The sequence below is a fragment of the Hydra vulgaris genome, chromosome 01 (genome assembly GCF_038396675.1).
Source record: "Hydra vulgaris chromosome 01, alternate assembly HydraT2T_AEP".
Taxonomy (NCBI): Eukaryota; Metazoa; Cnidaria; class Hydrozoa; order Anthoathecata; family Hydridae; genus Hydra; species Hydra vulgaris.
In genome coordinates, this window is record NC_088920.1 from 24281021 (window position 1) to 24425199 (window position 144179).

Below are 144179 nucleotides of genomic sequence, written 5' to 3' on the forward strand. Positions count from 1 at the left end.
TTGAAAAAGATAACATTTCTTCTTGTTGGGTTGCTTGAGAAGTACAAGTAACGACATTGATATTTTTATCTGCAACTTCTTCACTAGGTTTCTGTTCTACTGATGAAAAAAATAAGGATATATTTTTATTGTTTTTACGTAATCTATCATCAGCCTCCTTTTTTAATTTCCTTTTTCTGGCTCCACTCATATAAGTTCTTCTTGAGTCCATGCTATTGTAAGAAAAATATTTTATTAGAACAATTATATCTATGTGTTAACCCTATAGATATAAATATATATAGCTAAATATTTTTGAATAAATATTAGACTTAATTTGTATTTATTCTTTAGTTCGTATTTTGAGTCCGCCCTTTTAATTTTATTTTAAATATGTACACATAATTTTTGTTTCTTAGTGAATTCGTACTATCCTCGTACTATAACAAAACCTAGTGAGTACCCAACACAAAAACATGGTTCTACCTGTATATATTTTTTAATTAAAAAATTTAAGATCTTAATAACTAATTTATATAGGAAATTTTAAATCGCAAGCAGTTAAAATATGTTACCAATATTGTAATTATTTATAATAAAACTAGTTTATTTCCTATTAGCTAAGCATTTTGATAACTCAATTTGTTGTAATAAAAATTATAATTATATGATTTTAACAGCTTTGCATGAATGCAATTAAAAAGAAAAGCTTTTACCTCATAAATATAATAATATTTATTAATTTATAATTAATTTTCCACTTCAAAATCACCCTACTTTAACGACAAATACTAAAGTACTAAATTGTATCAGCAGTATTTCTATAATAGACAACGTTAATATTTACTAAAGTTTACTAATATTCAATAGAAATTCTATAATGGATTTGCTATTGAAATTAAATTATGAAATTTCTGTTGAAATTAAATTCTCCAATAGAATTTCTATTGAAACTAAATTTAAAATAGAATTTCTATTGAAATTAAATTCTATAATAGAGTTCCTATTATAGAAAAAAAACCTGTTTTTCATTTAAGAATACCTGAAAAATCCCCGCGGGGCCCTCTAAGCTCCAGGGCCCTTCCGCCTTGCGGGGTTGTGCTCTCCTAGTTATGCCACTGTGGCTCACATTCTACAGGTGTTTTTATTGTCACATTATAAACTCAAAATTTACTTGAAAACTTAGCTTGAACAAAAAATTTCAAATTTGTTGATGTGTACTCCTTTATCCCATATAAGTGGTGTTCTTAGGTCAGCTAGGTTGGCAATATCCGTGCTAACCGCGTACAATCTTATTTGAATCTCTGTGTTCTTTTAGAAAATTCACGAAATTCTCGTTTATACGTAATTTTTTTATTGCAACACTTTAGAATTAATAAAATAAGATTAAAAAATGTCATTAAAATATTATTATAAATAAAATAAAAACAGCCGTTCAAAAAAGACTCTTTACGTTTTGTCGCGAATTTTTTTATCTGAGTAATCAATCAATTTAGATCATTCAATATTAAATATTTTTAATTTTTTAAATAAATAAGAAGCATACATTTTGACAATTATTTTTCAAAAAAATAAAATTATCTTCACTAGCATATAGTAAATTATTATCGTAAGAGTTAAAAATTATATCAAAAAACTAGGTTTCCAATATGTCCTTAAAGAATGGTTGCAGGAAAGGATACCCAGAGAAGGCGTTCCTTATGAACAAGGATAATTTATTAACCTCTATTGCAGTTATGTATGTAACTGGTTATAAAACACCTGCTAATAGAAGGTTGTATTGGGAAGAAAAAGAAGACGCTCAAAATATGTTCATCAAAAGAGCTATTTCTAGGGACATTTTTAATGATGTGCTCAAGTTTACCTACTTTGTTGATGAGCATGATGTAGATCTCACTGATGCATTTTGGAAAGTTCGCCCACTTTTTGATCAAACTAATAGCTCTGCAAAAAGGTAAGTGCATCAAGCTGAGTTTGTTAGTGTTGATAAGACGATGGTCAGATATTTTGACCTCATCCACTGAAACAAGCCATTCGAGAAAAGCCTCAAAGGTAAAATCTTTGTTTCGTTATATTTATTTGCTTTTTTTTAGACAATAAATAAATCTCGATTTAAGTAAAGCAATACATATATAATATAGCTTACTTATAGGTATGACTGGAAGGTTTGGTGTCTAGCAACTGCTGAGGGAGAACTTTTGGCCTATCAACCTTATGCTGGGTTGAAAACAAAAATTAAAAACAATGGGCTAGGTCAGGGCCCAGATGTTGTTTTGAGTCTTTCTTAACAGTATGGTTTGAAGAAAGGGACCAAAGTAGCCTGTGATAATCTTTTTACATCTTTTGATCTTCTTCATCATATGGGAGAACATGGCTGGGGCGTTGTAGGTTAGTTTTTTGATAGTTTATTTGGTATGTTTTGAAATTTTTTTGTTTAGCCTAATCTTAAAATACATTTTACCTCAGGTACTGTCCGGCAGAACAGGCTTATAGGTGTACCGATGCCTACTAAGAAGCAGGCTAAAAAGGAAATGACCAGAGGTACTATGAAATCGGTTTATGATAATAACAACTGTGTAACCATCTGGATGGATAGCAAAGCTGTAGTTCTTGGGAGTAATTATACTGGTCCTAACCCTGCAGGTATTTTTTTTCATTTTAAAGTTTTAGAGTTTAAAAAAATAAAAGTTTGTTTGAAATAATACAAGTTATTTATAATTCTAAATCTCAAATTTATAAAGGCTCCAATATTGCTTTTATTTACCAGGTATTTGCGAGAGGTACAGTGGCAAGGACAAGGCATATATCAAGATTTCTTGTCCCCGTATGGTGATTGACTACAACAAGAGCAGAGCAGCCGTGGCGCAGTGGTTAGAGTTCTGGCTCAGAACCCAGAGGTCCGAGGTTCGATGCCAGCTCTAGCCAAATAAGCGACATTGGTACGGAAGGAGGCGTGAACTTCTTGTTAAATGCTCTCCCGCGGTGCTCTGTGATAAGACCGTAAGGACTTCTGGGAGCACCTAAAATAACTACAAAAAAAAAAAAAAAAGACAATGGGTGGAGTTGACTTGTTTAACCAGAATACAGAGAACTACAGCATCTCAACCCGTCTGAAATAGTGGTATTGGTCACTCTGGACATGGTTCTTAAACGTGCAGATGATTCAGGCTTGGCGATTGTATCGCTACACTTGGAGAAACCGATATTTAATGGATCAGGAAAAGAATCATCACGAAGATGTTGAATTTGAAGATAATCTTAATGCAGCTGGCTTATCCAAATTCGCAAAGAGTAGGCAAAGGATTATTAGAAACAAGGGTAAGATGAAAAAGAGAAAAGAAGAGAAGAAGGTATATGAGATTACATTGTTGGAATTTATTCGACAGTCAGTTGAACTTATGTTAATGAATCACTCTGACCATAAATACAGCTTGTTAGTTCCCCTGAGAGAGGTATCCAGGCTATCTACCAACAGCAAGCAAGCAATCAGGTTTTCAACTTTTATGATTTTTTTTAACAATTTTTTTATACAAAAGTTACTTATCATAATACTCTTTTATTTTAAAGGTAAAATCAAATTATTATTTTAGGTACGACCACACCAGAGCTCACTTTGTTACAAAAACAGAGGTAAAAGGAGTTTGCCAATATTGTCATGACAGAAGCAATTTTAGATGTGAAAGTTGTGATGTTGCTCTACACCCTGGTTGCTTTGTAAACTACCAATAAGAAAATTTAAAAAACAGACCGGGACTCAAAGAAGATATGGGTGACACAATACCACCACAATCTTTTCATAGAGCCCCTTGAAAAAATAAAATGTCGTCAAAATGTTCAAATAAACTGCAGATAAAAGTAAGATGTAAAAACTTCAAATTTAAATACTCAAGGATTTTAAATATATACACCATTGCATAAATAACTACAAAAGATAAGTACAATTAATTTTTCAAAGAATAAAAAAGTAAAACTATTTTGATTAAACTTAACGGAGTTCTTGTAATTCCTCCGAATTAAAAATGTGTTTTTTTGCTAGCAACTTAAATGAGTTTAATGATTTTACCATATTATCTTTTTTAGCTTCTTTTTTTTTAAAATAGTTCCATATTTTTGGTCCGCAAAATGCTATTGAACACTCTGTAAACTTGTTTAGTTTCTTAGGCAATTTAAAAAAATTTGATTGGTTTGTTCTAAGGAAATACTTTTCATTTATATTTTTTTTAAACTTACAATTAAAATTTACTGGAGTTAGGTTATTTGTAAACTTATACATAAAAATTAGGTGTTGATAAATATTTATTTCATAAATATTCATCATTTTCATGTCAAGCATTAAGGGTTTCGTGTGCTCCCTTTCTTTTTTTTTCGTATATAATTCTACAAGCATGTTTTTGAACACTAAGTATATTTTTAAGTTTAGTAGTTTGCGTGCTGCCCCATGTAATATTGGCGTAACTGATAAAACAATGAATTAAAGAGAAGTAAATTAATTTAAGACATATAATATTAACATAAGGACGAACTCGGTACATCATGCCGATGGCTTTACTAACTTTTGATTGTAAATATTTAATATGGGGAAGCCAAGATAAATGCTTGTCCACAAGTATCCCTAAGAACTTTAAAGAGTCTTCCTGTTTTATTTCTTTATTATTTAAAAAAAGATCTGGTAGTTTGAGGGGAAGGTTTACTTCTTGCGACTTTTTATAAAATAATGTATACTTTGTTTTTTTAACGTTTAACGAGAGTTTATTTGCTTGAAACCAATCATTTATCTTATTTAATTCAAAGTTCATGTCAGCATAAAGTTGCTTGATACTATAGTTGAAAAGAAAGAGATTTGTATCATCAGCAAACATAATTGGGTTTAATTTCACTGATGCATTACTTAAGTCGTTTATATAAACTAAGAATAAGAGAGGGCCTAGTATTGATCCTTGGGGTACTCCACAGACTTTAAGAATTCCGAATTCTTTTTTATGAACATATTGTGTTCTATCAGTAAGGTAACTTTTAATCCAATTGAAGTCCTTATTAATTACCCCATAATACTTTAATTTTTCTAACAAGATGGAATGATCAACAGTGTCAAAAGCTTTAGTTAGATCAATAAATATACCTAAGGTAAATTTATTTTCATTAAAACCATTATTTATTTGATCGACTAATTCAATAATCGCATGTTCAGTTGAAAGATTTTTCTGAAATCCGAATTGTTTTGGATAAAAAAAATTGTTTTTTGTTAAGTGGTCAAAGATTCTATTATAAATTACACGTTCGAATATTTTTGAAAATACAGAAAGCAATGATATAGGCCTGTAGTTAGAAACATTTGCATGATCATTATTTTTATAAACTGGAATTACTTTTGCGAGTTTTAGTACATCAGGAAATATTCCTTGGCCCAGTGAAAGCTTGACTATATAGAACAATGGTCTACTGATGCTTTTTTTATTTGAAATTAGTATATTACTGGGAATACCGTCAAATCCTGATGAATTTTTATTTTTTATCGAAGAAAAAGCCGTTTCAAATTCTTTTAATGTCAAGTCGAAATCATACAACCTTTTATCATTTGATGGTGTTAGATAGGTTTTATAAGAATTAAGGGGTGTTGTAATTTTGTTAGCTAGATCAAGTCCAACATTTGTGAAATATGTATTAAACTCTTTGGATATTTCTTTAGGACAGAATATATCATTATTATTTATATTGATTCGTTTGGGTAGCGAAGAAATTTTATTTTTATTTTTTCCTAGTATGCCATTAATTACAGCCCATGTTTTTTTAGTATCCAGCTTATAATTAGTAAATTGTTTACTGTAATAATTTTTTTTAGTTTTTTTTAAAAGATCGATATAAAAATAATTGTATGCTTTATAATTTTTTTCATTAGTTGTGCTTTTATTTTTAAGAAATTTATTATACAGTTTTTGTTTGGTTCTAGAGCATTTAATAAGTGTTTTATCCATCCATGGATTAGCAAGTGTTTTTGTTTTTATTTTTAATACTTCATTTGGACAAGCTTCATTAAAAATCTCTTGGAATTTGTCTAAAAATAAATTACATGCTTCATTTGCATTTTGACTTTTATAAACATCACTCCAATTCTCTAAATATAATTTGTTCGTAAGATTGTTTTTACTATGAGTTGAAAGGTTGCGTTTATTTATATATAAAATTTTGGGTTGATCATTTGGAATAACTTTTATATTTTTTATGGTAATGTATATTGGGAAATGGTCGCTAATATCCGTCTTAAATATTCCTGCCTCAAATGATGTTTCTAAGAGATTGTTAATAAAAATATTATCTATTGCAGTTGCAGAAGTTCTATTAACCCGAGTCGGTTTATTAATTACTGACAAAACATTGTACTAATATAACATGTCAAAAAAAGATTTTGTTTTTGGAAATTTCTGGTATGTTAGTGCATTCAAGTTTATATCCCCAAGGATAAATAATTTTTTTTTCTCGTTGTTTGTTTTTAAAATACTTTTTTCGATAAAGTCTTGAAATGATCTAATTTTACCACTAGGTGGTCGGTACACGCATCCAATTATACTATTTTTGTTTTTTGCATTAATTACTTCAATAAAAAGACTTTCATAATTGTTATTTGCTACACTTAATTGCGTTTTTATTTTAAATTGATACTTTTTAAGTACGTAAACACCCAGTCCTCCGCCTTTTTTATTGCTTCCTCGTGGTTGGCTAATTAGTTTGTAATTTGCCAAACTATAATTCGAATTCAACTCTAGAGGACTTTCTGAATCCATGCCAAGTCTCTGACAGATATGACGTCGAACGAGTAATTTATAATAAATGAAAATTCTTTAAAATTTTCAAAATTTTGCCGCCTGCTTCTTATGTTTAAGTGTAATACAGAAAATGAGTTTAAATCTTTTTTGATTATAAATTCATAAGGATCAAAATATGATGTTTTAATTAAACTCATTTGAGTTTCTAAAAAAATATTTAAGTTGTCATCAGAAAGATTGTTCAAGAGAATATCTTCAAAAGGATCATAATTTAATTTTTCAAAATCTAATTGGTCAAACACATTATTCGCCATTTTTGATAAAAAAAAAGAAAAAAGTAAAAAATTTAAATAAGCAAAAAAAGGTAAATAAATACTCATAAGAAAATAGTATATTAAGGACATAAAATACTTTCCTTTTCTTTCCAATCACGTACGATTAATTTATCGTACGATATGTATGCAAATTTCCCCGACTCTCTTTCCACTTTCATTTTTTCACGCAAATCTTTTCGAATAAGGTTTGTTTCCGCGCAGAAGTCCTCGTTAATATATAAATTTTTTCCTTTTAAACTTGAAGATTTTTTGAGGATTGCGATTTTATCCTTGAAGTCCAACAATTTGAGAACTATAGTCCTCGGGTTTTTAGTGACCGTGTTACCAGTGCGATGCGCTCGCTCAATTTTTATATTTACCAAGCCAAGTTGCTCTTCAAACAAATTTAGAACCTTTGCCTCACTCACTTCCCAGGTTTCGTTTTCAGCTTCCTCTATTCCGTCTATCCTTAGATTATTTCTTCTTGCTCGGTCCTCTATTTCTCTTAATTTATTTTTTACATAAACAAATTCACTCTTACCTTTTATTTTGTCGTTTGTTTCTTTTTTTTTATCCACGACTGTAATGGCGGTCTTTATTTTGTTTTCAAAAATTTCTTCATGGAAGTTTAAGCTTATTTTCAACTCTTCAACATCTTTTGATAATAATTTCAAAATACTTGTATTGTCATTATATAGCTTTTCAACTTTATCTAAACGTTCGTTTGTTATTTTTAAATTTGCGTTAATTATATTTACGAAATTTACTTCTTGTCTTTTAAGCATAGCTTCCGTTTTTTTCTCAAATTCGTCCAACATATTCTTGATCATCTTTTTTATTTCCACGAGAGTAACTGTCATATTGATTAATTTTTAAATGTATATATATATTTTTTTTTTACATTTGTATTTTTAATAAATTTTTTTTTTTTTTTTTTTACCACGCTGCAAAACACGTCCGTTTCCGTTTAAAACCTCAAGCGGAAAAAAAAAAAGACCACAGACCTAAAAATAAGTTATAAAAAATATTTTTATATAATTTAATAAAATATTATTTTAAAGAATAGCGTTTTTAATCATATTTTTATTATTTTTCCTATTATGTAGTCAAGTTTGCATTTTTTTATATATTTCTATAACCCTAATTTTCCGTGATAATCAAGAGGTTCAAAATATATACATTATTTTAAATATTTACTTTTTTTTACGTTAAGTGCCGACGCGTCCGTAAAGAAACGTGGGTGTTTTGGGGTGTTAAACAGAAAAAATTAGATTAAATTAAAAAATCTCTTCATGTATAATCATTTTTACCCCTAAGCAACATGTAAAATAAGTTTCAAAAAAAAAATTCTCAAAAAAATACCTCCGGCACTATTGGGTTAAAGAACAGAGCAATAATAAATTAGTAAAAAACACCTATCTAACTTTTATCTTCTACTAGAAGTTTCACCATTGCTGGATCATCAGGAAGAGTATCATTGCTGGATCATCAGGAACTCTTCCTAATGATCCAGCAATGGTGAAACTTCAAGTAGAAGATAAAAGTTAGATATGTGTTATTTACTAATTTATATATATATATATATATATATATATATATATATACATATATATATATATATATATTATATATATATATATACAAATATATATATATATATATATATATATATATATATATATATATATATATATATATATATATATATATATATATATATATATATACATACATATATATATATATATTTTTTTTTTTTTTTTTTTTTTTAGGTGCCCCAAGAAGTCCTTACGGTCTTGTCACAGAACACCGCGGAAGTGCATTTAACCAGGAAGTTCACGCCTCCTTCCTTACCGTGACGCCAAAATTTGTCCAGAGCTCGATATATATATATATATATATATATATATATATATATATATATATATATATATATATATATATATATATATATATATATATATATATATATATAGATATATCAAACATTTTTTTCTTAACAATTATTAAAAATTAGGATTAACATAATAAAAATTAAATACGGAATTCTCTAAATTTTAAAGAAAAGCGTTCGTTAATTATACTTTATTAACAAACAAACTTAATATATATTAAAACTAATATAATAATCAAATAATTAAACAACTCGCTTGCTTTTTTTCTAAATTATTCAAACAGCTTGCAATATTATGTTTTGTTGTCATTGTAGACGGATGGCTGATACCTAAAACTTCAGTTTTTATTTTATCAACAGAATAATAAATTTCTAAAGCTTCGTTATATTTTCCCATTTTGTACAAACAGCTTGCGATATTATTTTTTGTTGCCATTGTATCTGGATGGTTGATACCTAAAATTTCAGTTTGTATTTTATCAACAGAATAACAAATTTTTAAATCTTCGTTATATTTTTCCATATTGTTCAAACAGCTTGCAATATTATGTTTTGTTGTCATTGTAGACGGATGGTTGATACCTAAAATTTGAGTTTGTATTTTATCAACAGAATAATAAATTTCTAAAGCTTCGTTATATTTTCCCATTTTGTACAAACAGCTTGCAATATTATGTTTTGTTCTCATTGTTTCTGGATGGTTGATACCTAAAATTTCAGTTTGTATTTTATCAACAGAATAATACATTTCTAAAGCTTCGTTATATTTTCCCATATTGTCCAAACAGCTTGCGATATTATGTTTTGTTGCCATTGTATTTAGATGGTTGATACCTAAAATTTCAGTTTTTATTTTATCAACAGAATAATAAATTTCTAAAGCTTCGTTATATTTTCCCGTATCTTTCAAACAGCTTGCGGCATTATTTTTTGTTGTCATTGAAGACGGATGGTTGATACCTAAAAGTTCAGTTTGTATTTTATCAACAGAATAATAAATTTCTAAAGCTTCGTTATATTTTCTCATTTTATTCAAACAGAGTGCGATATTATTTTTTGTTGCCATTGTATCTGGATGTTTGATACCTAAAATTTCAGTTTGTATTTTATCAACAGAATAATAAATTTCTAAAGCTTCGTTATATTTTCCCATTTTGTACAAACAGCTTGCGATATTATGTTTTGTTGTCATTGTAGACGGATGGTTGATACCTAAAATTTTAGTTTGTATTTTATCAACAGAATAATAAATTTCTAAAGCTTCATTATATTTTCCCATTTTGTTCAAACAGAGTGCGATATTATGTTTTGTTGTCATTGTAGACGGATGGTTGATACCTAAAAGTTCAGTTTGTATTTTATCAACAGAATAATAAATTTCTAAAGCTTCGTTATATTTTCCCATATTGTCCAAACAGCTTGCGATATTATGTTTTCTTCTCATTGTTTCTGGATAGTTGATACCTAAAATATCAGTTTGTATTTTATCAACAGAATAATAAATTTCTAAAGCTTCATTATATTTTCCCATTTTGTACAAACAGCTTGCGATATTATGTTTTGTTGTCATTGAAGACGGATGGTTGATACCTAAAATTTCAGTTTGTATTTTATCAACAGAATAATAAATTTCTAAAGCTTCGTTATATTTTCCCATATCGTTCAAACAGCTTGCGATATTATTTTTTGTTGTCATTGAAGACGGATGGTTGATACCTAAAAGTTCAGTTTGTATTTTAGCAACAGAATAATAAATTTCTAAAGCTTCGTTATATTTTCCCATTTTGTTGAAACAGAGTGCGATATTATGTTTTGTTGTCATTGTTTCTGGATGGTTGATACCTAAAATTTCAGTTTGTATTTTATCAACAGAATAATAAATTTCTAAAGCTTCGTTATATTTTCCCATATTGTCCAAACAGCTTGCGATATTATGTTTTCTTCTCATTGTTTCTGGATAGTTGATACCTAAAATATCAGTTTGTATTTTATCAACAGAATAATAAATTTCTAAAGCTTCATTATATTTTCCCATTTTGTACAAACAGCTTGCGATATTATGTTTTGTTGTCATTGAAGACGGATGGTTGATACCTAAAATTTCAGTTTGTATTTTATCAACAGAATAATAAATTTCTAAAGCTTCGTTATATTTTCCCATATCGTTCAAACAGCTTGCGATATTATTTTTTGTTGTCATTGAAGACGGATGGTTGATACCTAAAAGTTCAGTTTGTATTTTAGCAACAGAATAATAAATTTCTAAAGCTTCGTTATATTTTCCCATTTTGTTGAAACAGAGTGCGATATTATGTTTTGTTGTCATTGTTTCTGGATGGTTGATACCTAAAATTTCAGTTTGTATTTTATCAACAGAATAATAAATTTCTAAAGCTTCGTTATATTTTCCCATATTGTCCAAACAGCTTGCGATATTATGTTTTGTTGCCATTGTATTTAGATGGTTGATACCTAAAATTTCAGTTTTTATTTTATCAACAGAATGATAAATTTCTAAAGCTTCGTTATATTTTCCCATATTGTACAAACAGAGAGCGATATTATGTTTTGTTGACATTGAAGACGGATGGTTGATACCTAAAATTTCAGTTCGTATTTTATCAACAGAATAATAAATATGTAAAGCTTCGTTATATTTCCCCATATTGTCTAAACAACTTGCGATGTTATGTTTTGTATCAAGCGTTATTTCATTATTTTCACCATTAGTTTCTGTATTAAACCTTTGAACAGCTTTTAATATTTCGATTGCTTCTTCAAATAAACCTTTGCATACTAATAATTTTTAAATAGAAGCCGTCATATGATGGAAGGTTTCCGAAAATTTTTTTCCTGTTAGTACGAAACATATAGATAAAATGAAAAACAAAATGATTTCCGTAATCCATGTGATCTTTTACTTCATTTAATTCAACTTTAAAACAATTTTCGATTAAATCAAGATATGTATTTGTGCTTGAATTTCTCTTTTGAAAACATCTGCTTGTTAACTGTGTCAGTTCGTGTATTGTATATTTTTTATCACCAAAACAGTTTAGTTAAGAATAACTTATTAGTAATCCAATGGCTTCATCTATTAAAGATTCGTCGTTTGTTTCCATTTGATTTGAGATTTGTGTTATAAAGTGTTTACTGATGTTTTGACCGTCGCAATGAGATAAACAGCTTAATATTTTAAATAGAAAAGGTTTAGTTTTTTCTAATTTTATCAAAACTAAGTTAATTGCTTTTATTGCAGACTTTGATTCTTCTTCGGTTGGAAAGTTAATATTGTCTAATATTTCTGATGGTTTCGATCTATATCGATTTATGTATTTTTCTATCGAAATAGTATGTATATTTATATATTTTATTGCCTGAGTAATTGCAAACGGATGATAACCAAGTTCTTTAATTAAGTTTCTTAAGTTTTCGTCGCTGTTTTCTTTAATATTATTTTTAACATAAGCGAATGCTTCATCAGAAGAAAAAACATCAACTAGCATTTTATTTACATTATTTGACCACGTTCTCCATTGGGAGGTAATCAACTTAAATGAATTCGGTTTTATTGAAATGTACATTGACAAGTTTTTAACACTTTCGTCGTCGACATTGTCAAAAATAAACAAAGTCTTTGTATTTTCATAATAGTTGTGAATTTTTTCAACAATCACTTTTATATTAAAATAATCTCCTTTTGAATCTTGAACCTCGATACCTAATATTTGACATAGGTTTTTCATTGAAGTTTGTAACATCCCGAATGCAGCGTCAATCCAAACAAAGTTTTTATAGAAGTTATAAGATATTTCACAATATTTTCTGGTAATATGTGTCTTTCCGACACCCGACATTCCATATAATACTAAAGTTGAGTTGTTTGCATCTTGTAAAAAATAATCTTGAATTTCACTAAGTAGTTTCTTGCGTGAAAATAAATTTTCTGAAAAAGATTGAATACCTAAAAATAGACGTGCGGTTAGATGTATTATAAAGAGTTTTTATTTTAATTGAAATAAATTTACTATCAATTATTAAGTAAAAAATTTCAACTTCTTACTAAACTTTTCTCTTTTTTCAAATGCAGCGCTTTATTATTATATTTAAAAAATTTTTATATATATAAAATTATGTTTGTTTTGAAAATGTTTTTGAATAAAGTTGTATGTTACACTATAACAATTTTATATATTTTAAAAAGGTTTCGTAAACAAAACTCAATGTACTTTGTGAACTTAGCAATTTGAAAAACATCAAATAATTATTGTTAACTCTAGAGAATTCAAGTAAAAATACAATTTTATAGGTACTAATTTTAATTTTAAACTTAGTTTTTGAGTTTTGAATTCCAGTCTATAAAAATAAACATTTATTTATAGCGAGTGTTGAATCAACCTGTAATGCAAATGTTTGGATTTCATAAATATATATATTTTATTTTTTTATTTTTCTTTCATTACGAATCCTAAAAACTCTTTTTTTAAAACGTACATCATGCTGTTATTATAATACGATTATTTATGAATTTCTTTAAAGTTATAAAACAAAAAATAAGTAAAAAAAATATAAGAATAATAATAAAATAATAGAAATATATAAATATGTATATATAATAAATAAAAAATAAAATAAAAAATAAATAAATAACGTGTGTGTTTATATGTATATATTTATGTATATATGTGTATGTATGCATTTATTCGTATATATACGTATATGTCAATGTGTACGTGTATACTTATGAATTTGTGTTTTTGTTTACGCGTTGATAAAAAGTGCATTTGTATCTTTGAATTTATGTTTGTTTAGATATGTATATGTGTGATATACATATCTAAACAAACATAAATTTATTATTCAATACTTTTATGATACAGAAATATTTCGTAGTCTTTGAACTAAACGTTAAGTTCAGTTCTGACAGACACTTTTAATCAACTGGAAAAACAAAAAAAATTAAAAATGGCATAAATTTTTTTTTTTAATTTATTGTTGAAATGTAAACGTAATTATATCAATACTAATGTTAATTTTTTATTTTGTGATATCGTACATTCACAGTTTTGATGTTTTCAGTTATATATATTTTATTATTATTACCGTTTACTACATTTATAGTCATTTTAATTTCATATAAGTCATTAATAGTTTTTTTATTAATAATCTTGAACAGCAGCTGTGCTAAATAAAAGTATACAGCTCAACATAAAACGTATAAATTAAAAACGATTTCTTTCACGAGCATTAAAGATGCCGGCAACAACTACTACAACCACCCACGACTACTACTACTACTACTACTACTACTACTACTACTACTACTACTACTACTACTACTACTACTACTACTACTACTACTACTACTACTACTACTACCGATAAATGAAAGCATCATTGAAAAAGGGCGTTTATATAAAAAGATTACCCATAAAACAACTAACTTAATGACAATCTTCTTGATTTGATTCTATTTTGTTTTGAAAAGCAGTTGTGCTAAAAAAATGATATAAAGTATTAATGAATGTTACAAAAATAGTTTGAAAAATCATACAACAATAAAAACTGTAAATAAAACATAATATTAACTCAAACAAAAAAAAGGATACTTCTTATACAAAAATCTTCACATACAATTTGATGTGTATACAAAAAAACATTATTGCATTATGCACACACTTTTTAACATATTAGTTTATTTGAAATAAACGTTTTGAATTATAAAAAATGGATTCAAATGAAGTATTTAATACCTGAAAGGAAAACCTTGTTTATTTAGATGTTTTTATTTGTCGAAAATACAACTCATGTTTGATTTTTCATCCAAGAATGTGAAGTTCAAGTTACATTGTACTTTTTAAACTGACTTTATGAGGTGATAAAAGAAAGCAGTGTAATTAACGTAAACTTATGCGCAATAATTAACGCCTTTCATCTAATTAAAACGTTACTTAATTTTTCGTGATTTTAAATCATTATAATTACACATAGAAGAATCTGTGGTTCAAAAATTTTGATGTTGAAATAAAGATACTTTTTTTCATAAAAAAAAATAGATTAGCTATAAATCCGTTCCATTTTTTTTGACTTCATTTAAAAACAACATTTTTGTGTAATATGAGTATGCTCAAACAAGGCGTTAATTTTTGTTCAAAAATCTCCCGATTGCCAGTTTGCGTACATTTACAGTTATACTAAGTGGAAACCATATAAAATTAACACTAAAGTATTAAGAGACCAATTAATATCAAAAGTTTTTGCAAGTTGTTTCTATCGGTACAGACATTTGGCGCTAACTTTGACTTTGATTTATAAAAAAACAAAACGTATGGATCATTGGTCTATACTTCATTCTACCATTTTTTAATTATATCTTGAGATTATACTCTAATATCAATAACAAAATATCAAATTGACATTTGCAGAAAAAATATTACAAAAATCGGACACTCCAATTAAAATTATACTTTTGAATTAAAATTAAAACTAAAAATCTAAATGTAAAATAATTTTTTAAACTTAACTTTTTGTAAAACACCAACATTAAACAATCTCCAGTAATAATTTAAAGAAATTATGAAATATAAGAAATCTAATTAGTAATTGTGTTTTTTTGTAATTTGTCACAGCCCTACAGCTTAAAATTTGTCAAAATTGTTATTGTTTTCTGTTACGGTTAAACTTGAATTTTTTGTGTTTTTATTTATTTTGAAAAACATTTAAGTGAAGAAATTAAAGTTTTGAAATGCCAAACAAAGCAATATCTCACACTGAGTGCCGAAACTATGTTTGCATTCTTTGTATGTCAAAAAGTGACCGATCACTGAGACCCTTTCTGATAAACAGACTGACAAAACATTTACCAGAACCTTTGGACTTAAATGATGATAGACTTCCACATGGGATGTGCCCAAACTGTCGTTTCCATCTTCATAAAATTGATGAAGGAAAGGCTACAAAGCCTTTTCCTAACCTCTATGACTTTTCTTTCATCCTTGTGAAACAACCCACACGAAATTTACCTGATTGCAACTGCATCATTTGCAAAATTGCAAAAACCAATGGAAAAACACCATTACCAATGACCAGCAATGTTGTCGCAGAGAGAAGCCCTCCCACAGTTCATAAGAGATGTTCACATTGTCTGACAATAGTTGGACCAGGGTTACCATATCATTGTACCCCTGCAACAAAACGGGTCAACCTACTAAGGTTAGCAAAAGAAGACACCAAAGGTGCAGAGGTTGTGGCTTCTTCTGTGTTGAAAACAATGATTCATCACCCAATGGTACTGTGCGACTTAGCCAAGCAAGTGGGGGTCCTAAATTACCACTCAAACTTGGTATGTTCATTTGATCAATTTAGAGATTATTATTTTCTTGTTTATGTCTTAGAAAACCAATATTCATAAATCCACCATTCAATTTTTAAAAAATATTTAATTTTGCTTAAGGAAAAGCAGTACCAACTCAACTTTTCAAGGAACCACTTCCTGCTGAAAGCTTGGTGAAAGTTCAGCTTAATACAGGGTTATCCAACAATCGTATGAAATAACTAGCTTCAACACTAAACTGCATCAGCCCTCAAAGAATTGTTGAGCCTTACTTTGCTAAAAAATTTTCAGAACAAGGAAAGTTGCTCAATGACTACTTCACTGTTTCAACAGTGAAACTTTCCAATTGTGATACAATCAGAGAAGTTGTACATTGCAAGGATGCTTCCAGCCTACTGCAGTTTGTGTTATCTGCACGAAATGTTTCTGATCAGCCTTTTGTTAAGATTGGAATTGATGGGGGTGGAGACTTTATTAAGATGAGTCTAGGTGTTCTAGAGACAACTCCAGAACCAACAAGTCCAGTCTTAAAACCACCAAAGCTTTGCTGTTCTTCCTTCAAAGACTCTGGAGTAAAAAAACAACTTTTAATTGCCATCTCTGAAGGAATGCCAGAAACATATGAAAACATAAAAAACCTTTTGAAACTGACACAGTCAAACTCAATTCACTTTGTTTTTTCTTGTGACATCAAAGTTGCGAATATCATCTGTGGAATTCAATCCCATGCCAGTAAACATCCATGTTGTTGGTGTGATGCTGATTCTTCAAAACTTGGACTATGTGATTCTTTGAGAACATTTGGAAGCATTAAAAAAGCACACCAAGAATTCATTGCTCATGGAAATGATGTCAAAAAAGCTAAACAATTTGGAAATGTCATCCACTTACCATTGTTGAACTTCCCAGATGAGTTCCTCATTCTGGATGCAATCCCACCCATGGAACTTCACTTGCTTCTTGGTGTTGTCAACCATCTCTACAAAAACTTGGCCAACATTTGGCCAGAATGCAAGACTTGGCCTGAAGCATTAAACATCACTCTGCAGCCCTTCCATGGTGGAAATTTTCAAGGAAACCACTGCCAAAAGCTGTTGAAAAATGTAGACATTCTTCAGGAAAAGGCTGAAGCTGCAGCTGCATTTGCAGCATTCCCATTCATTGATACATTCAGAAAGTTTGAAAAGGTGGTTGTGGCTTGTTTTGGAATGCAGCTTGATAAAAATTACCAAGAACACATTAAAAACTTCAGATGTTTATACCATGATCTTCCTGCAACCATCACACCAAAGGTTCATGCTGTATTCTTCCATGTGTCTCAGTTTATCTCTCAGAATCATAAAGGTCTTGGCCATTATAGTGAACAAGCCACAGAAGCACATCATTCAAATTTTAGGCCTCACTGGTAACAGTACAAGAGGCAGACAACTGACCCAGAACATGGAAAGTATTTGCTTAACTGTGTTGTTGACTTAAATAGTAAGCATGTTTAGTTAGCGTAATGGCATTCCAAATAGAAAAAAGAAAAAATTTGGTAGAGTAGAATAGAAGCTTGTTTTTAATTTATTTTCTGAAACTAGTCTTTAGAAACCTCTCTTATTCGTGTTGCTTTGCTATTTTTGCAAAATGTATAATATTTGAATGAAATACAGAAAAAAACAATGTTCTATAAAGTTTTTCAATCAAGAATATGGGTTTTAATTATGACTATTATAGGAAAACATTGAAATGCAAATTTCTCTCACGGACGCCAATCCTGGATTTTAAAAATACTTGGAATGATATCACATTGGTATGTACTATCACTCCTCAAAAGGATTTTTTCGGGTGTTTTCATCAATTATGCACTTTAAAATATTCTAACAGTTAGCTAATAATACAGCCAAATTTAAAACATTCATATAATTAGTACTGTTGGATGGTTCTACCCAAACCTGAGGCAGATGCATTACTTTTGGATATAGATATGTAGGGAAAAAATATTTTTTGTATACAGCGCGAACTGAAAAGATTGCGTTAACATATATCACAGCAGTTTCTATTATAGCAATTGCTATCGGACAACGTGATGCACTTTTTGTTGGGGTAAGCGGTTTGTCATTTTGCTGAATATAATATATATATATATAATATATGTTTATGATGAAATATTGACCAACTCTATCGTGTAAAGTATCGCGTAATATGATAATAATGTAATAAAGGCATTTTACTTGCGCATTAAAACTAAAATTTTACCTATCTTTAGGTATAGATTTAAATAGTTTAAAAAATAAACTTTGCGTGAAAACTAAAATGTTTGCATACAAATGCCATATGGTGATAGTTTTTACTTTTGATAGTTTTTAAGTGTTTTTATAAGTATTTATTACTACTTCTATGAATAATAACAATAATTTAGGAGTTAGTCGACTATATTTAGTTATTTTTCAAATTTTTAGCAATTAGTGTTTATAAAATCTGCGAAAATATATATATATATATATATATATATATATATATATATATATATATATATATATATATATATGTATGTATGTATGTATGTATGTATGTATGTATGTATGTATGTATGTATGTATGTATGTATGTATGTATGTATGTATGTATGTATGTATGTATGTGTGTATATATATATATATATATATATATATATATATATATATATATATTTAAACTTAAAAAAAAGGATTGTGTTTAGTTATACTTTGTTTCTTATTTGAACATGATTTGCGGTGACTGGGAAGGGGGGCGGCTGGGCATCTAAGGAGCATTTTTTTTAAATTTTTAGGATTAAGTGTAAAATATAATATAAATTATAAAATATTTAAAAATATATATTTCCTACCTACCCCAGATAAATACCAGCACTGCAATTTCTGTTTTAAAAAAAATGCTCAGGCAAGGAAAAACCCACCATTAACATTTTGATCTGGCATTTTTTTTTTTTTTGCTCAAAAACGTGACAAAATACATCATTAGAAAGCTGATAAAAAATATCTTTTAAATAATATAATATGTCTATACAAAATTTTTTTCTTGGTTAAACATAAATTCTACAGTACTATTATCGTCATCGAATGTTTAATCGTTTTTTAATCGAAAAATAGATTACACAATGGTTATGAAAAAACTGAAAAAAAGCGACAAACCAAAAATATGAATTATTTAGTTATCATCTCATATTAGAACTAGTGTCTAAATTAAAATAATTAACTCATATCAAAGTAAGATTAATATCGCACTGGTATAAAATTAGGTATTTTGTTTAATGGCTAACGAATTTTGCGGCATCTATATAATAAACCGGAACCATTTTTTTTTTAATTTGTTAAATATAAATATATTCAACTTAAAAGTTGAATAATTGTATATTTAACAAATTCACAAAAAATAGAAAACAAAAATCTCATTGAAAACATATATCCTTCACGGGTAATATACTCAATCACAAAACAATGCTTAATAAGGTGTCTTCTAGTTAAACCCCTACAACTAGATAAATCTTATATTGCTTCATTTTTTGGTTTAAACAGTCAGGAGCGGATGCAGTATTTTTTGATATTTGAAATCCAAACATTTACATGTTTAAGAATGGTACTTTATAGCACTAAAGAAACTTAAATTTAATTATTGCATACTTTATTTTATAATAAAAATTTAAACTCAGAAACAATAATAGCATTAAAAACAATTATTAGAATAAAAAATAGTAAAAATAATTTCAAGTAGTCGCAATCATAAAAATTTTTTTCAGGTAAGTTCCTTATAAATGACCAAACGATTTAGGTTGTATTTCAAATAGAATATTTAAAAAGAGTGGCAAAAAAAAAAAAATTAATACAGCATATTTATTCGTTTTAGGTAAATTTACTATAAATTCGCATTTTCTTTTTAAATCAAACATATTAAAAAAAAAATTATACTGATGTTGTAAAAATATATCTGTATAAATATCAAGATCAAGTTTAAAACTGTCTAACTTATTAACACAAACTGCTATGAACACATATTACATTAGAAAATTATATAAAATATGCAGTAATCTAAATAAATCACTACAAGCGATTTATTTAATTAGGAAAAAAAAAATTTCACCCATTGTATGATGCAGTAATATAATAATCTGTTGCCTGGTGTCCTACACACAATTGGGTTAAGGTAAATATATATATAAGCATATTTCAATACAAAACTGGATATAATTCTTAGAGATTTCATATCATACAATTATACTCTATATAAATATCAAAACGAAAAGTACGGTATGCTAATATACAAAATGTTAAACAGCGATTATTCATAAAATTTGTCAAAAAGATTAAAAATAAATTTAGTAAAATTCCCTTGAGTGGCTTCAAGAAATTCAGAAATCTGATTCGTACGTATAATCTGCCAGCAACGTGTAACCACTCGTACATAATGAAGATGGTATACCGTAAATGTTTCTAACAACCAATTCATTTGCTTTTATGTACGAGCTTAGTGAACATAATATAAAAATTATTTTGCTAAATATAAAAAGTTAAAACATTAACTATTAGCAAAAATTTTCTAGTCTTTTCAAAAGTTTTTAAAGTTTTTTTCTACATATTGATCATACACAAAGAGTTAAATTATGATCACTGATCGTAATTCAACTTCTAGTTTTTTTGTTCAACTCGGTTACTTATAATACCATCTATACCCTACTTATCTACTTAATATCCATTCAAACAATATACATTGATGTCAATAGCAACAACTTGAAGGTATATAGCCAACAGGAATAGTATTTAAGATATGAAACTGTTTAAAGAAAAACGATTAACACCAGCAGGTGCACACCAAAAAACAATAAGAATCTACATTGTTATTAAAACTAGGTGCGCCATATTAGATCTAAAGCGGGAACTGTTTAACTGACAACATTGCTCTTGGATTCCTCAAGCACTCCAAACCGTATTTGAAAATCACTGTTAAAAGTCATTCCACAAAATAACGTGCTTATTTTTGTCGCTTGATAAAATACAAGATCCATTCGGATGCCATGCTGTTGCAATAACTGCGCTCCTTAATTAAAAAAAGAAAGTAAGAAATTGTGACAGAAAGAAAGGAAAAAAACAAACAACACTTTTTAAATTTAATTGATTTAAAAAAACATTGGTATTAACATGATAAACAAATATCCTTACTTATGCTCTTTAAGAACTTTATCGAGTTGGTTTGTGCGTGTATTCCATACATAAATATTGTTGTCATGCGACCCACATAAAGCATATTGAGCATCCGGGCTAGCAAGTATGATAAAAATTTATATATAGATCTTTATATTTATGTAAATATTACAAAAACAAAATATACATTTAACATTTGTATTATTAAAAATTTAAAATTCTATTTAATCTACTTATTTTAATAATCAATTAAAAATTATTTATAATATATTAAAAATTTAAAATTTATTAAAATTTAAAAAAACAAAAAAAATTATTAAAAATAGTTATATTTAATTTGAAACATATTTTTTAATGTGCTTATATATGTGTAGTAATTTGTAAATTCTTTATGCCTTAAACAAACATTTTATTGATGTAACATTTAGTTCTACAAACTTTTCAACATGTTTTATAGTACCATTTTTAAATTTTGAGTACATTACCATGGTTTCAGGGTCATATATCTTATTTTTTTCATACATTAATTAAAACAAAATCAATGTGATTTTGCAAGTTTGTTAAGCTGTGAAGCTCTCTGAATATTGAGTATTATGGGGGTTTAACAAAAAAAATTTTCTTAAAAATGGGTTCATATCTGTTAAATTTTTAGGCCATGGAAGATAAGAAATTTTTATCAAAACGATAAATGATCAATATATATGAGATATGTGAGATATATATGAGATATGTTCTGAATCAAAAATGTAGCAAACATGTGATTCAACTTAACTTGCTCCAAACAGGAGTTTATGTTAAGCCAAGACAATGTTGGTAGTGCTTAGCTAATAGCTTAGTACTAGAGATATTTAACATTTCGATTATTCAGCAGTGGTTGCTTGTTTGGTAAAAAAAAAAAAGTAAAATCTGATTGGATAAGATAGAACTTTACAAAAAACCTAATTGTGTCATTGCTCATAAAGTTATACTTGCACTACTTTTCACAGGGTATGTATCACATGTACAAAATAAAATAAATCATACAAAGTGTCATGCTGTCTAAAAAGCAGATTCTTTTCCCACAACCATTACAACTAATAAAGATAAGACATGTCAAAATAGCTAATCATACTGTATGCGTGTTTTTATGATTTGCATGATTTCAATACTTTTTTCTAAAGTATTGAAATCATGCAAGTTTGCCTTAAAATTAAATTTTTTTTACAATCTAGTCAAAATTTTGAATTTCTGTGTACTTTTTAAAAGTAACAATAACATAATATAAGATATATAATATAAGATAATATAACATTAAATAAGATATATAATAAAGTGTCTATATATATGTATATATATAGTTACCTGAAACAAGCACGAGTGTAATCAAACGCAACTTTAAAACCATCAGTTCTAAAATTAAACAATTTCAGAAATCATAAACTAGACTTACACTATCTATACCTTTATTTATAATAATAATTATAACAGTTATAATAATAATAATATACAGTTATAATAATAATTTACATATACAATAAAATACATTTATAATATTTTTCATTTATCCAGTTTGAGTATTTCAATAATCAAAACTACATACAAACATGACATTCTGTTATTTTCTAGTCTACTTTAAATCAAAATTTTTTTCAGGTACCTGTATGTTGATACAATTTGATTTCTTCTTAAATCAATCAGTTTTAGTGAGTCATCTCGCGTGCAAGCCAAAAGATAATTCATATCTGTATTTTTATAAAACTGTAGCTTGTATTGTGACCAAAACATTTTAATGATAAAAAAAAATTCATTTACTTAAATCAGACACAAGTGAATGTAATATATGTATTTATAGTTTATTTTATTTACTTGTGTAAATATACATTTAATATACTTTTTATATAGTTGTGTTGTTGTATGTTAAACTAAATATATACTGTGCAAATATATATTTAGTTTAACATACAACAGCACAAATAACACATAAACACATATATACACATGTCAAACTTTATGAAACACACACACACATACACATATATATATATGGTTTGGGGTAAAGCTAGTATAATTCTATTGTGACAAGAAAAACCTCTAATTTCATTTTTCAGAACCTCTTTAAAGAGCCGACACAAATAGTAGTATAGCATTAACTATTATTACTGAAAAAAAATATTTCTAATCATCTGTGAAATGATCATTGTCATAATCATCTGTCCTATATAATACTCTCTATTTTTAAGTTGACTCTTACAATCATTATTATTTAAAAAAGTGTAATTATTATTTACTGGAAAAAGTATTCATTTTCTCGTCCATTAAAATAAACAAAATTTGTTTATTTTAGTGGAGAACCAAAACAAAATAAAAACGTCAAAAAAAAATTTATTAAATTTACCGTATATATTTAAATTTATTTTAAATTAAATTTAATAATTCCATGGTTTAATTTGTATTAATCAGATGAATTATTTCAATCACTTCTTCATTCTTTGTTTTTAATCTTCTTTTTAACATTAAATCTAAAAAATTTTATTCTATTGAATTTATTATTTAAATATGATATTTTTATTGGGTATTAATTTAAATCTTGTGATGGTCATGTCATAACTGGACTTTGTAAATTCTCCAGAAAAAAATTTTTATGCACTTAAATGTATCATTATCTTGTCAAGACGAGAAAACATCTTTAATAAATTTTTGCATGTCAAGCAGTAAATTGTTTTTCTCTGGTATGTGTTATCATTAGGGTTTTTTGGTTCCGGGTACCAGGACTCGGCGAGTCTGTGGGTAAATACCTGGATCCGATACCCAGTTTAAGGCTCGGCGAGTCTCATGGTTTGAATGTTTTGCCTTGTTTTGTAGGCAGCGGTGCGCCGTCAAGCTGGATTCCTACCTTTTCTAGAAAAATATCGTAGTAGGGTTTGTGAATCTAACTTAAAGTTGAACTTTTTAGATGTTTTGAGAACATTCAAGTTTATGTATGTTTCCATGTATATCCGAATACACACTAAAAGAATTAACTTCATAGCTTAAATTTTTTTGAACCAAATGTTTTTATATATAAGCGAATGCTTATATTTAAAATTTAAGTTTTAAAGCATTTGCTAATATTTCTATATTAGCAAATGCTTTAAAAGCATTCACTAATATAAAAACTTTTGATTAGAAAGATTGAAGTTAATAAGTTAATTCTTTTAGTGCGTATTTAAAAAACTTAAAAAAAACACTTTTCATTTATTAATTACTTCTCTATTTTAGGAAAAAAGTGAAAAATCATAATTTTACTAGAACATTTTTTACCGCCCCATTATGCCAAAGCACTCCAAAGTTTGGGAGTATTTCACTCAATGTACCGATTTGAAAAGTGGAAAATGCAATAAGTGTTCAACGATAATATCAAACAAAGATGGAAATACTTCATCAATGATTAAACATTTAAAAGTTAAACATGGAATTTTTTACCAACACGGGAAGAAATGGGAGAAAAGTCTGGCGCCAAACGATTTAAAACTATCGACATTTTCGTTTCCCTCGCAAGAAAGCCTTTAGAAGAAATTGTCTCTAAATGGCCGCTCCTGATTGTATATCAGTTAGGGCGATTACAATGTCTAGTTTTATTCGTGAAAGTTTAGCAAAATCAAGTATTAATCTTCCTAAAGCTGAAAGAGATGTTATGAATTTAATTCATAAGTTTTATGAAAAAAAGAAGTTGGAAATATTAGAATTGTTACAAGAAAAAATTAAAGAAGGCCTACGATTTAGCATTACACTTGATGAATGGATGAGTATGAAAATTCAGAAATACCTCAATATCAATTTTCATGGAATTGACTCTGAAGTTTATAATCTGGGTTTAGTGAGAACTTTTAACTCATGTACAGCTGTACAGTTAGTTGAAAGAGTAGAACAACATTTAAACACATATAATATTAATTTTAAAAAACATATAGCTGGTTGAACAGGCAACGGTGCAAATGTAATGATAAAATTTGGACGGAAATCTCTTAGTCTCTATAATTTGTGTTTGAATCACACTATACACTTAGCTGTTTGTGATGTACTATATAAAAAGAAAAGTGTTACCGTCTTGCAAGATGAAGATGACGTTGATGGAGATAGAAATGACCAAGATCAAAATAATATTAATGATGATCAAGATGAAAATTATTATTTTGACAAGAACGACGGTGACGCCGAAGAGTATGGACAAGTTGAATTAACAAATTTAGGCACTTGAATAAATAGCAGAGATAAATTAGCTAATATTAGGAAAAAAAATTTATTATTTTGAAAAACTAAAAAAAGAACTGTATATTTAGAAAAATTGTATCAAGCGTTAATGACGATAAAACCAAAATCAACAAATTCTGAACGAACATTTTCTGTAGCATCCAACTTCTGTACAAGAATTTGTTCTAGGTTATCGGACAATTCATTAAGTACATTAGTTTTTTTAAAGTTTTATTTTTTAAATAAAAATTATTGCTCTGTTTTGTATTCAACACTTGCAAGAATTTTAACTGAGTTGAGTTTATTTTTGCTTGTATATTTACATGCATTTTATAAAATGCGATATTTTTCAAAAGGTAATATTAAGTTTATTTGGTAGTTTAAGATTATTATAAAAATATTTACGTTAGACCTAGAACTGGCTAAAAGTTGTTTTATTTACCTTAACGTATACCAAATCCATTTTTAAAAATCGGCATGAGAGCAAAAAATCCTTTCATGCTATTGTTAAAATTGCAAGTTATAAAGACGTATTGGACCCGAACCCGGACCTGATAAATATTCTTAGACTCGACTCGGACTCGTCGGGTCTAAAAGTACCGGGTTTTCCCAAACCCTAGTTAACATTAAGTTCATCACAAACTGTAGAATGTATATTAGTGTTAGAAATATATGGCATACATGCCATATATTTCTAACATTAAATTAAGAAGGGGAGCTAGATTGAAAAATGATAAAAATTAATGATAAAAATTAATTAAACGAAAAAATTAAAAACATGAGCCAATAAAAAATTTAGTAAATATAATAATGGTTTGAATGCATGTATGCGTGTATGTTTAAATGTTTGTTTGTTGTATGTAAATATGTAAGTGTGTATGTATGCATGTATGTATGTATGAATGCATGCATGTATGTATGTATGTATGTATGTATGTATGTATGTATGTATGTATGTATGTATGTATGTATGTATGTATGTATGTATGCATGCATGTAAGAATCTATATGTCAAGCTAAAAAATTTCAACAAATTGCATTATCACCTTGGGACAAATCTAAAGATGCAACTTTGCCTTGAAGCTGAATCTCATTAGAATTTTGATCACATCTTAAAAAGAATTATTATCATAATCATGGAGAATTATCACCATAATCATAGAGAATTATCACCATAATCATGGAGAATTATCACCATAACCATGGAGCATATGCACAGCACTGTGCATAAAACATTATGCTAATAATAACCATTAGACATTATCAAAAAAATAAAATTCATTTGTATAACAAATAAAATGTTAAATTACTGATAAAATATAATATACCTTATATCCCAGAAGCGAATTTTTTTATCAAAATGGCCACTAATGATAGTAGTTCTAAATGCAAAATATTATTAAACATGGAATGCACTATGTGAAACAATTTTTTAAAATTAAAATAATAATCTGCTTTGTATTTATTGTTTTGTTTACTAAGATAAGTATAGATAACTAAGATAACTGAGACAAAACAGAGATAACTGAGATAACTAAGATAACTGAGATAGATTTCCACTAAAAAAAATATTTTAAAAAACTGGTTGAGATTAAATAGTAGTAAGAAAAACGATTCAGAAACAAAAAGTTCACTAAACAGTATACAACAGAATATTCGTAGCATTTTTTTGAATAAAACAGCTTTGTCAAATCCTCTAATAATACCACTGTGTTGTTAGAATATGGCAAGAGTTGCCAATTTTTGTCATATTTTTACTTGTTAGGTATTTACTATTTTAACTTTATACTATAGGAATTTATTATTTTAAATGTACCTGCAATGAAAAAAAAAAAAAAACTTATTTAGAAGCAGGATTTTGTAATTTTTATTTTTTTAATTAATATTTTTTATAGTAGTCATCTTTCACTTAAATAATTATATAAAATTTTATATAATTATTATAAATTAAAATTAAAATTAAATTATATATAATTATATATAATATTATATTATATATATTCATTTATTTATATATACTTTATTTTATATATTAATTTAAATTACACACTTTTATTCGTGATTATTGGTATCACTGCTTTTTATTATATTAAAAAAAATTATATAAAATTTTATTTAATTATTATAAATTGAAATTAAATTATATATAATTATATATAATAATATATTATATAAATTCATTTATTTATATATACTTTATTTTATATATTAATTTATATTACACACTTTTATTCGTGATTATTGGTATTTTACTGATCACTGCTTTTTATTATTTATGAAACATTGTTCTGTTTAATAAACATCTAATTTAAAATGGTTTTAATGTTTTTAGCTTCGTAAACAAATATATTTAAAAAAAGAAGTCAACAGACAAGAAAAACAAAAAAGTAGGGATAGACAAATCAAATGATTTTGACCCATTTGAAAGTTTTATTTAATGCAAAGAAAGAGATGATTCTGAATATGATGTAACCAAATCAAAAAAATCGAAAATAATGTTAGAGCTTCAGAAAATTTAAATTTAAACATTAGATATAGAATTTAAAACGTACAGAAATGAATCAAAAATTTATAAAATTAAAAGAATTTAAAAATTGGCTCCATGATCAATGACAGAGAAATAGCATGAAAATTAGAATTTCTGAAAACTGCATTAGAAATACTCTGAAAACATTTAAAACAATAGATAGCATCCAAATGTTTAAAAAAAAAGTATGGAGTTTAAAAAAATCTCATATTTCATTAAGTAAGAGCCAATCCAAAGTTAAGTTATTGTAAACATAGAACAATAACATAAGTCTTTCTTCAAACACAGTTAAAAACAGTTTACTAAGGAAAAAACTTTGGTATTTATGCAGCTGTTAGAAAACCCATGCTGATGGCTTGAGATTGGCTCACAAAAATTAAGTTGGGAAAGTGGAATCAAGTAATTTTTAATGATGAAAATAACTACAAAGTAATAAATAGAAAAAGCAAAGTTATTGTTAAAAGTTAAGACCATCATGTAGTAAAAGTTCACATGATGGTCTACTGCAAGGAAAACTTACCAGAGAAGAAGATCTTCGAAAAGATTTATGAAGATATAATAAAAGAAGATGTTGAAGAGGAACCTGTTCTTTAGGAAAATGTCTTGGAAGGAAGGCTTAGCCAAAATTTATTTTGTCAAGGGAGCAGATTAAGGAAAAAAATAACAAGTTGGATGACAGACATGAAGCTTATTATCAAATACTAGGACTTCTTCAAGCACCCAAGCTGGAATATTTTCAAGCATCAGATTTGGTACCCCATCAACGAACAATGTCTAACACACTGTTATAATTTTCAATTATTTTTGAGTAAAAATGTGCAAAATAAAACTTGTATTATAAATATATATATATATATATATATATATATATATATATATATATATATATATATATATATACATATATATATACATATATATATATACATATATATATACATATATATATATATATATACATATATACATATATATATATATATATATATATATACATATATATATATATACATATATACATATATATATATATATATATACATATATATATATACATATATATATACATATATATATACATATATATATACATATATATATATATATATATATATATATATATATATATATATATATATATAAACATATATATATATATATACACACACACACACACACACACACACACACACACACACACACACACACACACACAGTAAACTCCCAGTGACATTCAAATCTCCTAGGGGAACCTCCAAACTGAAAATCATTTTTAAAATGACCTATTTCAAGATAATATCAAATTTTAACAGAGGAAGAGAGTAAAAAAGAAGATGAAGATTGAAATCAGATGCTGTTTAAGTCTTTACCTTCAAAAAAAATTTTAAAATAAAAAAATAAAATTTTTACAATTTATCAAAAAAATTTATAGACGGAATCATGCTTTCCAAAACATAACTTGTTTCTTCAAATTGACTGACTCTTAATGATTATGTCTTCTTAATGCTTAATAAAACATAATCATTAATTAGTAAGTGAAAGTGTTTTGAAGAACACTAAATTTTGCGGCATCATTTTTTTTAGTTTGACCTTTTTCCGATCTTCAAAGGCAAGATATTTATCTTTGATTGATAATTTGACATTTTTGCTCAATTTAATAAAATAAAATTTGTGTGAAACAAAGTAAGTTCATTTTAAATTTCAAATAATTGCCGGTTCGAGTAACAGATGGATATTTCCATGAGTTTGTTAAGAAAAATTCACGGGGAACGAAAATTGCTTCAAATAAGCGAGAAATTCGGCTAAGTGCCAGTTCATACAACCAGGAGTTTACTGTATATATATACATATCTATATATCTATCTATCTATATATATATATATATGAATATATATATATTTTTTTTTGTATTGATTAACAATGTATAATAAAGAAACAATAAATTTAAAATCATATTTATCAAGTATAAAAAAATACTTCAATTTATTAAAAACAAATATTCAAATAAATAATATTTTTTATTACTATTATTATACAGAATAAATATAAGCTTTAAACAAATTGCAGAAAAGTCAAGATAACACACAGACTAAAAAATGTGAATATTTTGCAAATATATCTATGAAAGAAAAATCAAAGCAAAAATGTGCTACCCTGCAATGTCTGACGTAACAAGATCATTACAACTGGATCCTGCAAAGATTGTTTTAGTGCCTGTTTAAATACAAGAGTGTCAAAAAAGACAAAAATAAAATATAACAGAATTGGAAGCAATTATACTAGCACTAACAAAGAAGTATAAACTATACTAAAAAAACACAAATATAATATATAAATATGCAAAGGTATATAAAAAATATGAAAAAAATAACAGTCATGCATCTATAAAAACATTTATAAACTTGAAGTTAAATAAACAACTTTAAAAAACGAAAACAAATTCACATAGTAGATGGCATTTTAAAAATAGGACTAGGATTTAAAGAGTCATAACCCCCTTAAAATGTAATGTAAATCAAAAAAGAAAATTGCTTATATATATATATGTTAGTGATGTGCCATCGGCTAATGCTGATTGTGGCTAATAATAGGTTTAATGTATTTATTTAAGGGTATTATAATGATATTAAAAATTTAAATTACATATTTAACATGTTCCTATTCATCAGAAGTGATTCGACCTACTAGCTTATGCTATTGGTAACCAGCAACGGATTAATCGGCTAAACCATTGGCCGATTAATCGGCCGATGGCACCGGTTGATTAATCGGCATTGGCCGATGCATCGGTATTGACTAATAAACCAAAATAAATAGATGCATAGGCACACCTTATATATGCAAGTTGCATACCTAATATTAAGATATTACCTTTATATACATACATTAAACTCTATAATTAGCCTTAATCGGCCTTTGCCGATGGCACATCACTAATATATATATATATATATATATATATATATATATATATATATATATATATATATATATATATATATATATATATATATATATATATATATATATATAATCAGTTATTTTTAACTAAGTCATTATTATTGTGACATTATTTAATAGGCCTGCTATAAGCTGAGCTAAACTCTGTATGAGTTCAATTTAAGCTATAATTTAGCATGTAAGATGCTACCAATTGATCTTGTAAAAATACCTTTAAAAATATTCTAAAAATTTCCGATGTGATAACAACCTAGAATATTTCTAAAGTGTTTGTCTAATATAGATTTTATGATTTATAGCAAGTTTTATAGCATTTGTTATTTCTTGCTATTTTTTTAAAAAGCTATCCATAACAGTCTATTTTTCACAGATGATACTTTTAAGGAAATGCTCTCTGCTTTAAAGTGGAATATTTAAAATACTTCTTATTTTATTATTTACCCACTGTAATTTAAATACTCAAATACATGTCTTATAATTTAAAATAAAAAATAAAATACATTTTAAAATATGTACATAAAAGTATGTGCATATAAAAGACATATACATATAAAAAATATGTACATATAAAAAATATGTACATACTTTTAAAATAAGTACATATAAAAAATAAAATACATTCTAAATAAAATACATAAAGTAAAATAAAATCCTTATCATTTTATCTCAAATTTTAAGGAAGTTGTCACTCTTTGAACCCAGTTCCATTCTTCAATTGTCACCCTTTAAATGCCTTTTCATGAATTAAATATGAGCAATCCTATGCAATATATAAAGGGTTTACAACCAATTGCAACCAGTTGCAAAAGGTTGCAACTACTTACAAACTTTGCTTCTTAAATCCCATACTTTTATTGTTCTATCATAACTTCCAGACGCTATTTTGCTAGAATCTGTTCCAAGAAACTTTGCTGTCATTACTTTATTGCTGTGTCCAGTCAAAGTATGCTAAAGTGAATTTTATTAAAAAAATCAAAAATAAATAAGTAATAGGATGAAATAAAACATTTTTATCTAAAATACCTCTCCTTCCCCCGACCTTATCTTTATCTAAATATTGCGCATTCATTCTGCATTTTATTTTTATTATTATATTACTATTGTATCAGCGCTGAAAATAATGGCCGATCAATGATTATCTACTTTTGGAAAAAATATGTTTTGATCTCTTAATATTTATTTTGACCAATCAAATTTGATTGGAAAAACTGTTGGGCTAACTTAGCAATAAAAAACTCAAATTTCCTTCCAAAGTTTATTAGACATTGAATGAATTTTTATTAATGAATTAGTTTTTTTTTTTTTGAATGAAATGAATTTGAAATACTAGAAACGATTTTTAAATAATAAATTAACCTAATTTTGCTTGAATTGTCACAAAGAACTCAAAAGTTTGAGATCTTTATAACATACATATATATAAATTTGTAGAAAACTTCAAAGCTATGAAGCCATATTTCAATTCCAAGTAAAATCCAATTATACAAATGTTATCTATCTAGTACCTAGTATTAATTTGAATGAGAAAAAACTTTTTTTAAATATTTAAAAAGTCAAAACCAAGTGTTTTCTTTGCACTAGACTATAGCATCGAACTTATTGAAAAAGAAAATATCTATGATATAATTAATTTTCTAAATGTATCTGTTATCCTTAAAAACAACAAATATACAACAACCAAAAGAAACACACATCCATAACTACCTATATTAAAAGAGACATTACCCTGATCACATTAAGTAAACACTCCATATAATCTTTCAAAAAGAATATTTGTTTTTACATTTGATTATGCCACTAAAAAGCTATGTTATAAATACCCCATAATTACAATCTTTCAGAAATAATTTTAGTTCATCTAAACATAGCTTTTTAAGGGCATAATCAAATGTAAAAAAATTATTGTAATAGAAAAAGCTTTTCACAATGCAAAACTACAAGTGCCAACACCCCAAAACCCAACACCTCAAAACTAACACACCCTAAAGTTTAAAAATAAATTTTTATTTTAGTTATAACACTTACAAGTGTCAACCTATTTTAAATAAAACTTATCTTTAGTTCAGTTTACCATCTAATGAGAGAGTAAAAAAGGTTTTTTCAAATATACACCTGGTAATAGCTTACAAACAACCACCAAACTTACTGAGTCAAATTCCATTGAATTTCAATCTGCAACTTTATTTAAAAAAACAGGATTATTTAAATGTAAATATATTCGATGCAAAATGTGCAAGAAGTAGAAAGCTTTGTAACATCCAATGTTACTACTTTTAAGATAAAAAGCCAATTTACCTGTAATAGCAAAAATGTGATCTAATGTGAATTTTTGGACCTTGTTCTGCATCTGACTTAGTTGATCTAGTTAAAACTTATTTATAAAACTTTAAGATTTCTTTTGAGAAGGATATTATTGCACCAACTTGTGATGGTGCACCTATGATGATTAAGTTTGGTAGAGAGAGTCCAGCAATTTTTTTTTGGTAGAGAGAGTCCAGCAATTTACCAGTTATATTTCAACCATGGCATACATTTAGCTTCTTGTGACACACTTTTATAAAAACAAAGAATATTTGATTTGGAATACAAAATGATTTATACAATGATGAAAATAATAATGCAACAAGATAATGTTGATAAAGATAATGTTGGTAATGATAGAGAAGATTGTTTTGAAGATGAAGATGAAGTTAACAATGTTGGTCAGTTAAAAATTGAATTTGAAAATATATTAGATATTGTCTGTTTTTTTTAGAAAATCAACATGAAATCATATTTTGTCAAACAAGATCAAACTTGGGCACAGAGAATGATATTCTTTAGAACTCAAACTAGATGTAAAACTTAGTTAATTATAGACATAAAGACTTGGTAATAAATGTTTGAGAATATATTATTAAATATCTTCTTGAGTTAAATAAAATGGATATGCAGAAATAAATTCAGACTAAAGAAATAAAATCGATAAGAAATAAAACAGACATAAAACTAAGTTTTAAAAATTTTTATGTAACACTTATTAAACAAAATAACAAATATTTATGTAAAGCTTTAAAAATAAACAAACTATCAAATATTAATTTTCATGTGCTAGTTTTTTCTAAATAAATAATATTTACAGCACATAAAAAGAGTGCTATACAAACATATCAGAATTGACAATATATCGTCCACATAGTATATTTCTTATCTTTATACTGATAAAAATGATTAATAGAGACTTTCACGTGCTAGTTTTTAAATTAATTAATATTTAAAGCAGCACATAAAAATATACAGAAAACAATATGTCAGAATATTACAATATAAATATAATAAATATAATATAAATATTTGTTTTTATTACTTTTTTTACTTTTTTTATTTTTTTTATTATTTTTTATAATTTGTTTTTTGATAACTGAGTTTTTTTTACTCAAGCGTTAATCAGAATCATTCTATATGATATTAGTGCAGATAGGATTTTCTAGAATTCTGCAAAATCTGTTTACCTGCTTTTTATTGCATTTCCTTTACTTTCTTTTTTTTTTTTTAATTAGTTTTCCTTTATTATTGTTATTACTGCCTATTAACAGTTTTTTTCCTGATTTTGTACTATTTAGGTTTTAAAAATTGTTTTAAAAACAGTGGCACTAAATCAAAAATTAACAACATACTGCAACATAGTATAATGGTTACTTACTCGTAATCTTAGATCATTTATACTCCATATCCAACAAGCATTATCATTTGACGAAGCCAAGATCAATTTTTCCTGAATTTAAAAGCGAAATAATAAAGAAAACTCAAAAAATGAATTGCATTAATAATTTTTCAAAACTCATTTGCATTGGCACTGCATGCTGTTAAATACACTCCAAAATTTATTTGGATTGAGCTGCATGCAGTTAAATACATTTCAAAATTCATTTGCATTGCCTACATAATTAAATTATTCCAGAGGGTTTTCAAACTTAAAAAAAATAATAATAAAATTCAACCTTCAAAATTTAATAGCCAAAGAGATTACCATATTTACTAAAATTTATTATTTACTAAAAAGATTTAACTTTTCTAAGGTAATATAACATAAAATCAAGTTTCTAAATGTTTTTTTTCAGCCTATATGGTTACACTATAAGTACAATGCTGGATTTATTTCAATAACGCAGTTAAAAAATTAAAAAAAATTGAAAACTTTTTTTAGGATTTGTTTAATGCAGTTTTGATAAACAAGTAAATTTGTTTAAAAACAAACAACATCTTTATAAATAATATTTCAAAAAAACTATTTCTAATTATCCATAATTTCAAAACTTTTTTTAATAATGCTAATATATTGATTATCGAGTCTATAATATATTTTAGTTGTGATATTTAGGCTTAGATTTTATAAATTATATTTATTTAATACATTAGTTAGCTGTAATTATATATATCTGCCACTATTGTTCATTAATACTATCAATACTATTATTTATAAACACTAACTAGGTATTGTAATTTAAAAAAAAAAGTACCTAACAACTAAATAAATATATTATACAGTACTTTGACAAGTATGTACAAATTATAAAGTAAACTCTGACAAATACATAAAAACATAAAGTAACCCCTAAAATAAAAGACATTTTTATTCATTATCAATATATTTAATTTTATAATCTAGTATCTTTATAAAGTCAATTTTATTTCTAATAACTTTTTTGTTTAAACACTGAAGTGGCCTATAATTATAAAGTGAATACAAATCTCACCAAAAGATCAAATCTTGTACAAGTTACAGATTGTCGACAACCAGTTAATGTTGCTAACTCCTTAAAAGCACCTTAATAAAAAACAAGAACTTTCAAATCACATCTCAATTTTTTTAATCTTAATATTGTTAAATTTCATACTTATATATTTAATATATATATATATATATATATATATATATATATATATATATATATATATATATATATATATATATATATACATATAATATAAACATATATATATATATATATATATATATATATATATATATATATATATATATATATATATATATATATATATATATATATTAGGGTGTCCCAAAAAACAACATTTTTGAAAAATATATGCAGAGACCCCCTTAATGTGTTCTTTCTAATACAAAAACACTAGATTTAAAATTTTTTTGAATAAAAATATTTTAAGGGGTCCCTCAAGATCCTCGAATATTTAATGGGTCCCAAAATCGAAACCACCAATATTATTGCTATGTATAAAATTGGTTAATAAAAAAGAAAAGCTTTCTTCCTTTTTTTTATATTCAAAATCATCATATATAAACCTAATTATATATAATATAGTTAAAAAAACAAAAAATAAATTAAAAAATATGAAAAATGACACTTTACACTTTCAAATGGAGAACTAGAGCAAGCAAAAAGAAAAAACGTAAATAACCATTCACACCTTCATTTTTCTGATTCAACAGGGTTTCAAAGAACTATAAATGAGTTGCATTTTTTAATTTTAAAACAACCAGGCTCTGTGCAAGGTGGTCATGTTTTGCTTTTTTCTGCTGAAAACATTACCAATAGCTTTATTTTACAAATAAATTAAGCTGGATTTCATTTTGTAAACTGGGCATAATTCGATGTAATGACGTGCTACTAACACAGGTTAGATAATTGTGGTGTTTTTTATACAATCTAAAAAATTATAGCCCACAACAGTAGAGATTTTGCATTTTACTCTTTAATAGATTATTATTCCAGCATTTATTTCGAGCATTAGATGGAAAAGTGACTAGGAAAATCATATAAATTAGTGAACTTAATGTAACACACAACATAATAAAAGTGAGAAATAACAAGAAGTAAAACCTTTCTGTGTTGTTTGTGAGATTACACAAATCAACCACATTAATTTAAGTAAAGATTAGCATCTCTTGTTTAATAATGCTGTTAAATGCAGCTGTTTGGAAAAAGTATCTGTTCACGAAGCTAGCACATTTTTACACTCAAAGTGTTTAAGAACTAAAAATATATATCTACAACTGCATTTGAGCATTGAAAATCCAACAGAGGTTTTTAACAGAGAAACCATAATCATTAGTCTTTTTTTAATATTTTTATATGAGGAATGGAGAGGAGTGAAGAGAAGTGAAAACGCTAAACCAAATAATTAACTTTTTTGTAAAAAATGACTTGGCTGATGAGGAATAGGTTTGTTTATCAAATCTATTGGTAGATCAGTTTTTGAAATAAACAAAATAATTTACATGAATCTATTTATACTTTAATTACCTCAAATTATAAAACCATTTAAAACCGTGGTGCACAATCAGAAGCTATTATAGACCATTTTGACAGGGCCAATGGTATTTGGGCACCGCTCAAATTAAAACTTGAGGACCTCTTTTTTTTTAATTTTTAATGGCAAATAATGTTTTTTCTTTTTTCTTTCTAATTTCTCCGGGACAGAGGGTCCCACTGACCAAATTTTTTTCCAAGAATAGACAATGACATTTATAACCTTGTTATCTAAATTGCATTATATATATATATATATATATATATATATATATATATATATATATATATATATATATATAAAATGATAACAATAATAACAATATATATATATATATATATATATATATATATATATATATATATATATATATATATATATATACATATATATATATATATATATATATATATATATATATATATATATATATATATATATATATATATATATATATATATATATATATATATATATAATGATAACAATAATAACAATATATATATATATATATATATATATATATATATATATCTATATATATATATATATATATATATATATATATATATATATATATATATATATATATATATATATATATATATATATATATATATATATATATATATATGTATGTATGTATGTATGTATGTATGTATGTATGTATGTATGTATGTATGTATGTATGTATGTATGTATGTATGTATGTATGTATGTATGTATGTATGTATGTAATGATAATAATAATAACAATAATATAGCACTGAGAAAGTTCACTATCAGTTCAAGGAAGCATATGCAAAAATTTTGCATTTTTGTAAAGTAGTTGAGTTAATTTAGATAACAAATAGCAATTGCAAAATAGTAATAAATTCTGTTTTCAAATTAAAAAAACAAATAGTAATAAATTCTGTTTTCGAATTAAATTTTTTATATTTTAAAATTATAAAATACATTATAATAAATGCCAAGAAGAATTAAACTCTCCAATCAAAAAAAAAGACAAAGCATATATCATTGTATATATTGTAAGCTCTTTGTATTAAATCATGGTATTAAAATATTACTATAATGATATTATATGAAAACAGTGATATAATGGTTTAATATTTTAAAACTTTTAAAAATTTACAATTATATATGTATAAGATAAACTACTAAAAATATTGAGAATAAAACTAGGATTACGATTAAAACTTTTCTATACTAAAATGATGTACATTATTTGTACATTTGTTGTCCTGACTGTGCAAATAACATTATTGTACATAAAAACATTGAAGAAAAAGAGATTTTGCTTACAACTTGAAACTTTTTGTAAAAACTGTGCTGAAATTATTAACTCATGTCATATTTCAACATCGAAGCATACAGGCCATTGAGTTTATCAAACAGGGCAATTGCTTGCAAACTGAAATGCTCACCACGTTTGATCAATAATTTTGTAAATGATCCAACAAATTATTGCACAAAGCAAATAGCAGAAAAGAAGTGGTAGAAAACCTATAATTACAACTTGCCAACAGCAAAAAATTGTGCATGCCGCTAATAACTGTACAATCTCCAGGAGACAAATAGGACAAATAGGAGCTGATTTGGGAATGAAATGCTCAAGATGTAAGGTAAATTGTGCAATTAACAAGTCAAGCATTCATATATATATATATATATATATATATATATATATATATATATATATATATATATATATATATATATATATATATATATATATATATATATATATATTTATATATATATATGTATATATATATGTATATATATATATATATATATATATATATATATATATATATATATATATGTATATATATATGTATATATATATATATATATATATATATATATATATATATATATATATATATATATATATATATATATATATATATATATATATATATATATATATATATATATATATATATATACCATACTGCCACAATATTGCATTGATTAATAAAAATGAATTCTTAAAGAAAAAAAAACTGAAAATTGTAATCACTAGCAAAAAATTAACTGCCCTATGAATGGCAAATGCTTATCAAAAAATATTATTTACAAATGCATTGTTTCCTCACAAAACAACCCTGATAAACATTATATTGCCTTAACCGAGGGCAAATGGAAATTATTACTCATTTCAATCAAGAAAAATTATTTTAAAAAAAATCTGAACTAATTTTAAAATGCAGACATAAAAATAAGTAACTTTTGAAAAATTATTAAAAAAATGACCAAGATTATCCAAATTCAAAAGAGTTCTTTTCATGATTAATTTTTTAATTTTAATGTAGTTGATATAACTTACTGATTGCAAAATAACTGCAGTTATTAAATAATTAATTATAACAATTCCCAACTTCCTGTGAAATTTTTTTTTCCATAATTTAAATTTTTTGATGTTTAGACAATCTTCCTGATGAACCTACTGATTGTAAAACAATTTGTAGAAGAAAAAAACTTAGATAAGTATTTTTACTAATATAAATAAATATATATATATATATATATATATATATATATATATATATTATATATATATATATATATATATATATATATATACATTTTTACTTCTCACAAGGCTGCAAGCAACCACTATTAGAGTTGGAAGTTATTAGAAGAGAAAAGATGAAGTTTATAGAGCAAGAACACAATTAACAGACAACTTGAAAGGTTGCAAATTATATGAATCAGGAAAACAACATGAAGGGAGCTAATTCCAAAGAACTGATGTTTGAGGAAAAAAACCAGACAAATAAGAACTTTTGAAGCACTTAGGAACAGTCACATTAAAATGATTTAATTGAATGACGAGTAACACAAGAATGAACTTCAGTAGATTGCACAAGAGACACTAGCTCTTTAGAGAAGCGCCCATTATATTATTTATAGAAAAGAGAAAGGGAAGCAGCATTGCGACAATGTGAGAATGGTTGAAGGTAAGCTGCAAGCGTACAGGTCCAACTATATTTACAATGCGTTGTTGTACCTCGTCTAAAAGAGAAAAGGGCATCAATTAAACGATCCCTCCAGATATGGCAACAGTATTCCATACAAGGACAAATTTGATATTTATAGAGATAAAGAATAGAATTCAGAGTAAAAAAGCAACAAAATCAAAGAAATGCAACCTTAGTGAATGCTAATTTTGCAATCGATTTGATCTATGGTCTCCAAGAAAGACTAGAAGTAAGAGTTAATTCTAAAAGACAAAGGGTATATGACTCATCAAGTACATTATTATTTATAAACATAGGAAGATCTAGATTGTTGCGATAACAATTAGCTGAAAAAATTGAGTTTAAATGAGTTCACCAGCCAATGAGAGCCCATGCTGTAACAGAAGTGAGATCCTTTTTAAAACTCATGCAATCAGCAATCAGAATGTTAGCTTCATATCAAGACAAGAATAAATTGTAGTTTCATCAGCAAACAATGCTACCATAGATGTGAGAATTTTAGGGAGATCGTTAATGTAAATTAAAAAAAGTATAGGGCTAAGGCTTGAAATTGAAGAAGAGTGCTGCCCATCGAGGATAATTTTTATACTACAATTGGTAGGCAAGGATTCAATAATCTTAAAGATGATACACTGTAAGAAGAAAACTTATAGAGAAGATCAGCATGCTAAACTTTAAAAAAAGGCTTTAGAAATGTCAAGAGTGATAGTCTTTACCTCTACACATCTATCTAATGCATGATAAAACCTATAGGTTATTGCTGTTAGCAAATCAGCTGTAGAACAAGAAGATCGAAATCCATATTAATAATCAGAAAGTAAGGTATTAGATTCAAAATGAGAGATTAAGTGTTTGTTAATTTAAGACTTAAAAACCTTGCTTCTGATAGGAAAAAGACTGATAGGACAGTAGTTAGATGAGTCAGATCGCTCTCCAGAATTTTTGAAAATAGAGGAAAACATTTGAAAATAAACTGGAAAAAGCTGGAAAACAAGACTTTAATAAGCACTTGTTAAATAGTTTTGAACGTATAGATAACAGCTTAGGAGAACACTTCTGTCAGTAAAATTCAGCCAGCAAAATTTAGATTGGCATTCAGCAATGCCAACCCAAAAGCTGACCTATCTTTATTTTACGATAGGATATTAAATCTAAAAATCTGAAAAGTTTCAGCGCGTAAAAATAATGAAATGAATAAAAAAGCTGCTATATGATATTTATATCTATATATATTCTTTTATAATTTATTTATTGTAATTACTTGTTTTTTCAAATTTGACAAGGTTTATTGATGAAAAAAAAAAAAAAAAAAGTGTAAACTGTCTACTCATTTTTTAACAGGAATTTGTCATTAACAAACTCTTTGCACATAAGCGAAACAGCACAAACTTAATTTATATTTCTAAACAATGCTCTTTTTGTGATTGAAACTTTAAAACCAATAAAAATGTAATAAATGAACTATGCTTTTTTTTGTTGCTGTCGTTAAAAAACAACTTCGAAACTGAAAAATCACTAATTTATAAATATGCTATATATTTACATAAAGTTTAACTGCTACATTAAAATATTATTGTCTATAGCTATGCTCTTATAAAGCAATTATAAAAAAGCTTTTATAATCAATTAATCATTAACACTTTTATAACAGAAAGCAAAAAATCCAAAGTTTTTTGCTGACCTGACATTGGCTTAGTACAGCACTCTTGTGCCAACATAAATCCTTTGAATTTTGCAGGCTGCAAAACTATAACAGGTATGTTGTCCAAATATGTCCAAGTAAGTTTTCCAGACAAGCTGTAGAAGAGTCTAAGAGTCAGGAAATAACTTTAAATACAGAAGTTGGAGTATTATGAAAGTCAAGCAATGGATCAACCAGTTTGTGGCCTCAACAATGCGCATCAAAAGTATGAACAGGGACACCTCTATATGCAACATGGCACTTTTAGTAGTCTGATATTTTACAGCTGTTGATGGAGTCAGCCTACATCTACCACAGAGTTCCTGACTACCAGCATTTTTGCTCCTTCATTAAGAGATAATAGAATGAATTGCCTAGTCATTTGAGCAAAACCCATGCATTGAGTCAACAAGATCCAGCATTCAACATCCTAAGCTGGATGTTGAATGCTGGATAATACATCTGTTTACCGAAAAAAAGTTTTAGAAAAAAGATAAAGCAGCATTAAAAAAAGCCAATATATATACACACACGTCTCTCTCTCTCTCTCTCTCTCTCTCTCTCTCTCTCTCTCTCTCTCTCTCTCTCTCTCTCTCTCTCTCTCTCTCTCTCTCTCTCTCTCTCTCTCTCTATATATATATATATATATTATATATATATATATATATATATATATATATATATATATATTCACAACCCTCCAAATTGGTGTCGGCATTCGGCAATGCCGACCTAAAAGTGTTTGAGGTCAGCAATTTATTGCCGACCTTACCTTCGAGGTTTTGCCGAATTGAGGTTGATAATTTAATTCCATTTAATCTAGTATGAAAATCATACCATATCATAAATCTGACAATAAATCCGATAGTACGCAACCTTACCATAAATCTGTTAGTACGCAATCTTAACATAAATCTGATAGTACGCTGAACTATATTCATGATAGTTCCAACCACCCACAAATAACATATGATAATAATATATAAGGACTATAATATAAGTTGATCTATTTTGTGAAAAAGATGGAAATATTTGACCACTTGCCTCTATATCAAGAGGTCCACGATTGAAATCCAGCTCTGGTCATATTTGCAACATCAATAAAAAATGTGGTGTGAAATTCCTAGCGCTTCTGCGATGCTCAGTGATAAGACCGTAAGGACTTTTTAACGTTTATTATTGTGGCCTCTTGTGCAATTTATATTTATGCAATGCACTTGTGTTGATTTGTTAACAAAACAAAAAAAAACTTTAAATAATTGCATTAAATATTTAAATATTAAATGATTACTATTGGCTGGAGAAGATTATTACAATTGGCCGCAATAGAACTAAATTACTCAAAAAAATAATTAAAAAAGTATTTAAATTTTTTTTAATATCTTTTTTCAAACAACATAGATAAACTTTATTGTGATATTTTTTTTATAAAAAAAAAAATGTTTAATTTAAAGATATTTAGACTGTAAGTAATTTTCAACGTTCAAATAAACTTTATTACAATTCAAATGAATTTAATTACAATGCAGTACTTTAAAATATGCAACTGAAGCAATTTAACTTTTAACAACAAATGTGTACTGAGTTAAGTTACATTTACTTATGTTACACTTTTCCGTTACCTAACAAAACCTCATAACAAGGCTTTTATACATATTTTATCTTTTTATATTTTTACAGGGCTGTGGAGTCGGAGTCATGGAGTGAGAGTCACAACATTTGTAGCGGAGTCGGATTCGCTAAACAAAATCGTGACTCCAACTTCAATAGTAAAACTTCTTGGAATTGCACATGCATGTACAAAATATTTAACCTTTAAAGACTTTTTCATATATTTTGTAAAAAAAAATATTTTCAATTATCACGTAATATTTTTTAAAGAATTCAAAAAAATTTTCATAAATTTGTAAAAAGAATTTTTGCCCATATTCATTTAGCTTTGGAGTCAGAGTCAGAGTCATACTCTAGAAATTTCAAGGATTGGAGTCGGAGTCAGAGTTGGTACTTTTTTTTTACGACTCCACACCCCTGTATTTATATATAAATTTTATATAGTTTATATATTTATTCATATATGTATAAATATTTACAAAAATTTATTGTCAAAAAAACATACCTCTTCCATCTATTTCCCAGATTTTAACTTTTCGATCGGAACCACCAGTTACAAAGTATTTTCCAGAAGGACTAAAACGCACTGTCATGACTTCTCCTTCATGGCATTCCTATTTGATATAAAAAAAGAATTTGCATTTAATGAAAAAGTGTAACATAATGACAACAACAATAGAAATATACAAGCCTGCAAGGTAGAATAAAACCAGAAAGTTTGATTTCCTTTTCCCAAATTTTTTTCCTGCAAAAATTAAATAAGTTTCACAGTTGCTACACTGCAGATTTTTTTAAATGAGTTGCTTAGTTACAAAACTATGTATGCTGCATTTAAATGAGTTGCTTAGTTACAAAACTATGTATGCTGCATTTAAATGAGTTGCTTAGTTACAAAACTATGTATGTTACATCTAAATAAGTTACTTAATTACAAATCTACAGATGCTACATCTAAATAAGTTACTTAGTTACAAAACTACAGATGCTACATTTAAAGGAGTTGCTTAGTTACAAAACTACAAATGCTACATTTAAATGAATTGCTTAGTTACAAAACTACGAATGCTATATTTAAAAGCCATAATAGAGAAAACATAATAATGTTAATTAAAGATAAAATACTAAATTGCATAAAAATTTATGTAATTTAGTATTTAAAAAAAGTGTATTTAACTTTTTAAAGACAATTCTACTGTTTTGTATAGATAGGAAAGTGCTCATGAAATAAAAATTTTATCAAACAAACCATACTTTATCAATAAAAAAAATCTGTTCGCACAATATATCAAGACTTGTAATTTCTTTTTAAGATGAATGGTAAAAGATAATGGTAAAATATTTATAAATGGTAAAAAAATGTTTTTTACCATTTATAATTATACCATAATTATATAAATATAATATACATATTATATAATTAAATAAAATTTTATAAAAGTTTAAAAAACTTGTTTTTAAACATTAATTATTTAAAGTTTGTAATGTTTGTAATTTCCTGTAAAAAATAATTTTATGCTTTTGAAGAGTATTTTAATCCTGTTTAAAAATGATTTAAACAATGTTTAAAAAATCCTTTTGAAGGGTATTTCAATCCCATTATTAGATTAATACTTGGCATAAAAAACTGTTTAAGGACTAATACAGATGTTTAGGGGAAAGGTTGTCAAACCCTTTAAAAATGCTTTGTGTAGAAAAAATAAATGTTATGTAAAAAATTGAATAAAAGAAATTCCTCATTATTCTTGAATTAATAGAACTTACTGTTGATTGTGTAGGTCGATCTGGGACAGAAGTTAAGTAGATCATTCCTAAGCTAGAATAGCTTGAAGATCTCTTACCATTTTCAGGACTTAATGATCTAAAAAATAACATGAAAAAAAAAATTCATTTTCAATATGTATATATTTTTTCAACCTCCTAAAAGTGTTCAATATAATTAAATAACACTAGATTTTAAAAACTTTAAATATAAAAATATTTATTAGAAGTTCCTACAAACTTATTGAATACTAAATGGGTTTTTAATATAAAAATAATTTACTATAAAAAATATGTAAAATGAATTTTTTTTTTTAATTTAAAAAACCTTAGTTTTTATGCAAAAATTCTAAAACAATCATTTTGCATAATATAACTAATGTTTTTGAAATTTTGATGTAATTTTTTTCTTTTGAGATCCAGGTTGAACTTTTTTTAAACAATATTAGGATCCCAATAAATATTTAAAGGTCTTGAGGAACCACTTAAAACATTTTTTAATTTAAAAATTTTCAAACACAGTCCTATTTTATTATATTGAACACATTTAGGGGGTTGAATCAGATATTTTCAAAAAAGTTGCTTTATTAACCATCCAAATAAACAGAGTTTATAATAAACACAGTTTGTAATTTTTCAACACAGTATACATTCAAATGCATCATATTTAGGGTTAAAAAACAGAGAAATAGAATGGTCTCTTCCTCTCATAAGATGGTTGTGTCTAGCTTCACTAATGAGTTTGCAAAAATTCAATTTAAAAGTCTGTTAGCTCTGTTGCATTATCTAAGTATTACAGATTAAACATTTTTAAGTCTTTTTCTTTGTTTCTTAAAGATAAGTACTTGGATAAGTACTCCTAACAAACTAGTAGTCAATATTATCATTTGTCTACTATGTTTTAAACTAACAAGTTTCTACAGATAACTGTAGATTAACATATAAACCAGAACAGAATGGATTTTAATGTAAAATAAAGTATAGATTAATAAAAAAAAATTTAGCTTGAAATCAACTACATCTGATTTAATCACTTATATATGAGGATAATTAAGTTAATGTTGCACCCTTACATATAAACACTGTTATTGGTAAACTATAGTTAATTAACTGGATTTGTAGTATATAATTATTTACACACATTACTTGTTCATACTGTTTTTATAACAAAAACATTTTAACAAAATTATTTTACTTTAGAAATCTTTCATTAATTGATTTTTGTACATTTATTTTCAGTAAATAAAAAGTTTCAATTACTAATACCATCTACCACCACCACCATCCGTTATAAGTTCAAATATTATCATACCATAAAAATGATGCATATAAATTATAGCTATTTAATGTAAGTATTTAATCATTTGTTTTATTTATTACACAGGTGGTAGAAAAATAGGTTCATTTGCTGCATCGATCAACTCTTGTTGAAGCTTTTGTTGCCTCCTACTAAAAAAATAAATTGAATAATTACTGAAATGTGAAAAAAAGCAAAGAATATGATTTGCTGAATTAATAATACCTAGCCAAAACTTCATTTTGCATGTTAAGAAGATCTGCTTCTAATGCTTTTTGATGCATACACCTTTGTACCTAAAATAAAATGGAAGTTTCAAAACAATTATTTTTGTGCACATGCACAAATACACACACACACACACACGCACAAACATATTTTGGGTTGACTAAAAAGTAAAGAGCATTATTTTTTTAAATTTATTTATCATAAAAATTTTATTTTTCAAAGCTAATCTTATATATGAACCATTATTGTTTATGACGTTTTGCTGACGTGACGTTTTACTAAGGCTTTGAGAAAGAACAAATACTTTTCACATGAACTCTTTAGATTTTGCTAAGGCTTTGAGAAAGAACAAATACTGTTCACATGAACTCTTTAGATTTTGAGCTAAAGAAATAATTGAGGATCTGTTGAAATGACTCATTGTCATTAAACCTTTCATTGTGCAAGCTGTTGATTAGTGATTAGAACAAATAACAATCTGAATAATAATAATCTCAAACGAATCATTTAAAACTGTTAATGAGACAAAACTTTGACATGTTTTAGAAATTTTAAAACAGTTATGTCTGAAGGTTTTTGTATTTAGAATAGATGGTTGTTGTTGTAGGTAGTAGGTCTTGATTTTGGTGTTCAGAAGAAGCAGCTTCCAGTACACAATATCACACACAACTCAAGTAGGCAGTTGGCTTGATTGTGATTGAAACTCCCTAATTTGAAAGCAACTATTTTTGGCGTGTTGAATTAAGGAGCTAGATTTGCCAGTTGTTCTTTCGGTGTGACGATCTCTAGCAATGACAAGCCAGTTAAACATGCGGTTAAATTTGCGGTGCAAAGACAAGAAGACCATGCAGGTGTCTACCTGCTGGCATAGCTGATTAGTATTCAGGTTGTGTGTAGGGTAGGCCAGAGTTAGTTGCAACACAATTTAAAAAACTATATCTATTTCCTATAACTTGGATTTTTTATTTTTTATTAAACATTAGAACAACTTTTTATAGAACAAAAATAGATTTTGGTAACATATTAATGGAATACTTTTTAATATAATACAATATTAGTTAACCATGAAAGTGAAAAAAAAAGTGTAAAAAAATGTTGTACCTTACCCTACAGTGGGGCAAGTTGCAATACAATACTTAGAAAGTTTGAAAGCCTTGCTGATTCTCAAAAAAATTATTAATCTGTAATTTGTATTCACATAAATTTTATATAGGAAAAGAAAAATACATTAAATATTTTTTGATTTGAGATTGGAGGTCTTTTGTTGTTACAAAAGCCTTACAACCAACACTTTGCTGTTGCCTTAGACACTAAACCCTGACCTATTCAATCACATAACTTGTGTAAGACTTTGGTTGCAGAGTGGCCTTATTGAAACTCTTAAAGCAGGCAGTGCTGTACACTGTTTATTTTTTATGATATACAAAATTTGAAATGCAGAAGTTTTAATTGTCCTATTAGACTGTTTCATGTACTATACATACTTAAATCATGGAAACGTCGCGAAAGTTCCCAAAACTTAACAGGAATTTTTAGAAAGAGTGCTTATCACTTTTTAACAGGAATTTTTAGAAAGAGTGCTTATCACTTTTTAGCCAACAAATTTTTTTTTCAATTTTTTAATTAAAAGCTATTTATACTTAACTCATTAAATAAAAATGACAAAACACCTTGAAATGAAAATATTATAGCAAAAAAATAAATATATATATATATATAAAAGGATATTAAAACTTTAAAGTTAAAATCTGTAAAATTTTTGCAATTATTTCAAATGATCAGTTTTTAAAACAATTGTCACCATAAACAACCATACCTATGACACAAATATTAGCAATGCAGCAAACATTTTATACATGGTATCCAACATGAACGTCAAAAAAAAAACAATTAAAAAAAAAAAGAATAAAAGCTTCAAATAAAATTCTTTTGTTGATGCTGATTTCAAGGTAAAAATTACAAAAAACAATTTATATTTTTTTATGTTTTTTTTTAGAAATAAATTATCATTATTATTAAATATTTTTATTTATCTATTTGAATGATTGATTTATTTACATTTTATTTTTGACCCTTTTGTATTTATTATATTTTCTTATCAAAATTTGATAATTTCTTTTTGTTTTACCTTAATTCAGAAAAAACAAATAACAGGATATTTGAAATATTCTTCATTTGAATTGACAGCTTTGTTGACAAAATTTTTCATTTACTATTTTCGACATACTTTAAAAGTTAGAACAGTTTTAGTAACGTTTTCAAAAATTTAGATCAAGATAAAAAAAGAATCTGGTTGGATTCGCAAAATCACATTTAAAATATTTTAATTAGAAAAATATAGCAAAAATGTGTGTGCTTGCGTGTATTACTTTAACAATTGTGTGTACTGCAAGGTCCTAATTTGAAATAATAATATACACAATGTAGAAAAATATTCAATTTTAATTTACATGTATATATTATTGCATATAACTTTATGTTATAATTCAACTTACCAACTCTTGGTATTCAAACTGAAGATTTTTATACTTTTCTTCTGTTGAATTGCAAAGCATTTGAAGAGCCTGGTGTTCATCCTTAATTGCCTATTCAAATAAATAAATCTTTATTCTTTATATGTTTAATAACTTTCTTTTACATTTTCAAAAGATTTATTTTACAATAAATGATTTTTAATAAATTTTTATTTTGATTGTTTGTGATTTATGCATGTATATATATATATATATATATATATATATATATATATATATATATATATATATATATATATATATATATATATTGTTTGTAGTATATATATATATATATATATATTGTTTGTAGTATATATATATATATATATTTATATATATATATATATATATATATATATATATATATATATATATATATATACTAGGGTGTCCCATAAGTTCGCGGGCACTTTGCGACAAAACTTTATTTCATTGTAACTTAATATTTATTAACAATTATTCTTCAAAGTAAATTCCATTGCTTTCTACAGCTTTCGTCCATCTTTGCGCCAATTGCTCAATTCCGCGACGATACCATTCCGCCGGTTTGGAGGCGAAAAACTCTCTACACCCATTTTCGACCTCCTCCAAAGAACCGAAGGTCCTACCGCGAAGAAAGTGAGCCATCGAACGGAACAGGTGGTAGTCGGATGGCGCAAGGTCCGGACTGTATGCAGGATGAGGAAGAACTTCAATTCCAGGCAACTCCGAAATTTTTTCCTTGGTGCGAACGGCGGTGTGTGCTGGAGCGTTGTCGTGTAGCAGGAGCGCGCGCTTTCGATTGACCAAGGCAGGATAACGAGCCGAGAGAGCGGCGTAAACACGATCCAGTTGTTCAGTGTAGAGTGCGGCGTTCACTGCAAGACCATTTGGAACAAGCTCAAAGTGAATTATCCCCTCGAAATTCCACCAAACACACAACATGACCTTATGAACGAACCGATCCTGTTTGGCGACTTGTAGAGCGGGTTGGCCGGGCTGGATCCAAACGTTCGCCTTATTGGCGTTACGGAAGAAGACACACTTTTCATCTCAAGTAACAACTTGACGCCAGAATCGAAGGTCCTTGGGGTTTTCGAGCAGATGGGTGCAGGTGTCGACGCGTCATTTTTGCTGCGCAAGCGTCAATTCGTGAGGAACTTCTCGGCAGCGCCTATTGACGAGTCCGATTTGATGGAGATGGCGATCGATGGTGGACTTGGAAGGGCCGAGCTCTGCCGACAATCTGCGGGTGCTAGTTTGTGGTTGCTGCTCCACCAGATCGCGCAGCGCCTCATTGTTTACTGTCGATGGACGGCCTGACCTGGGTAGATCTGCAAGGCTGGTTTCGCCGTTGTTAAAGTGCTTGAACCATTTGGCCGCTGCGGTTTTCTTGACCATTCCCTCGCCTTCCACATTGCAAATTTCAGCTGCTGCATCTCTTGAACTCAGTCCTTTTTTTCAATAGTGACGCAAAAGTACGCGAATCTCATATTTTTTGTCCGTCATTTTAGAACTAAAAAGACACATTTTTAAATCACAATTACAAAAAGTGATACACCATTTTAAAGAGGAATAAAAATACTACTAAATAATATCAATCATTAATTGATTTGAGTCAAACGTCATAAAAAAAATTATGTTTGAAAATATTAGCTTCAAGTGCTCGCGAACTTATGGGACAACCTAGTATATATATATATATATATATATATATATATATATATATATATATATATATATATATATATATATATATATATATATATAGTATTATATATATATATATATATATATATATATATATATATATATATATATATATATATATATATATATATTGCTTGTATATATATATATATATATATATATATATATATATATATATATATATATATATATATATATATATATATATATATATATATATATATTGTTTGTATATATACATTATACATATTGTTTATATATATAATTATTTATATATATGATTTTTATTCTTATCATGTTTCATAAACTTCTTTTAAATTTTTAAAAGATTTTACAATAAAAATAACAAACTCTGGAATAAATAGAAGACTTTACAGAGAAATGTTAACAGACAAAAATATACATAACGACTCTATAAATAACATAATCATATCAACAAAATCGAATAAAAATAAAAAATAAAGCGGCATCTTAAATTAAACGTTTATAGTATATGAAGAAATTTTGTAAGCAATTAGTTCGATCTTTGAATCTTCAAAAAAATTAATCAAAGGATAAAACTGTTTATGTTTATATACATAGTTTAGTTTATCACTATTTCTGGAGGTTTCTTCAACATAACTTGCATTACAGCCACCACAATTAAATTTGTAGACAAAATAAGAGTTAAGCAGATCAGAGAGTGAAAGTGAAAGTAAATTTTTATATAACAGTTGGATGACAAAACTGCCATCTTTAATACTTTTTTGAAAATTTAATGTAATCTTTAGTTTCTATGTATCAGTACTACTGTATCAGTAGTACTGATACAGTATTATTACTACTGTATCAGTAGCAGGCAGCTTCCTGGGAACTTAAATTTACAGGCAAAATCCTGGGAAGGTACATTTAAATAAAAAACAAACAAATAAAAAAAAATTTCTTTTTACTTTATTTCTAAAACTATTTTTGTGATTTAAAGTGACCTTTTAGAAAAACCAGAGCATCCAGATGACTGTCTGATAATCTAGATCTAAACTTTATAAAAAATAAACTGTTGAACTAAACACTCTGTCAGCTTCAACACTGGGTGGTCAAATAGTTAAACGTGTTTTTGGTAGTTGCTTTAACAAAATTAAATTCTTGATGCATAGTTGACTTATTGCAATTGACTTATTAAACTGACATTCAATAAACCAATTGCATTATGATTAATAATAAGCTTAACAACAGTATGTTGTTCAGGTTATTATTAATCACAATGTTGTTAAGGTTATCATTATCATTAATTTTATCTCCTACTTTTGGTATATTTTCAAATATGAGGAAAAGTTTCTCAGTTAATTTAATAGCTATATTTATTATCTCTGTTTTAGATGGTATGCAAAATAAGTTATCACACATATCACTTTTTAAAGACTGGATTATCTAAAAACCTTAATAAACCATAAAGATTGCTTTTCCTTCTTCGACATATTCTTTCGACTAGAGCATTCTTAAGATTTTTTGCTAAATAGCAATCTTGAGCATCAAGTTCTTTAACAATAAATATTAATGTGCCATCAGCTGTTAATAATGCTGCTAACCTTCTACAAATCATTTCAGAACCTAAAACAACTGACTCAAGACTTTTTGCTAAACTTTTAACTACTTCCAGCTCATCATCAGACAACATAAATTTTTCTAAACTGAGATCCACCATAGATTTACCAACTGGTTATTCAACTTTAATAAATCTTTGAATGATGGCCAGCATTGAACAATGGCCAGCATTGAATGATGACCAGCATTGAATTCCGACCATTGAATCTAATATAAGAACTAGCTCTTGTCCAAACTTGTTCACTTTTAAAATAACGTTTTAAAGTATTCATTTTTAAGGGAGATCTATTAAAAAGTACAACAATTTTAAAAGATCTTCCTTAAAATATTACAACAATTTTAAAAGTTACAACAATTTTTAAAGTTCAGGAACAAAATCTGGAGCTTGGTAACTAATTTCATTTTCATCCTCATTGTTATTTCCATCATCAAAAACATCATTTTCAATATCTTCTTTGTTAGAAATCTAACAATTTTCAACTTTTTTGTTATAAATTACATTAACTACAACTAAAAGTATTGCATGGGCAAAACAAAGTTGATATTCAGCAGGAGAAATATTTCCTAATATTTCCATAAAAACAGATAGAAGCACCATCTGTTGTTATGCAAACTACATCACTAAAAAGACTAACATTAAACGTGTTTAATTTTTTGATAAGTAGTTTACAGCAATCATTTGCATTAAACAATTCAATTATTCTCTCTAATCCAAGATTTATGAAACCACTTTTAATGTGAAGATTTATATTCTTCTTATTATTATAAACCTTTTTAAACATATTTTGAACTTGAATATTTATTTTTTTAATTTTAAGTATTTTTTTTTCTTCTTCAACTATTTTGATATAATATTTATAGATAAGGTTCATGACATCTGTTTTAGATTTTGGTATACTGCAGCCTTTATCATGAAGCAAATCATGAATTTGATCCGATTAAGCAAATGTACTTATGGAAAATCCATCATTAGCAGCAAACTTAGCCAATCGTTCTCCTAATGAAACATTTTTTATTGTAGATTGAACACAACATTTTTTATTTGGCAGTTCACCTTCACATTCTTTAAAATAATATTGTAGGTTTTCTCAAAATGTCTTTTAAACTCACCTACCTTTGCATAATATTAATTTTGAACAATGCTTTCATTGTGCCTCGTCATTTTTGAGATCAAAATAATTCCAAACCTTTGAAATTTTATGATTTGAGAACATTTCTATAATATTATTTAAAATTTAATCGCACAGTGATAAATTTCAACAAATATACAATAACATTAGGTGATCTTCTGATGGTTAGGAAAACAAAATGTTATGAAAGTAACAACCACAACCAGTCAACATAAAATAACAAACGATAGAATCGATTCAAACAAACTGTTTTTAATTAAGCAAAGCATTGGATTAGATGAAGCATGAAACGTCTAAACAGACAAACTTAATTACAAACGATTAGACCAAGATACATCTAACAATCTTATATAATATATTTAGAAGGATATAATATATTAAGTAGAATTGTAGAATCTTAAGTAGTGTTGGTAGTTGTATGAGGAGTTGTAATTATAAGAGTATTAATTATAAAGAATATTAAATGCAAAATAGTACCAGTTATGTTAATTGAAGAATTTATAGTAATAGAGAATATATTGTAATTACAAGTTCCAAGTAATAATGCCAAAGACTGACTAGTCTGCAGTGATAAAAAAACACAGGATGGTAGAAGAAAAATTGTAAACTATTGTAAAACCTGCACTATAAAAACAGGACTACATCCTACTGATTCTTTTAAACTTTACAATACAAAGACTGACTTTCGTGATGAAAGTCAGTCTTTGTATGATAAAGTTAAAAAAAAAAAAAAACAATATGTAAACAAGCGTTTACATATTGTTGTTTTTTCTTTCTTGTTTAGTATCTGCACAAGAGAAGCCATTGGTCAAACATTTTTCTGTTATATTTTAGGTCAATAAATTAAAAAATTTGGACCTGATAGGCAAAAAAAAAAATTTTTCAAAGACCTCAAAGGGTTAAGTTTTCATAATGTTTAAAGAAACTTTTCTTTTTTGGATCTCACTTCAAAAACTTTTTTACCACCCCTAATTGTGAGTCTAAAAAACACCAATTTTGAGTCTTTAGATCAAATCTGCTCAACAGCGTGAACTTAATTTTAATTAAAATTTTTTAAAAAAATGTCTTATCTACTATAGTTCCTAGCTCTAATCTGTTCAAGTACATATTACAAGCCTTCTTGGGAAGCATGTGCAGTTGCACACCCTGTTTGTCCACATTTAAAGTAATTTTTTAGACATACTAACCACAACAGTTCGCATCTTTTAACATATAAAGTGCTTCAATAATTTAAAAAAAAAAAAAAAATTATCCACTAAGAAAAAAAACAATCTTTAAAAAAAAGGAAACAAAATTGTAAATTTTAATGAAATAAACTAGAAAACTTAATAAAAAAAATTTATAAAAAAAAAATTTTTTATAAAATTTTTATACAACTTTTATATTCTTTTTTTTTTGAGTGGTTGTTGTTTTTAGCTACCAGATTTAATACAAGTTGATGAAAAAAACATCTTTTATAAAAATTTAACAACAATTGAAAGTTTTGATATTTAATTTATTCACAATTTTCATCAGTCCATTATACTTTAAAAAATAATTTGCTATGTACGCTAAAACTATGAGAAATTTTGTTAATTTTGACGTCTTTTTGCTTTTAAAAATGTTTTTGCCATTTTGACGTTTTTCCTCAATACTTATATAAGAAGAAAATAAGAAAATAAATTTTTATATATTTATTTGTATATTTATTTATATATTATATATTTGTAAAGTATATTACTTGATTAAAAAATTTTGTAATAGCGGAATAAATTAAATAGAAGAATAACATGGTTTCTTTTATATATGTATTTAACGCATTTGATGCATGTCTGAAATCGTTTTTTTTTTATATTGTCCAATTTCTAACGTTAATACGAATTAGTAGAGGTAACAAACATAATGATTGTACTGTTTGAAAAATCTAAAAATTTTAAAAAATGTTTTGAATAGGCTCCTAAAACTTTTGTTAAAAAAGTTCAGTTAATTAACTAGCCTATAAGCTTTTTGAGCATCGTTAGTAACAATAGTTCATCAGGAAAGAAACTTAGATAATCTAACAAAAAGGCAGGCTATTTCAACGGGGGTATTGAAAGCAACCAAATATTTTATAATTAAGTATAAGTAATAATGACTTTTTATTTTTTTACATGAAAAACTTGTTAAAAAAAAATTTTCATAAATAAATAGCAATAAGTTTTCTCGCTTTCCTTTGCATTGATAAAAACAGTAAAAACATTTAGCAAAAACATTTGAAAAATTTTCAATTTTTCTAGCGTAAATAATAAAGTATTTCTTAATATTCTGAATGAAAAAATCACAAAAAAATTGCATATCAAAAAAAGTTTTTATTTTGGTTATATATTATCTGCTTTTTTCCTCAACTTGTATTAATTTTGATAGCAGAAAATAATAAACGCTCTTAAAATAACAAAACAAAAACAGTAAAATATTTAGGTGTATTATTTTTTTGACAATTTTTTTTTTAGCTTTAATTATATTTAGATTTTCTACTTCGTAGTCTTTGTTTCCTTTCTTCAAGTGTTTCAAGCTGTTTTATTCTGTCTTGTTTTTTATAGCTTTATTTGCCGCCAAGTTGTCTAAGAAAAGTACTTTAAGTGTGGACAAACAAGGCGTGCGACCGCACACGCTTTCCTGGAAGGCTTGATATTAACTGAATATAGTTGTCAAAACACAACATTTCTATCTTCCACAAAAAATATTAAAATTCTGACCAAGAAAGAGCTTATAATTGCATAAAATTGTAGATAAACAATTAGAACAGATCATATTAAACTATGATGTTCATTTAGATAATTTCACCTAAACAATGTATTCATTTAAAAACTTATTTAAATTTGGACAAACAATCGTGATTTTAAAAAGATTTAAAAAAAAAAAAAAAGAATCTTCGGTCTGGGTTTTGAACTTTGAACATTTTTATTTTATGTTACGACAAAATTTATCATTTTAATTTTTAAACAACGTATTTATTTAACCTTATTCAAATTAAAGTACTTATAAAATCTTATTCAAATTTGGACAAGCAATTGTGATTTTAAGAAGATTTATTTTCTAAAAAAAAGAATCTTTGGTCTGGGTTTTTTTGCTACAAACTTTTTCATTTTATGTTACAGCTAAATTCATCTTTCAATTTTTTTCATCATTTTATAATTCACAGACATGATCATTTAACGGAAATATGTTGTAGTCAGCAAAATATTATACAGACCCTATAATATTTTAAAATCGTCTTAACTACACAGAGTGATAGGGATAAAAGCATGAGAGATTTTAACAAGAAAAGATAAATTTTGCAAGTCTTACAGGATTACAAATAATATATAAATTACAAATAAGATAATCATAAAAATACTCAAATGTGCATTAGAGAGCTGACTGTTGCCTTAATATGTGATCCCACAAAAAAAAAGATGTAATACAAACTGTCGCCATGTAACAAATACACCACTACTTTTGTTCTTTAGATGGAAAAACTAGCGGTCCCAATCGGATTAAAGGAAAACCAGGTAAGCAACTGCAAAACCCCTAATGAAAGCCCCTAATGACAAACTGCAATGAAAGCCTCTGATGACAAACTGCATTTCCAATTATTTCCCTTAATAATTCATTAATAAAACGTTAGTTTCAAATGTTGTGGAGAATCCATTAATTGCAAGTTTCCCAGGAGTTATCCCTAGCTGTCTGTGGATCATCTTTAAGAGAAGGTTTTGTTAATGCAAAAATTGTATTTAAAAAAAAAAAAAATGCTAAAAATTAGTACAAAAAAAAACATTTCAAAATGCCACAGTAAAAAGCAGTAAAAAGCAAATGTTGGAAACATTGAAAATCTTATTTAATTATTTTAATGATACAAATTTATTTATTCTTATTATATACAAATTTTTGTGAGATAATAAACAAAATTAGTACTTAAATAAATGTATGAGATAACAAACCATTTATCTTGTTGACAAAGTATAATGAATCAGTAAAAAATCGAGAAAAATACAAATTTGTTATGAAGATTTTTTTTATTGGATATTTTGCGTAAATTATTTCTTTTTTTAGTTTAATGAACATTAATGTTACTAATTTCATAGTATACATATGTTAAGATTTAAATAAGATACAACTAAATTTCATCCGTCTAAACAACAGAAATGCAGAAATATAGATATTTAATTAAAAAAAAAAAACTGGTTACTAAAAAAACAACCTGGTTAGCAGCTTCCAAGTCAGCAATAAGAGAATTAAGCCTCCCATATTCAGAAAGAATGTTATCCATTTGAATTTGATTTTCTCGAATACTAATTATGTATATAATTATGTAAATTATGAATATATTTATGTAAAAATACAGAAACTTTATTAAGTTGTAAAACAAACGATGGTAAAATCAAAAACAAAAAGTTACATACATTGAATCTTTTTGTAGAATTGACTCATCCTTTGCTTTTAAATCGATTGTAAGTTGAATTATTTTTTGAGCATGCTGAATATATGTTAAATATAATAAATTAAATAAAACTATTGATGTGTGTGTGTAAATACATATATTAGACCATTTTAAAATTGCATATAAAAAAAATAATTTTTGAATTTTATTTGGGCTACCCTTTGATTTGATGTGGTTTGTGGTCAGGAAATATAGTTCAAAATTGCAAATTTAAATAATGTGTTTTAAGGACAGCTCAATTAACTTTACTTTTTAACAGGTCCCTATTATTTTGAAAAAAGAAGTTTTTTCAAAAACATGTCATGTTGGGTCTTAAAAGTAGCGAAATTATATAAAAATTTCAAAAAAAAAATTTCATACAATTATTATTTTAGATTTAATTGGACAAAAACTATGGTTTTTTAACTAGAAATAAAAAAAGTATATTTTTACAAGTTTTTAATAAAAATAAAAATTTTTTAATTTATTTTTTATAAAACAATTATTATTTTTGAAATTTATATATTATTTTGCTTCTTTAGAGTACCAGGTTGACCTACTTTTAAGAAACTTTTTTTTTTAATTTTAGGACTCCATTGAAAAGTAAACTTAATTGAGCTGTTACTAAATATTGGAATAACGCTTTGAAACTTTAATGATTTACTTTTTTTCATCAATTAACAACATTCAAACACCTAGCCACTTAGTTATTAAAAAATATTTTTTTTATATATGTGTGTGTGTGTATATATATATATATATATATATATATATATATATATATATATATATATATATATATATATATATATATAATTATGTAGATATATATTTTTATATATATATATATATATATATATTTATATATATATATATATTTATATATATTTATATATATATATATAAATATAAATATATATATATACACATATAAATATAAATATATATATATATATATATATTTATATATATATATTTATATATATATTTATATATATATATATATATATTTATATATATTTATATATAAATATATATATATATATATATATATATATTTATATATATATATATATATTAGGGTGGTGCTCAAAAAACTTTTTCAAAGTAAATTGATGGGACAACCTCTATTTTTGTTCCTTTTAGCATAACAAACTTATGTGCAAAATTTGAGAAGGATATTTCATCATTAAGGGGTGCCACACAGGGTTGAAAGTTTCACTAAGGTTGACGCTAATGGCTGTTAGCACTTTAAAAAAAAATTTTTATATAAACTATTTTAATTCAAAAGTTTTTAAATAACAAAGTATTGAACATTGAAAACCATGAAAAATTAACTATAATTTCAATATCATTTTAGTTTTTCATTTTGTTTTGAATGGAAAAATGACTATTTAGTCCTGTTTAACAACAGTGGATTTCTTGGCATCTAGAAACTGTTTTCGATGCTCTGACACAACCTGGAGAAGTGCTTGCTTTTGTCCTTCATCTTTTGTTAGAATTTGGTTAAAGTCTTGGTTAAGAGCAACTCCTCTCTCTGCTCTGTCATTCACAACGCTCAAACCGGCTACAAAATGCTTAGCTGCAATAAAAACTTGGTCCTCGTTCCACACAGATGAATCCAATTTGAGCCAAGAAGTTGAGATGCCCAGTATAACAAAAAACCTCATGGTGTTCGAGTTAATGAAATCAGCAAGCTCTGATGATGAAATGTTGTTTTCACGTAGTTGAACACGTTTTGCAGGAATTCCATTTCCAGTTTTTGTTTTCATTGCATTTACCATCTCGTATTTTGTAGCTGCATCAACACGATCATCAAAAAAGCTAAAGGCAATCAGTTCCTCACTGAGGTACCACATATGACGAGACAATGCCTTTATCGCTACATTCGCAACATTTAAATTTATTGTCCTGAATTGTGTAAGTCGTTTAAGGCACATGAGATCAATCAGTGGAGCTTGAATGGACAGCGAAGCAGTAAACCATGAGTTGAGATAGACAAAGCAGACAAAAATATTCAAGAAACGTGATAAATTTATTTCACACTTCTTCATGCGAAACTGGGATCTGAAGAGAAAAATTTTGATTGAATAAATAGCCTTGGCCATCCATCTGGCCCGTGCATAACCCAGGAGCCATAAAATGAACCCCGCGAGGAGGAATATGACCCAGGTAGATCAAAGACAGTTCTAAAAGTTCCCTATAATCATCACGAGGCTGGTTCTCTGTCAGCAAGCAGTTCTGAATGAAATCAATAGCTTCTTTCATCATTTCTCTGTTGCTGCTAAAACTGTTTCAGGATCTGATATACCGTCTTCATATCTGTCACGAACGATTGATGGCCATGCTGTTTGAAACCTTTTAAACATCAAAATGTCTGGTCCAGTAGATGGTCCAGCTAATGAGTTAAACACATCTCCAAGAACAACTTCAAAAATATGGTGCCGACATGCAAGATGGAGCAGCTCTTTATTCATCTTTTGTTCAATAAGAACTGCTGCACCAGAGCGAATCCCAGAATTACTGGCTGTAGTGTCAAAAGACATGGCTTTTATATTCTCTGCAAGATTCCAGTCGTTGATTGCTGTTACAACTGCATTTGCCATTGCCTCTCCAGTGCCATTTGGGAGCTTAGGCACATTCAATAGACGTTTTACACCTTGACCCGAAACAAGAATAGGCAAGCGATCTATTTTTTCATGTTTTCCTGATATATCAGGGAGTAACTTGCCGTCCCAATGTCCCAAAATCCCAAAACACTACGAGTGGAACATCCCTAATATTTTCACCAAAACTTTCCTTCAATTTCAAAATTGTTTCATCTCTATGTTTCATTCTATTGCGTCGAATTGACCAGCGATTCAGAGCTAGTTCACTTGGGTTTTGACCAACAGCAACTGAGAATGAAGTCAAAGCATAAACCGCATTTCGGTCGCTGATCTTCGTTCGATCTAAAGCTGCTGCAACTTGTGGACTGACAATATTTTTTGGACGAGGTCGTTTTGTCTGCAGTGTCACTGCTGAGTCATGGTCAGAATCTACGTTCTCATTGCAACTTTTTTCTGAATCTGATTCAAATGTTTCAACTACAGCTTCACCGTTGCTGACAGCATGTCTCAATTTTTCTCTTTCTGTTCTGGCTTTTATAGCCTCTTGTCTCTCATGTTTACGCTTCAACTTGACTGCCAATTTTCTGTCTATTTGTGCCATTGAACTTGAGTGTCTTCCATTTCCAAGCTGAGCTTTAAGAAAAAGTTTGTCTTCTGGATTTTGTATAAGCCTCTCGGCATCAACATGAGAAATGTCGAACGTATCTTCAAATGATGCAACAAAGGCTGTTTCTTTCGCTATCTGAGTTGCTCCTCCTCTTTTTGAAGCCTTTTGTAGATTTCTCCACTCGTTGTATATTTTCTCTAGCCTCGCAATTGCATGTTGCAATGTTGTCATTGGCATGTAAGCTTTGTTCCAAAAATCAGCAACTGTTTTAATAGTAATGTCCGAACTTTCTCGAACGGTTTTTTTGTTTATTTTCAACTGATGGAAGAAAAACTGTAATGCTTGCTTTCGTGACGGTAGTCTAGTACCATTAATGGAGGCATTTGTGAAACCGAGAAGGTAAAATTCGGTTGCAGATCTAGTTGCAGGTTTTGATTGTGACATTTTCTGATATTTATTAATCTAGAAAAATACAAATAAAGTTATGCAATAAGCATGATGTGAATTGCAAAAGTTATAAAATTTTATTCATTTAGTATATATTCAGTGATATCCATTATTCAGTATCTTTTTTGAGTTTAGAGATATGAATATATAAAATAAAATTCAAAGTAGTTTACATAATTTATATTACAAAATAACAACTTAAATGTATACTGACTTTTCACAATTGAGATATTCCACTGCAAAATTGTTAAAAATAAAATTTTTTAGTTAACATAATTAATTTGGTAGTCTGATAGGGATAAACATACAAAATGGCGGTTTGGTGGCAAATTACAAGGAATTCTGGGATAGAAAAAATAAGTAAGTGGGCTGCAGCTAAGTAATTAATAATTAAATAAATAAAAATTTAACTATTTGAATGTAACAAATTTCTAAAAATGCTATGAAGTAAAATTTCTGTTTTTTTTATCTGTATTTGGAAATTTATAAATATTTTTCATATACAGAACATTAATTAGTTGATAAATTTAACAACTGGTCAGATTCTCAAAAAAAACATAAAGAGTACACCTCATTGAAAAGACTTCTGCTTGTGTTCAAAATGGATTTACAGATAAAAAAATTTATTTAAAGATTTCAATAATATTCAACAACACATTAATTTACACGGCTATCTTTTCTATCGCGTACATGTGATTTTATCAGTTGGCATGTGGCACCCTTTAATGAAGGAATATTTTTATGAAATTTTGCACATGAGTTCATGAGATCAATAGGAACAGGACTAGAGGTTGTCCAGACAAAATCTGAAAATTTAATTTTTGACTACCACCCTAATATATATATATATATATATATAAATATATATATATATATATATATATATATATATATATATATATATATATATATATATATATATATATATATATATATATATATATATATATATATATATATGTATATATATATATATATATATGTATATATATATATATATATATACATATAAAAGAATTCAGAAAAGGCGAAATAGAACTAGAAATGTAATTTAGTTTAACCCCCCATATAGCAAAAATATTTCCACTAACATAGGAAAAGTGTTTTTAAAATTGATCGATAAGCATTTCCAGCCCTCTAATAAATTACATAAAATTTTTTACTGAAATACAAATAAAGTAAGCTACAGTTGCACAAAAAATATGGAAAGAATTATAAAAGGTCACAATAATGCTTTGTTAAACAAAAAAGAAATCCTAAATGAAAAAACTACAGAAAATTGTAATTGTAAACAAAAAAACAATTGTCCAATGAGTGGAAGTTGTTTATCAAAAAACTTGGTATATAAATGTGTTGTTTCCTCTAAGAATGTACCTGATAAACAATATATTGGCATAACAGAGTGTGAATGGAAAAAACGTTTTGCCAATCATAAGCAATCTTTCAAAAATAAAAAGTATTCAAAAGACACCATGCTGTCAAAATATATACGGGAATTAAAAGGTAAAAATATTGATGATTTTATACTGAATTGGTCCATCCTTAAAACAGTGCCTGCATATAACAATATTTCCAAAATGTATTTTTCATGTAGGCATACTATGCCTACATGAAAAATTTGAAATAATTACTCATGCAAACCAAGAATGCTTATTAAACAAAAAATCTGAATTAATTTCTAAATGAAGGCATGAAAATAAGTTTCTCCTAGAAAACTATAAAAATAAATGAGCTCAAATAATAGTTACATTAAATCCCCTTTTTAAAAAATAGTTTTTTAAAAAAAGCATAAGTAATCATTTCTAAAGAATTCTTTTTATAATAGTGTCAGCAAATTCCACAAATGTGTGAAAACTTACAGTAGTTTAGACATTTGCGACTTCCTGTAATTTAAATTTTGGTATAAATTGAATCTATATATATAAATAAATAAATAAATATATATATATATATATATATATATATATATATATATATATATATATATATATATATATATATATATATATATATATATATATATATATATATATATATATATATACATATATATATTCAAAGAAAAAAATATATATAATGTTATGTATAATTAACAAAAGTGTCTAAAGTTAAATATGTAAGTAGTTAACTACTAATATAAAAATTAAATAACTCATCATTAAATTGCTATCGCCATGGCAAAGTTTCATTATTACTTTTTTCATAAAAGTAATAACAAAAGTAACTTTTATGAAAGTAATAATGAAACCATGTTTCATTATTACTTTCATAAAAGTAATAATAAAACATGGCAAAGGCTAGGGGATGTCAACTCTGACTTAACACACTCCCTGCCTTGGGGCTCTTGTTTGAGTAAAGGCTACAGATAGTGTCTCGATAAAAATACTCATCTTGGGCAGATGTAATTCTTTTCTATTCTGTCATCTTGGAAAAATGCATCCAGCTACTGTCTTTTATAAGGCCTCCTAGGCAAAGATTTAAAGGGTAAAAAAATTCTATCTGTTGACCAGCTTCACATCTTTTCTTTACCAATTAGGCTAGCATAGATGTACTTAAAATACATGGTTTAGGATGTTGAATGATAGATTTTCTTGACGGGTTTTTGTCTGTGTCTCTGCTTTTATGACTAGGCAACTCATTCTATTATTTCCTAATGAGAGTGCAGCTTTAAAACTTAGTTTTATGGTTCTGAAGCCAGCTGGTAATCAGGTTTCTCTAACTCTGTGGTAGCTCTCAGAGAGGCTAATTCCATCAACAGTTGGAAAATATTTGAGAACAACTTTTCTACAAATGGTTATTCTCAGGTCACAAAATCTCGTATTATATCTCAAAAATTAGACTCTCGTGTCTTCTGGAAAATCTTTAACAGTATCTATAACAAGGGTAAATCTATTATTTCACTTCCCTTGCATAGTTCAGACTTTTTTATCTCTCCTAAAGAAAAAGCTGATTTGTTCGCTAAGAGTTTTTCATCTATCTCATCTTTTGATTCCACTAACTTTCACATCACATCCTACCTGATATAGCTGACACACAGGTTGATCAATTGCTTGACAATTAGCATCGCTTCAGCTTCTGTATCTTAAGTGATTTTCTGCTTAGACTCTTCTACAGCTTCTGGTCAAAACAACATAGCTATTATAGTCTTGCATAAATATTATCCGCAGCTGTCATTTATACTATTATAACTATTTAAAGTGCTTATCAGAGTCTTGTTTTTCAGCCAACTGAAAACAGCATATGTTATACCTATTTTCAAAAACTCTGGTGAGCAATCTGAGTTGTCTTCCATCCCATTAGTCTTCTTCTTATCATAAGCATGATTTTTGAGTCAATAACAAATTTTTACAATTTTTAACAAATATCTTAAATAAAAAATCTCTCATCTTGAATCTAAGAACTTACTTTCTGATCATCAATATGGATTTCAATCTTCTCCTTTTATTGCTGATTCATTAACAGCAATAACCCATAGGTTTTATTATACATTAGATAGATGTAAAGAGTTTAAGTCTATCGCTCTCAACATTTTTAAAACCTTTGATAAAAATTGGCATGCTGGTCTTCTCCATATGCTTTCTTCTTATGGTGTAGCACATCTTTAAGACTACTGCTGATTAGTCAATGGTAATAACTGATAGATTTTATCGTGCATTAGAAAGATCTCTTTATTGTGCTGAGAGGATAAGACCTTAACCTCTCAGCACGATAAAGAGATGCAAAATTATCTGCTAAAGTTGTATCTTTTGAGCATACTCACCACTTTCCTACTATAGATTCTATTCTTTATCTCCATAAATCTCATATCTGTCCTTATAAGGAATACTGTTGCCATGTCTGAAGTGTATCTTCGAATGATGCCCTTTCTCTTTCAGTGTAAAAATGCATTGTAAACATAGCTAGACCCGATTTCACAGCCAACCTTTAACCATTATCACATGGTGGTAATATTGCTTCTCTTTCTCTTTTCTATAAATACTATAATGGGTGCTGCTCTAAAGAGCCTGCGTCTTTTGTTTCATCTACTAAACTTCATTCTTGTTTTACCCGTCATTCAAGTCTCATCCTATTACTGTAACTGATCCTAAGTGCTCCTAAAATTCTTATTTGTTTAGTTTTTTTTCCTCAAACATCTGTTCTTTGGAATTTGTTTCCTTCATCTTGTTTTCCTGATTCATATAACTTGCATTTTTTTAAGTCATATATTTATTGTTATCTTACTTTATATACTTCATTTTTTCTCTTCTAGTAACTTCCAACTCTAATAGTGGTTGCTTGCAGTGTTTCTGGAAGTAAAGATGTATCAAGTTTTTAAAGTGTTGGCTTTTTATATTCCTTTTATAATTCAAAATAATTTTATAAAAGATAGAAAGTTTGGGGCAGAGGCTGTAGAATATTTAAGTATTACATTAAGTATTAACTATTAAGTATTTGGGGCAAATTTTAGCTTTAGAGATTTTATCTAGAAGAATAAAAACTCTGATATAAAACATTTTTATAGTGTATGAGGATAGAAAAGTAAACCTTGAATAAATAAAAATTGATCATTTTTTATGTAACATAAATTGATGAGCAATATAAAACAAATAATGTACCAATGTATCTTTCACGCTTAACTAAAGGTCCTAATGCTAAGCTTGCTTGAGTATGCTAGAAAATCTTGCATCATACATAAATGTCATAGCTTTTTCTATTAGAAATAACTTTCTGATAAAATAAATAGTCAAATATACTATATAGCAAAGAGTCAACCACAATATTCTGCTAATGTGATCAGATTTATTATTAAGATATATATTTAAATGAAAACATGAGCTTTTAATTGAATGATTTCCATTACCTTTAATTTCTTTATTGAATAAAATAAAACATAAGGGAGCTAATGCAATAGAAGCTAATGTAATAAAGGCTGTTAAAACACTTTGTGAAAAAGATTTAATGCATAATTAATGCATATTAATAATACTAATTTAGATAAAGCTTATCTTCAGAAACAGGCACAATACTGTAGTGGTACATGTGTCGGTGAAGTTGACAAGGGCACTTCAGTTTTAATTTATGATCATTTAATGAAATCTAATCATTATATTATAAATGCAGTACAAAAAGTTACCATAAATGGTAAATGGCTTTCGAATCAAATTTCAGCTTCTATTAGTTGTCTAACTGGTTTCAAATTTGAGGAGTTGTTACTGGCAATCCCCAAGATAATGAAAGTACATTTAATAATGCACTTCACAATGCAATAAATTTAATATAATGCAAAAGTAGTAGAGCACTCGCTTCATAAGCGAGTGCTTTTGAGTTCAATCCCCACCAAATAACTGGTAGTACCACACTCAACTTGTTTCTCTGAGCAGCGTCCTTGTTCGTCAAGGTTTGTGTTTTGGAGTTATAGAGTTGAGAGAGGGTCATAACAACAATTAGGTAGCCAATTAGGTATGTTGGTATTGTTTAATACCAACATAACTGATACTTACTCATGATACCAAAAGATAAGGATAATACCATTTAATATTACAAGAACTTGTGTTTTATTTATATAAACGATTAGTAGTTTGAAATAATAAACTTTATAACAACTGAGATTATGGGGAGAGTGGGGAAAAGTGGGATACTACTTTGAAAATAATTTTAATTTCTTTTTATATAATGTATGCACTGCACCAAACAAGATTTAACAAATTTAACAGCATCATCTTCAGGGACTGATTACATCCCTTAAGATTGCTAGCAGGTTAAAATAAAGTATATATACTTTTGATTTTAGAGGAACCATGCCACTGGAATAAAATGGGACAACTATGGGGTGAAGTGGGACAAGCAAGTAATTAACAAAATTTTAACAAAAATTAATAACTAAAAACTATTAAAATCATAACCAACGCAATTTGCATCAAAATATTCAAGAAGTTTCCACAATATAATCACTCAATCAAGAAATCTAAAGTTCATATGTTTATAGATTTTTGTTTTATTTGATTTAAAGGTAATAAATTCAGTTTTATCAGAGTTTAGAAAAAGTTTGTTGGAGCAAAGCCACGGAACTAGATTGGCAAGATCATGGTTAATGTGTTTGTTAATTTTTTAAAGGATTTATTAATTAGCATTAGATTAGCATCATCAATACAAATATAAATACACTATAATATTTTATATTAATACATTATTTTATATTAATACATTTTATATTAATACATTTTAATATTAATACATTACACTATGATATAATTTTCTTTATTTCATTTCACCCCTCAAAAAATCGTTTTTTGGGGGTTACTTCTCAAAAATGTGGTTTTTACTACACACAGAGAGACAAAGTGATATTTCATAAATAGAGGGGAGAAAATCTAAGCATTTACAGTAGATAAATTAGCTTAGAGACATCTCCTAATTGGAAATTTTGAGATGTCCCATGACTCCTGCATCCCACTTCTCCCCATTCTACCGTATATAATTCACTTATATAGTATAACAGAAATTCTTAGGTATTATATGATATCATTTTTATTATTTAATGTAAATAGTATTACTATTTTATTTTAATTAAATGTGTGGTATCACTTCCATGATGAAATTTCTTACCTGGTACTGTTATTTTAAATTAATTTATTGTTTGGTATTGCTTCCGTATATTAAGTTCTTATCTGGTATCATTACTTTAATTAAACTTTGTTTAATTAAAGTAATGATACCAGATAAGAACTTTAATTAAATTTCTTACCTAACATAGTCCTTCGTTCTGTATTCAACGTTTAACAACTTAAGTATCATAATCATCTTTCATTATGCTTCTTATAACATCATTAACTAAACTTCTAAAAAGCAATTTTACTTTATTTATTTTGTTTGATAACAAAGTCACAATTTCATTATTTTTTTTTTATCGTAACTATGCAATATTCGAAAGGATATTGATCATTTGAACAGATACTGATCGTCATTAGTTAACAATACCACACAACAAAAAACAATCCTTTTTGGTATCAATTTACACGATATAAATTATCTAGCATCTAATGTTTGTAGATGAGCTGATCGAAGAAGGATATTTGTATGTGCTAACTTCATGACTTGAAAGTAACCCTATAGAGAGTTGATTTTTTAAATATTGAATGATGAATGGTGGGAAATTATTAGTAAGTGTTCCAGAAATTCAACATTCAGGAATTATTTTAGCATGTCGGTCTTTAATTAAGGAGAATAGAAATTTGTGGGTAGAACATTTAAAGAACAATTATAAGAAACCAATTGAATTAGTCAAATTACATTTGAACTCAATTGAAATATCTGAATCAACCCTTAAATAGATGCAACAAAAATTGCTGGTTATATAGGAAAGAAATTGATATAAAAAAAAAAGCAAATGCTTGCAATGATTGCAAACCAGGTACATACAATAAAATTATTTGTCCATATTGACAAACACTTTTGAGAGATTCACTTAAGGGTTAAACATGTGGATGTTATACAGTCTAAAATAACCTTTCAAATCTAATAACTCAACAAGGTACTAATGTCGAAATTTCATCAAGCTTTGTTTTAAGAAAACACTTTCAAGCATAGTTTTATGAAAACACTTTCATTTTTTTTTATCTTTTCAATGCTTTACTTGTGATGTACACAAAGAGTAAACTTTTTGTTTCTAAATTATGTCTTTTTCAATAATAAAAAAACGCTGTTAAAAGTTTTTACTTACGATGTACACAAAGAGTGAGTTTTTTTTTTTAAAATTATGTCTTTTTCAATAATAAAAAAAAGCTAATCACTGAACAAAAAAATGCTGTTAAAAGTTTTAAAAGGCAGAGAGAAAAATAACATTAAAAAAATAATAAAAATAGTAAAAAAAGATAATAACATCTCGTCTAAAAAAAATAATTTTAATATCTGTTATATATTTTGTTAAATTGTCATAGTGTATTGAATTGGTCAGACTTTCAAGGACAAAATTTAAATAATACCTTATGATAGAAAAATACCACAATATTTTTTTTAAAAGCCAGAAAAATAACAAAACCATTTGGATAATTTTTCTTTTTTATGTGTGGAAATTTAAAGAAAAAAAAAACTTATCTAAGTATATTTCATTTTCTACAGCATTTATAATGTTTTTCTACATATTTTATACAGCATTTTTTGTCATTTCACATTACATTCGCAGATAGCAACATCAAGGTAACCTTAATCATATATAGCCTAAATAAAACAACTCCTTTTTTAACTGTAATCTATTAATAATAATGAAGTTTATTATAACCTGGGCATAGACTAAAATTTACTCTGAAATATCTAATTTTTACAATGTAGCTCATAAAACATTCAAATATAATTTAAAAGTGCAATATTTTCAAACCTTTTAAAAAATAAATTAAAAAGAATTCTTAAATTCTCCTAACCTCTCCTTTTGTTCGGTGCAATTCTGTTAACTCCTCTTGAAGTTTATATATTTTTAACTCTTTATCACTGTTAAATGAACCATTACTAAATTAAATTTTGAAAAATAAAAACATAAAACAATTAAAAAGTGTTTTATTATATATTACATTTATTAACCGTTGATTTTTAATTTACATTGGAGGAATAAATTGAATTTATATAAATTTTAACTAAAGTACAGTTGCTGATTTCAAATTTGATGTTTTCTTTACTATATGAATTTTTGAAAAGTTTTTTTAGCATATGAAAAATTAAAAAATTGAAAAGAAAAAAAAATTAGTAAATTGATAAAACCCTAGCAATTTTTTAATATTTAATTACTTTAATTTTTTTTATTACAAACTATATATATAATTACAAATACAAATATACAAAATACAAAAAGCATAAGTGTAACTTAATGTATACAAAATAGCATAGCAATAAACCCAATGTATATAAAAAATGCAATATAAGTGCAAACAAAGGTAGAAAGAAACATCATAAGCACTGACTGTAACTACATCACACTATTTAAGTAAATATTTAACAACAACACAACTGTAACAACAACAAAACTGTAACAACAACGCAAACTAGCCTAATACTGAAGCATTGCATGTGTTTGCATTTAGGTTCACATTTAAAACAAATTTATTTAACAAACATATCTAATTTAGTTAAAAGTTATTTTGAACTTTCATATTAGCCAATTTTATAATGTAAAAGTGGTATAGCAGAACAGATCTCACCTAGAAAGCAACAATTTTCTAGTTTGATCACCACCACATCCCTGGTAGTACCTATCTCAAAATGTTTGTCTTAACACTGACCTTATTCAGAATTTCAGAGTTATAGAGTCAAGAAAAAGTTGTAACCACAAATTAATAAAAAAATTCTACCTGGAGCACAGTTTGGAAAGAGATTGATTTTTTTAGTTTAAAGTAATCAGTTACTATGTGAGATATATATTAGACTTTTTTTTTATATTAGAGTTTTTTTAATAAAAATACTTTTTATTTATATACTGTATTAATATTTTTTTTTTAATTTTATAGAAGAAATAATCTCCATGTCTAAACATAAGCATAATTTGTCTAAACATATGCATAAATATTTTCAAAGTTAATAGTCAAGTTTTGTTAGGAAAATATGGTTGCTTGATGATCCATAAAAAAAAATTTTTTTGTATATATATAATTGCTTAAATATTGCGAATCATATCGAGCCATATGTGTTTATGTGGCAAAAAAAGATCTAGTACTAAAATGTTTAGTACTCTAGACATTAAAATTTAAAAGAAGTCTATTGGAAAAATAAAGTTCATAATGAGAAAAGAAATCAATCTTATCATTTTGGATAGTTTAGATTTGATGTTTTGGATTGGATGGTTCAGATTGGACGGTTTGAATGAATGGTTTGGATTGGATGGTTATGTTCATAAAATTAATGGTATTAAAGTATTGAGTACAAAAAGATAAGGCCAACAAAAGTGCATTTAGAAGCTCAGCAAAAACGAGTAAAAAATAATCTTATTATAAATGTTATTATTATTTTTTATTGACACAATCAAATTGTTTTAAGACAAAAAAATGTGAACAAAAGTCAAAACAAAACAACAAAACAAAGTGTCTAAAAAATACTAAAGTCAAGAAAGCAAATCTGGAAATTTTTCTCCTGCTTCTCTCACTATCGATGAAGAACATCATACAGATGAACTTTGTTTCTTGAACATAGTTTAAATTCAAAACGAGTCATTTTAAATTACTATTCTATTAAAAAATTACTTTTTTGTCGGTGTTTATGCCTTCGATGAATTGAGTATTCAACATACACATGCTGCTTTGATCAAGCTTATGTGTTCTTTTTTTATTTATAATAATGAAACTTCTGAAGAAAAAGGTGAACACTAGGGCTTGGCAAAAACTGGAAAATTTCAAAAAACCGTTTTTCGGTTATTTTAAATAAAAAACTGGTTTCCCGGTTGTAAAACTGGTTTTCGGTGTTACACCGGTTTTTTATTATAAAAGCAAACTTCTATTATTGCCGTATAAACAGGCTTAATATAATGGAATTAGATTTGTAAACTGAAAGAAAATTTTTCTTATAATAAAAAATTAAATTTTTAAATTATTTTTTAATTTGATTATTAAACATTAAATTTTATCAATGTACAGTGATATTTACATTTTTTTTTATTCATTATTAATTTAGTTTGAACCTAATAAACTTGGATCATTTTCTTCAAATCTCTTTTTCCCTTTCTAATCCTTCTTTTTTTGTGGCAACTCAAAAACCTTTTCTTTTTTTTTTTATTATTCATAACTAAAAATGCTTTTAACTAAATATTATGCATGAGATCTGATTACAAAAGTGTAATGTAAAAATTTTACTACAAATTATAATACTTAAAGTAATAAGAAAGTCAAATATACAAAAACAAATTTGTTGAGGAAAAATTTGTTTTTGTTATTTAATTATTTATTTTTTTCAGTTTACAATGATAAAACCGGTTTTTGGTTTCGAGAAAACTTAACAAAAAAGAGGTTAACCGGTTGCAATTTCCAGCAGTTGCCAAACCCTAGTGAACACTGGAGACTCAAAATCCAATTATTAAAGCACCAGTTATGGTTATGATTATAAACTGAAAAAAATCTAAAAAAGTTTTTATAATTTCCGTACAATTTACAAAAATTATAAAAACTTATGAAATTTTTTTTTTTTAGTTTTCTGAAAAAATTAACTTAAAAAGTAATTAATGATTTTTCATAATTGAATTCACATAAAAAAATTCATTTATATTAAACTCTTTATAAAAATTATAATCTATATTTTTAATATAGATTGTTATATTGAAAATCAATCTCTTTTGCAATATATATTTAAAATAGCGGCTTAAACCCTCAGAATCGACACTGAGGATAGGGCACTTAACCACTGAACTATTGAAGATGTACGGTTATATAAAAAACAAACCGTATAAATCTTTTATACCAATTGCAATTAATTGACACTTTACCAGCCGGTACCGCTAAATAAACGCAACTTCTATGGATAGCATATGTAAATAATATAATAAACAAACATTTTATATGCAAATGTAAATTACTGATTGTAATTAAGTAATAATATAGTAAAAAAAATTTCTAATGCTTAAAACTGCTATAAAAACTTTTTTTTAATATATGTTCTTAAGAAAAATTTAGTTGACCAAATAAGGTAAATTTAGCATCAAACTGTTGATAAATCAACATTTAGTAAAATAAAAAATAAAATTAAACTACTCAATTGAAAAAAATCAATTAAATTAAAAAAATTAAAAATTAAAATAAATTCTATTTGGATATTATTTTTAAAAATTTTTTTCATTTTATTTTCAATAATAAAAACAAAATTTCATTAAGTGCAAATTTTGCAATTATCATGCAAATCTGTGGCATTGTGCAAGTGCAAGTCACTGGCATAATTACGTTAAAAGATTTTGCAAATACAAGGATAACTGTAAACTTGCATAAGTGTAAATCTTTGTAAATGCAAGCAACGAACATTTATATATCAAATAGCAAAGTTTATAAAAAGATTGATATTTATTGATATTTATTGATATTTATTGATATTTATTGATATTTATTGATATTTATTGATATTTATGGCATTAATAGGTAGGGTACTAATAAAATTTTCAAAAAAGTATTTAAAATACAAATACTGGATTGAAAAAATAATTAAAATCTGAATACAAAATTCACTCAAGCATAGGTATTTAAAATATAAAATACAAACTACTCAATATAAAAACATTTAAAATACAAAATACTTTTGGAAAGCAAAAAATAAAAAAAAGGGCAATTGAAAGTTTAAAGAAAAAGTTTAAAATGATAATCTAATCTAAATGTTTATTGGCTTTCAGCAACAACAATTGTTCAAAATGTTTATCTGTTTACCAATTGTGGCATGACACAGCAATCAATGCTTCTTTAGAAAATAGACATTCGACTGGAGCAGACGATGGGACAGTTGAATTAACAACTGAAAAGTTTCTCAACAACTGGATATTGTTCCAAACATGCTAATGAAGAAGTGTATAAGCCATCTTCAAGATATCATAAAAACACTCGATAGTGACTGCAGACTGACTAGATTATATGCAGCTTTTTTTAGTGATTCAAAATCAAAAAAATCATCTTTTTTAAGCCAGTCTCTCTTTTTCTCTAGAACCCATCGCAGTTTTAAATGAGAATGAGATGCAGCTGAAATTGCATAGATTCTGGATGGACTATTGTATTCAAACAAATGTGGAAAACGCTAATCTATATTTGAATAAGCATATTATTATATATTATAATAATAACTTTTGGAATAAGCAATACAACTTACTGAACTGTTGGCATCAGGAATCCCAGAAAACAATTATTTTCTCCTTGCAGTTTGTCCAGAGCATCAGCAATAGGTTTCATAAACTGCTTGTATTCTTTCAATTCCTCTAACTCCACTAGTTTGAAATGACCCAATAATTTCAATGCATCCATGATTTGGGGGAGCTTTTCTTTACCTTTTGCTCCAAAAGTCAACATATGGCATCATAAGTTGAATTCCATCGAGTATCCCCTGGTGTCCTCAATGAAACTTTAGTAAAATTCAAACCTCGTGGATTTTTAATCAATTTTGGATTGTCATTTGTGGCAAGCAGAATCAGAGTATCACTCGCACATCTCATGTGCTTCAGGAAATATTTTTTGTTACTTATTTGTTCTTGTTCATTTGTCAGAATAGTGTCATCACCAACTTCTATACTTCATACTTATCTTCTTCATCTGATGAACTTTGTGGTTCTGCTGATTCTAATGATATCACATTTTCACTATCATTAAAATCGCTATCATCTTGCCATTCATTAAATGCTTTAACAAAATTTGAATCATTGTCAGTCACAGTGAAAGCTATGTTGTCATGATCAAGCCCAAAGTTGGAATGTATATTAAAAAGTTGCTTTGCAATTGCATCAAATATGACTTACTTTGAAATGTTTGCAGACAAGCGCAACAGACATTCGAGATAAATCTTCTCTGATCCAGTGAGCTTCAACTCCCAAATAGCTCCCTTTTAAACAGCCCTATATGTCTGTTGTAGTAGATATAGAAACTGACCTCTGAATGTGATCTCTAATTGTTTTTAATATAATTTCAAATTTACTATCTAGTTTTTTCCGAAGAGTTGGAAGAGAGTTGGATGAGGGAGATAGCCCATTGACTAAATCTTTGAACAATTGTTTTTAAACTGTTATTAGCGGTCGAAATTCACTGAAGCTGATAATTTATTTGTTTACTTTTGCTTGTGGAATATATATAATATATTCAGACCTTACTGTTAATTGTTTTTTACTTGTGGTTAAACTCAATGTTAGTTGAACACCAAATTTAGTACAAAATGTTTTTGCAGGTCACCTTTCTTGGAAAAACCAGTATCATTCGGACTTCTTTTTCTTACATTTGCGGACATTTCTTTTTTGTATGCATTGTAGCCGCTAACTGAGCTAGGATGAACAGCCTGAAAAAAAAGATTAAAAAATTAAACGAAATAAATTATTTTTACTTGTGTTGATGCAGTTACAGATCTTGACCTTAGCCTATCTCCATTTTGATGGTTCTATGTCCATTTTGTAACGTTGTGAGAATTTAACTTTTGATTTTTAATGATTTCACTTTTATACAGTAGTTAATGTTTATATTGATAAAATGTTTTTGTATTTTAAGATTAATCTCATAATTTTTAAAATTGTTTGTTTTTAGCATTAATTGTTAATTCTGATTTCATTGAAGAAAATTGTAATTAACGAAAACAAACAATTTTCAGTATATAAATTCAGTATATAAAAACAATTTTCAGTAAAAAATAAAAGTATAAAGATTCATGTATTAAAGTCATATAATTATTAAATAATAACTAAATAAATTATAATAATTAACTGAATATTTTATTAATTAATTGAAATTCAATCAACATTAAAAATAGAAGATAAAACTCTATAATTCTTATGTCACGATATGCTTTATGTTTGTGTATTTATCTATATTACTTAATAAATGATAAACGCATGCTTTAAACATCAATTTAAACAATTAAATTTTAATCTTCTAATTTAACAAATTATATTTAACAAATTTAACATATTTAACAAATTTTGTTTTTTAATCTAATAATTTAAGAGAAAATACCAAATTTTGTTCAAATAATACTCTCAAAATTTCAAAAGGGAGATAACTAAATAATCAATTGTTTTTGTTTTTTTTAAACAATGTTTTTAAAAGATTAAAAATTGCATAAATAAAATTTAAAATTAAAAAAAATATTAAATTAACAAAAGAAAGTAAATAAAACAATTTATTCATGTCTTCTTTTTACTTACTTGCATTTGAAATAAAATTAAATAGTTAATAAATTTAACTTATTATTTACAAAATAATTTTAGAATTAATAATATATATTTTAGAATCAATGACAATTAGATATTTTAGAATTAGTTATTTTAGAATTAGATATTTTGCTTTAATTTTTCAATGATTTCTGTCATATAACATATTCATATTAATCTATTTATAAAAAATATTCAATTGTAGTAGTAAAATAATTATGTAAAGTATGCCTGTTATGTTAATTTAAATATTTAAGCATTTAATCCAGTACAGCAATATTATTAGTGGTAATAATAATTACAGTAATAGTAGATAAACAAGTACCTACCTTTAGATGCTTTAACAGCTTTGAAGTTGGGTCAATTTGTGCAGATAAGAATTTGGTTGGACAGCTTTTACACCTAGCCAACAATTTTTTTTCATCAACAATTGGTTATTTTGAAAAAACGCCCATCTAGGATTGAAGGAAGACCTGGTATTCTTGATTTTAAACTCATGGTTCCAGGGTCACATGGCTGAATCTCACTAGAATCTGAATTTGTATTAATGGCTTCTGGCTCCATTTTTTTATATATTATCAATATGCTTGTATATATAAGGATGGGTGAATAAAAATAAACAATTGCTTTTACTCAGTTTTTTTAGAGCAATTGCTCAGCTATACGTGAATAAAATTTTAAGCAATTTTCGGTCCAAATTTTTTTTATGTAAAGCGGAGCAATTACTCAGCATTTTTTAAGTAAATTGCTTAGCTTCACGCAAATAAAAGTTTGAGAAAAATCCCTTAAAATTTTATTCATATAAAGCTGAACAATTACTCTAACACTGAGTGAAAGCAACTGCTTGTTTTTATTCACCTTTAATCAGCCATTCTTTATATATTATCAGTTGAAACATTTTAAATAAGAAACTTAAAAAGTATTTTGTATTTTGAAAAACACTGAAAATACAAAATACATCCAAAGTTGAATTTTAAATCTAAAGTTGTATTTTAAAAACAAATACAAAATACTTGATTGAAAAAGTATTTGAAATACAAAATACAAATACTTCAAAAGTATTTAAAATATGTATTTAAAATACTGGTAACTAAAATTAAAAACAGCTTGGCAAAGTAATTTGTTTATTAATTCTATTCCCCTGGACATAGCAAAGATGTTAAAAATTAATTTTAAAAATATTCAAATCTTTAATTTGTTTCTTATTATTAAGAAATGCAAACAGCAGCATTTAAAAGAACATACCCTCCAACAGCAATTCTTCCTTGCAACTCAAGAATTTCCTTAAAATAAAATAAAATGATACAAAATACACGTTTATCATATACAATATATACATGTGTACTTATTTAGTCTTTCAACTTATATACAGTTAATTTTTTTTAAAGATAAGCTTTTTTATTAAAAAAATAAAAACTCATTAGAAACAGAAAATCTGAATTTCAAAACTTCTGAGAAAACCAAGACAAGTTAAAAAAATTAATAATCAAAAGTTGACTTTTTTTTTGAAAAAAAGGCCAAGATTCTTCAAGTCAAAATGTTTGATCTACAATTACATTTTTAGAAGGCAATTTTAAAACAAATATTAGAGACTAAACAAAAAGCATACTACTATATGCATTTAAAAGTAAGAGTCAGTAGAATAATCAATAGTAAAAGTCAGTCAGTAAAACAGTAAAGAGTTAAAGTCAGTCAGTAAAATATTAAACAGTAAAAGTCAGTCAGTAAAATAGTAAATAGTGAAATGCAGTCAATAAAAGTCAGTCAGTAATATAGTAAATAATAAAAGTAAATCAGTAAAATAGTAAACAGTAAAGTTCAGTCAGTAAAATAGAAAATAAAGCGTGTACACAAAATAAATGTGAAAGTAGAAAAACAACTAAAAAAAAGTACTCCTCAATTTTTATTTCGAACCAAGTAATAATTTTAATACAATAATATAAGAAGATCAAACATAAAAAAAAAAAATTATTATTCCTGAGAGGAATCTAATAAAATTTCGAGCTTTTGCTTTAGTGGTACCCGTAGGCTTGCGCAAAGAATAAGAATCAAAACTATTTGATGCTTTTTTAAATGATATTTTATTATCTTTAATGTTTCTGCAAAGCTTTTTTGTTTTTATCATTTTTCTTTTAATAATAGCCCAGTACTTTTCAATAACTTTCAATTCTGGGCAGTTTGGAGGACTTTCTGTTTTAGGCACAAATTTCACATTATTCTTTTTATACCATTCCATAGCTAGTTTACAATAAAGAATTGAAGCTAAATCAGGCCAGAGCACAGGTCTGTTATTGTGTGATTTAATGAGAGGTAAAAGACATTTTTGTAAACATTCTTTCACATATATTTGACCAGAAAGTGTGGACTGAGAAATATAAGGTGCTGATTTTTCGCCACAATTGCAAATAGCTTGCCAAATCAAAGCTTTTTAAGCAAACTTGTCATGTTTTGTGTATTTAGATTTCTTATCTGCTTTTCCTCTATATTTGGCAATATAATAAACAGCACCAGGAATTTGTTGATGATCGTACTTGATATAAGTTTTATTGTCTTTAATAATACAGAAATTTTTAGAAATAAAATTGTCATACAACTTTCTGCTGCGGGTTCTTGCACTTTTTTGTTGAGTTTCAGAATGGTTGGGCACTTTTTGTGCTTTGAAAGAATGAAAACCATGTTCGTTTCTAACTTTTGCAACAAAACTATGAGAAAATCAGTATATTTTTGCACGTTCCCTTAGTGAAAGGCATGGGTTATTCCTAAAACTGTTAATCAGTTTTCTAACTAGTTTTATATCTTTAAAACCTTTCTTTCTTCCGCCAACAGATATGTGTTTGATCAATTTTGTTTGAGAAAAACGTTGAATAACACTACTAACAGTGTATGGACGATTTTGCTATCAAATTGTAGCTACTATTAGGACTTTGTAAATATTTGTACATAATTTTTTCTCTTGCGTTTTCTTCTTTTGTCATTTTTAAAACTAATTTCAAGCTTAATTTCAAGCCAAAAACTAACATATTTTTTTGAAACCACTACACGCTGTAAACAAAATACAAAACGTTTAAAAAGATTTTAATACAACCACTGAAAAAAAATAACATGCTTATTCTTTCACATTTATTTTGTGTACATGCTTTAGTAAAACTTGGTCAGTAAAATGCATACATGTATTGGTACGGGAAACAAGTATATACTCACAAATCTTTTTAAAGTTTAAAATTTGTTTTTCAAAATCAAAAGCAGTTTTTAAATGCAAAATTTAATATTTAAACTCTTTTTTTTTTTTAAATTAAAATTTAATAACTTTTTTTAAAGATTTAATATTTTCCTCGTGAAATTTTGTGAGTATATTAGGAGCAATTAAAAAAAACAAAACTAATTAACACTAAATTCCATTAATTGATTCTATTTAAATTTAGATAGAACATAAACAGCTGAATAAACACATCAGTGAATTGAATTTATAATAAACTTTATTTAAAAAAATAATTTACCAAAAAGATTTTTAAAAAGTCACCTGTTTAAGTTGGTATGTTTGCAACTCAAGTTCAGAATTTCTTAACTTAAAAACACTGAAGCCTCGTAGTAATTCTCCATCTATAAAAAGTAAAAAATAAGAAAATTGATAAAATCTAGTTCTCCAAACTGAATTTTCTTTAATACAAGTTAATTTTTTTTAATACAAGTAACTTTTGTATAGAGTTTTCAAAATACCTAAAAATGATAATACCGGTTCTCGGTATTTAAAATAGTTCAACACTGGTATAAACCGGTATTGCAAAGTATTTTAAAAAAACATTAAAAAAATTTAGCCAAATTGTTAGAAAACTTTATGAAAAGAAAAACTGAATTTTTGAACAACAATGTGTGAACACCTTCACTGCTCAGAATAGTTGAATTATCCTTACTTAGCTCCTTACCAGCAAAATCAATAGATTTTAACACTTATAAAATATCTTCTAAAACTTTAAAATCAACTTCCTCATAAAAACTACTTGTTCTAATGTCCAAAACTGCTTTTTGAATGCATGGTTTTAACTTTACAAACATTTCAATCATGAGAACCAAAAAGTTCCACCAAGTTTTAATGTCAAGTTTTCGCATCAGATTTTTAATTTCTTGTTTAAATTGAAGAAAACAATAATAAAGTTAATGTAAATCTTGTCCTTTGGAAGATAACTAAGCTGATGTATTAACGAATAAATAATGCATTGTGGCAACAACTATCAAGTCCATACAGAAGTATTGCCATAGTTTGAATTCCCTATCTTATCTTTTGTGAACCAGGAGAGCCATCTGAGATATTGACAGACAAGACAATATTTAAGACTGAAGAAATAAGAACTTTCCTTGATAGTTTATAATTAACCTGAAGGAAACGAAAATATAGAAAGCATTGTACAATAAAAAAAGAAGCAAGGAACCAATAACTGAAGCATCATATCGGCACAATATTGCTGTGGACAAATATGGAGTAATTTCAATGGAAAGAATATATGGTTGCCAAATGGGTTTCAAGATATTAAGAAAAAGAAATCTTTTGGCAAAAAATTGCGCAAATGAAAAATTTAAAACTGGCAATAAAGTTTGCTTAAAACCACCTAATGCCAAGTAGAAGCCAGCGCAAAGAACCAAAAATATTTCACAACAAATTGCAGAAGTGGATGGAGTTCCGCGTCATGTGAAACACATCAAGCCTCAAAATCAAACTCACCATCATGTCTGATTCCTGACATTAACCCTTTGAGCACGGGGAGCCACGATCGTGGCTTCACCGTCAAAGCACGTAGAGCCACGATCGTGGCTTTGAAAGTTTTCTTCAGAACTGACTTTTTCTGCAAAAATACCGCTGTTCAAAAATTAAAAATGGTACCTTTGAATAGAGCACATTTTTTTCTATTTTTTGGTATATTGTTTGTGTATGTTGACTTATTTTAAAATGAAGTTAAAATTCAAAATAGTTGTTTTTTGATTATTTTTTTGTTTAAGTTTAGTTTTTCCATACGGCGTTTAAATTTTAGCACGCGCTCAAAGAGTTAAAATAAATATGGGCAAAAATTGTGAAAAGATTTTGAAGCAAGCAAAGAGCACATTGAAGCCAAGAAAAGTTTTTAAGAAACAGATGTGCTTTTAAAACAAAGTGATCAAGAGCAATGTATGTTAAAATATTTTGATTACTGTTTGTATGACTCTTTATGGGTCAAGGTTCTTGTTCTACAGCTGATTTGCTAACAGTAATAACAGATAAGTTTTATTGTGCATAAGATAAAGGTGGAGATGTAAAGGCCATCGCTCTTGACATTTCTAAAGCTTTTGATAAAGTTTGGCATGCTGGTCTTCTCCATAAGCTATTTTCTATCGTTGTTTCTGGTAACATCTTTAAGATTATTGAATCCTTCCTTTCCAATCATAGTATAAAAATTGTCCTCGATGGACAATACTCCTCTTCTTATTCTGTAACTTCAGGAGTTCCTCAAGGTTCAATCATTAACCCTATACTCTTTTTAATTTACATTAATGATCTTCCAGATATTCTCACATCTAAAGTGGCATTGTTCACTGATTATACTACCATTTATTCTTGTCATGATAAGAAGCCAACACTCTCTGATTGCTTGGAGAGGGCATTTGAGCTTGAAAAGGATCTCACTTCTGCTAAAGCATGGAGCTCACATTTTTTCAGCCAAGTGTTATCGCAATAATTTAGATCTTCCTATATTTATGAACAGCAGTGTACTTGATGAGTCATCTACCCTTCATCTTCTAGGATTAACTCTTACTTCTGATCTTTCTTGGAAACCATATATCAAATCCATTGCAAAATTAGCATCTGCTAAGGTTGCATCTCTTTATCGAGCTCGACACTTTCTTACTCCAGATTCTATTCTCTATCTCTGTAAATCTCAAATCCGACCTTGTATAAAATACTGTTGCCATATCTAGGGCGGATCTTCTAACGATGCCCTTTCTCTTTTAGACAAGGTGCAAAAACGCATTGTAAACACAGTTAGACCTGCTCTTGCAAAAACGCATTGTAAACACAGTTAGACCTGCTCTTGCAGCCAACCTCCAACCATTATTGCATCATTGTAATGTTGCTTCTCTTTTTCTTTTCTACAAATATTATAATGGGCACTGCTCTAAAGAGCTAGCGTCTCTTGTGCCATCTACTAAAAATCATTCTCATGCTAATTCTCATTCAATTAAGTCTTTTCATTTTACTGTGACTGTTCCTAAGTGCTCCAAAAACTCTTACTCCTCTAGTTTATTTCCTCGAACATCGGTTTTTTTGGAATTTGGTTCCTTTATCTGGCTTTCCTGATTCTTATAATTTGTCAATCGCTATTTTGCTCTGCAATATTCATCTTTTCTCTTCCAGTAACTTCCAACTCTAACTAGCTTGAATTTCATGTTTACTTCCATCTCTCCCAGTTTTTTGAGGGCTTCTTTGTCAATCCTGAGATGGTTTGCAACAAACCTAAATTTTTTTTTAAGGAAGCGGAATTGCCTAAATGTAAACTAACTTAGAATGTTCATAAAGGTCTTTAATATCTTCCAATCTTCTAAACACTGTGAAAAATGTTGGTGATATATTGACATTATCCATGTTGGTGATATATTCACAATGTCCATGTTGGCAAATGTTGGCAATGACAATGTTGGTTTTACATGATAAATGAAAAATGTTAGTAATGTATTGATAAAGTCCATGTTGAGTTGCTCAGCTTATCTAATGTATATAAGATCTAAAACTAACAGTTATTTTAAATTGAAATAAAAAAATAAGATAAAAAAACAAATTTTATATTTAACATAATTTTATATTAAATATAAAATGTTATATTTAATATAAAATTACATTTAATATCACAAACAAGTTATGCACCAAGATCATGCTATTTTCACTGTCAAGGTTAAGACTTTGTATAAAAAGAGGTAGCTAAAATTATCATTTTCAAATTTTTCTCTAAAACTGCCCAAACAAAAACACTGTGCTGAGTCTAGTAGAGGTAAAGGCACCATGAATAACTGTTTTAATAACTGTTTTGTAGCATTAAAGAACTTAATAAATAAAATTAAACAAAAATGTTGCTAATAAGATGACAATACATTGCATTTATGAAAACCATATTATTTATCAAACTATCAGTTTAATTTGTTAAATTACAAACTTTGAGTTACTTTGAGTTGAGTTACTTAGAAATGCGTTACGCGAAAACGCGTAACGCATTTCTAAGTAATTCAACTCAGCAAATATATTTTGCATCGTTAGAAGTTATATTGCTTCACTAGCGCCTTTTCAAGTACCGCATTGTAATTAAAGTTATTTTATTAATGTGTTAAAAATCATACAAACAGTTAGTTTTAAAAGTTACAAATAAAATCTAAGTTCTTATTTAATAAATCATTTTTATTATTTTTTTCAAATAAATTTTATTTTGAAAAAAAATATTCTTTTCATGAAACGTAAAATAATGTTTGTTTATTTTCCTATGATTTTACAGTTGGTTTTTGATTATTTCATTAACTGTTAATAAATTTTTTCTTATTTAATTTGTGAACTCTTTTTAATAATGTTTTTAAACAATAAAGAGTTTTTTTTTTGTTATTTATCAGTTACCGATAACATATTTGTGATCATAATTTATTTACATAAATTAAACGAACGTCATTAAAACTGTACGTTATTGAATTAACAATAAACAAAATATCTTATAAAATATTTACATTAAAATAAATCAAGCATTTTTTAAACTATTATGACAAAAAATAATTTTTACATTTAAAAGGAATTTATATATTTAATTCCTTAAGATAAAGCTTAAAACACATCATTTTTTTTAACTAATTTTTATCAACAATAAAAAAAATTATTAAACAAACTGTTTCTTCAACAAAAAATCTATTAGTATACAATTGTGGTTAAATGCTTTTACTTAGGACTTTATTTCTTCAGAATAAACGTCACATAAACGATATCAAAAGATAATTAAAAATATTCTAAAAGATATAAGTTTTTGCGTAACGCAAAACTGCTGAACGCGTAGGCAAATCGCCTTTTGGCAAGCAAAATGCAAGCTCCATAACCCTTCTTAACAAGGCCTGATAATAGAGATAAGATGTTAAGATATTTATTTTTTTTTGTTATTCACCTCCTCAAGGCCGAGAAGGCCACTACAGATGAGGAGGCTACTTATTAGTGGTTATAATCCTCTCTCAACTAATAAATTGAGAAATAAATTGAGCGCGGTACTACCAGGGACGTGGTGGGGATCGAACTCGGAACGTGGTGGGGATCGAACTCTCGCTTATGAAGCAAGTGCTTTACCACTACACCACTACCGCATTAAGATAAGAGGTTATTGAGACTTAGATGATAATAGAAATAAAATAAGAGGTTATTGAGACTTCAATTAAATTTAAAAAAACTGTTTATGTTAAGTAAATTTTATTCTTGTTAACACTATCCAAACGTTTTGTATAACTTTTATTTTGATACCTGCAGTTTTTTTAAAAAATTTACTGAGGTTTTTATCTTCTTTCTTTTTTTTTTGTAAACTGTTGAATGTAGTAAAAATTAAATCTTATTCAAGACATTTTATTTGACTTTACATAAAGTGCTTCTTGATTTCTAAGTAATCTATAGTGTAACTAAATTATTAAGATATGTCTAGTGTTTAAAATAGATAAAACCCAATAAAATAGTAACAATAAAAGCCCAATAAACCAGTCCACTTATTTCCTCCTAAGGGTCCTGATATTATTGAAAGTAACTTCGCTGCAAACATAAATGAAAAAATTTATTTAAAGGTTAAAAACCTTTAACATTTTCTAATCAATCTTTAGATAGTAAAGTTTTTGATACAATTTTTTTGTCAATAGTTGTCAAAAGCTGCTTTTTATTAAAACAATAACTTTAGAAAACGAACACCAAAAACCACAAAAAGTTGTATTTTTTTAGACAACAATTATAAATTATAATTTTAATACGTTTATTTTATTTTTTTTTTTTTTTTTTTTACCAGAACAGTTTATTTACTTTTATTTTTAATGAAGTACTTGTCTACAAACAAAATGATATCACAGCGTTTGAAAAAAAAAGCTTTACAATAAAAAAACTTACGTGAATTTATTAATTCTTGGAAAGGATTTGCTTCTTTGATCTTCCTTTTTTCAAGTTGCTCTAAAATATTTTTTCTCCAGTCCTGCAATTCAGTTGCCATCTTGATCTTTAAAGTTTCATTTATATTATTTTTAAAGTTACATTTATATTGTATATCAAGATATACTTATTTATACTTCTTGCCTTCGTTGATTCATAACTTTTACAAATCAGAGTCCAAAAATAAAAACAATTTTGTTACATTGAAAAAATCGTTTTACTCTAACATTTTAATGTAATTCGATAATATTAGCGTAAATTTGCGAGCGAAGAATACGCGGACTTAACGTAATATCAAAAATTATGACAGCAGAGTTAATAGTGGAGACACACGTAACAAATTCACAAGACTTGCTTATTATCTGATCTTGTACAAGCATGAAAGTTGGTGGAATTATAAATGCAACCTAGACAAACACTTTAATTGTTGGTAAGTGATTGGAATAATCAAAAATCGTCTTTTTTTTTTTTAATGTTCTATATTACAATATTTATTCAAATATATACAAGAAATAAAATCACATGTAGAAAATTCGTTAAAACGAGTAAAACTTTAACAATATTTAATAAACAAAACATAGAACGCGGGCACTCGAAGAAGACCGTTTGGTCTTGTCACCAAGAACCACTAAAATTAAACGTGATAAATAAATGATTTTTAATAACTTTTAATTTAATAAAATAGATTATAAATGATATTATAATTGATAACATTATAAAACAAGTTCTTTAAGCTCTCTTTTTCTAAAAAAAAACGCAAATTAAAATTATCTTTAAAATAGACATTATCATTAAAACAGTCTTTTAGAATAAATTTGTTTCTGTTTATAATTACTCTGATTTTATTGAAACTGATATTGGTCAGATTAGCTAAAACCCCACACCACATAATGTTAAAAACAAATATAATCAAAATTCTTAATTTTAATTTATTTCTTCATTTTTGGCTTAAATTGTAGCGTGATCCGTACTAAAAAACCATAATTTTAGTAGAATTTTAAATTAAACTAAACTGGTTCGGTGTTTTGATGTTTTGTGGTAATTTGTTTGGACTTTGTGCTTTTGGTAGTTGTATAGTTTTTAGTAACTTGTTGGGTTTTCCGATTCCGGTAAATATTCCGCATAGTTCTGCGGAATATTTACCGGAATCGGAAATATTCCGCAGAACATAAAAATTGAGATTCGTCTAAGTTTTAAAAGTATATAAGTATATTTTCAGTGGAAAAAATGAGTTTTCTAAGACTTTGTTTAACAGAATCAAACTTAGGTTCTTGTGAAATGTCTTTAGTAATACTTAAAACTATATTATTCCATAAAAATGGTCCGCGAAATGAAATAAAAAATCCTGCAAAATTAGAGCGAGAAAATGGTTGTCTAATGAAATTTTCATTCCGTAAAATATATTTATTTATATCTCTTTGCAAATACAAGTCGCGGAAAGAAACGGGCGATAAGTTGTTTTTACATTTATACATAAAACAAAGAATATTAAAAACATTTAGCTCGTATATATTGAGAGCTTTCATTCCATATAAAAGAGGTATGAGCAAACTTAAACTTTATATTTATTGTAATATATATTTATTTTTGAAACCATAAATTCAATCCTTTGCAAAGTTAGCATCAGTTAAGTTGCTTGACTCGCTCGTCATTTTCTTACTTTTGATTCCATTCTCTACTCCTATAAATCTCTGCTTAATACCTGTATGAGGTAATGTTTTTATATCTGTATTTTACTCGTGCTGGTTCTTTAAATAGTTGTCTTTCTTTTCTAGACAAGGTCTAAAAACGCATTGTAAATGTATTTGGACCTGCTCTATCTGCCAAGCTTGAGCCACTCTCTCATTGCTTTAAAGCTGCATCCAGGGCCGTATTAAGGCGGAGGCTGAGGAAGCTATAGCCACAAGTCAACCACAAAAAATAGGCCCACTGAAAAAAGATAAAACAATTATAAATTATAAGCCCACTCCTAGAAAAAAATATTGACAAATAAAAAGGCCCATCTTTAAAAATGTTAAATAGGCAAAAACACCAAATTATAAACAATCGTATGTTTAAACTCACAGCCTCACATACTGATTGTTTAACTATCGAACATCTAGACGCTGTAAAAAAATGTTTATTAAATGTTTAACTATCAGAAACCTAGACAATGCAACAATATATTTTACTTCGTTGCACAATTCGTCTCGTTTCATTTTGTTTAGATCCGATTCAATAAAAAGAAAGAAAGAATTTAGTGAAGACTGTTCACTCGTTATATTATTTATACAATGATTTTCGAATATATTTGCATGTTTTTATTTATATATATATATCACTATTAGATGTTAGAATAATTTTACAGAAAAATATAATGGGCAGGATTGTAAAGTCTTGTTTTTCAAAAAGGCCTTTGTAAACTAAATTGGAAATTCAAAACAAACAAAAACGTTTAAAAGGGTGTAATAATACTTTACATGCTACCTATAAATACCAATTGGATCCTTCCCAACACAAGTTTCGATAGTTTTTACAAAAAACCTTATGTTTTATATACTCTATCTTAACCTGAAACTAAATAGGTATTTATTTAAGTATATAGGTATAATTCCTATTAAAAAAATTGACTTTTTAATCCTGCCCTAAGTTAGTATTTTAAAGAATTTAAACATTTTGTCATTTATTTTTATATAGCATTGATATTAAGGCTGATTATATAATAATGTTGATGTTATGCATTTTCGTTTCGACACATCACGATGTTGGGTAAAAGCATTCAAACTGCTTATTAATATTCGTAAATTTAATTATACATAAATGTTTCATGTCTATTACGTAAGAAATCGTCCATAAAGTACATACGCTTTTAGAGAGAGAGAGAGAGAGAGAGAGAGAGAGAGAGAGAGAGAGAGAGAGAGAGAGAGAGAGAGAGAGAGGAAGGGAGATGGTCTTCAAATAGCGCACGAAAGCGTATGGGGGGGGGGGGGAATAGGATTCAATTTAAAAGTACGTACGCACTGACTAAAAAAAAATTCCTCAGTAACAAGTTTTTCTTATTTATCACAATTAACAAGTACTTGCAAATAACCAAATGTTTTTGAATAATTAACAACTTTAAATAAAATAAAAAAACAATACCGTTTCATTGTTGTCCATAATAGGAAAGTTAACTTTCTGACTAAAGATCCTAGTTTGCAAACTTAAAAGGATGTAAGGTATAAGGGAGTCGATGGTATAGTAACCCTCTATGCACACACATGCCACCCCTATACACTGGCACTGAGTAAGGTGAACTTGTATTTCAGGCACGCCTTTTTTGAATCCGCAAAAGCAGGCTTTAGCAGTGCCGTGGCTTATGGATCGGAGGACTTCCTCCCCCCCCCCCCCCCAAAAAAAAAAAGACGTGTGATTCAAGCCCCCTTAAAATCTTAAAAATTTTTCTGCAAAGTATTGCCAAAATAAGTAGCTCCTTACGGTACTTCTATACAATTAAAAAGGTGAAAATCTGCACTTAGCATAACTGAAAAAAACTTTTTTCAGGAACAAAGTTTGGTCATGAAGGCATTATTCTCTCTCAAGACTCTCGAGAGAATAATGCCTTCATGAGCAAACACAAAATGTGAATGACTGTTTAAATGGAATTATTTAGACACGCAGTCCCAAATCTACTTATTGTAGCAGAAAAGTACTTACAATTAATGTGTATTCTGCCGTCGAGTAATTCCACGTCAAAACAACCAAGTTTTTTTTAAAATGCAAACCTATGTCCTTGGATTTTCTTTATATTTTTACCATAGTTAGTACATTATAAAATAAGATAAATCCAAAAATTTCAAGGTCTAACTCCCAACGGTTCGTGAGTAATGGTTGTTTTAATTTTGGCTACTATTATTGTTTTGGTCATTTTCCGCCATTTTTAAATTTACATTTCTCCTTATAAAACCAAGTCTTTAAACATGTGAATTCTGAAAATAAGTGACTTAGTTAATCTCAAAGTGAGGAATTTGAATATATAAATAAAAAATTCATTTTATAATTAAAAAGTACCTAAATATTAATTATAAATGTTAAAACAATGGACACCTGCCCAAGTAAAATTTTTAGGTGTGCGGTAAATTTTTTAAGCTTAAAATTTTAAATTAGATCATTGTATGTTTGAAGAACATTGTGTGAAAAAATCATTTCTGCCAAATACATAGTTTAAAAATTAAATGAAAAATGCTACAAAAAAAAGCAAATATAGTATATTTTGCTTATCGTAGTATTCAATATAAATAAAAATGATGCATACTTGAATTGATATACAATTTTTTATGACATATCCATTAAAAAATTATTGATTTACAAGTATATACTTATTAATTTTGTTAAAATCTTTTTTTGAAAGTTCGTATTTGTCTGATATTATTGTTGGTGCACTTATTAATGTTATTACATAGGTGACTGGCATCTAACGATAATCATCCCTTTTCAGCCAGTAAAACTGTTCAGACCGTGTGGATGCATAAACTTCATTTTTATATCATTATATTCTTCATCTTTTTCTTCGACGACTGCAATCCACCAAAACGAGTCATATGTACATGCGTAATATTCGTACTTCTGCATTAGTTCAAAGTTTATTAAACTTAAATTTTGGTAACTTGATTTTTTAGTTATATTAATAGATTTTGAATTTATATCGTTACTAGTTTTTTTGAATAACATAGATGTTTTCGAAACTGGTATGCAATGGTGGAATCCTCGAGTTCCTGGTATTGTTTTTTTCTTCTCAAATTGTTTATTTTGCGTAGCTCTAACATTAACCAAAGTTTCTTTTTCAATTTTAAAGAACTTTATTGTGAGCATTTTTTGAGTGCAAAATACAAACATTGCATCGATTGTTAGTATTTGATTTTTCTTTGGACGCTGCAAACTTTCTCTTGCCATTGTTCGTTTTAATGTACCGCCTATTGCATCGCAAGAAGATTTGCCATGACTGGTTGCAAAAAATATCTATTCAGCTTCCAATAAAAAATCTTCTGAGTGATAGCATAGATTTAGAAAATTTTCATACTGTCCTCCACATTCATCAGAAAAGTAATACAATTTGAAAATTAAAGGAAGGGTTCCTTGGATATAATTACATAAAATAGTCTGAATTTGATAGACAAAACAGGTATCGTGTATCGTCAGACATAAAACAAAATGATTCGTGTAGAATAATGCCATCTACTTTATAGTATAAAACAACTGGGTGAAGGGTGCATCCAGATTTACACATGATAACTTTGGATCTCATCTTGCACAACGAATTCATAATTTTCTGAAAAGTCACAAATCACTCTTTTTCATTCAATTTGAGTTTTAAATCTTTAAGAAACTTTGTTTGACATTTAGAAATATACGAGTGAGCTGTTAGTTCATCAATACACTTTACTTCTAACACTATATAAGTTTCAACAGTTTCAGTTTGTGTGACGAATTGGGTTCTGTTAGTACTTTGCCATTGATTGAGCACCTGAGGCTCCAACACTTACACACCACTTAGGACGCAGACTTACACACCACTTAGAAATTCCAAGATTAATCCCTGGATTTATAACTTTAAATTAGCTGTACAATTCTTTCAGGTTACACAATAGCAATCATTTTTGTACTTGTATTCTGTTGTTTTTTCCCTTCCCAACACTTACTTAGTCTTTTTTACCAGACATTGTTCGTGAGTATTCATCATCTTCATAAACACTTTGAACAATGGAGACAACATTAAGTGGAACACTTTTTCCAATTTGTCCAATGGGAGTGAAAGTATGCCACTCTCCTGTTTCATACGACGTGCTGTTCGAATAGCATTCACACTAACTTCAAAGTAGTTAGACGCACAGTCTCTAGACCAAGATTCAGGAGTTAAAGTGAGAATTTTTAATTTATTTTTATAGTCAGAAGCATTTATCTTTTCTTTCATCAATAGTGTCAGTTCATCCAGATCAGATACTTTATTTTGATCTGTTTTCGAATAAGACGCAGTAGAATTATATATAAAATGCGAATTACTTATTCCATGATGGGCTGCTAAATATTCACCAATCTTTTTTATTGATTTTTTATATTTTTTCATTGCAGATGCAACACGTTGATGTAAAGCAACAGAATGTAAATTAATTGGAGATTCTCCTAAAATTTCCAGGGATAAATTAATATGAGTAAATGGTTCATCTTCTTCTGTTGATATTTCATCTACTTCATTTTCACTAGGGTGTTCTACTGATAAAACTGCCTTTGACTTACAGCTAGTGCATAACTTCCACCCAGGTAAAACTCTTAATCCTAATGACTCAATGTGTCTAGCCAATATTAAAGATATTGTATATTTACCTAAAAAAAAAAAAGGATATTTAAGATACGTGTTGTATACTTTTACAGATAGTATTCATATATTTGAAATCAAATTACCTTTTATTTTTTTTATGCACTTTTTTTTATGCACATCACAACAATTGCCATTTTTCTTTTCAAAACTTTTTTGAAAGTAGTGAAAATGGTGATTAGAAATGCTGAATAGTTTTTCACAAGCATGCAACTCAGATCTCCATAAAATGTTTTGACGAGTATCAGTGTCTAGGTCATGTAGTGAAAAAATCTCTTTATTTCTAGAATATGAGGTTTTATGGCATTCTGACTTCAAAACTTTACCAATATCACATGAAATCATTTTGATAATGAATTTAAAAAGGTTATACTTGCAAATTTAAAAGTGCACAAGTATTAATTACATTATTTATGTAGGATTAATTGCAACATTTAAATTAGATGAATATGTCTGAATTCAGCAATTAAACTTTGATAATTGGGAAAGACAAGGAAATAAAAAGAAAATAAAAAAATACATTAAAAAAACTTTCATAACTTAAGAAACACTTCGATTTAGATAGGAATTATCAATTTGCCTATAGTACTATGGCAATATATATACATTTATACTACAAAAGTAAAATATTTACAAAACTATGTATTTGGCAGAAATGATTTTTTCGCACAATGTTCTTCAAACATACAATGATCTAATTTGGAATTTTAGGCCTAAAAAATTTACCGCACACCGAAAAATTTTACTGGGGCAGGTGTCCATTGCTTTAGCATTTATAATTGATATTTAGGTACTTTTTAATTATAAAATGAGTTTTTTATTTATATATTCAAATTCCTCACCTTGACTAGGTCATTATTTTAAGGTTTAGGTCATTAACTAGGTCACTTATTTTTAGAATTCATATGTTTAAAGACTTGGTTTTATAAGGAGAAAAAGTAAATTTAAAAATGGCGGAAAATGACCAAAACAATAATAGTAGCCAAAATTAAAACAACCATTACTCACGAACCGTTGGGAGTTAGACCTTGAAATTTTTGGATTTATCTTATTTTATAATGTACTAACTATGGTAAAAATATAAAGAAAATCCAAGGACATAGGGTTGCATGGCCTGGTTGTTTTGACATGGAATTACTCCATCATAAGTTTTAATGATGTATTAATTGTATTGGAAATTTTTAATTGGTTTAATACTCCACATGAAAGTTTTCTTTTGAAAAAAAATGCATTAAAGAGTGACCATAATAGAGCTTTAATTAATTGTAAATAGTCATCTAATATTTTAAAAACACAGAAAAAAGTAAAGAGGTCTAAGAATAGAGTTTATATTCAAAAAAAAAGACATTAAAGGATGCCAACCTTATAATTCTAAATCCCATTGAGAATTCTAAATTTTAAAAACTGTTTTTTCATAGAACATGTTTTTTGTTGTTTTGGTTATACCGTTTACATAATATTTTCACTAATACTTTATGAAACTTCTTGAAATTTTCGACAAGTTCATTACTAATATAGCTACAAAATGACCCTCATAGAAGAGTCTCGCTTAATCAGATTTGTACTTAATTTTGAATAAGCGAGTAAAACTGTAAAAATCGCCAATTCTTATAAAAATGACTATATTTTTGCAAGTTTGAACGTGGTAGTGGTGCAGATTGTAGCTTACATTGTTATATAACAACTATGAAAATTTCAAAGTTTAACAGTCACCCTATGATAATCGTGTAAATGGTTTAGCCCCTTTTTGAGACCAAAACCAACTTTTTTAAATAGGATAAAAAAAAAATAGTTATATTATTTTGTCTTCATTCGACCTATATTTGTAACTAACGTATTTAAAGAAAAAAAATTGTCTAATTGAATAGAAGTACCTTAAGTTTGCAAAAAGACTCTTGAACTTGCTTTTTTACTTACTAAAGAGGAGTGCCTAAAAACACGTCCGCTTAAAGCTAAGTTTTTTTTTTTGATTTGTCATCAAAACAAATTTTAAAAAATAAAAATTTTGACAGGTCTGCGATTCGACGTGGAATGACATCACTCGTCATCTTCTAAATTTCTCCAATTTCTGTCGTACAAACGTAATGGATAACCGAATTGTTTATTTATTTGATACGTTTTAGAAAACTGTTGTTATTTTTGATTCAATTCGAGTATTCGAATATTTAGTAGTTGGATGGTTTATATCTGATGTTCCTACTACGTAGTTTTTTAGTAAATCCTTTTCGTGGATTAGCATTTACGAAAGAAGATTCCCGATGGCTTACTCGGTGTTGCTATAATGACCAGAGCAAGAATCGAGGACCAGAGCAAGAATCGAGGTCCAGCCCCTCAATAGGCTATTTAGAAATTCTAAATATTCTCACCTAAAGACTGCAAAAGATCATTTCTTTAATATAAACTCGATTTACATAGCGTAATCAATGAATCAACGTTAAAAACAAGATTTTCATGCAAATATGAGATATTTTTTCAATGAAAAAAATCAGAATGTAAAAGGAACGTCTAATAAATATATACATATGTATATATACATACATATGTATATATATATACACATACATACATACTAACACACATCACACAATAAAATTTTCAATTTAAAATAATAGAAATGCGTATAGAAATATTTACGAAATTCAAGAGTATTTTGTCAGTTTATATACATTAGCGCCCCAGATTTTTATATACATATAGACTTTAAATGAATTGTAAACTTTCGCATACGATCCCTTTAAATAGAAATCATAATTTTTACTCCTTCAAAAGCAAAGTAATCATAATAAGTTACTATTTCATAACTGCTAGAAACGAAATTAAAACCCATCGAACATCTCTTTCAACGAGAACCGAAGGTTCTGTTATTTTGGTATCATGGGCTTTAATTCAAATTTAAGTTTTGGTCTAGAGTTTTTTTTGTTTAGGATAAGTTCTTGAGCTTTTTTTTCATTTTTCAAAAAGTTATATTCTAACTGTCTTTTGTCTTCTTCAAGTTCTCTCTGTCTTTCGAGCATAGCCAACCGTTCTTCGGCCTGTAAAACAAAAAAAATATTAGTTAGGGCAATTAGTAGCTTGCGTTAAAGCGAAAGTCATGAATCTCATAGTGGCAATAAAAAATAAGATGGGCTTGCTTGGCATGCAAAATACCGAGCAAATATTTGTTCAAGTGTGCATATAATTTAAAATCTATCCTAAATTATAATCTTTAAAAATGAAAGAAAAACTTTTCCTAAGAAATTATAATGCTTCTTTTTTTTTTTTTTTTTTAAATTAAAAAAAAAATTTAAATCTTTTAAAAATTGTTTATTTAAATTTTAGCAGAGCTTGAAAAATTAATCACTAAAGAGTCTTTTGCTTTCATTATATTATTATAATAATAATTTCAGATTTAGCTTGTGCTATAGAAAAAAGCTTTGCTATAGAAAAAAGTGTTGCTTCCAAGTTTTCATTGTAAATACTTGGTTTTAACTCAGGAAAATGATGCAACATTAAAACTGTGGAAGAAATGCATCTTTACATTTCAGATCATACTCTGCATTTCTGGATTATTGGCGTGCTAAACGATGTTATCATTCAGTTATTTGACAAGCACCTCATTTCACAACTAAACACTTTTATAAGTGTCTGAGAAAATCTTTTGACTAGTCCAGGTAGACCACTCAAATGTAAAAATGAAATTCCATGACTTTTTTTATAAACTAAAATTGTATAAAACTAGTTATTTAAAAAAAATGTTTTTGTTTCTTATAGTAAGAATTAAAAAGTTAAACAAATTTAAAATGAGTTCACACACAATAAAATTTAACTGTTATAGATCATATTCTAAATGGTTAACATATATACTTCACAAACCATAAATTTTTAAATCAAAATGCAGATGGTAAAAATAGTTTAAATATTATTAAATTTTTGCAACGAAAGTGGTTTTATTTTCAAATGAATAAAAACATTTAAAACATAAGACTAGTATTTTAATTAAAATAGTTATTAATAATTATTAATATTATTAAATTTCAAAATATTATTAAACTCACTAATTTCCTCTCTGAATCACGAACTTTTTCATATGCATTTTCCACTTCTTTTTTTAATCTTTCGATTTCTGCTTTCAATTGTTCCTTAAAAATATGCCTTTAAGACTTTAAAAACAGTGCATTTAAAAAATAAAACATTTATAGAATGAACATGAAAAAAATCTATATGCAATAACAAAGATATATTTTAAGACAAAAAAACAAAATTATTAAAGTGAAATAACTAATAATTAAAAATTCACCAACCGAGACACTAACTAATATAATAAATTAAATAATAAATATAAATTTAAGCCAACAAATTTTGGTAAAATTTTTGTTATTTACATTACAACTAAAACACAAAAAATTACATACAAATTGCAATCAGTAAAAAAAATAAAACAAGGAAAACCATATAATTTGAAAATTTTAAATACTCATATTTTGTGGATACTAACAATAGAGCAACAACAGTTTTCATTTTTTCTCTTGTTAATTGGAATCAAAATATTGTAAGCAAAAAAGGTTATTTTTTTTATTCCTAAAAGGTTTTATAAAAAAAGGTTTCATGATGTTTAAAAACAATTTTGATACAAAATAACCTGGTAAGACAATCCTTACTTTTGTAATAATTATTTGTCCGCCAAATCAGACAAAACTTATTTTAAAATTAACATGTGCACTTTTTGAAACACGAGTATCACAAGAAATGCTTGTCTATCAAGTTTGTTTATTTGTATTTTTGAAGTTATTCTTTTTTTCTCTTTTGAAGTTGATTAAAGTAGTAACGAGTCTCTATTTTTTACTAAAATTTTGGACATCTGTTTTATACAAATAATATTTTAACATAATGGTTGTTAAAGTCTTATGAATATTTTTGCTGCAGTAAATCTATTTTCAACAAAAATTTTCGCACTCTGGTAAATTTGAGTTGGGTCACACCTTGAATAGCTTTTTTTGTTTTTAATTCTTTAAGTGAAGGGTATTCTTACAAAAAAAAAAATGTTTAGTCTGATTTGTGATGGGGAAAGTGATCCAAAATTTTAAGACCTATTTTATTAGAAAATATACCAAGTAATGTGGAAAAAAGTTATTCTTAACTGACTACAAAGCACATATGTAACAATAAATTAGAACAGATAAAATGATATGCTAGAAGAGATATGTTAATTTTAACATCTCTGTTATTGAAATCAAGAATTTTCTTCAAATCCTAATTTCTTTTGGGAACTGCTTTGTGATATTGGAAAGGAACTACTAGAGCAATTAACTAGACTTTCTAATTTGTTTTTAATTTCAAAAAACATAAGATAATTTTTTACAACTAGAAGGCTGATGAAATTAATTTCAGATCTTATTGCTACAGCACTGTCCGTTGATAATAGAACAGATAATGCTTTAGAAGTATTGATACCTCAAAAAGATAAATTAGAGAAAGTTATAAAGATAACTGTAATTTGGAATCAGAGATATGTCTGCTAAAAATGCAAAAGAAGCCACCCTTTTACTTTTAAAACAATTAAATAACAACTTTTCATAGAAAAACATAAAACTAAGTTTTAACCTAAAACAAAAGAAAAACAACTATAGAACTTATTTCAATATTGAAACAATGAAATTCATTTAATAGAGAACTCAGGCCCAATCAGACTATTTTTCATGGTGATTCTTGAGCAATCTTTCTACAATTCCATGAAAATATGATTAAAATGGCATTGACGATAATTCCTTAATCAAAAATCATTCTTACAACAGTTTGACAATAGTTTTTTAATATAATCATCGAAAATAACACAATAGGAAAATATGAGTACTAAGTATATAAAAAAGAGGCAATCACTAATATTTAGATTAAATATCTGAATACTTAAACTGCTATATTTAAATGATTTCTCTGCAGAGCTTACTCCATATTTAGTAAACCTTATTAGCAAAACGAAATAAATTTTTCTAACTGACATGTTTATTGAAAATGGGTACAGTGAAAAGCAATTGAAGAGTATTACACACCAATTTAACAAAACAAACCAAAACAAAAAAGACCAAAAACACAATTCCATCAGAATGCAATAAATTTCCTGTTGTGTCTTTACCATGGCTACCAGGCCTTTTACCGAGACTTCAAAAAATATTCCAAAAAGCAGGATACAAAGCAGTATTTAAATCAAACCCAAATATAAGATATTTATTAACATCAAAAAACAAATCTAAACTACCTCGTAACAGCCAACCTGGAACCTATATAATGGCCAATCAATCACTGATCTCAATAGTAGCAATTTTATATAAACTATAACAGTTAACAATTATTATAATATTTAATAAGTTAACTATGCTGGTATCTATAATCCAGCAAAATTTCTAAATGTTTTTAAAATAAATACAAGATGGAGCAATTCCGCGACCGTCACAGCGTGACACCCGTCATTTTTTTTGTCTTAAGCCTTTAATATATTAATATCAAAATAGATATAAGAAGAATTTTTCTGGTTTTGTTGGTGCTTATGTAAATAACTCATCAATTTTAAATTTTTAAATTTTATTCATAATATCTTCCATAGAAACAAAATAGACATTGAAATTAGTCTCATTTTTAACAGCTTCATGAAAAGTTATGGCATCAGTTATTATATGTTTTCTCTGGATTATTTTTTGCGTTGCTATTCTTTTAACGGTCCCACCAATAGCATGTACCAATCCTTTCCCATGTGAAGCAGCAAAAAAGTTCCAGAACTATTTTGAATCATGCTGCTCTTCCAACCAGGGCATTTCTGATGCAATAAAACGATATTTAAATTGATTACTTGGCTCGTCTGTCTAAATCTGTAGTATTTTAACACTTGATTCAATATGGTTAGATAATAAATTATGAACAAATACAAGAATAAATTTTTTTGAATGGCTTAAATCATCTGAAGCTATGACAGATGACGAGAATGAATTTTGGTACTAAAATACAGCAGTAAACACAGTAACTTGCCTCTTGTACCAATGTGCTGACTGCACTTCATCTTGCCACAAAGTTGAAAAATTTTCAGCAAAATTCATTTGAAGGACGGCTGTGTCTGGTTTACTTTGAGGTTGGATCTTATGATCACGATGTCTTTGATTGTTTCTGTTTAATAAAATAATGCCAAAGAAATGAAGGTAAAGATTTTGAAAAGGTGCTGTAAAGATCATCAACTCTTCACTTTTTTTTAATCTTTCTAATATATTCTTTTCCATTACCATCTGCAACTTTTTCCCATTGGTACCATGTAATGCATTTATTCTTGTCAATTTCATTCAAAACATATAGATTATGAAACTTTGCAGCATGTAGTACACATATTATTATAACAAATGTCTTTTTCCCTATCATATACAATGCTAAGAGGAAATTCATGTGAATACAATAAAAAATTTGAATCAAACTTGTGCAGGGCTTCAAGGATAAGAATTATATTTTGATGTCGTTGACAACAACAAACATTTCTTGACATTGAACTAGACAAAAGAACATGTGATGGGCGTAAACTTACAAACTTTGATTTTCCAACTGATTCTTCAGGATAATCACCTTTAAAAACAGCATAAGCTTCAATAACATTCACATACAAATGATGTTTTTGCAGTTTTTTCTTGTACTTTAATCTCACCACAATGGTGTCTCTTTTACCGGGTGCTTGACGGGATATATCATCATGCTGGTAAAAATCAAGAACCAATTTTACAGTTAAAGCATCTAATGCATTTTCACTAAGCATTTTTTCTGTACTAGGGGTTTCATTCATTTTTGTTAAAAGTTTTTGTGCAACTTTTGCCGTCTTTCTGGGTGATTTTGGTAGTGCTGATTCGGCTCTCTTAACAGCTTTTCCAAGAGTGCTTGCAGATTTGTAAGAGGGTGATGTAACAGCTACAGATTTTGGTTCTGCTATTTTTTGTCTGCTCTTTCTCTTTCAATGCCTTTCTTTTTCTCGTTGAGCCTCAAATTTAGCAAGTTGTCTTTCTTTTTTGAATCTTTTTCTTTTAATACTTTTTCGCCAAATTTTTCTAACAGCTTTTCACGATATTTCCTTTGACGTTCAGCATGAGTAGGAGACACATTAAACCCTTGAAAGATTAAAAAAAGCAACACAAAAGTTATGGAGATGGGCGTATTACATCCAAGGCTCAATGGAGTTGCAACTATCTTTTACAGAGAGGCTCTATATATCCCAAAACAGAGCCTCAAGGATAACTGAGCAAATGTTGCCTTTCCAAAAAATACCTATATTTTGTAGTTTTTGTAGAAAACGCAAAAAAAGTTAACTGCACAATAATCTGCCCGATTAAAGTTGATAAAAACTATATTGTGGTTTCAGTTAAGCAGTTTTGAATATTGTTTTAAATTTTGTTAAAAAATTGTCACACCGTGACGTCACAGCGTGACATAAAATGATTCTAAAAATAACTTGAGCAAATTATTTTTTTAAACATGTTAGTATTTATTTAGATGTACTAGATAGAGTTCTCGTTGCGCTGGAATTTTGAAATCCTAAATTTTATTGGTTGTCTTAGAAAAAAAATTATTGGTACCCTAAATGTCACAGCGTGACAATAGTGGTAATAACATTTGATTAAAATAAATGGTTTTCTTAATTCGTCTGGCAATAAGTATGTTTTTATCATAATTAGCAATGATTAGTGCAGCTAAAAACCTGATTGCGATGAGCAAGACAGTTTTTGAATTTTTTATAGGTTCAATTGAACTTCGGCGATTAAAAACGATTTAAATTATCGCAAAAACGCCTATTTTTACTTTCTGTTTCAGCCCATATAATTTTTTATGATAGCAGCATACTATAACAAACTATATATTTTCTGAAAGAAGAAAAGTAGAGCTTTCTACTGATATATAGTATTATGTATATTGGTATCGTTTAATTTTTTCATTTTTTGTGAGACGGTCGTGGAATTGCTCAGATGTCATATTTCAAAATATTTATATATATATATATATATATATATATATATATATATATATATATATATATATATATATATATATCGAGCACTGAAAAATTTTTGTTTATGCAAAACCTGTCTTTTGTTTTCAAGGGGCAAATTAACTAAAATTTGTTAGCAAAAAAGTTTTAAAAACCAAAACAATAAACTTATGACAATAAAAGCAAAAAATACTATAGTCACTGTATTATAAAGTAGTAACACTGCAAAAAATGATTTAAATAAGTAATCCAAAATTGAAGGGATACTTAAATAATATTAAAACTTAAGGAATTTTTACAAATACATACTTTATAAACAGTTAAGCATTTCTAAACCGTTACTATTTTGAAGACCAGATATTTTTCCAGATATCGTGACTTGCGATCGCTTAATTCAACTCTTATATATATATATAATATTAAATATTACCTGAAGGCGTAACATTATATACTAGCTAAAAGCAATAGCAGTAACTTTTAAAAATCTTCATACAAAAAAGTAAATTTTTATTGTATTTTTTTATTATTTTAAATGGTTTGCACATTTGTTTTTTTCCCTTTATATTTGTTTCATAAAAAAGTAAATAAAAAAATAGTAAAAAATATATTAGATTGCAGGAATTATTAATAGATACCATTGAGAAAAATATAAAGATGAAAAAGTACAAACAATTTCTTGAGGCAAAACTGACATAATAAACAATCAATTTATTTTTATTGTTTTTTAACAACAAAATTTTAAAAAATCTCCTATTTACTCAGCACAGAGAGTGATTAAAAACATAACTTTTTTTTGACATGACCAAGAGTCATGTCAAATAATGCACAACTAGCAGTTTATCAAAATAAATGAATCAATTACTAAACCAGGGCTTGTGATGAAGAAAATCGTCAAGCGTGTTATATCGCGCTCGTAAAAATAGAATATGTTTTCATCGGGAGTGATTCTGTGCGCTCGAGATAACGTCGGCGAGCGCGATCATGAAAATTGCTAAAGGCGATACTCATAAAAAGCTTTTTCTTTTTTATATCTTTTTTTATTTGTTACATAATTCTTTCGTCAAAAAATGTTTGAATTAGTATCACACTTATGAAACTACTTCAACGAAAGAAACTTTTATACTTCCAAACTTCTTCTATATTGTCAGATTGTTTGATGTTAAAAAAAAATAATATCAAACAAAAACGCAACTTCTTATTGCTTTAGTATTGAAGTATAATTTAGAGACTTAGTTTTGCTTCGTTGTTTTGATATATGTATTTTAAAATGTTACTTTGTAAACTTAATTAACGGTTAATGATTTTTATATTTTTTGATATTTTTTATTCAAATTAATTATTTAATTTTTTTCTAAAATTTCTTTTTTAAATTACGTTTTTTTATCTTAAAAATATAACACAAGAATAATTTGAAATAATAATAAATAAGAATAATAACTTTTCATTTAATAAAAATTGACATCATTACTTAGTTTTCTTTTCGAATGTCCTTAATTGCGAACATTCTAAACAACAGAATCGTTTTAAAGTTGAGTTAAAATAAATAATAGTTAATAAAAAATCTATACTATGAACAAAAACTAATTTTAAAAATTACTCTATTATTAATATTTATTTTTATTATAAACGATGTGTGGAATATTACAAACAATAAATCAAATAAATTTTACTTGATATTTTCACAAGATTAAAAATACTCCGCAGTTTTAATTTTCTTATTAATGGTTTTCTAATTTTCTATTTTTATTTTATTTGCGCATTTTTGTATTCGCATCGTGTTTCCACGTGCACATTCCATTATTGAAATTAGTGACGATTAACGACTTTAAACTGCTCATTCATTACGTTAGTTCAAAAGAGAACGACGTTGTGCTTTTTATATTATATACCAGTTGTGCTTTTTATATTATATACTAGTTGTTTGATAACAGAATATCTTTAATAAAAAATCTTTTTTAAATATTTTATGAAAATAAATAAATAATCTTGAACTATTGGACGAGCGTTATTTTATACGCTCGTTATAAGCTGAACAAACGTTGTTTATTGCGCCTAGAACGTTTGAAAATACCATTAACGGGCGCGTTTTACGAGCGGAGCGCGATCGTGCTCGCTTCATCACAAGCCCTGCTAAACCTACTTGTTTTTCAACAAATAATATAAAGAATAACTTTGAACATCATTGGGTTAATATTACTAATTATAAAATTGTTGAGAAAGTTGGTAAACAAGTCAGAGAAAATTTACAAGCTACCAAATACATAATCAACAAATTTTCTAAGATTAATTTTTACCTCTTTTCCTTTAAATTGCTCAGCAATCTCTTTAGTTCTTCGTTCATACTCTCCTTCAAGATGATGTTCAACATGTTTTTTTGCTTCTTCTACTTTACGCATAACTTCTTCATCAACATCTATTTTGCGTTTTGCTAGCTCTTCCTCTACTCGTTTCATCACAATATCTTCAATGCGCCTCTGAGTTTCTTCTTCAATAAATTTATTTTGCATTTCAGTAGCACGACTTAAGTCAAATGATAAAAAAGTATAAAAGAATTATATTAAATTAAAAAAATTATATATATTAATAAAAATAATACAAACAATATAAAATGCATGACTAATGAGTTAATAGAAAACAAAATATGGACTGCAAAAATTAGGCTGGAATTTTAGTGTCAGAAAATTAATAAATTATAAATTCTTTTTTAACTAATTATATAACATACATTTTTCGTTGCCTTTCCATTTCTTCTGTCCTAACACCAGGTTCCACTCTTGTGTCATCATCTTCTTCTAATTTATCTCTTCGCTGTTTTGATCTTCCAAATTTATCTACACTTGGTGATCTGGTACGAGACCGACTTTTAGAGTATCTCCATTTCTTTCTACCTGGTGAGCGACTTCGATGGCGACTTCTTTTGTGGCGCTCTTTTTCTCGTTCTCTATCCTTTATTTTTAAAAAGTTTTATATCAAATAGAATAAATTTCTAAATACATCAGAACCATACTTAATAAAAAGTCGAAAAAGAGTTCATGATATACATCATACATACAGTCACAATCAAAATTCGGAATAGCGTATAAAAAAAAAACACGACTTTCATTAATTTATTTATTTTATCAAAATATGTTAGTAATCATGATAATTGACAAAAAGAATAACTATAGACCATTAGTAAAATTATCAATTTAAAACCTAATGCATGGTGACCTTAAGCTTTTAAACAACCAGCTAAATGGTTAGGAATGGAGTGGATAAGCTTTCTTAAATATTCAGAAAACATAAGTTGAGTATATAATAAGATTCAACTTATGTTTTCAGCCTAATTTTTTCTCATAGAACATCAGAAAATGAGGGTCCCAATTTCTGGATTTTATTTTTAAGACAATTACAGCAATTTTTAATAATTGTGTGGTTGGGTGAATTACAAGACTAGTGACCAATGACCTCAATCTCATTTTTCCATAACCAACTGCTTACAAGCTTGGTCTGTTGAAATGATGCCCCAAATGCAGAAATTTGGGGGTATTAGTGATGTTTGAGAAAATTTTAAGTTTTCTTGAAGTATTATAAGGTAAATGTGGCTATTTATTGTAGTGTTAGAATGCAAATTGCATAAGTCACCATGTTTGATTAGGCTAATGGCACATCATATAATGATTTTGGAGCAATATTTTTTAGTCATAAACAAATATTGGGCGTTGTATTGTTGGCAAGGCAGGTGTTTAACGCTTGTAGAAAAACAACTAAATTGTTCAATTAATAATTTGTCGCTAAATATTACATCCACCCATTTTTTTACCAACCAGTCCTAGTATTTCAGACAAAAGGCCTTACAAATTCTATTAATTTTTTGAGAAAGGCAAGGTTTTTTTTGCTGGAATATGGCTCTTTAAATGAAATTGCTTGCAGAAACCTCTTCTAACTGTCACAATCATTGGCGCAAACCAGCAGGTGTACTTAAAGATGAAATTTCAGAAGCACTGGAAAATGGATTTTTCCATAAAGATAAATGCGCAAAAGTAGCCATCTTTGGTTGACCAGTTCGAGTTTTGCTTTTTAAATAACCAGTTTCATATTGTTTCAATATTTTTATGATGCAGTTATGTGTAACAATAGGAGTCGATCCTCTTTCGTAGAAAATACTTATCTGAGCATGTTTTTCTGTTGTTAATTCATTAGTTTTTCCCATAAATAATAACTCATTTTTTTTGTTAAATAACAAATAATTACTAAAACAAACTTAGTGGTTTAAAAACAAATTACTTACGCATATAAATTTAGTTAATACTCATAATTTTGAATGTGAAAAATAAATTTTTCGCAAATTAAAGTTTTTCTTTAAATTTTTTATATTTTTCACAAATTTTAAAAATGTTCTGAACTTTTAATTGTGACTATATATAAGTATATATACATACATACATATATATATTTATATATAGTCAAAATTAGGCTTTTTTTTTTTGCGAAAAAAACAATATTTGCCATAAAAAAAGAAAAAGTTCCTAATTTTTGAATTTGGGTGGCACCCAAATACAATCGGCGCTGTCAAAATTAAACTCGCTTGAATAAATTATCAAGTCTGGAGATTGCAGCATATAGTATGCTGACTTTTTGGCCTACAACAAAACAGAAAAGACGAGCTTCGACTAAAATAAAAAGGTTAGTTTTTCTTGGCATGCGTTGATTCTTTTATTTTATTCAAAAAAAATTTAGCCCAAACATTTTTTATCATTCTCTTTGATATGAACACAACATGTCTCAGAGTTTTGGGACACAACATGAACACAACATGTCTCAGAGTTTTGGAATCCCTTTTATTAAGATAATAATAAAATAAGAACTTCTATTATTCATGAAAAAATAATTTTTACTACAGGAAAATGAATAAGTGAAGCAAAAAATTAATAGAGATAGTTTATGTTTGTCAACAAAGCATATCATAAACAATAGAACTACTTTAAAAATTTAAATGATTTTATAAAATTTTAGTATACGGTTTTTCTAAATTACATCCTGATTATTTGTCAAAACTACAACTTTTTTTAACCAGTCGATAATGACCAACAAGAACTTATTTTAGGAGGTCAAGATATTCATTTCAAACGGTTGCTGACCATTGACTGGTCCTTATTTTTCATGCTGTATGAATATATATGTATGTATGTATGTATGTATGTATATATATATATATATATATATATATATATACACACACGCACACACACACAAGATATCTTGATTAGGATAACAAAATACTGCTTTTAGAATTATAACATAGTAAAGTCATCAATTCTATCTAAAGTTAATAATTTATTTTTCAAACATTATTTACATACTTAAGATTATTATGTTATCAAATTTTAAAAAAATTTTATTTATCTATTTCATAATCCAACACCTTTTATTTACATTTTTACTGCAACTTAACTATTTTTAAAATGAGAATGTTTAAAGCTTATAAAGTTGAAATTAGGTAGACATTTGAAATACATATACAGGAAATGTTCTAAATAGTTTTTGACAGCATTGAATGTTTTGGGCACTAAACATCGAATGCTGTCTCACACCCTAACTTCAATATAAACTTCTTATAAAAAAAAAAGAGTTTTATCAAGATTATATATAAAGGAATACTTTTTACAGTAAAGCACTTTTTAATTTTAAATACTATAAGAATATATTGGTAACTCACAGAATGTCTAAGAGTTGCCAACAGATACTATATATCACATATAGTATATGTTAATGAGACTTATATTTATGCATCAATAATTATAAAGATATATCACCTTATTTTTTCTTCTTTTAGGAGAAGCACTGCGACTTCGAGAGCGTGAAGCTGACCTGCTTCGAGGCATGATCCAGTAAATCTAACCTAAAAATTTTTTTTTTAAAATGACTAATAATTAAAATCAGAACTATAACCACAAACAACTCTTGAACATCAAAGAGCAGAATGTGTTTTGGAAGATTTGTTCTATATATTTGAAAATTATATCATTTTAATACCGATCTGGTATAAAGTCTCAATAAAAACTTCTTTTATTTAAATTTATATTAAAATGTGCATACATGATTAAAGCTGACAAAAGAAAACCAACTCGATTAGAAATTTTATATCTCCCCTTGAAATATCATTTCGTACATGTGATATAGACTGTTACATAAAAATAAGTTATTGTAATTTTGAGACCATTTAAAAAATCAAAATGACCATTTATAATGAAACTATTTTTAGAAATACTTACTACTAAAAACTTACCTATCAACGATTTCTCTTAAAATCTTAAGGTCAACCTAATCTTCATTGATGATAATGTTTTCATTCAGCAATAAGCAGAGCTGGTTGTATTTTCTTGATTGACATAGAGTCAACAAGAAATTTAACTACCTACCTACCGACTTGTACAACCCCGAAAAAAAACAATTAGTATTTCGAAAAAACATTTTTCTTTAGACTTCTAAATTGATCATCGTAAGACACCTACTATGTCAAGAACTATCAAAGCCCGCCTAATTTGGATGGCACGTTCGCAATAGCAGTATTATTATAGCTATTCAAAAACTTGATGTTTTAAAAAATCTAAAAATACACTTTTTTCTTTGCTCAATAAATGTTTCCCTATCAATTGAAATGTTTTACACTAAATAATGCTTAGGTCCGAAACTAATTTTATTTTACAGGATAAACGCGCAATGGCAACAATTCTCTCAAGGGTGCTAGAATCCCTATTATTAAAATTGAATTATGAAAACAACAAGACTTTAAAATAACATATATCATATACAAAGTAACACAAACAACGAAAGTTGAACTTTTAAACTATTTGCAAGAATTTATAACGCCAATAGCTACGAGGGTCCACAATGCTTTAGATGCATCAGGGGTCTAGGTCTAGTATATGTTTATCCAAATTAGATATTAGTTACCAGGATTTAATTTTAGATTACGTCACGCTATTTTTAACTCAAGGATTTAAATGGGTGACAGTAATAATGTCGAAAAATGAATTTCGGAATAGTGTCGAATATAATAAAAAGGCCTAACGTCTCAAAAAAAAAGGAATAGTGTCGCAAATGAATTTATGAATAGTGTCGAAAATAAAAAAAAAGGAATAGTGTTGCAAAAGAATTTTATGAGTTGTGTCGAAAACAAAAAAAGGAATCATGTTGCAAATACTTTGATATATATAATAAAATATAATATAATAAAATAGGTATAAAAAGAAATAATGTCGCAAACAGTAAAATCGAAATAGTGTCGAAAACGAAAAAAAGGGGTAGTGTCGCAAATAATAAAAGGAATAGTATCGCAAATAGTAAAGTCTGAATAGTGTCGAAAACATAAAAAAGGAATAGTGTCGCAAATAGTGAAAACGGAATAGTGTCGCAAATAGTAAAAACGGAATAGTGTCGCGAATAGTAAAAACGGAATAGCGTAGCAAATAGTAAAAACGGAATAGTTGGAGAAAATTAGCGACAAATAGGGTCAAACCCAGACAAAAATAGTATAATGCTGAAACTTGGCACAGTCTTTGGGTGGGCGTAAAAAAAAACCCATTTGATTGCGCTACAGTAATATCCCTTTTCGGGCAATTTTAAGTGCAAATAAGGGTCCATTTTGACACCTTTAAAATCTTATAAACTTTATACGGTTGGAACTAGGACTTAGAAGAAGCAATTAATTGAAAAATCATTCACGTTTAACGGATGACGCGGAAGTTATCGGACAAATCCTAATTTCATTATTTGAGCATAATAATTAGTTTTTGTGGTTTTATGCGTAGGCATAAACGTTCTATAAAATATAAACTTTATTATTTGAAACACAATTATTGGTGCCCTGGTGCTTTCTATCAGAAAACGTCCGACATCCTGGACTAGAGAAAAGAAAGCCGAATTAACGAGACTTGTCAACAATCGAAAAGGGGTCAGTCAGAGAAAAATAGGTTTTAAATTCGGTGTAAATCAATCGACAATTGGTCGTCAGTTAAAAAAAATGAATATTAAATATAGAAAACGTAAAAAGACTCCAAAATACTCTATAGAACAACAAATAAAGGCAAAGAAAAGAAGCAGGAAACTAGTTAACCAAATCTATAACACAAAATCGCTTCTAGTCATCGATGGCGAAAAATACTTTTGTTTTGCAGGGGACAACATGCCTGGAAATTCTGGATACTACACAACCAACAAAAAGACATGCCCAGAAAGTGTTCGTTTTATAGGAAAAGAGAAATTTCCAAAAAAATTATTAATGTGGATATCTGACCGTGGTATGTCCGAGCCATTGTTTCGCACTTCCAAGGCTGTAGCGATCAATTCAAATCTATATTAATGAATGTTTAGAAAAACAACTTCTTCCATTTATTCACAAGTATCATGGAGAATTTAACTGTTTATTTTGGCCAGATTTAGCAAGTTCTCATTATTCTAAAGATTCTCTAAATTGGATGGACCAATATGTCTGTTACGTTGATAAAGAATCCAATCCCCCAAATGTGCCTCAAGCACGACCAATTGAAAATTTTTGGGGACATTTGGCACAGAAGGTTTACGAGGGAGATTGGCAAGCTTCAACAGAGCAAGTTTTGATTGATCGCATTAAACTAAAACTACAAGAAATTGATTTAAACTTTTTACAGTCGCATATGAAAGGCGTCAGAGCAAAATTGAGATCAATTGCAGATGGTGGTGTTTTTTCATATAAAAAATAATATATTTTTCATTTAAAGATAAATGCTTTATTTAAAAAAATATAATAGTAGTTCGTTTTTTTATTTATAAATAAGTTATTGACGTTTTTATTTTGTCCGATAACTTCCGCATCACCCGTTAAAAGTGTAAAAGTTCCATTTTACCTATTGTTTCCAAAAAAAGATAATTTTGATCATGTGGCTGAAAGGGTGCGGGGTGGCCAGAAACTATTAAGACACGTTGGTCTTAGCGATGAAGAGACAATGGACTTCTTTATACTTTCCGAATCGCACAGTAAGAGCTTAGTAATATTTACCACTATATACTCTACTAAATCTTTAAAAAAAAATTTTTTTGGAGAACAACCTGGTAATTAAAATTTAGTGTATTTTACAGATTTTTATTGTATTAAAAAATTAAGATCTTACTAAAAATGTTGTTTATAACGGCTGTTGTAGAGATAATTACAAGCGAAATCAGGATTTGAATAAATCTTTATATACATCCCTAGAAGATATATATGTGATATTGAATACAGACTAAAGAAAAAAAAGTTTAATTATTTCTTATTCTTTATTTCTTCAAAGACTTGAGAAATGGATGACTTAGCGCCGAACCGACCTATACAACGAATATATTAAAATGAGATAACAGAACACTATATATTGTTTATTGTTTATTTTGCCGTTTAATAATATATACAGTTTCGAAGCATATATATGAAAAGAGATATTGGCGGAGCAAGAAAAAAACTTATTTAGCCTTATCACCGAGCCCCATTCTCACACATTTAAAAAAAAACGTAATATTTAAATATCTATAGTAAACAAATTATTTATTAAAAAAAATGTAAGAGTAAAATAGATAACAATTCGTTATCATTTAAAGAAAATTTAAAGAATCTAAATTTAAGGAAAGAGTAAGATCAAGTGAATAAGAAAAAATAAATAAAATATTATCATTTGCTTAAAACTTAAAAATTTAAACTTAAACTTAAGAATAAAAAGCAAATAATTTTTTTTTAATTATTCACCTCCCCAAGACCGAGAGTCTTGGAGTCGAGGAGGCTGCTTTTTGTGGTTACAACCCTCTCTCAACTCTATAACTCCGAAACACGAAGCTCAACAAACAAGGCCGCTGCGCGAATAAACAAGTTGATATTACAAACAAATTAATATACACCATAGAAATAACATAAATGAATTATTTACTTCATAGAAATAACGTAAATAAATTAGCAAGCGCCACAAAGGTAATACCATAATTAAGGTCAGGGCCGTACCAATGGCGGGGCCAGCCGGGCCGCGGCCTTAGGCGCCAAAATAGGGAGGGCGCAAATTTTAATAAATTAAAAAAACAATAATCAGTTAATGAAACAAATTTTCACGGCGCACAGTGAGTCAAAATTCATAAAAAACGGCAAGAAACCCCCCATAAAAAAGTATTGCTGGAAATTAATTAATTTAATTATAATGTTACTAAATACCACTAAAAGTCAATAATTAACTTTTTTGTGAACAATTTTCAAGATTTCACCAATTTATACGCCTTTTTCCGAAACATATTTATTTTATTTTATTTATCGGAAAACTCGTTCAATAAAATCTAGCTTTTGTGTCACTCTTTTAAGATTGACATGGGTAAAAACAGTTCAAAATTTAATTTGAAGTCATATGTTTAAGATGTTTGGCAACTACTAACAACATTTTTGACAATAAATTTAGTTTTTAGTTTTTCATTACTGAGATCTCAAAAATGTGTCATAAATTGATTTTTTTTAATTAGTTTAATTATGAGTTTAGTTTAAAAACTAAACGATTCCACTAGATTCCATGGTAGTTTTAATATTTTCCCATTAATAGGTATATATGAAAGCAGAAAAAATAAAAATCATTTGCCCAAACTTGCCCCAATTAAAATAAGACCTTTCAAATAATTCGGTTTTTTTGTGTGTTTTTTTTCGTTTTTAATTAAAACTTGCCATATAAAGTAGCGAATATTAGTTCATTGCTTTCATTCATTACACAAATTATACATTTAGTTCCTATTAGTAAAAAAACTCATGCTCATGCAGATGGTGCTAATTATCAAACCTCAAAAACCAATATATGCAACGTTTAATGGCATAGTGTACGTTTTAAAATTAAAACTTGTGTATAAAATAACTTAAAATAGTTCATTGCTTACATTCAACATGAAAAGAATACATTTAGTTCCTATAATTCAAGAGTTAGGAATTAATCATGATAACTTTCTCGAGGCTCTTCTACGTGAGTTTTGTAGACTGGAGGGTCTATACTATGAAAGTATTGAAAAACCTGAAATGATAAATCTAAAGAAAACTCTAATAATATTTAAATGTAAATTCCGATCAAAATTGCGGAAGTATGCAAGAACCTTTTCTAGACTTTTAGAACACGAGCGAACTTGGTTGAACAAAGATATTACTGTTAACAAAAAAAATGTTGCATCAGGTTCAGGTAGACAGTGCAAGAACTGGGAAGATTTAGGTGATAGAAGCAGAAGATCCAAGGTATTAATAAATAAATTAAATTCAACCCAGTTAAAAAAATAGTTTACAAGCTTAAATATTAAATGTTATCTTGTTTAAGGTTGCCAAATTGGCTGAACATCCTGCTGAAGCATTGGCATTAGCTTCAATAAAAAAAGCCACTAGAGATCCTAGCAAAAAAGACTTTGTTGATCTTGTGAAAAGTGCTACAAACTCTGAAAAAGATAAAATCAAAAAGATAAATTTTCCGATAAAAATGAAAACCGAAGACGCCTTGAGCTTAAAAATTCAGTGTGACCTTTCTGATGAACAGTATCAAATTATTAGAAATTCATCAATAATACATAATGCAGATATTTATCCTTCACTTCATGAAATTAAGAATGAGAGACACAAATGTTATCCTGAGGGTTTAATTGTGACAGAAACATCTGCTTCAACTTCTCTACAAGGTATGTTTAATCATACTCTGACAAGGATATTAACTTTTACGGAATGCCAAGACTCTATGAGAATGTTTGCTGAAATTGGGGGGAGGTTTAAAGGTCTACTTCATTATAAAGGTGGTTTTGATGGTGCCTCCACTCAAAGTGTCTATAAACAAAAATACACTGATACAAATATTGGTGAAGCCCAAGTTAATGAACAAAGTCTTTTCCAGACAGCTGTTGTTCCACTTAAATTAACCATCATGAACAAAAATGTATGGCTAAATAAAAAGCCCTCTAGTACACATTACTGTAGACCCCTCCATCTCCAATATCAAAAAGAAACGGAAGAATTGATAAGAAATGAATATGAAATTTTAAAAGCAGAAATAAATAGACTAGTCAAGTTTGAAGTAAAATTAGAAGTAGAGGAAGGCAAACCGGATACGACTATCACATTTAAGTTCAAACTAGATTTAACCATGTTTGATGGTAAAGTGATTAATGCCCTCACTAACACTCTGTCCTCGCAATCATGTAATGTTGGCGGAGCTAAGCCCAGTGAATTTAATAACCCAGCATTGATCAGATCTAAACCAATCAATAAAAAAGCTTTATCTTTGGGTCATTCTACTCTGCATTGCTGGCTCAGATGTTTTGAATATATTTTACATATAGGATATAAATTAGACATTAAAAAATACTTTGCCAAATCCCCTGCTGAAAAAGCATTAGTAAAAAGTAAAAAAACGAACATTCAACTGAAGTTTAGAGAAGAGCTAAGTCTTATAGTTGATATGCCCAAATAGAGTTTTGGCAACACTAACAATGGAAACACTGCCAGAAGAGCATTTGAAAATGCTGAAACTTTCGCTCATATAACGGGAGTGGCAGTAGATGTAATTATTAGATTGAGGACAATCCTAATAGCAGTATGCTCCTGTTATGAATTGAACTCTGAAAGTTTTGGCCAGTATTGCTATGAAACTACAGCTCATATACTCAAAAACTATTGCTGGTATGTGATTCCCCCAACTGTTCATAAACTCTTGGAACATGGTGTGCAGATATCTGAGGCATTAGAACTGCCAATTGGTTACTTCTCTGAAGAGTCACAAGAGGCTCTAAATAAAGAAATTCGCAAAGCTAGATTAAACCATACAGCCAAGATATCTAGAAAGAATGTTATGAAAAACCAGTACCAATACTTGTTGATTAGAAGTGATCCTGTAATATCAAACACTTGTTTAAAAAATACAAGGTTGAAAATGGAAAAACACTTACCCTTGAAGTTTTATCTTTGTTAATGCTGTAATAATGAAATAAAGCCTTTTTATTAGTATTAGGTTTTCTTTTTTTGTTTTCTTGAAAGAAAAATTAGATAAGATAAAAATTTATTTTGTTTTTAATATATTTTAATACAATATAATATTAAAATATTTTTCGAACCAGTTTTTCTTTTTAATTAATAAATGTTTTGGTTTGAGGAATTTAATTTTTTTAAATTAAGTCAGTCATTGTGCGCGTAAAAGTCTCTAACGCGTATACGCGTAAGTAGTACAAGCCTTAGGCACAATAAATATTTAGATTAAAAAATATGTGGTATTCTTTTATATGGTATTTTGGATCAAGGAATTCGATTTTTTTATTTAGGTTATATTTTATGCGCGTAAAAGACAGTTACACGCGTATGCGCGCGCCTTACGCGTAAAAATTATTTTTAATGAAAAATTTAAATTTTTTGACCCAAAATACGATAATATTGATGTATCACATAATTATATATGATAGTTATATAATTTTTGCTGTTTTTTCACCTTTCTGACTCACTGTGCGGTGTCGCTGCTGTTTATAAGAAAATTAATTAAAATATCGCCTCTTGACACAAACTCTTAAATATTAATGCTCATTTACTGAACAAAAGAGCGCCCTTTAACACTAACATACCTTTGATAACTTTTGAACATTATGATTCTATTATGAATCGAACCAAAAAATTATATGGTGCTGAATTTAAGAAGAAAAGAAAACAGCGCTAAGAAAGTGACGAGAAACTACAAAACTGTTTCAAAAAGTGGTTGGTAACAAACTCAATGGAATAACAAATTATTTCAGAGTATATTTGTATTGAAGTTAATGAAAATTCAACAGATCCTATAATTAACTAAAGTTTAGATCATCATTTGGAATTAATTGAAGAGAAGATTTTCATCAGCCAAGGTCAAGAAGAATTTTGAACAATTAATTCAAAACCAACAAGGGAAGATGGAAATGCCCAGCTTTCAGACCCAGCTGAAATGGACGAGGGTGAACTTCATTCAGAAATCTCAGAAATTCCAGTGGCCTCGGAAGAAAATTTTCAACATAGGGATCCAGCAACATGGTCTAAAATAACGGACAAAACAAGATGCTTTTTTATTGATCATGGGCCAGAGCAAGATTGAAGAGAATTTTTCCCAAACACGCTGTGTGATTTTGACAACAGAACACTCAAAATGTTATGAAAAAATTCATCCCAATGGTGAAAAATTTGTTCGTACTTGGCTACACTACAGCAACAAAAAAGATTCTATATTTTGTTTTTGCTGTTTTTCATTTTCAACAACAAAAACCAACAATTTCTCAGAAATTTCCAAAGGGTTTTGTGAAAAAACTAAACCCATGAATTCCTGAGCATGAAAACAGCAATGAACACCAAAGATGCTATTCTGATTGGAAAACTCTTTAAAAAAACCTTAAGAAAGGAAAGACCCTGGATTCTGATCTGCAGAGAGTTATAAGTGAAGAGATAAAAAAGTGGAGAGACATCTTGAAAGTGATTGTTGATGCAATTTTGTTCTGTGCCAAGAACAATCTTGCCCTTCGAGGAACAACAGAAGACATCGGTCAACAAAACAGCAGCATTTTTCTGAGCTTAATTGAGTTGATTAGACATTATTATCCTTTAGTGGCTGAACACATTGCGTCCGTTAAAGCATAAAAAACCACAACATCCTACTTTTCTCCTCGAATTCAAAATGAGCTGATTGAGTTACTTGGGCAGAAAGTCAGGAACAATATTTTGTCAAACATCAAAGAAGCTAAATACAACTTTGTTTTATTTGACTGCACTCCAGATGCCTCCCACAAAGAGCAGATGACTCAGATCATCAGGTATGTCCACATCAGTGATGAAACCTGCACAATTAAGGAAAGCTTTGTGAACTTCATTGAATCTCACCAAAAAACCGGAAAAGGTCTTGCAACAGAGATAACTGAAAAATTGGAGAAGGATGGTCTAAACATTTCCGATTGCCGGGGTCAAGGCTATGGCAATGGAGCCAATATGTCTGGAAAGTACAATGGCGTCAAAGCTCACATCCATTCTCTTATTGAGTCAGTAAGATTTGTTCCATGCGCAGTTCACACTTTAAATCTTGTTGGTGTTCATGCTGCTGAGGTTCCCCACTCATGATTACGTTTTTTGGAAAGGTTCAAGCCATCTTTAACTTTTTTTCAAGCTCCACGTCAAGATGAGAAAAACTGATGAAAAGTTGACGATCTCATTAAAGGGAAACAGTGACACAAGATGATCTGCCAAAAAAGAATCAATCACACCATTGCACCGACAAATCAAAGACGTTCTTCAAGTTTTGGAATCCATTATCCACTATCCCATGACAAATGCTGTCACAGTTAGCAGTACAAAAAAACTTTTCATTCAAATTGATTTCAGTTTTTTGTGTTTGTTGGATTTCTGGTGTCGAATTCTTTCTCTAATTGACCAGGAAAATAAACTGCTTCAGTCAAAAACCATTTCAATTGACATTGCCGCAAAAAAATGAAAGAATTGAAGGCTTTCATTCAGAATCTTCGAGATGCTGGGGTGGACAACATTATCAAAGATGCCACAGAAAAAGCTAACCAGAGCGGAATTGATGGTGGCTTTCAAACCAGGGGAAGCACAAAGTGAAGCAAATAGCACTTTATGAAGCTGAAGATGACTCTCACTTTCTCACAGCAGAAATAGAATTCGGATCTCATTGCAACCTTGTTTTTGATAGCATTATTACACAAATTGAGTGACGGTTTGAGGCTATGTCTGCTGTATCCTCTGATTTTGACTTCCTCAGTGGGCATTCACTTTTTAAAAGTTCAATGGATGAACTCAAGAAAAAGCTGCAAATTTATCTCAAATTTACAAGGCAGATTTAGATTCTTTTGATTTCCAGTCAGAAATGACAAGCTTTAAATATCAAGCTGCCGCAATGATAGACAACTTTGAAAAATCTAGCCCGATCGACATTTTGCAGCTCATTCATAAATAATCTTTGACCGATGCTTATCCCAATACGGCGATTGCTATTCGCATTTCTTTTATCATAATAGTCACAGTTGCTACGTGTAAGAGAAGAAAAGAAAATTGCGCCCCCGCTCCCCCCTTAAAAAAGAGAAGAAAATTAAACGAAAAAAATCATTTATTGGTCACAAAATATATCACATCAGGTCATAAGTAAAATTTTTCAATAAGGTTGCACAAACTTTAGTTCAATGTTACTTTTCTGGCTTTTCTTGAGGCAAATTCGCTAATGACAACATCAAACTCAATGTTGTTTGCCACTTCATTTTCAATTGAAATTATAGCCAAACTAGACAAACGTTCTTGGCACATTGTTAACCTCATATAGTTTTTTATGATCTTAAGTTTACTAAAACATTTTTTTTACTGAATAAATAAACATTACAATGTTTAATTTAATATATAAAATAACAAATAATTTATTTATTTAGAAGATAAGAGGTAATTAAAATTATAAGGGTTTCTGACTTTTTTAAAAAATACAAATTCTTATTCTATATGATGCTTAGACACAAATGATGATATTTTTTGAGTTGAATTAACTTTTAGAATTTCCGAAACCAACTTATCGTCCATGAATTTTCCCAAATAATAATATTTTTCCTAAGTCTTCTTTTTTTAAAAGACTTTAGCAAATGGGCCACAGGAACGCGACGCCAAGGGGCCATGCCCCCCTCTCCTTAATTTTTTAATGACTTTTTTTTATTTTTTTAAATAGAGAAGTTTTAAGTATTACTTTTTTTTTGTAGTCTTGGTATGTTTTGTTAGTTCTTTGCCTCCCCTTCTCTACTAAAATGTCACGCACAGGTATCATAGGAAAAATTCGTGGCAATAACTTGTTCATGGAAATGTGAAACTTTATTCACCTTCAAGAAAAAACAAACCAAAAGTACTAAAAAACATTTTCTTTTAAAATGAATGCACTTCAAGGACGGATCCAGACCATATAGAAAGAGAGGAGGGCGATTCTTAGATTTTTTAGATTTCGTGGATCCAGACTTGCTGAAGTGACGCTAGTCTTCGCATCCTGATAATTTTGCTTTAATAACCCCATTGCTGATAGCAAAACTATTGTTATGATTATACTATTATACAAATCTAGATTAAAAGTTTATTTTATTGAACATTATTTTCGTTGGCGCACAAAATGTATCTGTATTTTACTTTCTTCGTATCGTAAAATTTTACAAAATCCAAAATAGAAAAACTGTAAATTCAAATTTCAGAAAAAAGATAGCGGCTAAACAAAAATGCAAAATAAAACTGCATTAGAATCCCTCTAAGTTGGACTCTCAAGGGTGATTGATATATAGTCCGAAGTAACGAATGTTTCAGTAAAGCGAAGCTTTCGGTATGATAATTGACTTAAAATGTATAAACAGGATTCCAACAGTATTATCAAGGAAATAAGAGACTTACCGATAATTAAAAAAGTCTATGAAAATCTTTAGTTTTATGAACTATATTTGATGCCATACTTATTTACTTTTAAGTTTTGAATTTTAATTGTTTTTGACTTTCCTAAAATTTTATTATTGTATTACGTACACTTATATGCAGTTTAAAATAAAAGTACTAGTTAAGCGAAGTTTTTTGCCGAAGGGACTCAAAAAAACAGTACAAGTTAGCAAACGGTCCGAATTAACCAGGGTACGACATAAGCGGATAATTTTATACTAAGTTGATATTGAAAGTTTAAGGGGAATTGAAAATCCGTTCGATTTAGCAAAAGTCCGATTCTCCATGGTCCAAGTTTACGGGATTTTGCAGTATTCATTTGGAAATATTAATGTAACATAATTCGGATAAGATTTTATAATTTCCTCAACATGCGATATGATGGTTCACCGTCCAACTTAAGTAACTTGGTCATGAATCAATGTAGTGAGTTCAATATTAAATAGTTCGCTTTCTGAAGATTCGTATGCTTTTATTTTCATCTGTTATCAGATAAAACGTGGTTTATTTTTACAAATATGTTTTACAAACATGTTCCCTCTTTGAGAAACACGTAAAACTTTAAGAACATTCGAGGTTTAAACAAACTTTACGATATTATTAGATTTAAAAAACTTTTAACTAAGTTAGTTTAATAAGTTATATTATATATGAATATTGTTGTAACAAATATATATTATGCTAAAATGGCCTAAATTATATTTTAAATTGGTTTGTAGGTGACCTTTTTGAATATTTATAAGAATAAAGGTCATTTTAGTCATTATTAGGCAAATGTTCATCAAACGTGCAACAGGGAATGATTTTGGAGAAAAAGTCAGAATAACATTTTTTGCAAGCCGTCTAACATGTTTGGAGAGAATATTTTTTTAATTTTAGGATAAAAATAGGATTTCATCTTTCTCTCACCAAAGAGTTTTTTACTGATCGGTTTCGACGTTCACCAATTATTGGCATGAGTTTTTATAATGATAAGCAGACCTACTTCTCTCACATTTCAGGAGTATTTTCAAGACTTTTTTAGTGAAATTTCCGACCTTGGTTATTAACATTTATACATTTTACAATGTTTTTTTATTACAAGTTTCATCGATAAAAAATAAATAATAGAATAATGATAGAAGCAGTTAGAAGAAAAAAAAACTTGTCGCCAAACCCCAATATTAGGGGTAAAAATATTTTCATTATATATAAATAATCATTATTAAACAACTAAAATAAAACTTATAAAATCAAAGAAAACCCATTCTGAAAAAACATGCTGGCGTCAGTTTTGCTTCTGACTTTAAAAAATAGTGGATAGTATTGACTTCAACTCTTTCTTTGGAAACTTTAGGCCAGTTTGATTTTGACACTGTTTGCAGCTCCTAATTTATTTAAATATATTAACATGATGCAAGTAAATTTTTATATCTTATTATATGTAGTGTTTTTTCGTAGAGTGAAACTTTTCCATTAAGTGTTCAGATTCTGAACACTCAATAATAAAAGTTTAATATATACATCTTCGATAATTTCCATTTTGCGTACTTTGTTTTTGATAATTATTCTTTTTTATAAAAAATAAGTGGTTTATGAAAAATATCTCTTTCAAAATCACAATGTTTTCTTTATTTTAGGGATCGTCCATAAATAACGTCACGCCTAAGTTAAGGCGGTTTTAGACTTACGACATTTGCTGACTACGACATATTTCCGTTAAATGATTAGGTAACATAAAATAAAATGTTTGTAGCGAAAAAACCCAAACCAAAAATTCTTTATTTTTTATAAAAAAAAATCTTCTTGAAATTTTTTTTTTATGTTATTTTTGTGTCCCAAGAAGTCCTTACGGTCTTATCACAAAGTACCGCGGATATAACAATTGCTTGTCCAAATTTGAATAAGATTTAAAATAGAACGAGTTCTTTGAAGGACCGCTGAGACCCGTCACGTCGCCTGGGACAGCAACTCTGATTTTGGCGCCCTTTAATACCTGCCGCCCAGGACCGACTGTACCTTTCGCGCCCCCCTCTCTTGGTGGTACAAACATTCTTTCTTATTTTATTCAAAATTTTACTCAAAAATACTCATATTCCAAAACCCAAACGTTTCAAATAGGCCGGCGTCTGTTAACAGAAAAGTCTTCTAGAAAAAGAGTTTCGTTAGACACATTTAGTAACTAATTTTCGAAAGCGTTATTTTGAAGATCTAAATGACCTGATATAATACCCAAAAGATCCCAGATTTATAGTGTCACAATAATCGGATAACTGAGGTCAAACACTTGCCGTATATAAAAACTTTGATTTTAACAAAGACGGTTTCAACTAACTAAAAAATACCTAAGTCTGCTTTTTGTTTAATTACTCCCAAATAAATATTATTTGTGATTTCAAATTTTGTTAGTATATTCCTCAATAAATTGCCAATATTATATAAAATTTTGGACAACTTATGATATGGGTAACCTGACTTCTACACCTTTGTATTTTTGTGCGCTGTTTTCCTAGGATAATTATCAGTTACCATATTTATGCTTCGCTTTAAAAGAGTATTGTATTTAAAACATAAATATTATTATAACTGAATTTTTTATTTTCATTACTACTGTTAATGCTTATCTCACAGTTCGAAATCACATCCGAAAATATAAAAATAGCAATGATATAATAAAAAAAAATTAAACATTTATTCCGCATTACTATCGCAATCGGACTCAGACTCGGATAGTTTGTCTGACTATTCGTCATCCTCCTCCTTGGGATAGTTAATGTTGCAGACATTACATTTGAAAAGATCTGTGCAAATTATAAGCATGTTAAGCAATTATTGCATGAACATCTTTTTGTGGAACAATCACCACGGCAATAACAATCAACAAAATCAAGCACCAAATCTGGTGCAGCAGGCGATTCCATCCAAGATATGGCAATGGAACCTTGATCATTAAACCAACCATTTCCAAAAGGACTTGGTGGATAAATCAATGCTACATGTGATCTTTTTCTTATAAAAGCTTCATAATTAGCTCTTTTTATGTGTTGCACAAGCGAATCTTTATTCGGTGACAACATTCTTTGCTAAATTTACCAGATTTAAATAATGTGTAATGAGCTACATTAACTGATTCTTCTTGTTCAGCCCCGTATAAATCACAGACATATTTTTCCAGCATATTTATTAGTTCATCAGATGGTGGTACTGAATCACCTAGAGTTTTAAAAGCTTCTAAATATTTTGCTTTCTTCCGTAGGACTTTGAAAGCTATTGCTTTTCCTTTTCCATAAAATGCACTTATTGAATCGCATCCTAAATAACAACTATAAATATAACTTGAATAAATTTAAAAATCTGAATTCACAGTTTTACCCCGTCTAAATACTACACGATTTTCTAAAGAAACAAAAATCGTCATCTGTAAACAAATGAAAGCCAGTCTTAGCAATCGAAAAATCTTTACTAAGATCAGGTTCATATTTTTTTATATTAATGATACGACGTTTGTTACCAACAGCAGAATCGAAGTATATAGTTGACGGAAGGCAAGTTGACAGAGCAAACACAAATACATCAGTATTAGGACTACTAATAACAACAGTTTGATAGTGCAGTGACGCATGTGATGCATATAAAATCAACCTAGTTTCAGCTTCTTCGTGATCACTGGCAAGCTCATGAACTTCACTTACAACAATAAGGTTGTCAATTAACTGAATTTTGTTACACAAGTTCGTGTGTGTTACGTAGAGAGTTATGTTGCCAAGAATTTGTGGATCACACTCACACCATGACATGTATAGAAAATTTATTAGCTTCTCTTTATTTCGTCCGAGAGACATAAATTTTTTCCATTGCTTTGGCACCTGTTGAGTAGCGCTATAGATAGTAAATGCTTGTACGCCAGATTTTGCACTTTTTTCTCCTTCAGCATTCTTTGTGCTAATTAATGGGTAGCAATCAGATACAAATTTAACACGAGATGATTTATGGTAATCAGCTAATCGTATTACTTGTTTAAGTACTTTATTTGCTAGCTCCTTGAATGTGCCCGCTATTGCTTTTAAGCTTTTTAAGATTGCCATAGCATCAATGAGTAGCGCGTTGTCTGTAGGAATAGTGGTCACAGTAATATCATTACATTTTGATTCAATAACATTTAGTAACTTGGCTTTACATGTTTTTACAAGTGACCCTGTGATTGTCGATAAAGGCTGGATACACTCTCAATGAATATGCTAAAATTGCCTTTACATCGACTTCTCTATCTTTACCAATTAGCACTAGCCTAACAAATAAGTCTCTGTCATTCTTTAATGTAACTAGTTTACCATTTAAAGACTTAGATTTTGTTACCTGCTTTAAGCTAGCAAATGTTTTCAAACTGTTTCGCTTTATTTTTGAAAATATATCAGGATCTTCACACAACAGTTTCTCTTTTACGAATGAGGTAAATTGTTTATCACCTAAATCATGGGCATTACGAAGATCAGATTCAATATCATTGGGAGCAATAGAACCTGTTGAGATATTGAGTAGTTCTTTGCTTTCAATAGTAAATGGATTTATCATTGCATCAATGGTATTCATCACATTTCGGACATAATCCTTATCTTTTAGTATTCTAGACTGATCAAGGTTTTTTCTGTGCCTAAAGAATTGATTCAATTGACAACTACTTATCTTAATTTATTACTATTTACTTTTGTAACGTTGGCGAATACAGAAAATATGATTAGGGTATGGGAAGATAAATAATTAATTATTTATCTTCCCATACCGTGATTTTAAGAATACTTTTAACTATAAAAACTCCAAAACGGTAACAGATATAAATTTTGGGTTTAGCGCGGAATAACGATACTAAATTATTAATTAAATTTTTTTTAATGCTATTTTTAATTTTTCGTAAGATCAAGAATAATTAATTGAGTATTTTTTTTCTTTTTCAAATCTTGAATCTTATTATAAGCATTCGTTTCACATCTTAAATAAAGTATAAAAATCATATAAAATAAATATTCTCTAGGGCTAAATAACTTTTAATTATTAATTGGGGTAATCTATTTGGTTTCTTAGAGAAAAAATATAATAAAATAAAACCGATCCAATAATATTTCTGTGCTTATCATATAATGTTCGTAATCACATACCATATCAAGAATTATACAACGTTATATAAATAGAACTACAATTTTTGCGATAAAATTTAGAAGATTTGCTTGAACAATTATTTTATAATTGATATGCTTGAACAATTACTTTTATCGAAAAAAATATATTAATTTTTAGGCCATAAAAAAAAGTAAATACATTTTTTACGAGAAAGCAATAAAAATCATTCGCAAATAAAAAAAATCTAAACACTTTAAAAACAAAACATTTCAAAACTATATAATTACTGAAATAAATTATTTTTGTATAAAACAATACAAAAAAAATTAATGAAAAAAATACATTTAAATTTTCTTATTTAAAAAAAATCACAATAGGGGCTGGCTCCAGGTAGGGAGGAAGACATGACCCTACTAACCTTTTTTGAAATTTATGCCTGCCATCATTTCACATTCACTCGATATTGCAGCTCTACCACCTTGAGCTAAAATCCACCGATGAACTACTCCTTGGTGTAAGGTAGAGCCAACAATACCAGCAGTAGTTTTGCAATCACGGTTAGCTGTTTTTTCAATGGTTTGGTCATATGCAACTGATGAAAAGCCATATTCAGTCTGCTGTTGGACTGTCCATTGGTTTGATAGCTCATGTTTGACCCCTATGAGAAACCACTTATTTTAATTGTATTTAAATTTTATAATTAACTTTTCTATTACAAACAATCATAACGCCTTGTTAGTAAACTTATCAGGATGTGTTTCGTTGAGCAATGTCATTTCTAACCAGTATGATGAGAGATACCTTGAATAGTTAACTCGATCATAGCTAAAACACCAAGGTAAAATTGATCTGGTAGTTGACAAATGAAGGTCCCTATCACCGCAGCGTGTAGCACTAATGAAATAATAACAACAATTCTATCATTTCAATAAAAGATGACCAGAATGCAAACATTGGTGACTGTTGATTTAATTCGAAAATTAAATCATCATAACTATAACAAAATAATAGTCAAAAAATATGAAAATTTAGCAAAATGATTGGAAACTGCAGGGTTTTTTAATAATTTCAGAAAAAAAAATTGCAGATCCTCGCTGTTTTAAAATGACCGTTAATATAAAGCACAGTTTCAAGTATTCGTCCTCTACTAGATGATCTGTAAACTGATTGGGAAATTTCTCTCTCAGCATTGCAATAGGAGTATTGAGGCAATCCAGTTCATTTAAATTCAATGTTTCAGTGAATGAATGCAGTCTTAATCGTTGTAAGGCTTCGTATAAGATTTTATAGGCATATACTGAAGGATTATAGTGCTTCCCACATAACACTCCATTCAAAGAGCCAGATGCTACGACACCAGATTCAATAAGAATATCCTACTACTGCTAGTACTACTACTACTACTACTACTACTACTACTACTACTACTACTACTACTACTACTATACAGCAACTCAAAGTATTATTGAGAACTAAACCTGTGATTTCAGAGGGAATGTTACCAATAAATTATCTGCCTGGTTAATCAATAAATGTAACATTATTAAAATAAACTTGGTAACTGATTTAACTTCAGCAAACCTCCTTTAAAAAATATAAAAAATAAACTATAAAATAATAATACTGCTAGACTAAATACATACAAACTTTTCATTTTCTTGCAAATGATACATATATCTGGGAGAACGGCTGGTCTGCTGCTACTTTGATTTATAACTTGTGACGATCGCGTTTTCTTTGGTGAAGAAACTGAAACATTTAAAGGTTGTTTTTGATTTTTAAGTGACTTACCTTGGTCTTTCTCTGCTAATTTTTGAGCGCTCTCAATTTTTGTTTTATTAGTTAATAACTTATAGCAAGCAATGTGGCAAAACACCATTTCATTTTCATTTGCTTCATAGTCAAGACTAATGCCACAAGATAAAGCTACCTGTTGATGAAAAATGAGCATGATGAAAATGATTTAAGAGATTTTAGTGAAGGTGATGAAATTTTTTTTGATAGAAATCATTCAAAAAGATTTTTTAAAAATTCATTTTTTGTTTTATTTAAAAAGGAAGTTTACACAAACACACAGACACAGGTATATACATATATATATATATATATATATATATATATATATATATATATATATATATATATATATATATATATATATATATATATATATATATACATATATATATATATATATATATATATATATATATATATATATATATATATATATATATATATATATATATATATATATATATATATATATATACATATACATATATATATATAATATATATATATATACATATATATATATATATATGTATATAATATAATATATATATATATATATACATATACATATATATATATAATATATACATATATATATATATATATATATATATATATATATATATATATATATATATATATATATATATATATATATACATATAACCTTCCTTTTTAAACAGAAAATGTATGGCATAAGCCATACATGATAGAAGCTGAACATTATGAAGAAGCTGAACATTACCAAATAACCTAACCAAGTGTTGTTTATATTCGAGATAAAGTAACCATAATTTTTTGGCACGTTTATTAGATAATAGTCATTTTTCAGAAATTAAAATCAAATCGTCAGAAAAACCATTAAAGTGAATGGAACATGCATTCATTCTGTTCAACAAGAAAAAAATTTGTATACTAATATTTATGAGGTTTTTATTTTACAGAACTGTTTTCTACAGCAAAAAATCGTAAAAATCTTTGATAAAAAACGTTCTGCAAAATATTTTACAAGAAACCGAATGAAATCGATAGCACACGATAGACACGATAATGGGTTACTTTGGGGGTCTATACTGGCTGCTTGGGACACTTTTAGAGTGGGATCTCTTTATTTTAGATTCTATGATACTTAAAACGCAAGTTGGTCTTTTCAGAACTTAGTTACTCAATGTGTCTAACGAAAGTGATTGAATTTCATGCCACAGACGCCGGCCTAAAAGCATTATTCACCATTCTGATCGTAATTTCCGGGAACCCACGTTTTTCTGAAGTCTAAATTTCCCGCTTAAAAAAATTTGACAAAATTGTTTAAAAATATTGTCCAATTTAAATAAAATAACTGTAAAAGTTTTTTTTTATGAAACAATTATTATATAAAAATTGGCCTCATATATATATACATTTTGATTATTAAAATAATAATCAAAATGTATGTATGCATGTATGTATATATATATATATATATATATATATATATATATATATATATATATATATATATATATATATATATATATATATATATATATATATATATATATATATATAAATTATGCTAGTGTATTCTACAAATAGAGTGCTCAATGTTCTTAAAGAACAGAGCAATAATAAATTAAATTTATATATATATATATATATATATATATATATATATATATATATATATATATATATTATATATATATATATATATATATATATATATATATATATATATACAGGAATGTTGTCTGGACCAAAGGTTGTAGATGATTTTAGATGTTTTATCAACAGATGAAGGAGTAATTTGGATGTTTAATAATAGATCAACTTGTTTATTTTTGGTGGTCATTAAACTCAAGAAATGACTTAGAGAAAAAGTTATTTTTAAATAGTTCTGTTTTATATTTGGTTAGTTAATATGATCAGATTCATGTAAGAGAAGTGAAATGCCTTTATTAATGGCATTGTTAAAGATTTTCCAAAATGCAATGTAAATTCTGAGGTTTAATTCAAAATTCAATAATTTGAGAGTAATAGACTTAACTATTAAACAGTACATTTTTGCATTGATTTCTTGCAATAATAAAAAAACATTTATTTTACAGAGATTTTTTCCATGAAGAAAAGCCTGTTTGAATCATGAGTATTACAAAGGAGGGATAATTTCAGCAGAGAAATGAAAGATATCGGTCCAAGGACCATCTCTAAGAAAATAACGAAATGAATCTAACACTCAGGTAGTAGTATCTCAAGCATGTTGGAACCATCAATAAGCAAGGCTGGTCAACAAAGATTTTCTGTTTATACCTAAAGTCTTTGTATATTAGGTCAAAATAGTAGCCAGATCTATCTGACCTTTACTTAACCAATAGCTTTATGGCAGGGGGTATTTTAAGTCTGAGTTAATTTCTCTAAGCCTTTGTCTAGGAAAGCAAATCATTTAATACAGTAGGATATGAGGCAGATGGTAATGGATTACATAATACCAGTAGCAGGGTCATCATAATGATCTTAATACTTACCTGGCTTTTAAATAATGAGTTTAGTTAACCAAGACTTGGTGCAAGTTCTAAGTTCTGAAAGCAGCAACTTTATTTAATCCAGATATTCAATTTGAATGCTGATGTTATTGTTGTTGTTATTGTTGTTGTTGTTGTTGTTGTTGTTGTTTGTTGTTATTGTTGTTGTTGTTGTTGTTATTAGTATTGTTGTGTACCTTTTAGATAATATATATTTAATTTTTTCTTTTTAATTAACGAGGGGTGCCCCATGTAATTTAAAAATAAATAAATTTAGTTCCATTTTTTGCAATGGTCTAATAATGAAATCAATTCTGTTTTTGTTTATGATTTGTTTTTCTATTTTATGTAAGTTTTTTTGGAGCATGTCTGATAAAAACCAGGACCATGAACAACAAGTTGAAGAAATGTACAGGTTTATAAAATAATTAATTTATAAATGTTTTTTTTTAAAGACATATAAAAAAAGTTACTGTAAATTAATCAGCTGTGTTTTTAAATATTTAAATACTTTTAAGTATTAATTATTTTTATATTTCATTATATTGCACATATGTATTATGTTGGATATTTCTTTAAAATGTTTATTAATAAAATTTTAAAATAAAGTTTTTAAATATTTTTGAAGCTCTGAAGTATTTTTGCCTTACATATGTAACTCATTACCTATGGAATATAAATGCATCAAACATCCTGGAAATATTGTTGAAGGTGCGACATTAGCAGTAAGGTTTTTAGTTATAATTTTTTATTTCTATAAGCGTAATAGTATATACTAGTAATATAATCTAATTACTTACAATAGTAAATAAGTTTATATTAAGTTTTAAGTATATATTAGTACATAAGTTTTGTAATAAATTGTAATAAGTGTTACAGTTAATAGTGATTATTCATTAATATTTTATAGTTTAAATTTTTATAGATAAATAGTTTTATAGTTCCTAGTTATTGTTTCGAAAAAAAGTTTTAAACAAGACTTCCCTTAACATATGGTTAGGTAGTATAATTTATTTAATTTATTTCCCATAAGTTGAAATTTTGATGTCTTTATATGACCACGCATGTATGATTTTTGTTTTGCTGACTTTACCACGACTTTTAAATATTTTGATAATTTTTATGCAATTTAAAAATGCTGCTTAAAAATGTAAGTAAACTAGTAAAGTTTCTGGGCTTTCTGAGAAAGTTCTATAAATGCTAAGATCAAGTTCTTGTATGGATGATCTTACTACGATACAAATACTTGCGTGAGCAAGAGCAATCATGATTGAAGAAGGAAACAATAAAACAAACAAAAATTTTGCTGCTGCTGCAACAAGAAGATGTGTTGAGCCAAGGTTGCCTAAAGATCAAACTCAATCAGTTTGCTTTAAGTGTAAACTCCCCAATCATTTTGCAAGAGATAGTCATCTATGAAGAAATAGTAATCGAAACAAGTCAGGTTGAAGATGGGAGACAAGTGATGTTCTGTGTTACTTATGTCAAGAGTCAAGAGTTTTCAAGTGTCGTGACACACATATCAAGAATGTGTCCAAAAAATGTACAGAGAGAGAAGATGTTTGTACCAGCTCTCTCCCTAAATAATCAATTATGGTGTTATTGGCTATACGCTTGGACATTATTGCGTTCATTAGAATGTGCTGACTTCATTAGAATGTATTTGCTGCATCATTTATAAAAAATGTACAACAAAAATTATGAAGAAAGAAGTTAGCGTGGTAATTGTAAATGGACAACAACGACAGTGCAAAAACGAATCATGTTTACTTGGACTAAGAAGTAATAGCCTGAAGATTTTAGTTCTATAAATATAGTAGCTCGGGATTTTACAGCTTTGTTAAACAAAATCATGAATGGATAGTTGCATGGAAATGGAATAATAGTTCTCAACTGGAAACTCTGGTGAATATCATTGCTGAAACATGTTTACGAAAAAGAAACTAAAAGATGGATAGAGAAAAAATGGCTATAAAAGTATGATTTGAAGAAACATGATCCAATAGAGATTTTGGTTTCTCTCATGGAAGTAGTGCAGCAAAATAAAGGAAAAGTAGGACCAGTATTAGACTTCAGGGAGCTGAACATGCTTCTTGAAGCATTCACTTCAAATGCAGATGCATGTGCTGACAAGCTGCGAGACTGGAGAATTCAAGAATATGTTTGGAGAATATGTTTCAGTAATTGATTTATCTTCAGTTTACATGCAATTAATAATTGATGAGAAACTCTAGACTTACCAAACTGTTATGTTCTGTGGACAAATATTTTGTTTAACATGTTTAGGATTTGGACTAAACGTTGCGCCAGTCATAATGAAAACGGTGTTGGACACAATGCTATTGTAAGACGAAATGATCTGGAAAGGAACATCATCATATATTGATGAATTTTTTTTGAATGAAGACATAATAACTGTTTGTTGCGTACTTGACCATTTGGAAATGTATGGGCTACATTGTAAGCCAGTGGCCCACACATATGAAGGAGCAAGAGTTCTTAGTTTACAAGTCGGATTAGAGAATAAAAAGTTCTCAATCAACTTAATTCATTTCTTCATTGTGCATACTAATTACATTTTCTATGTATTTTCTTGCATAATACTTTAAATCTGATTTTTTTTTAAAAAAAGATTTTTTTCTGCGTTTTATGCAATGCCATCAGCTGCCAAACACCCTGGTTAATTTTTTTTGAAACGCATGCATATATTTTGCCTGCATTTTTTCATTTTAATTATTTAACTTATAACATAATAGGAATAATTATACCGAGTTATAGTTTTATTTTTATTTTTTTATTTTTTACATCATAATATTACATAATCAAGTTTATTTATTTTTTTTTCATTTAAAAAAAGAAACAGTTTTAATCTAAACAGTTGTCCATGTTGAAATTATATCATATGAGAAATTTTTTAAGAATAACTAAATAAAAAGCATCGCCATATTTAAAATTTTGATATCAAAAAAATTATATTTTATGCAGGCTTTATTTTGTATGTGCAAAATAGCTTACATAAGTGTAGACCCGGGCGCCGGCTATAGTCTGCCATTCCTGCCAAAATCTATATATCTATCTATTTATCTATCTATCTATCTATCTATCTATATATATATATATATATATATATATATATATATATATATATATATATATATATATATATATATATATATATATATATATATATATATATATATATATTTCGTTAATTCACCTTCTCAAGGTCAAGAAGACCACTAGAGAAGAGGAGGCTGCTTATTTGTGGTATAACCCTCTCTCAACTCTATAACTCCGAAGCACGAACCTTGACAAACAAGGCCGCTGCGCAAAGAAACGAGTTGAACGCGGTACTACCAAGGACGTGGTGAGAATCAAACTCAGAACCTCTTGCTTATGAAGCAAGCGCTCTACAACTACACCACTACCGCATTTAATATATATTTATTTATATGTATATATTAGTGATGTCGAGAATATTTGGCAACTTGATATAAAAAAGCAATCGTTTAATTGTTTTTCCTATTAAAGTTTAATCATGCTTTAAGTTCAGGTTGTCATGAAAATAACATTTTAAATAAGTTTAGAGTTTTCTATACTAATTCAATCTATAGCATTTTCAGAAATCACCTCAGAAGTGCAAGATATACCTGAACTGGTTATTTTTGAACTTTTCTAAATGGTTTGAAGTGTGTTAAACTTTTAGGCATAACTGTAGTTAAAATATTTGGTGTATCAGTCAACAAATAATGCATGCTGTGACCTATTTATAAATGCCCACAAGGTAGTTGGTTTATGCACTACAAAGAAGCTGGTCGGAGCCTTCAGTATAATTAAGTGTTGCCGAATATTCGGCCGAATATTCGTGGTATCTCTAGTATATATAGATTTTTGTTTAAATATATATATATATATATATATATATATATATATATATATATATATATATATATATATATATATATGTGCATATATATGTATATGTATGTATATATATATATATATATATATATATATATATATATATATATATATATATATAAATATATATATATATATATATATATATATATATATATATATATATATATATATATATATATATATATATATATATATATATATATATATATATAAATAATATATAGATGTCTTAATTGATGAAATAAAAAAGAGTATTAAATAAAAAATTTTTGTTAAGTGATTTTCTACTAATTTATATATATATATATATATATATATATATATATATATATATATATATATATATATATAAAATTATAATTAAAAAGGGTAAAAAAAAACTTTTATTATGGAACTTTAAGTTTCATGCCTAACGGCAATTACTCTCTTTGAGATTATTTCACTCCTTGTATTTAATAGGTTTTCTCCTTTATACATCAAAATTTGGAACTACTCGTTAAACAAAGATTACAATCTCTTGATGTTGGGTTGTATGGTTTGCATTTTCTAAAAATCTGCCATCTGGCAAAATTTGTAAAGTTTTTTTTTTTAAATTTCCATACTTCTTTTGATAGCTCTGTATCATTCTTGTATCTAACTGCATTATAAGATTTTAAATGGTTTGCATACCGAACTTTAAAAGGTGTTTTGCTAAGTCCAAAATACACTTTTTCTTTATATTCTGGATTGCTTGAATAGATGGTGGCCTGATAAACAATGTTGTTGGAAAGGCAATGGTTGTTCATTAGACATTTGGTTTTATCAATGCAGTTGCATTTTATTTCATTAATTTTTGCCTCCTTATGTAAAATGCTTTTGTTGTGAGAGTTGATAATGGATTTTATGTTTGACACGCAGGAATAGCTTATTTTGATTGTGTTTCTATTAAATATTTTATGAAGTCTGTGGTTAACTGGAAAGTGGAGGTCGATGAGTTTCAAAAAACATTTACCTATTTTTGTAACAACATTTGCACTGAAGGGAGGATTATACCAAATTATCTTGCGTTTATGGTTGCCGTTTGTTGATTTTATACTTGGATGGTATGCAAGTTCGCAATTGTTACTCGATTTTTTCAAGGCTTCTTGATAAGGAGGAATACTTTCTTCAAAAATTGATTCACTTGATGACGCTGCTGTTAATCTTAATTCAATAGTCTTAAGGAATACTTTTTTTTACACTCGGTGGATGATTAGAACTAATATGCATATAATTCAGTATATTATCTGGTTTGCGATATGGCTGAAAAAAACCATCGTTAAGGTTTAGCATTAAATCGAGATAGTTAACTATTTTTGAAATTACATTTAATAGAGATAAGAAGATTGTTATTTTTAAAAATTTGTATAAAATGTTTCTTTATCCTCTCCATTTCCTGACCACTATTATTCCTAAACTTAGATAGTCCATCATCTCGATATATACCGAAATTGCTTTTATCATAAAACTGCGAGATTTGATGCAAAATAAAAATCCCAACTAATTCGCAACTCTCCACGCCATCAAAGGCCCCCATAGTGACATCGAATAATCCTCCCTTTTTCTTAATCCAAACAGTTCCATTGCTAAATAATAATGGTTTTCTTGCATGGTGTATAAAACTCTTTTGTTTGCTATTTAATGTTAGGTGTTGCTCTGGAAAAGTTATTGCATTTTTTAGTAGGTTTTCATTAATCGATGGATAAAAATCATTAATATCAAAGACTAAGAACTTACAGAATTGCTTTTCCTTTATAGTTTGAAACCAATGTATAACATTTTGAGTGTTTTGCCATTGGTTCAAAAATAGCTTTTTTCTCAGCTCGGAATTAATGTTGGATACAATAGATTTTGAAATTCTTCCAATCTCATTTTTAGCTGGATTAATAAGTCTTACAGGTACAACCATACAACCCATACAACCCAGCATCAAGAGTTTGTAACCTTTGTTTGAACGAGAAGTTCCAAATTTTGATGTATAAAGGAGAAAACCTATTAAATACAAGGAGTGAAGTAATCTCAAAGTGCAGGCATAAAAATAAGTTCCTTATTTCCTCTTTTGATACCGAAGATTGATCCTGGTTGGTTTACGTCACGTTTACATCACGTTATACTTTCAAAACTTTTAAAATTTTGTTTCAATGGAGTGATTAGAACTCACACCACCGTAATTCTAATTGTAATTTTAATGTTTAATTTTTAATTTTGTAATATATGGCTGATGATTGCCATTAGGCATAAAACTTAAAGTTCCATATTAAAAGTTTTTTCATTATCATTTTTAATTATAATTATAAATCGCTCTGTTTTGAAATTTATATATAATCAAAATAAATTTCCTAAATATTGAGCACTTTTCAATGAACAAGAGTTTTGTATTATTTTAATATAACACTAAATCAAACGATATATATATATATATATATATATCGTTTGATTTAGTATATATATATATATATATATATATATATATATATATATATATATATATATATATATATATATATATATATATATATAAATTTATATATATATATATATATATATGTGTATATATATATATATATATATATGTATATATATATATATATACATATATATATATGTACAGGGTGTTAGCCAGAAATAAATTTTATACCGCGTTTTTGCCGTATTGGGAATTTTTATTGTTGTTATTCTAGAAAATGTTGGGAATTTTCTAGAAAAGGTCCTAAAAAACTCAAAAAAACACTCTTAAAAAAAAAAAGGTCATTGACTTTTGGGAATTTTAAGCCCATTGGAAATTCCGCGTTATACGCGGCACCATTGGGCTAGCTAACACCCTGATGTATATATATTTATATGTACATATATATATATATATATATATATATATATATATATATATATATATATATACATATATATATATATATATATATATATATATATATATATATATGTATATATATATATATATATACATATATATATATATGTACAGGGTGCTAGCCAGAAATAAATTTTATACCGTGTTTTTGCCGTATTAGTAATTTGTATTGTTGTTATTCTAGAAAATGTTGGGAACTTTCTAGAAAAGGTCCTAAAAAACTCAAAAAAACAATCTTAAAAAAAAAAAAAGGTCATTGGCTTTTGTGAATTTTAAGCCCATTGGGAATTCCGCGTTATACGGGCTAGCTAACACCCTGATGTATATATATATATATATATATATATATATATATATATATATATATATATATATATATATATATATATATGTATATATATATATATATGTATATATATATATGTATATATATATATGCACATTATTATTTATAATTTTTTGTATATAGTTTTATGTTTTAAATAAGAATCGTTTCAATATAATAATTATAATTTATTATAATATATTATCTATGGTTTGTTAATTAGATTATAAATGCTGTTGTATATTGATCATTTCATTTTCATTAATTTGTCTATTTCAGGCACAAAGATTGCCAAAGGTGTGGTACAGTTTACTATCAACATTTCCCGAGGAAGTAATTCTCAATGGTATATAGTGTGCAATTGAGTTAATAAATATTATGGAAATAAATATGACCAATTGTTTATTAAGCTATATTATCTCACTTTCTTTACTCGACCTTTTTTTTTTTAAATTTTACATGCACAACTTTTTTTTCAGGTAATATTTGTTATGGGTTTTGTGTGATGTCTTTTCTACTATCACATATAATTTGTGATGACTTTAGGTTGAATGGGTTGTTCATTTTCTAACACTTTTGATTGATTAACATGATTCAAATGAAGTATCTATGACAGCTTTAGGGTTCTAAGTCTTTATTGTGTTTTGTTGATTACTTTGATTTGCCTTGATTATTATGGAATAATAACATAATTGAAAAAGATAAAACTAAAAAGTAAAACTTTTCTTGTAAATTTTCATGATGTCACTTTTTCATGATGTCACTCTTGGAAAATTCTTATAAACCTTATAAAAAGCCTAATGATGATTTATTGTATATTAATAAAAATTCAAATAACCCCCTAAATTTTAAAACAAATTTCAATTAACAGTAGACTAAATCAAAATTTTTCAAATGAAAATATTTTTATATTATTATTAAAATCATATTTATATTATTATTATTAATATTGTATTAAATTAATATTTTTAAAATAACTCTTCTAAATGTATGTATCAAGATGCTTTTAAAAAAGCGGATTAAAAAATTTCATGATTTGAAACAAAAGTTGCAAAAAAGCAAAATAAAATCTTTTAACAAATTGAAAAAAGCATTTTTAAAATTAAAAGATAAAGATTTTCCTCCCTCTAATCAATTAAATAACAATTTTTAACAGAATTATTATTAAAATAAGTTATAGCTGTACAAAAAATATAGAAAGATTTGTAAAAGGCCACAATGTTGCATTGATTATTAAAAACAAAGTTCTTAAGAAAAAAATTCTGAAAATTGTAATTGTAAACAAAAAATTTCCCAATGAATGAGAAATGCTTATCAAAAATTTCATTTACAAATGCATTGTTTCCTCACAAAATATCCCTGATAAACAATATATTGACTTAGCCAAACAATATATTTGGCTTAGCCAAAGGAGAATGGAAAAAAAACAATGCACCAACCACAAATAATTTTTTAAACATAAAAAATAGTCAAAAAATGCTATCAAAGTATATTTGGAAATTAAAAGATAAAAATATTACTTTTAAATTAAACTGGTTTATTCTGAAAACTACATGCTATGTTTTCCTGAAAAAGTTGAACTCACCCAAAAAATCTGAATTAATTTCTAAATACAGACGCGAAAAAAAGTACCTTTAAAAATTATGAAAATAAATGACCAAATTAAAATTATCCTGATTCTAAAGAATTCTTTTTTGCAATAAATATTTTGAAAAAAATATAGTTAATGTAACTTCCTAGTTGCATTAGAACTACTGTTTTTATAAAATTAATTATAAAAATTTCGAACTTTCTGTTAAATATTTTTCTATATTTTGAATTTTTTAATATTTAGACATTTTTTCTGATGAGCCTACAAAAGTTGAAACATACTGTAGATGAAAATTTGGGCGGCGCTCAAATACGGTTGACGCTGTCGAAAATAGTCTAGAATAGCCCCAGTATATATATATATATATATATATATATATATATATATATATATATATATATATATATATATATATATATATATATATATATATATATATATATATATATATATTAGTAGTAGAAAATCACTTAAAAATTTTTTTTCCATTTAATAAAACTTCAATTTATACCAAAAATTAAATTACAGGAAGTTGCAAATGTCTTAACTACTGTAAATTTTCACACATTTGTGGGATTTGCTGACACTATTATAAAAAGAATTCTTTAGAAATGATTACTTATGCTATTTTTTTAAAATGGTTTTTTAAAAAGGGTAGTTAATGTAAATATTATTTGAACTCATTTATTTGTATAGTTTTTTAGGAGAAACTTATTTTCGTGCCTACATTTAGAAGTTAATTCCGATCTTTTGTTTAATAAGCATTCTTGATTTGCATGTGTAATTATTTCAAATTTTTCTTGTAGGCATAGTATACATTTTTTGGAAATAAATATAAATGTGTTGTTTCCTCTAAAAATGTACCTGATAAACAATATATTGGCATAACAGAGGGTGAATGGAAAAAACGTTTTGCCGATCATAAGCAATCTTTCACAAATAAAAAGTATTCAAAAGACACCATGCTGTCAAAATATATATGGGAATTAAAAGAAAAAAATATTGATGATTTTATACTGAATTGGTCTATCCTTAAAACAGCGCCTGCATATAACAATGTTTCCAAAAAATGCATACTATGCCTACAAGAAAAATTTGAAATAATTACACATGCAAATCAAGAATGCTTATTAAACAAAAGATCGGAATTAACTTCTAAATGTAGGCACGAAAATAAGTTTCTCCTAAAAAACTATAAAAATAAATGAGTTCAAATAATATTTACATTAACTACCCGTTTTAAAAAAACATTTTAAAAAAATAGCATAAGTAATCATTTCTAAAGAATTCTTTTTTTTAATAGTGTCAGCAAATTCCACAAATGTGTGAAAATTTACAGTAGTTAAGACATTTGCAACTTCCTGTAATTTAATTTTTGGTATAAATTGAAGTTTTATTAATTTGATCATCCATTTCTGATGAATCTTTGTTGATGAAACATAGTGTTAAATGGAAAAAAATTTTTGTTTAGTGATTTTCTACTACTAATATAATTGCTCTGTTCTTTTAAAAACACTGAGCACTCTATTGTGTAGAATACTTTTTAAAGTTGTTTAAATATATATATATATATATATATATATATATATATATATATATATATATATATATATATATATATATATATATATATATATATGTATATATATATATGCATATATTTGTTACATGTATTTCTTTTTGATTATTGATGTGACAAAACTTTTAGAGATTGAGGTTGATTTATTTATAAACAAATAACAAAAATTGTAAATAAATTAAAATTTATTTACATATATTGTTATCTTCCAAATTCTGCAAATTCATTCATACTTACTACATAACTGATACTTACTACATTATCATATTGTGATGTTAGAATAATAGGGTTCTATCTCCATTTTTTAATGTTGTGAGAATTTAACTTTTGATTTTTAATTAATTGTTTTACAGTTGTAGTTGTTTATATTGATAAAATATGTTTTTTATGTTATTTATGTTTTATAATTAATCTTATTATTAATTTCATAATTTTTAAAATTGCTTCTTTACAAATTAATTGTTAATTCCAACTTTGTTAAATAAGGTTAAAATTGACAATGAAAAAACAAAAACTAACAATTTTTAAAATTATACAAATAATATTAATAAAATTAATATATTAAAATTATATAATTTTGAACACAAAAATAATATTATTACTAAAAACAGAAAATTAAATTTTTTCACCTTGAAAATTTGGAGATAGAACCTTACAATTCTCATCTACCAATATGCTGCTTTGTCTTATATCAATTTATATTACTTTATAAATGATGTATAATGTGTATTCTAAGCAATCAATTTAGCAAATTTGATATTTTGATTATTTAATTTAACAAATTTAACAAATTTTTACTTTTAATTTCAAAAATTTAAGAGAGTATAACAAATGTCGTTAAATTTTCTCAACAGTACAAAAGGGAGATAGAAGCCTATTATTCTTATGTCACAATATGCAACAGTACGAAAAGGAGATAGAAGCCTATTATTCTAGCATCACGATATGCAACAGTACAAAAGGGAGATAGAAGCCTATTATTCTAATGTCACGATAAGCAGAATTTGAATTTTTTTTTTTACAACTACTAAAAATGTTTTTTTTTTAAATGGAGAGCAAGAGCACAGTCATTGAAAAATTGTGGTGAAAATTAATTAAAATTGTGGTGAGTAAAATGATTGTGCCACTCCAGAGTAATCAATACCTTTCGGTTTTTGATCTGATCAAAAAACACAATATTTCTATTTTTTTTGTTTGTCAAGGTCCGTGTTTCGGAGTTATAGAGTTGAGAGAGGGTTATAACCACTATTAAGAAGCCTCCTCATCTGTAGTGGCTTTCTCGGCCTTGAGGAGGTGAATAACAAAAAAAAAAACAACAACAAAAAAAAAAAACTCTAATTTTCCAGTCTAGAATGTACCACAAGTATTCAATTAGATTAAAGTTATGGGACTGGGCAGGCCATTCCATCACATTAATATCATTCTTTCAAAAATATTCCTTTGTTGCTATGGTAGAATGTTTTGGATCATTGTCTTGTTGAAAACCGAAGTTATTTCCGAATCTAAGTTTACGAGCAGAGGGTTTCAAATTTTGCTTTAAAATGTCTACATATGAATTGGCTTTGATTGTTGATTCAATGAAAGTAAATTTTCCAACTCTTCGCCATGCCATTGATCCCCACACCATGACATTTCCAACACCGTGTTTTACTGTTCCCTTTATGCAACTTGTCATTATTAACTTAGTCTGCAATCTTTTGAGCAGCTTTAAATCTGTTTTGCCTTACTTAAAATAATGTTTCTATCAATGGCAGTAGATATTTTTCCTTTACAGCCTTTTCCTGCTATATCAGTTTAAGTTCCATTTAAATTTTGCTTTTTTATAATATTGCCGACTGTTCAAAAAGGGATTTCAGTCTGCTTATAAACTTCTCTGTAGGTCTTACTATTACTAACCAAATCCATAACTAAATTTCTTTTAGAAATCGTCCAAAGTTATTTTACAACACCCATGTTGTTATAAACTAATCAATTTTATTCAATTAATCAAAACTCATGGGTTACATATATATTTTATGTGTTACATATATAAATATATTATGTGTTTCATATGTAAATATACTTTTAGACTTGAATACAAAAATACTAAATAAAATTTTTGTGGCAATAGTTATTTTGCTTCCAATATAATACCTGTGTGCTTCAATATAACACCTGTGTGCTTTAATATAACACCTGTGTGCTTCACTATAACACCTGTTATAGTGAAGTATAACAGGTGTATATATATATATATATATATATATACATATATATATAAATATATATATATATATATATATATATATATATATATACATATATATATATATATATATATATATATATATATATATATATATATATATATATATATATACATATATATACCATAGTATATACATATATATATATATATATATATATATATATATATATATATATATATATATATATATATATATATATATATATATATCAGCCCTAGGAATTAGGAAAAATAAGGTCGGCAATAACTTGCCAACTTTAATCTGTGTAAGGTCGGCAAAAAAAATGTAAATCAAAAGTGTGACCTTAAAACATATAGCAGAGGTCTGCAATATTTTGCCAACCTCAAACACTTTTATGTCAGCAGTTAGGTCAGCATTGCCAAATGGTGACCCTAATTCCGAGGGTTTATATATATATATATATATATGTATATATAATATTTATATATATAAAATTTATATATATATAATATTTATATATATGTATATATAATATTTATATATATAAAATTTATATATATATAATATTTATATATATATATATATATAATATTTATATATATATAATATTTATATATATATAATATTTATATATATATAATATTTATATATATAACATTTTTGTTTTTTTTTGTTTTGTTATTCACCTCCTCAAGGCCGAGAAGGCCACTACAGATGAGGAGGCTACTTAATAGTGGTTTATAACCCTCTCCCAACTCTATAACTCCGAAACACGAATCTTGACGAACAAGGCCGCTGCGCGGAGAAACAAGTTGAGCGCGGTACTACCAGGGACGTGGTGGGGATCGAACTCAGAACCTCTCGCTTATGAAGCGAGCGCTTTACCACTACACCACTACCGCATATATATATATATATATATATATATATATATATATATATATATATATATATATATATATATATAACAATAAAAATATTAGTAATAAAATATATAGATTAAATATTTAAAATATTTTCAGGAAAACTAAGTGATCTTCAAATTGAAGGAATACTATTTTCCGTAAGTGTGTGTTTAATTGTTAAACATTTATAAAACCTTATATAAAGAGTAAATCTAGTTCCATAAAAGAGGTGGGAGCTATTAACATCCTTTTTTTTTCTAGTTGCAACAGTTTTGAAACAGTTCTAAAAATTTTTTTAATTTGATTTTTTATTGAGAGAATGAATATTAATGAACTTTTTGTAAGGTTGTGTTTTAAAGAAGTTGCCTCTGTATCATTTGTGTAAATAATAAATAAAATAAATAAAAATAACAATGTCATAAAATGAGTTGGATAAGTTTAATATTAGTTTATTAATCTTTGAATTCATATTTATATAAATGTTTATATAATATAAATATTAGGTTGTGTTTATTACGGAACAACACTATGACTTATAAGTTCCATTGTTTTAGTCAATATAAAGTACATAATCTTATAAATTGGTAAAAGTTTATATTTATTTTCAATATTATTAAACACCAATTAAAATATTTACAAGTATTAATAAAAAATATTGATTATTTTTATATTAAAATAATTTTTTTAAGATTTCATTTAAAAATGAACTTTTAAAGCTCTTTAATCTTTTGTTTTCTAACATTACAGTTTTTAAAATTCGATCTATAAAATCTATTGCTCAATCTTAAAAATCTATTTCCTAATCTTTGAAATCTATCTCTCATTTTCTTTGGACATATTACCATCCAAAAGTTTAACAGTCCAAATCCAAACAGAACTAAATATTATAAAATTTCTGTTTACACAGAAATGTTTTATCTCTTACAATTTAATTCTGTTTAGACAGAATGTTTTATTAACTTTGTAAATTCAATTTTTTCTTTAAGTTTAGTGAAATGTATATTATATTTAAAATATGTTGGAGGTTGTACTAGATTCATCCACTTGGGTTATGCTGTTTGAACTCATTTTATAATAAAAAGTTCATTCTGTGTGCTTTGAATACTGGATATGCTTTTGTAAAAGTTTTTTTCTGAAGAAATTTTTTTTTATGATTTGAAGGTTTCTTTTTGTTAAAGAACAGAGTTAAAGATTTTGTTTTTCTTATAGGTATTTGTAGTAACAATGTTGCTAAGCAACATTGTAATTTTGTAAGCAACCATGTTTTATATGAGTTTATTTATATATGGCAACAGTGATTTCGTTTATTATATGATATTTGAATTTTTTTTTATTTGTTTATTTGCAATCCCTCCTCCCTATTCAAATTTAATAACACTTCACAAACTTCTAATTAACCTATCTTCTTTTTGCCTACAATACTGTTTGGTATTGATAACAGGTTTTAAGTCACAAAGTTATTTTCTACAAAAACTTTTTTGATTACTTAAGTTTATTACTTTTACCAACTGTAATGAAACTTCTCTGATTTGTTGTGGTTATTTTATTATTTTTTATATATTTATTTTCATATATTTATTTCATATATTACATTATTTTTCAATAATTGCTGTTAGATTTGTTTAAGAGTTCCTTTAGTTATTTCATCTACAATAAATTCTGAGACAGATGGATTTAATATATGAATTGAGTGATGGATTTGATATATGAATTGAGTGACAGATTTGATATATGAATTGACTGATGGATTTGATATATGAATTGAGTGATGGATTTGATATATGAATTGAGTGATGGATTTGATATATGAATTGACTGATGGATTTGATATATGAATTGACTGATGGATTTGATATATGAATTGACTGATGGATTTGATATATGAATTGAGTGATGGAATTGATAAATGTATTGAGTGATGGATTTGATATATGAATTGAGTGATGAATTTGATATATGAGAGTGCATTGATTTTAAAGCACTACAAGTGTTTTGTTTTAATGTTTTTGAAAATTTTTAAACATTCCTCTTAAAATCTAAAAAATTGGAAACATAGATCTTCAAAGAGAAGATAAAAAAAAAACAAAAAACAGATATGTGATAAAAGAGAGAGATAATGATAAGATGCAAGGGATAATGATAAGATAAAAGAGATAATGATAAAATAAAAGAGATAATGATAAGATAAAAGAGATAATGATAAGATAAAAGGGATAACGATAAGATAAAATTAATACCACTTAAAGAAATGACTGCATTAATACCACTTAAAAAAATGACTAAGTTACTAAAATAATAAATTTTTGTTTTACAAAAAAAGCAAATGGCAAGTATGATTACTTTAAATGTATTTATACAGCCATAAGTCACACATATGTGATTATGTTATATGTGATTATCTTAATGTATGCGTGTCTATGTTATTTGTGGTTATGTTAATGGTATACATGATAGTGACATATATGTAATTACATTGCTTGAATTAGTTTATTTTGAAAAAAAAAATTTTTTAGTTGTTTCATATTTTATTTCTTTAAATATTTTTACTAAAATAAACACAAAAATTGCAAAATAAAGTTATTAATTTGTGCAATTTACAAATTAAAATATGAAAAATAATAATGTTTTGCGAACAACTGAAACTTTTGAACATT

At 27.3% G+C, this 144179-nt stretch overlaps 5 protein-coding genes and 1 long non-coding RNA gene across 22 annotated transcripts in view; 2 read left to right on the forward strand and 4 right to left on the reverse strand.

Moving 5' to 3' along the window:
- Positions 1–2459: 2459 nt before the first annotated feature.
- LOC136074844 (uncharacterized) lies at positions 2460–3866 on the forward strand. The gene is made up of 3 exons (XR_010635496.1): positions 2460–2622; positions 2747–3469; positions 3547–3866. It is a non-coding gene; the product is annotated as an uncharacterized LOC136074844 (long non-coding RNA).
- A 3268-nt stretch (positions 3867–7134) lies between these two features.
- LOC136074269 (uncharacterized) lies at positions 7135–7914 on the reverse strand. The gene has a single exon (XM_065786574.1). The coding sequence runs from the start codon at positions 7912–7914 to the stop codon at positions 7135–7137; it is 780 nt and encodes a 259-aa protein (XP_065642646.1).
- Positions 7915–9124: 1210 nt separating this feature from the next.
- Positions 9125–14690, reverse strand: LOC136075225 (uncharacterized). 8 transcript variants are annotated; one of them, XM_065787724.1, is made up of 4 exons: positions 14558–14690; positions 14393–14444; positions 10287–12912; positions 9125–10160 (listed from the first exon to the last, which is right to left on the reverse strand). In XM_065787724.1, exons 3-4 carry the CDS (start codon positions 11611–11613, stop codon positions 9184–9186), a joined length of 2304 nt encoding a protein of 767 aa, XP_065643796.1. In that variant the 5' UTR covers positions 11614–12912; positions 14393–14444; positions 14558–14690; the 3' UTR covers positions 9125–9183. The 8 variants fall into 8 exon arrangements, with proteins under 8 accessions (XP_065643796.1, XP_065643794.1, XP_065643793.1 ...); XM_065787722.1 differs by having other exon boundaries at positions 14377–14444; positions 14583–14687; XM_065787721.1 differs by having other exon boundaries at positions 14377–14444; positions 14558–14683.
- Positions 14691–20463: 5773 nt separating this feature from the next.
- LOC101237520 (autophagy-related protein 16-1) lies at positions 20464–86232 on the reverse strand. 8 transcript variants are annotated; one of them, XM_065787726.1, is made up of 22 exons: positions 85920–86230; positions 80313–80392; positions 78038–78075; positions 70362–70446; positions 58286–58359; positions 58084–58174; positions 49465–49554; positions 46967–47037; positions 46825–46890; positions 45448–45544; positions 44378–44431; positions 44192–44300; positions 35871–35941; positions 34817–34888; positions 31959–32082; positions 30327–30387; positions 26975–27028; positions 26693–26757; positions 23074–23158; positions 22779–22826; positions 21456–21554; positions 20464–21333 (listed from the first exon to the last, which is right to left on the reverse strand). In XM_065787726.1, exons 1-22 carry the CDS (start codon positions 86017–86019, stop codon positions 21240–21242), a joined length of 1728 nt encoding a protein of 575 aa, XP_065643798.1. In that variant the 5' UTR covers positions 86020–86230; the 3' UTR covers positions 20464–21239. The 8 variants fall into 8 exon arrangements, with proteins under 8 accessions (XP_065643798.1, XP_065643797.1, XP_065643799.1 ...); XM_065787725.1 differs by having other exon boundaries at positions 46825–46893; XM_065787727.1 differs by lacking the exon at positions 44378–44431 and having other exon boundaries at positions 46825–46893; positions 85920–86232.
- An 8672-nt stretch (positions 86233–94904) lies between these two features.
- Positions 94905–108171, reverse strand: LOC100206964 (arginine and glutamate-rich protein 1). 3 transcript variants are annotated; one of them, XM_065787735.1, is made up of 7 exons: positions 107541–108171; positions 107351–107435; positions 107068–107153; positions 103998–104218; positions 103567–103792; positions 96324–96407; positions 94905–95321 (listed from the first exon to the last, which is right to left on the reverse strand). In XM_065787735.1, exons 3-7 carry the CDS (start codon positions 107134–107136, stop codon positions 95151–95153), a joined length of 771 nt encoding a protein of 256 aa, XP_065643807.1. In that variant the 5' UTR covers positions 107137–107153; positions 107351–107435; positions 107541–108171; the 3' UTR covers positions 94905–95150. The 3 variants fall into 3 exon arrangements, with proteins under 3 accessions (XP_065643807.1, XP_065643808.1, XP_065643806.1); XM_065787736.1 differs by lacking the exon at positions 107351–107435 and having other exon boundaries at positions 107541–108161; XM_065787734.1 differs by having other exon boundaries at positions 107351–107541.
- Positions 108172–127318: 19147 nt separating this feature from the next.
- Positions 127319–144179, forward strand: part of LOC100210324 (uncharacterized) — a 76300-nt gene continuing 59439 nt past the window's right edge. Inside the window, exons 1-4 of the mRNA XM_065787737.1 lie at positions 127319–128519; positions 128733–128829; positions 135520–135586; positions 141643–141683. Coding sequence (XP_065643809.1) covers positions 128407–128519; positions 128733–128829; positions 135520–135586; positions 141643–141683 — 318 coding nt within the window. The 5' untranslated portion in view covers positions 127319–128406. The remainder of the gene's footprint in view (positions 128520–128732; positions 128830–135519; positions 135587–141642; positions 141684–144179) is intronic.

Excerpts from the sequence above, each read along its gene's own strand:
- LOC136074269 (XM_065786574.1), bottom strand. The coding sequence starts at position 7,914 with ATGACAGTTACTCTCGTGGAAATAAAAAAGATGATCAAGAATATGTTG.
- LOC136075225 (XM_065787718.1), bottom strand. The coding sequence starts at position 11,613 with ATGGGGAAATATAACGAAGCTTTACATATTTATTATTCTGTTGATAAA.
- LOC101237520 (XM_065787725.1), bottom strand. The coding sequence starts at position 86,019 with ATGGCAACTGAATTGCAGGACTGGAGAAAAAATATTTTAGAGCAACTT. Across the intron at positions 58,175-58,285 it reads ATTCTACAAAAAGATTCAAT|TATTCGAGAAAATCAAATTC; the intron begins GTATGTAACTTT and ends ATACATAATTAG. Across the intron at positions 46,894-46,966 it reads CAAAATGAAGTTTTGGCTAG|TAGGAGGCAACAAAAGCTTC; the intron begins GTATTATTAATT and ends TTATTTTTTTAG.
- LOC100206964 (XM_065787735.1), bottom strand. The coding sequence starts at position 107,136 with ATGCCTCGAAGCAGGTCAGCTTCACGCTCTCGAAGTCGCAGTGCTTCT. Across the intron at positions 104,219-107,067 it reads CTAAAAGAAGAAAAAATAAG|GATAGAGAACGAGAAAAAGA; the intron begins GTGATATATCTT and ends TTAAAAATAAAG. Across the intron at positions 103,793-103,997 it reads ATGGAAAGGCAACGAAAAAT|TCGTGCTACTGAAATGCAAA; the intron begins GTATGTTATATA and ends ATTTGACTTAAG.